The sequence below is a fragment of the Lethenteron reissneri genome, chromosome 72 (assembly GCF_015708825.2).
Source record: "Lethenteron reissneri isolate LAM-NWPU_2019-01 chromosome 72, ASM1570882v1, whole genome shotgun sequence".
Lineage (NCBI taxonomy): Eukaryota > Metazoa > Chordata > Hyperoartia > Petromyzontiformes > Petromyzontidae > Lethenteron > Lethenteron reissneri.
This window is the reverse complement of record NC_083850.1, coordinates 6,796,130-6,901,978: the sequence shown is the minus strand read 5'-3', so window position 1 is coordinate 6,901,978 and position 105,849 is coordinate 6,796,130. Positions and strand designations below refer to the sequence as shown.

The following is a 105,849-nucleotide window of genomic DNA, read 5'->3' as shown; positions in this document are numbered from 1 at the left end:
TGTTGCTGCTTGCTGTTGGTTTGCTGCTTAAGATGCGTCAGTTCCAGTGGTGTTCCGTGATGGGATAACAAACTTTGATCAAATACTTTTATCAAACGAGTCATACAATTGTAACGATTCATAATTGCAGGGGCTTATGTTGGTTTGTGCGATTATTTTATATAGTCATACTGAATATTGCTATTTGATGCCATTGAGATGGAACATTCATCCAGCAGTGGATAGCTTGATCCTAATACCACCAAAGCGTGATCCTGCACCTTCCGTTTCACATATCCCACCTTTGGTTCGCACGTCCATATTACATACATACATGTTACATAATACATATTACATATATATATTCATGCATATTGCATACAGACACGTTACATACTCACGAGCATAGTGTGATTCTTAGAGGACCACGGTGTGAAGTTAAGAATTCGAATGAGATTCTAATATCACACTTCAATGTACGGTGTTCTAATCTGTAACACTAGTTTATGATGTAATTTTATAGCGTTATAATGTATCGCACATAGCTTATATTGTTAGAGTTCACAACATTATAGTTTACTATAACACTAGTTTGTAGTGTTATTTTAGAACGTCGCAATGTATAGCTCATAGTTTAAAGGTTATATTGTTAGAGTTTATAATGTTAGAGTATGCTCTGTGAGTTTACAATTTGAGAGTTTGTGGACGTGCCCTGTTCTCGTGGGACCCGACACGGATTTGGAAATAATTGCTATGATCATGTCTGAGCTGGGATGAGCGACTAATGTTTACTTTGCTTAATCATAACTGTGTGTAGGTTAGTGCCATCGGTGCTTAGTGAATACTACTCATGAATGAACTCATACTTCTTTCGGATAGAAATTTAAATCATGTTGGTAGAACAAGTCGCCTGTCTTTTCTAGACTAATTGTTATCTTCAAGTGCGTCAGTAAATATACTGCTAAAATACACAGCATAGGGGAGGCAGCCTTGTTGGGGAGATGTAGTTTGGCTAAGGCGCTGTGGCCGGGTGATGACACGGATTCAGAAACAATGGAGTTAAACACTCGCTGCTTGGCCCCGTCGACAGCAGCGAAGGCTGTCATATACCGCCCCATTTACGAGTTGGCTGTATGATGTGTATAGTTGAAGGTGCTAGGTGTTGTCTTCTTCTAACAGCTACTAACGTGCGTGTGTTGTCTGTTTTTACGATTTGTCCATTGATGTTTTTTTTATTGCGGCGTTTTTTTGTTAAGTTCTGTCACTTGAGTGTAGCAGTTTGTTTAAGAATTCGTCACGTGAGCGTGGTGTTTACTTGTGGGAATTTCGCTTTGTCACAATTTGTGATTGTTATAATAATTGTAAAGATTCATAATCTCATGAGTTTATAATGGGTTTGTGCGTGATTCTTATACGACCACACTGTGATTCTAATGCTTCTAATGATATTATAATACCTTACCTCCGTTTAAATGGTTATAAATTAAAACACTAGTTTATAATCGTTTAATGTTCAGTGTTATCGTTGATAGTATTACAGTTTACATGTCATAGAGTACAGTTTTTCCCCGACATACTTCGGAATTAGAGACTGGTACGTTGATGAACGATTAACTACGGGGACCTTTCCCCTCAATGAACACGTGTTAATCGTGTAGACAGCTAAGATGCTGCGGGTTAAGGGCACACTTGTGTGATGGAGATCCTCCATCTGAAATTCTCTGAACATGTTTTTGCTAGGAACATTATACAATAAAGAACTGACAAACATTTGTTAAAATACGTTTTTATTCATCTGCAACAATTTTACGTCAAAACTCGAAGGCAATGTTTATTACGTCCTATGTTCAAACAGTTACAGTACAATGCAAACCATATCCGTTCCAGGAATACCAAAGCGTTAAAGTATCATTCCCCATGATTTCCTTATTAGTTCGCAACGTTTGTTCACTGTTCGTCTGTGTTCAAGTCAAGGCCATATATCCAACGAACGCGTCATCAATGTACATCCTAAAGTCGACTATTATCAACCAAAAAAAGCTTAATACTTGAAAAAAACGTTTAAAAATGTTGAGTAAAGATCTAACTACAGATGCATTCCAACTTTAGCTCAACAGGAAGACTTAAACACTACAATATTGTCCGGAATTGAACCATCTCACAACCACTGCTCATCACACCACTTCACCAAGTAATCACTACCTGCACGTCAAGAAACTCTCAAACGAACTGTAAAACTAAAGAGTCAGAATTACACACAAAAGTACTCAAGACAGCTTAATAGGTATAACCGCATGCAACATTATATTTCAGTCACCGCTAGCTCTCGGGTTGATCCTCGAGCCACTCCATTACATCCAGCCATCTCTCGGGATCCAACTGCATGGGATCGAAGGTGGAATTATCTACAGGAATCATTGCAGCACCTTGAATTACACCTTTTGATTTCAACTTCCTATCATCGTGGACCTTCTGATGCCTCTTCCGTTTTGATGACTGTGCAAATGCCTTCCCACACACAGTGCACAGGAATGGCTTCTCGCCCGTGTGTGTTTTCTGGTGAGTTTGAAGAGTTGATGAGTGTGCAAATGTCTTCCCACACACAGGGCACAGGAATGGCTTCTCGCCCGTGTGTGTTCTCTGATGACTCTGAAGATGTGATGGCCGTGAAAAGGACTTCTCACACACAGAGCAATTGAATGGCTTCTTGCCTCCGTGTGCGTGGGGCTGTGGAGATCGTCTCTGCTCCATGTGAGCGTAGTAACAGCAGCGGTGTTATCGAGTCAAAAGTACGCTATCGGCCGCAAGGATGTTTAGCGTTGAGTTTTAGATTTTGTTAACTGCTAAAACAAGAACGACACTCGCGTCTAACCGAGACGCAAAAAATCCCGCTAATTTGACGACGAACACGTTCCGCGAAAATAGACACTTACTTGGAGATTCACGGTATATCGATGTCTGGAACCCGTCTGAAGATGTCGCCACGAACTCTCCCGACGCAAAGTCGCCTAACTGTCGACACAGCAATTGTGCTCGCCAGGCTGCGTTGTCTCGTGGTTGAAGGGCGATCAGCAGAGCTACGAGTCGAGCGTCCAACCTCATCAAGTTCCCTCTCGAAATGGCATTGAGCTCTGCTTCTGAGCCGCCTTATAACTCCCCCCCCCTAGGATCCAATCCTTTGTCTTTCAGGATATTTGCATTCGATTGTTAATTTTGGAAGGTACAATCCGCATGTCTATTAACATACCGAAGGGTAATGTGCCCTTTGTGCTTCATGCATGAATATGTAAGTGCATCTCAGTGTGTAATTGTGCGCTTATTTTGAATAAATGGAAAAACTTTGTCCTCGATTTAAAGTGAATGCAGAGAAATTAGCATGTAACTTTAGAAAAGGAAGAGAGCGGCCTTCTCGACGAGGGAGTGAAACCCAATAGGTAATATTCTTTTACAGCGTTACAATGGATAGGTTGTAGTTCATAGGTTATAATATTATGTTTCACTATGATAGAGCTTAACATGTGAGAGTCTACAATATCAGAGTTGATAAAATGCGACGATCAAGGGCGTCAATCGGGTGAGTTTGAACAGAGGCTTTAATCAAAGGCGTCATCCCATCACGGAACACCACCTCTCTGCGATTATTACAGCAACAGAAGCAACTACAGCAGCAACAACAGCAGCAACATCACATTTCGAGGGCAACGCAGCTACTTCCGATTCTGCTGCCCAGCTGTTTGTAGTCGGGACCTGCTCTCGCAGGACCCCACACGTCTTTGGAAATGATTGCGATGATCATGTTTGAGCTCAGAATTAAGTCACTCAAGATTACTTTTTTAACCATAACTTTAGGTAGGTTAGTGTCATCGGGGCTCTGTGAATACTACTCATGAATGAAATCACACTCCTGTATGACCGACATTGTACTAATTTTGGTTGATCGAGTAGAACAAGGCACATAACATGTCCAGACGAATTCTTATCAACAACGTGCACCTCTTAACCCCTCCCTCGCATTTACGACTAACAATTTGCATTTGCACATAACATACATTCAAGTACAGTAATTTGCTAAAACGACCAAATTGTCATTCTAAAATTTGAATGCCATTCTTACCCTCGACCCCCACAGTTCACATATCCGACCGTCGGTTCGATTGAACGGACAATTAACAAACATGTGTAGAGTTCCATTATAATACTTCTAATGAAATTAAAATACCGTACCTCCGTTTATGGTGGTATAAATTATAAAACCAGTTGGTAGCTTTTTTTGTCGTTTAATGTTTAGTGTTATTGTTTATAGTGTTATCAATTTACGTGTTTTAAGTACAGGTGATTCCCGGTATACTTCGGTATTCTGGACCTGAACGTTGCACCGTCTCTCTGGGAACCCGTGTGGTGTGTGTAGCGAGTATTACGGGGTGGGCGGGTAGTGTGGTGATAGTGGTCACGGTTGGCACCGATGCACGACCACCGCCACCACCCCTACTGGGCGGTGGACCTGCCACCACAAAGCAGCACGCGGCGGAGGAGTGAGGCGATCGCTCTCGCCACGCGAGCGAGGCTCCCTCGCTTCCTCTTCTTTTCGTGCATCTCCACCTGCACCTCTTCCGTTTTTTCCTCCGTCTCATCCTCCTCCATCCCCTCTTCTTCATCCTCCACTACCATCTTCTCCTCTACCTCCTCTTCTTCCTGCGCCACCTCCATCTTCTCTATCTTCTTCTCCTCCGCTAGCACCATCTCTTCCTCCTTCATCTGCTCCTCAACTTCCGGCACCACCATCTCCACCACCGTCTTCTCTTCCTCCTCCACCATTGTTTCCCCTTTGTCCGTCGTCTCCATGTCCTCCACCACGACCATCTGTTCATCCTTTGTTGTCTCCTTGTCCTCCATCTCCGTATTGTCTTTCTCCTCTCCTTCCGTGTTCTCCTCCATTGTCACCATCACAATCTCGTCCTCCTTTGCCTTCTCTTCCTCCGTCTCTACTTCATCCTCCATCTCCTTCACCTCTTCCTTCGTCTCCTTCTCCACAACCTCTGTCTTCACTTCAAAGGCCTGGACGAGTGAGGAGGAGGGCTGAGCTGGCTCAGATCTGTGAAGAGACAACACGACACCGTTCTAGATTTGAAGCTTTCGTGACTGCAATGATTCATATTCTTAGGTTTTTTCGGTAAAGTCACGTAGGTAAAAAAACATTAAAAAGTAAAATAAAATAACATAAAAAATAAAAATCACGACGTTTCGGAGGCAACACAAGCTTCCGTCTTCAGGTGGAACCGTCACAGCCACGACAGCTGTATCAGGTAAATGAGAGATTGCAGAAGCTACCACTTCGTTTATATGATGGTTGGAGAAGGTGGTGGGGCAAGGGCCGCATACTTTTATTAATATGGTAAGGTGAGGTTTAAGACTAAGAATAGACTGCATATCAAAGGCTGAGCCTTTGTTATGGAGAGGTGCGGTTTGTGACTCAACCTGTAACAGGGAGACCACCACTAGACATGGTAAAACTGTGATGGTTGTCTGTCAAACACGACACCGTTCCACCTTGCTGCTACGGCAGACATCGCCATCTCCCCATCGTCCGTGGGTGGAATGTGTGGCGGATTAATTCGAGCTGAATAGAAACATCAATAACGACATGGCCAGTGAGTGTGCTTAGTATTGGTGCTCTCATTCTCATGGCGCCAGGCTATCCTTGAGATAGGTGCAGCTGTGTCTCACACAGACTGCTGTAGTTTCACAGTAGTGGTTGGCGTTGCTGTGCAAATTTAGCTGAATAATTTGAAGTGACATTTTTTTGGTTCTTTCGGTAAAGTCATGTAGGTATAAAATAAAATAAATTAAATCACAACGTTTCGATTGTAACACAAGCAATCATCATCAGGTGGGAAAACCACAGCAAGAAACGTTCTTGCAATAACGACATGGCCATCGAAACGTCGTGATTTAATTTAATATATTTTATTTCATACCTACGTGAATTTACCGATATAACCAAAGAATATGGATCCCTGTAGTCACTAAAACTTCAAATCTAGATTGAACATATTCTATATGTATATTCTAATTGACCCCTTGCACATAATGTCCTAAGCATTTCAAATGGCATCGATAGAGATCCTGAACGTCCACTGTGACGGAATGGGTGTGGATCTGTGTGGTCAATACAGCAGCAATAATAGCCAGGGCGGGAAGCAAGAACTGAACTGTAATGGTGAAGAATGAGTGCACGAAAATTTGGTCGCTTCAACACATCCACTATTTAAAAAAAGTGTCCGTCAGTGATTTGTGGTCGAGAGAGCCACCTCCCTTGACGTCAAAGGCATCTCAGAGTGCATTGCATGCGATAAGCCTCTCGCATCTCTCATCTCATCGCGTTTTAAATTGGACACCCTTCTCAGTGGTAGCTGTCGCTGTGCGTTACAAGGCGAATTGGCAGCTGGCCTGGCAACAGGCGATAGACAGCGAAAATCTCACGGTGGATGGAGGGTTACATGGTGAAGATATGCCCACTTCGTTACGTGGTCTAACCAAGAAACCAGTTATGAAAAATAAATCTGTCCACAGTATAGCGGAATGTACACGTGGGGTTTGCAGTGTCTGTGCATTTTGAGAGCGCGACAGGGCTTGAGCACCTGTGCATCACAGCAACATTGACCTGGGTTTGATTTCCACGTTTGGCCACATTCTCCGTGTGGATTATGCAGCCCCCTGTTCTGGGAAGGTTCTGCAGCTTTCTCCCTGTTACTGAACCCACACAAGCAATGCAAATCGTTCAATTTGGATCTCAAACAGTAACAACTTTTTTGCAAAATGCGAGCAAACTTGGCAGGATCCTCCTGAAAAAAAGTCTTGAGACCGAGTAAGGCTGATGCTGCGTGATAAGCATGGTAATGCATAGCAAAAATAAACACACAGGACGCACACGCAGAGTGGTTTACCGTGGCTCAGCGACTCCGGAGTTTGCTTTGTCTTCTTGGAAGCCCTCTTCTCTAAAGCTCGGAGCAATTGGGCCCCACACAGGATTGGAGGACGTGGTGGCGGTGGCGTTAGTGGAGGCGGTGGCGGCGGCGGTGGTGGCGGTGGTGTACGCGGTGCTGCTGCTGGTGGTATCGTTCTGGAGCCATTGTCGCTCAATCTTGGCGAGGCGCTGCTCCTCCTCGAGGCGCTTTTGCTCCACAAGACGCTTCTCCTCCATCAAGTGCTCCTCCTCCTCCTTTTGACGCTTCACCTCAACGAGGCGCTTCTCCTGCATGAGACGTTTCTCCTCGAGGAGCTTCACCTTGCGAAAGCGCCTCTCCTCAAGACGCTTCTTCTTCTTCTCGAGACGCTTCAGCTCTATGAGACGCTTCACCTCAAAGAGGCGATTCTCCTCCATGAGGTGCTTCTCTTCCTCGAACCGCTGCATCTCAATGAGGCGCTGCTCCTCGACAAGGCGCTTCTCTTCTTCCACCCGCTTCTCCTCCATGAGGCGCTTCTCTTCCTTGATCCGCTTCACATCTATGAGGCGCTTCTCTTCCTCCAGATGCTTCTCCTTGAGACGCTTCACCTCGCGAAGGCGCTTCTCCTCTATGAAGCGCGTTTCTTCAAGGAGGCGCTTTTCCATGACCCGTTTCACGTCTTTGAGGATATTATTTCGAAGGCACTTCTGCTCCGTTTGGTGCTTCACCTTGGCGAGGCGCTTCACCTCATTGGGGCGCTTCTCTTCCATTGTGCATTTTTCCTTCGCAAGGCGCTTGTCCTCCTGGAGACGCTTCACTCCGCTGACGTTCTTCACCTCCCCAATGCTCCTCTGTTCACGCGAAGATAAGCACATGATCATTCAGACATGCGCACTCAGGACAAAATCTATTCTCGCAGGCACACAAACATAGACGGGCACATAGACGAACAAAAATGCATACTGGCACATCTATGTACGGATGCAAACATGCACATTAACTCATGGCATGACGTGATTATGGAGAGATGGAGTGATGGTGTTGGGAGATGGTGTTGTGATACGGAGAGGTGAAATTGTGGAATGTTCTGGAGAGACGGTGCCTTGTGATGGTATTGGCGCTTTATGAGGCTCTATGCTATTGTATTGATTCTCGAATTGAATCTTTCGTGACTGCAAGCATTCATACTCACGTATGCGACTTAACCGAAAAAACCTAAGAAAGAGTCACGTACGTGACTTTACCGAAAAAACTAAGAGTATATTGTATCGAGTTGGTGGTGATGTGAAGAGATTGTGTGGTGATGTGAGGTATAGTGATGTTTTGGTGCAATGGTGTGGGAGTGTGGAGAGAATGTGGTGTTTGACTCCCATAGACCCCATACACACCTTTGGGGAACGATTTTCATAGCTTTGGCCTGGGAAAGGGTCCACTTCATCCATAATGTCCCCCCACGTGGTCGATTGGCGCCATGACTCCCTGGCTACCGAAAACAAAATTAATTCAAAGGACGAGTAATGTATTAGAGAACGAAGCACGTGGATATTCACACAACTAATTCTGAGATTCTTGTAATTACCTCTTAACACATAACATGACCTACTGTTGAGAAACATTAGTCACATGGCAGTAAAACATTACAAGTCATATTTTTGTAAGCATGTTGAGATCATCAATTTCATAAAGTTGAGACCCCAATTTAACCCAATATGGCTGAAACGCAGCTCTAAATCCATGCTGTCTGCCACACTTGACCGTTTACCTCTTCCCATCACCACCAAAAAAAATAATTAATCAGGGAGCTGCCTCCTCTGCATAAAAGCCACGTGATGCAGGTAACTGTGACTTACCATCATAGTCCTCCAAGATGTCAGCCCACTTGCGTTGTCTGTCCATGTTGTTGGGAAGGAGTAGTTTCTGTTTGATGTTGGAGGGCCTGGGGAGGTTGTAAAAACGCTCAGATTTAGCAACCTTTTGAAACACTCATCCTCTCAATTATTACATATTTGACCACTCGCTGTACCAATCAAATCACTTTCGTGCCGTTTGTTTTACAAGTCCACTCACTCGCTTGTTTGCCCACTCACGCGTGCGTCAGATCGCTCACTCATCCACCCACGCGAACATGTTTATTCCAACTGCCTATTGCATTAAACATAATCGCCAGACATAACCGTGATGTTTAACCTCTAATCCAGACAAGCATGTTGATGCACAGCCCATTTGTATTAATCTACTGCTTGATAAAGGCCCCCCTATGTCTTGTAGGTCATTGGGGTCAAATGACCATACTTAAATCATTTGTTATAACCCGAGAATGACGTCGTAGGTCACGTGATGTCAGAGGTACCGCCCATGTGGCTGTGACATCACAGATAGGAGACATCTATGGCAGCAGCTCGGGTCTGAACTAAAAGGTAGACTCCTCCCCCGTGTTGGATAACATTCAATACATGTAATGCAGGGCACAATTATGCAGGCAATCAGAACACAATAATTATAGACATGTTAATCATATTATATGAGATTTAAACAGGTTAGTTATGAACGTTTTAAATGTTAACTTGCTTTGGGTCTAAACAATGACAGTAACAGCAACATATCAGAGCATGCCAAGTAATCTAACTAATAGTCCTAATTTGGTTGCAGAAAATCCAAATAGCAACATACACAAAAATAATGAAGCTTTAGTTTGTAGTCAAAACGTGCAATAAAAATAAACAACACACATCGTCAACAGGGACGCTCACGATAATTGTTTTTTTTACCCTTCTATCTGGCAACAAAACTGACACCTTTTTACAAGGAGTCATGTTTGCATAGACCGCAATACCTGCAGTCATAATACAAACAAAAGAACATAACTCTGATAATGTGCACTGTCCTTGAAGTTGATTGGTCCACACCCGAGACAGCTTTCCTTAGAGCCTAGTCTCACATGGGTTGGACCTGATGACGCCAAAAGGCGCACTGTAAAAAGGTGTCAGTTTTGTTGCCAGATAGAAGGGTAAAAAACAATTATCATATTTTTACTGGCAAATGAGGTTCCCATAGGGACGCTCACCTCGTTGACGATTCGCTCTGCAAAGGCTTCTGCTGCTGCTCACTCGTGCGCATTCCTCTCGACTGCGGGTGGAGGCGTGGCTATGACGTAACAGAGGTGACGTCACTACAGCGAGGCTCCGCCCCCACGCGCTTGGCGGGCGCACCACGTGGTGCAGTGCGGGTGGTTGCGTCACCGGAAACAGCAGAGCCCTCGGTTCGACATTAAACATTTGCCCCCTCGCTTTGTGCTGTCTTTGATGTCGCCGTTACTGCGGCGAGGACTGAAGCGATGCCTGGCCATCAGGCCTGGCATATACCTAGGCCTCAGGCTTCATATTTGTTCTTAGTTATTTTTTGTTTAATTGGAATTATTAACTTGCATTTCATTAATTACATTTCAAGCGTATAAACACCATAACATTGGTTTATTTACTTTTAAATTCAGGTTTGTAGTATAGTTATTGATCTGTAGTTATATTTAAGTGAGTGAGGTGGTTGTACTAAGTGTGAATTTGAGTTCCATGTAAATTATTATTGTGTAAAGGATTTGTCTGTGTGCACCTATCCTGGCAGTGGTAATTAGGGCTTTTTATAATTAAGTTGTTAATGAGATTGTTTATTTGTGTGTGTCTGTTATCGATGTCTGTGTAAGGTTACATATCTATGTTTGTAGCTCTGTGTGTTTGTTAATTTATGATGGGTGGTGATGATGATGTTTCTTGATAATGGATGGTGGTGATGATAATGTGTAGTGATTATGATGGGTGGTAGTGATGATGATGGGTGGTGGTAATGATTGGGGAGTTTATGATGATGGGTGGTGATGGTTATGGGTGGTGATGATGATGGGTTGTTGTGATTATGGATGATTGGTGATGGTTATGATGAATGTTGGTTGTGATGGTTGGGTGGTGGTGGTGGAGACGATGGTTGGTGATGGTGAGTTGATAGTGATAATGATGATAATGGGTGTTGATACTGATGATTTGTGTTGATGATTATGGGTGGTGTTGAGTAAATGAGCAACCACCAGACACATAACAGCAACAGAAGTAACTAAATCAGCACCAATAACAGCAGCGACAACAGCAGCAGCAACAACACATTTTGAGGGCGACGCAACTACTTCCGATTCTGCTGTTTCTGCTGCTCGACTATTTGTAGACAGGACCTGCTCTCGCGGGACCCCACACGTCTTTGGAAATGATTGCGATCATGTCTGAGCTGAGAATTAAGTGACTAAACGTTACTTTGTTTAACCATAACTGTGTGTAGGTTAGTGTCTGGGAGCTTAGCGAATACTACTCATGAATGAACTCGCACTCCTTTATGACCGACATTCTACTAATTTTGGTTGATCGAGACGAACAAGGCACGTGCCATGTCCAGAATAATTTTTATTACCAATATTGTCCTTAAATATGATGCTAAAATAAACATTAACACTGGATTAAACCTGCACCTCTTAACCGCTGCCTCGCATTTACGACTAACAATTTGCATTTTACACGTAACATGCAGTCAAGCACAGTAAAATGCTAATACGACAATATTGTTATTCTAGGAATTTAATATTGTTATTCTAGGAATTTAAATTCTAAAATGCTAATACGACAATATTGTTATTCTAGGAATTTAAATTCGATTCTAACCCTGCACCCCCAACAGTTCGCATATCCAACCCCCGGTTTAATGGAACGTTCGCTTTACATACATATGAGCAGAGTACGATTATAATACTTCTAATGACATTTGAATACCGTACCTCAGTTTATGGTGTAATGAATTAGGAAACCAGTCTATAGTCATTTAATGTTGAGTGGTATCGTTTATAGTGATACAGCTGAAGTCATAGAGATGAAACGGCCTAAGTGTGTACGAATGTAGATAGGGCGTCGCCGTTGGTTCGTCCACCCATCGCGCCTCAAGACTTATGTCCGTCCCCACCCGGACAGCTCATCCCCATGTCCTGTAGAGCCCAAGTCTGGTGTGTCCCACGTGGTGTGGCTCTCGGCAACGGAAACCGTACACCAAAGGAAATGTGTTGTGGCGCTCACAGTTTCCTAGCCCCTGAGGCCCGGGGTGCTTCAATGATCTCCCGCGTGTGAGGAATCGGTGCCTGGAGCCCAGTCATGTTTCTCAAAAGAAGCCAGGGACCTGCCTAACCCTTCAAGGCTGTGGTGCGAACCCTTGACGCCCCGAAATGCACAAGATTCCACCATGGGCCTTTAACGCGGTTTTAGACCCCAGGCGTCACGATATAGCAACGACGACGACGAGACAGCAACCAGCCAACACAGCCCCAAACCTCGTTCCTCCCCCTCTCTCATTCTCGGCGTGAACCTCCGCCCACACTTGGTCCCGCCTTCCCTTCTCGAACTCTCTTTATCTTGTTGTCACCACTTGTCCCTTAGTTGACGCATTGTCTTTACATCACCCACCTCTATGACCTCTACCTGACCCCGCCATGGGCGGAGCAACTTGGGGGATTTTCCCGGTGGCACCTGTGGGCAATACAACCATGCCCTGTCCCCCACTGCTCATGGAAGCACGTGTTCCCGCCGCCCCGAGTTCTTTTCATTAGCGGCTTGCGCTCTGGTGGGGAAAGGTCCTCGTTATGAATCGTTTCGCAACGTTCAGGTCCAGAAAACCGAAGTACACCGGGAATCACCTGTACTAAAAAAACATGTAAACTGATAACACTATAAACAATAACACTAAACATTAAACGACAAAAAAACCTACCAACTGGTTTTATAATTTATACCACCATAAACGCAGGTACGGTATTTAAATCTCATTAGAAGTATTAAAATCGCACTCTACACATATTTATGTAAATTATCTGTTCAATCGAACCGGGGGTCGGATATGTGAACTGTGGGGGTACAGGGCAAGAATCGCATTTAAATTTTAGAATAACAATATTGTCGTATTAGCATTTTACTGTGCTTGAATGTATATTATGTGCAAGTGCAAATCGTTAGTCGTAAATGCGAGGGAGGGTTAAGAGGTGCACGTTTAATCCAATGTTAACATTTATTTTAGCATCATATTTAAGGACACTGTTGTTGATAAGAATTCGTCTGGACATGGCACGTGCCTTGTTCTACTCGATCAACCAAAATTAGTACAATGTCGGTCATACAAGAGTGTGATTTCATTCATGAGTAGTATTCACAGAGCCCCGATGACACTAACCTACCTAAAGTTATGGTCAAACAAAGTAATCTTGAGTGACTTAATTCTCAGCTCAGGCATGATCATCGCAATCATTTCCAAAGACTTGTGGGGTCCTGTGAGAGCAGGTCCCGACTATAAACAGCTGGGCAGCAAAATCGGAAGTAGCTGTGTCGCCCTCGAAATGTGATGTTGCTGCTGTTGTTGTCGCTGCTGTTGCTGCTGTAGTTGCTTCTGTTGCTGCAATAAACCCAGGGAGGTGGTGTTCCGTGATGGGATGACGCCTTTGATTAAAGCCTCTGATCAAACTCACCCGATTGACGCCCTTGATCGTCGCATTTGATCAACTCTGATATTGTATACTCTCACATGTTAAGCTCTATCATAGTGAAACATAATATTATAACATATGAACTACAACCTATCCATTGTAACGCTGTAAACGAATATTATCCATTGGGTTTCACTCCCTCGTCGAGAAGGCCGATCTCTTCCTTTTCCAAAGTTACATGCTAATTTCTCTGCATTCACTTTAAATCGAGGACAATGTTTTTTCATTTATTCAAAATAAGCGCACAATTACACACTGAGAGATGCACTTACATATTCACGCATGAAGCACAATGGGCACATTACCCTCAGTATGTTAATAGACATGCGGATTTTGCATTCCAAAATTAACTTTCGAATGCAAATATCCTGAAAGACAAAGGATTGGATCCTAGGGGGGGAGTTATAAGGCGGCTCAGAAGCAGAGCTCAATGCCATTTCGAGAGGGAACTTGATGAGGTTGGACGCTCGACTCGTCGCTCTGCTGATCGCCCTTCAACCGCGAGACAACGCAGCCTGGCGAGCACAATTGCTGTGTCGATAGTTAGGCGACTTTGCGTTGGGAGAGTTCGTGGCGACATCTTCAGACGGGTTCCAGACATCGATATACCGTGAATCTCCAAGTAAGTGTCTATTTTCGGGGATAAACTCTTAAACGTTTTCGTCGTCAAATTAGCGGGATTTTTTTGCGTCTCGGTTAGAGTGTCGTTCTTGTTTTAGCAGTTAACAAAATCCAAAACTCAACGCTAAACATCCTTGCGGCCGATAGCGTACTTTTGACTCAATAACACCGCTGCTGTTACTACGCTCACATGGAGCAGAGACGCTCTCCACAGCCCCACGTCCACGGAGGCAAGAAGTCCTTCAATTGCTCTGTATGTGGGAAGACATTTTCACGGCCATCACATCTTCAGATTCACCAGAGAACACACACGGGCGATAAGCCATTCCTGTGCCCTTTGTGTGGGAAGACATTTGCACACTCGTCAACTCTTCAAAACCATCAGAGAACACACACGGGTGAGAAGACGTTCTTGTGCCCTGTGTGTGGGAAGACATTTGCACACTCATCAACTCTTCAAACTCACCAGAGAACACACACCGGTGAGAAGCCGTTCTTGTGCCCTGTGTGTGGGAAGACATTTGCACAATCATCAAATCTTCAAGCTCATGAGAAAACACACACGGGCGAGAAGCCATTCCTGTGCTCTGTGTGTGGGAAGACATTTTCACACCCATCAAATCTTCAAGCTCATGAGAAAACACACACGGGCCAGAAGCCATTCCCGTGCTCTGTGTGTGGGAAGGCATTTGCACGGTCATCAACCATGAACAAGCATCAGAAGGTCCACAATGATAGGAAACTGAAATCAAAAGCTGAAGTTCAAGGTGCTGCAATGAGTCCTGAAGATAATTCCACCTTCGATCCCATGCAGTTGGATCCCGAGAGATGGCTGGATGTAATGGAGTGGCTCGAGAGTCAACCAGAGAGCTCGGGGTGACTGACAAAATATTATGTCATGTGGTTATACCTATTAAGCCGTATCGAGTACTTTTGTGTGTAATTTTGACTATTTTAGTTTTACAGTTTGTGAGAGTTTAATGACGTGCCCAGTGGTGGTTTGTAATGTTATCGGATTACTTGCCGAAGTGGTGTGATGAGCACTGGTTGTGAGACTGTTCAATTGTAGTCGTTATATGTTCCTGTTGAGCTAAAGTTGGAATGCGTCTGTAGGTACATCTTTACTCAACATTTTAAAGATTTTTTGTCAAGTGTATGGCTTTTTTTGATTGGTATTAATCGATTTTAGATAGCTGATTTCAGGATGTACATTGGTGACGCGTTCGTTGGATATATGGCCTTGACTTCAACATATACGCACAGTGAACAAATGTGGTGAACTAATAAGGAAATCATGGAGAATGATACTTTAACGCTTTGGTATTCCTAGAACGGATATGGTTTGCATTGTACTGGAAATGTGTGAACATAGAATATAATAAATATTCCCTTCGAGTTTTGACGTAAAAATGATTGCAGATGAATAAAAACGTATTTTTAACAAATGTTTGTCCGTTCTTTATTTTATAATGTTCCTAGCAAACACATGTTAAGATAATTTCAGGTGGAGGATCTCCGTCACACAAGTATGCCCTTAACCGGCAACATCTTAGCTGTCTACCCTATTAACACGTGTTCCTTGAGGGGAAAGGTCCCCGTAGTTAATCGTTCATCAACGTACCAGTCCCTAATTCCGAAGTATGTCGGGGATAAACTGTACTGTATAACATGTAAACCGTAATTCTATGAACTATAACACTAAACATTAAACGATTATAAGCTAGTGTTTTAATTAATAACCATATAAACGGAGGTAAGGTATTATAAAATCATTAGAAGCATTAGAATAACAGCATGGTCGTATAAGAAATGCAATTACAACATGGTCATATTACAATCACGATTTTCACTGCTAGATGTAATCGAATAACAAAAGACGGAATATATTTATATAAATACACGCACAAACTCATTATAAACTCATCAGATTATGAATGGTGACAATTATTAAAACAATCACAAATTGTGACAGAGAAATTCCCACATGCAAAACACCACGCTCACTTTAACAAACTGCAACACTCAAGTGACAAAATTCAACAAAAAAAGGCCGCATTAAAAAGAAAAACATCAATGGACAAATCCAAAAAACAGTCAATACACACACGTTAGTAGCTGTTAGAAGAAGACAACACCTAGCACCTTCAACTATACACATTATACATCCAACTCGTAAATGGGGCGGTATATGACAGCCTTCGCTGCTGTCGACCGGGCCAAGCAGCGAGTGTTTAACTTCATTGTTTCAGAATCCGTGTCATCACCCGGCCACAGCGCCTTAGCCAAACTACATCTCCAAAACAAGGCAGCCTTCCCTATGCTGTGTATTTTAGCAGTATATTTACGGACGCACTTGAAGATAACAATTCGTCTAGAAAAGGCAGGCGACTTGTTCTACCAACATGATTTCAATTTATATCCGAAAGAAGAATGAGTTCATTCATGAGTAGTATTCACTAAGCCCCGATTGCACTAACCTACACACAGTTATGATTAATCAAAGTAAACATTAGTCGCTCATCCCAGCTCAAACATGATCATAGCAATCATTTCCAAATCCGTGTCGAGTCCCACGAGAACAGGGCACGTCCACAAACTCTCAAATTGTAAACTCACATTGCATACTCTAACATTATAAACTCTAACAATATAACCTTTAAACTATGAGCTATACATTGTAACGCTTTAAAATAACACTACAAACTAGTGTTATAGTAAACTATAATGTTGTGAACTCTAACAATATAAGCTATGAGCTATACATTATAACGCTATAAAATAACAATAAACTGGTGTTAAAGATTAGAACACCGTACATTGAAGTGTGATATTTGAATTCGAATTCTTAGCTTCACACCGTGGTCCTCTAGGAATCACAATTGGCTCGTCAATATGTAACATGTCTGTATGTAATATGTATGCATGAGATATGTCTGCATGTAATATGTATGCATGTAACATGTATGTATGTAATATGGACGTGCGAACCAATGGTGGGATATGTGAAACATGAAGGTGCAGGATCAGGATGGGATTAAAATTATTTGAATAACACTTTGGTGGTATGCGCCGCAGCCTGGCTGCCCAGCAGATACCAAGGAGGAATTTTGGGAACAATTGATGGACACATGCAATCAAATAAATGGAGAAGAGCAGTTAGTAATTGGTGGAGACCTAAATGGACACGTTGGAAACGCCCGGGATGGATACCCTCGAAACCATGGTGGCCAAGGATATGGTACCCGGAACGATGAGGAAAACCGAGCCCTGGACTTTGCGGAAGCCCATGATCTTGTCCTCGCCAACACCTTCTTCAAGAAGAGACCATCCCATCTCATTACGTACGCCAGTGGTGGGAGATCAACTCAATTTGATTTCTGGCTTGTCAAGCGGGATAAGCTAAAAACGGTGACAAACACTAAAGTCATACCATCAAACAACATCACCCCACAACATCGCATCCTGATCATGGACATGAAAATGGACATTGGCCAGCGACATCGCCCACCAACAACGGAACAGCAGCGAATTAAGTGGTAGCGGATGAAGGAATGCAAAGATCAGCTGAGAGTCGCCCTCAATCAGATTGACGTGAACACCAACCGACCAGCGAATGCGATTTGGGAAGATCTCGCCGGCCAACTGTGCACAGCAGCAACGGAAGCACTGGGGCTAACTAAGCCGGCAAAACACTTCATTGACAAGCAAATATGGTGGTGGAACGAAGAAGTTCAGCTAGCAGTGAAAGAGAAGAAGCTAGCTTTCAAGAAGTGGCGCAAAACGCTCGCAGATCTGGATTACCAACAATACAGAAACTGCAAATCGGCATCGAAGCGAGTAGTAGCAGCGGTGAAATTAGCTCAATACGACCAACTGTATGTCAAACTGGACACCCCAGAAGGTGCCAATAAGATCTATCGACTGGCAGAGGCGCGCCATCGTTCGACTCAGGATATTGGTCAGGTCAAATGCATAAAGGATGAGAATCACAGCGCTCTCAAAGACCCGCCCGCCATCCTTCAACGCTGGAGCGACTACTTCTCTGGAACCTGCAACCAGGAATTTCCCCACCAACCTATTATTAGCGCTGAACACGTCCTCGATCCGGTTTCACCTATCACCATCACCGAAGTGGAACAAGCTATCAAGAGAATGAAGAATGGGAAAGCGACTGGCCCGGACGATATCCCTGCTGAGGCCTGGAAGATCCTTGGCAGGCAGGGTGCTGCCCTCCTTACCCAACTCTTCAGCACCATCACGAGCACCGGTGAGGTCCCAGAAGCCTGGTCGACCAGCACGACGGATCCAATTTGGAAGGGTAAAGGGGCCGTGGCAGAATGCTCGAATTACAGGCCAATCCGGCTCCTGTGTCATGCGATGAAGATCTTTGAGCGAGTTTTGGACACGAGGATTAGAAACATCGTCACCCTATCACCCAACCAATGCGGCTTCGTCAAAGGATGTGGCACTACGGACGCCATATTCGCGGCGAGGCTCCTGCTGGAGAGGCACAGAGAGAAGAACAAAGCTGTGCACGTGTCGTTCCTCATTGGGTGCAACTCCTATACAAGAACGTCACCAGTGCAGTCAGGTGTGCAGTGGGCATATCACCGCCATTTCCCATCAGCGTTGGAGTGCACCAAGGATCGGCCCTGTCACCACTCCTGTTTATCCTGTGCATGGACACGATCACTGCCGACCTGCACACGCCCCTGCCATGGTCAATTCTCTACGCGGATGACGTCCTCCTCTCAGATGAAGAGAGAGGAAAAGTCGAAAGACAAACCCGCATGTGGTAAGAACGTTTGGAAGAAAACGGGATGAGGTTCAACATCAAAAAGACGGAGTATATGGAGTGTGGCCCCCAAACCGACGGCACCATCAGCATTGACAGAGAAGATCTGAAGAAAGTGACGGACTTCAAGTACCTGGGTTCCACCATCAGCTCAGATGGTAGCATCACGACTGATGTGAGGTCACGAGTCAATGCGGCATGGATGAAGGCAAGTCACCGGAGTCCTCTGTGATAGGAAAATGCCGGATAGGCTGAAGGGAAAAATGTACAAGACCATCGTCCGACCGGTGGCACTCTATGGATCCGAGTGCTGGCCAGCCACAACTGTACACGAACAAGCTCTCCACACCATGGAGATGAGGATGCTCAGATGGAGCCTCGGACTCACTCGATGGGATCGTGTCATGAACGAAGACGTTCGGAATCGACTTGGTGTGGCCCCCATTGCGGACAAGATGCTTGAGGCAAGGCTTCGGTGGTACGGCCATGTGATGCGAAGTGAAGAGTCATCAGTGGCCAAGACTGCCATGTGTATTGAACCAGAGGGCCGCCGTCCACGCGGACGTCCGAAGAAGCGATGGATGGATCGAATAAAGGAAAACATAAAGACGGTCAACGCATCCCCTGAAGATGCCCTGGACCGAGCCAAATGGGGAAGACTGCCGAAAAGCGGACCCTGCGCCACAGCGGGAACAACGCTAGGAAGAAGATTACCTATTGGATTTCACTCCCTCGTCGAGAAGGCCGCTCTCTTCCTTTTCTAAAGTTACATGCTAATTTCTCTGCATTCACTTTAAATCGAGGACAAAGTTTTTATTCAAAATAGACGCACAATTACACACTGAGATGCCCATTGTGCATGAAGCACAATGGGCACATTACCCTTCGGTATGTTAATAGACATGCGGATTGTGCCTTCAAAAATTAACAATCAAATGCAAATATCCTGAAAGACAAAGGATTGGATCCTAGGGGGGGAGTTATAAGGCGGCTCAGAAGCAGAGCTCAATGCCATTTCGAGAGGGAACTTGATGAGGTTGGACGCTCGACTCGTCGCTCTGCTGATCGCCCTTCAACCGCGAGACAACGCAGCCTGGCGAGCACAATTGCTGTGTCGACAGTTAGGCGACTTTGCGTCGGGAGAGTTCGTGGCGACATCTTCAGACGGGTTCCAGACATCGATATACCGTGAATCTCCTAGTAAGTGTCTATTTTCGCGTCGTTAAATTAGCGGGATTTTTTTGCGTCTCGGTTAGACGCGAGTGTCGTTCTTGTTTTAGCAGTTAACAAAATCCAAAACATCCTTGCGGCCGATAGCGTACTTTTGACTCAATAACACCGCTGCTGTTACTACACTCACATGGAGCAGAGAGGCTCTCCACAGCCCCACGCACACGGAGGCAAGAAGCCATTCAATTGCTCTGTGTGTGGGAAGTCCTTTTCACGGTCATCACATCTTAAGAGACACCAGAGAACACACACGGGCGAGAAGCCGTTCATGTGCCCTGTGTGTGGGAAGACATTTGCACATTCATCACATCTTCAGAGTCAGATAACCATATAAACGGAGGTAAGGTATTATAATATCATTAGAAGCAGTAGAATAACAGTGTGGTCTTATTAGAATAGCACTTTGCTCATATGTATGTATAGTCTACGTGCAAGGATCGCATTAAAACAATTACAATTACACTACGGTCGTTATAGAATCACGATTTTCACTGCTGGATGAATGTTCCATCTCAATGGTATAAGAAGAGCAATAGACAGTTTTCTATTAATACATAAACGCACAAACACATTATAAGCTCATGAGCTTATGAATCATTACAATTATTATAACAATCACAAATTGTAACAAAGCGAAATTCCCACTAAGCAAAACATCACGCTCACATTGCGAATTCTTTAACAAACTGCAACACTAAAGTGACAGAACTCAACAAGAAATGCGCACGACAAAGCTAACAACAACAATGGACAAATCCTAAAAACAGACAACACGCACGTTAGTAGCTGTTAGAAGAAGACAACACCTAGCACCTTCAACTTTACACATTGTACAGCCCCAAAGATCCAACTCGAATATTAGGCGGTATATGACACCATTTGAACTTCCTACTTTCGTTCTCGATTTAATGAAGATATTATTGGAAAATACTATCGCTTTCGCTTGTGATGTACCTCCTAATTATGGCCTCAGGTTAAAAAAAAATGTATTTAGAATTCCTCCATTATTCCAAGCTGCACAATTGAGGGTTGTGGACCGCTTTTAATGCTTCAATTTAATCACAGTAAATGCTTCAGACCACATCAGGACACTCAACCTAGAGCATATTTGAAGCAACGTGATGAGATGGCTAGGAACTTCAAGTTTATTCTAGTGTTAACGATATTTTAGCAATATAGGTAAGTACACTTTGTGATAAGAATTCGTCAACATAGCAGGTGTCTTGTTCTCCGTAATCAACCAAAATTACGACAAATCTTGTCATAAATGAGTGTGAGCTAATTATTCGGTAGTATTCGCTAATCACCGTCACACAAGTCTGCCCTTAACGAGCAGCATCTTGGCTGTCTCCCCATAAACATGTTCCCAGAGGGGAATGGCCCCGTTATAAATCGTTTCGCAGCATTCTGGTCCCTAATCCCGAAGTATACTGGAGATCACCTGTACTCTATAACATGTCAACTGTAACATTATAAACGATAGCACTAAACATTAAACTACTATAAACTGGTTTAATAATTTATTACACCATAAACGGAGGTACGGTATTTAAATCTCATTAGAAGTATTGAATAGCACTCAGCTAATAAATATGTATAGTATATGTTCAATCGAACAGGTTTTTGGGGTTAAATTGCGTATGTAAAAAATATATATTGCTAAACCCGCCACATGAAAATAGTAAGGATTGTCACTTAAACAGAACATGACAATTCGTTACTAAAGCATGTCTATTCCGGTCACTATTCTTCAATTGGGATTACCGTTGGCAGGCTATTTTAGTACACAAAATCGACAAGAAGTACAAGGTCAATGGGTTCACTTAATTCGCATGTATAATGTACGTTGATTACCGTATAAATAACCCAAACTGCAATGGGTACCCATAGCCATATATATATCCATTAACACCCCCCTCCCCCACTTCGCGCAAGAAGAGCACACACGTTTTGTCATCACATCTACCTCTCTATTTACGGAACGAAACAGGAGCACTTCTCCACAAAACTGGCCGTCGCCTAATGAAGATTGTTGTAATTACTGGCGAAACGTCGTACTCAGATTGTATATGTTGTGGTTTGGCTCTCCAACACACCATTGTGCTGGACTAGTAACGAATTATCATGTCCTGTTCACGTAACTAACCTTACTAATTGGGTGTGTGGGTGGTGGCGGGTTTAACGACACATTTTCATATTTAGGCGATTTATGGATACGGTATTCGAATTCCATTAGAAGTATTAAAATCGCAATCTGCTCATATAAAAGAAAGCTTACGTTCAATTGACCTGGGAGTTGGATATGCTAACTGTGGGGGTGCAGGGTTAGAATCGAATTCAAATTCCTAGAATAACAATATTGTCGTATTAGCATTTTACTGTGCTTGACTGATTGTTACGTGTAAATGCAAATTGTTAGTCGTAAATGCGATGCAGGAGTTAAGAGGTGCATGTTTAATCCAGTGTTCGTCTCGATCAACCAAAATTAGTACAAAGTCGGTCATAAAGGAGTGCGAGTTCTTTCATGAATAGTATTCGCTGAGCCCCCAGATACTAACCTACACACAGTTATTGTTAAACAAAGCAACGTTTAGTCACTTAATTCTCAGCTCAGACATGATCATTGCATTCATTTCCAAAGATGCGTGGGGTCCCGCGAGAGCAGGGCCTGGCTACAAATAGCCGAGCAGCAGAAGCAGCAGAATCAGAAGTAGTTGCGTCGCCCTCAAAATGTGTTATTGCTGCTGTAGTTACTTCTGTTGCTGTTATGTATTGGGTGGTGGCTCATTTACTCATCACCACCCATAATCATCAGCATCAACACCCATTATCATCACCAATCATCATTATCACTATCAACTCACCATCACCAACCATCGTCACCACCACCACCCAACCATCACAACCAACATTCATCATATCCACCACCAATCATCCATCATCATCAACACCCATAATCACAACAACCCATAACCATCACCACCCATCATCATAACCTCACCAATCATTACCACCACCCATAATCATCACTACCACCCATCATAATCACTGTACATTATCATCACCAACCATCATCATTACCACCCTTCATAATCACCACCCATCATCACCACCACCCATCATAAATTAAGAAACACACACAGCTACAAACATAGATATGTAACCTGACACAGACATAGATAACAGACACACACAAATAAACAATCTCATTAATAACTTAATTATAAAAAGCCCATATTACCACTGCCAGGATAGGTGCACACAGACAAATCCTTTCCACATTAATAATTTACGTGGAACTCAAATTCACACTTAGTACAACCACCTCACTCACTTAAATATAACTACAGATCAATAACTATAATAAAAACCTTAATTTAAAAGTAAATAAACCAATGGGATGGTGTTTATACGCTTGAAATGTAATTAATGAAATGCAAGTTAATAATTCCAATTAAACAAAAAATAACTACGAACAAATATGAAGCCTGAGGCCTAGGTATATGCCAGGCCTGATGGCCAGGCATCGCTTCAGTCCTCGCCGCAGTAACGGCGACATCAAAGACAGCACAAAGCGAGGGGGCAAATGTTTAATGTCGAACCGAGGGCTCTGCTGTTTCCGGTGACGCACACCACCCGCACTGCACCACGTGGTGCGCCCGCCAAGCGCGTGGGGGCGGAGCCTCGCTGTAGTGACGTCACCTCTGTTACGTCATAGCCACGCCTCCACCCGCAGTCGAGAGGAATGCGCACGAGTGAGCAGCAGAAGAAGCCTTTGCAGAGCGAATCGTCAACGAGGTGAGCGTCCCTGTGGGAACCTCATTTGCCAGTAAAAATATGATAATTGTTTTTTACCCTTCTATCTGGCAACAAAACTGACACCTTTTTACAGTGCGCCTTTTGGCGTCATCAGGTCCAACCCATGTGAGACTAGGCTCTAAGGAAAGCTGTCTCGGGTGTGGACCAATCAACTTCAAGGACAGTGCACATTATCAGAGTTATGTTCTTTTGTTTGTATTATGACTGCAAGTATTGCGGTCTATGCAAACATGACTCTTTGTAAAAAGGTGTCAGTTTTGTTGCCAGATAGAAGGGTAAAAAAACAATTATCGTGAGCGTCCCTGTTGACGATGTGTGTTGTTTATTTTTATTGCACGTTTTGACTACAAACTAAAGCTTCATTATTTTTGTGTATGTTGCTATTTGGATTTTCTGCAACCAAATTAGGACTATTAGTTAGATTACTTGGCATGCTCTGATATGTTGCTGTTACTGTCATTGTTTAGACCCAAAGCAAGTTAACATTTAAAACGTTCATAATTAACCTGTTTAAATCTCATGTAATATGATTAACATGTCTATAATTATTGTGTTCTGATTGCCTGCATAATTGTGCCCTGCATTACATGTATTGAATGTTATCCAACACGGGGGAGGAGTCTGCCTTTTAGTTCAGACCCAAGCTGCTGCCATAGACGTCTCCTATCTGTGATGTCACAGCCACATGGGCGGTATCTCTGACATCAAGTGACCTACGACGTCATTCTCGGGTTATAACAAATGATTTAAGTATGGTCATTTGACCCCAATGACCTACAAGACATAGGGGGGCCTTTATCAAACAGTCGATTAATACAAATGGGCTGTGCATCAACATGCTTGTCTGGATTAGAGGTTAAACATCACGGTTATGTCTGGCGATTATGTTTAATGCAATAGGCAGTTGGAATAAACATGTTCGCGTGGGTGGATGAGTGAGTGACCTGATGCACGCGTGAGTGGGCAAACAAGCGAGTGAGTGGACTTGTAAAACAAACGGCACGAAAGTGATTTGATTGGTACAGCGAGTGGTCAAATTTGTAATAATTGAGAGGATGAGTGATTCAAAAGGCTGATAAATCTGAGCGTTTTTACAACCTCCCCAGGCCCTCCAACATCAAACAGAAACTATTCCTTCCCAACAACATGGACAGACAACGCAAGTGGGCTGAGATCTTGGAGGACTATGATGGTAAGTCCCAAATACCTTATGCTCTCATACTCTGATGGTGCATTGTCTTTGAGTTGTGCGCCTTTTGGCGTCATCTGGTCCAACCCATGTGAGACTAGGCTCTAAGGAAAGCTGTCTCGGGTGTGGACCAATCAACTTCAAGGACAGTGCACATTATCAGAGTTATGTCTTTTGTTTGTATTATGACTGCAGGTATTGTGGTCTATGCAAACATGACTCCTTGTAAAAAGGTGTCAGTTGTGTTGCCAGATAGAAGGGTAAAAAAACAATTATCCCAAATACCTGCAGCACGTGGTTTTTATGCAGAGGAGGCAGCTCCCTGATTAATTATTTTTAGTGGACGTGGCTTGGTGGTGATGGGAAGAGGTAAACGGTCAAGGGTGGTAGACAACATGGATTTAGAGCTGCGTTTCAGCCATATTGGTTTAATTTGGGGTCTCAACTTTATGAAATTGATGATCTCAACATGCTTACAAAAATATTACTTGTAATGTTTTACTGCCATGTGACTAATGTTTCTCAACAGCAGGTCATGTTATGTGTTAAGAGGTAATTACAAGAATCTCAGAATTAGTTGTGTGAATATCCACGTGCTTCATTCTCTAATACATGACTCGTCCTTTGAATTAATTTTGTTTTCCGTAGCCCGGGAGTCATGGCGCCAGTCGACCACGTGGGGGGACATTATGGATGAAGTGGACCCTTTCCCAGGCCAAAGCTATGAAAATCGTTCCCCAAAGGTGTGTATGGGGTCTATGGGAGTCAAACACCACATTCTCTCCACACTCCCACACCATTGCACCAAAACATCACTACACCTCACATCACCACACAATCTCTTCACATCACCTTTCTCATCACACCACACCACCACCAACTCAATACAATATACCCTTAGGTTTTTTCGGTAAAGTCACGTATGTGACTCTTTCATAGGTTTTTTCGGTAAAGTCACATACGTGAGTATGAATCCTTGCAGTCACGAAAGCTTCAAATCGAGAATCAATACAATAGCATAGAGCCTCATAAAGCGTCAATACCATCACAAGGCACCGTCTCTCCAGAACATTCCACAATTTCTCCTCTCCGTATCACAACACCATCTCCCAACACCATCACTCCATCCCTCCATCATCACGTCATGCCATGAGTTAATGTGCATGTTTGCATCCTTACATAGATGTGCCAGTATGCATTTTTGTTTGTCTATGTGCCCGTCCATGTTTGTGTGCCTGCGAGAATGGATGTTGTCCTGGGTGTGCATGTCTGAATGGTCATGTGCTTATCTTCGCGTGAACAGAGGAGCATTGGGGAGGTGAAGAACTTCAGCGGAGTGAAGCGTCTCCAGGAGGACAAGCGCCTTGCGAAGGAGAAATGCCCAATGGAAGAGAAGCGCCCCAATGAGGTGAAGCGCCTCGCCAAGGTGAAGCACCAAACGGAGCAGAAGTGCATTCGAAACAAAATCCTCAAAGACGTGAAACGCGTCATGGAAAAGCGCCTCCTTGAAGAAACGCGCTTCATGGAGGAGAAGCGCCTTCGCGAGGTGAAGCGTCTCAAGGAAAAGCATCTGGAGGAAGAGAAGCGCCTCATAGATGTGAAGCGGGTCGAGGAAGAGAAGCGCCTCATGGAGGAGAAGCGGGTGGAAGAAGAGAAGCGCCTTGTCGAGGAGCAGCGCCTCATTGAGGTGCAGCGAGTCGAGGAAGAGAAGCGCCTCATGGAGGAGAATCGCCTCTTTGAGGTGAAGCGTCTCATAGAGCTGAAGCGTCTTGGGAAAAAAAATAAGCGACTTGAGGAGAGGCGCTTTCGCAAGGTGAAGCTCCTCGAGGAGAAACGTCTCATTCAGGAGAAGCGCCTCGTTGAGGTGAAGCGTCAAGAGGAGGAGGAGCACTTGATGGAGGAGCAGCGTCTTGTGGAGCAAAAGCGCCTCGAGGAAGAGCAGCGCCTCGCCAAGATCGAGCGACAATGGCTCCAGACCGCTACCACCAGCAGCAGCACCACTACCACTGACACCACTACCGCCGCCACCACTACCACGTCCTCCAATCCTGTGTGGGGCCCAATAGCTCCGAGCTTTGGAGAAGAGGGCTTCCAAGAAGATAAAGCAAACTCCGGAGTCGCTGAGCCACGGTAAAGCACTCTGCGTGTGCGCCCTGTGTGTTTATTTAATCCTTTATATTAAGTTCGCTTGCTTGCGTGCTTGCTTGCTTACGACCGTGCAAATATTTCGGTCGTTTTTTAACCCACTTCCCGTGATCCAATCGAGCTGACATTTTGCACACAGACTCGTTGTGCGAGACAATTAATGTTCGTGAAAATTTTTTTCCAAAATTTTAGATTGTTTAGGGAAAACAAATTAAATATATAATTACCAATTGGTTAATACTGGCAGACAATCATCTGACCCATAGGTGGCAGCCATCTCAAGCCAGAGGACGAGAGGACTCTAGCCGCCACGCATATAAAGGATTTATAGTGAAAAACTTTGTTTTTACGGGTTATACTTATTTTTGTTATTTATTGCCATGCTTCTCACGCAGCATCAGCCTTACTCGGTCTCAAGACTTTTTTTCAGGAGGATCCTGCCAAGTTTGCTCGCATTTTTCAAGAAAGTTGCTACTGTTTGCGATCCAAATTGAACAATTTGCATTGCTTGTGTGGGTTCAGTAACAGGGAGAAAGCTGCAGAACCTTCCCAGAACAGCTGGCTGCATAATCCACATGGAGAATGTGGCCAAACGTGGAAATCAAACCCAGGTCAATGTTGCTGTGATGCACAGGTGCTCAAGCCCTGTCGCGCTCTCAAAATTCACAGACACTGCAAACCCCACGTGTACATTCCGCTATACTGTGGACAGATTTATTTTTCATAACTGAATTCTGGGTTAGACCACATAACGAAGTGGGCATATCTTCACCATGTAACCCTCCATCCACCGTGAGATTTTCGCTGTCTATCGCCTGTTTCCAGGCCAGCTGCCAAGTCGCCTTGTAATGCACAGCGACAGCTACCACTGAGAGGGGTGTCCAATTTAAAACGCGATGAGATGAGAGATGCGAGAGGCTAATCGCATGCAATGCACTTTGAAATGCCTTCGACGTCAAGGGAGGTGGCTCTCTCGACCACGAATCACTCACGGACACTTTTTCGAAATCGTGGATGTGTTGAAGCGGCCAAATGGTCGTGCACTCATTCTTCACCATTACAGTTCAGATCTTGCTTCCCGCCTTTGCTATTATTGCTGCTGCATTGACCACACAGATCCACACCCATTCCGTCACAGTGGACGTTCAGGATCTCTACGGATGCCATTTGAAATGCTTAGGACATTATGTGCAAGGGGTCAATTAGAATATACATATAGAAACATGTCAATCTAGATTTGAAGTTTTCGTGACTACAGGGATCCATACTCTTTGGTTATATCGGTAAATTCACGTAGGTATGAAATAAAATAAATTTAATCACGACGTTTCGATGGCCATGTCGTCATTGCAAGAATGTTTCTTGCTGTGGTTTTCCCACCTGATGATGATTGCTTGTGTTGCAATCGGAACGTTGTGATTTAATTTATTTTATTTCATACCTACATGACTTTACCGAAAGAACCAAAAAAATGTCACTTCAAATTATTCAGCTAAATTTGCACAGCAACGCCACCCACTACTGTGAAGCTACAGCAGTCTGTGTGAGACACAGCTGCACCTATCTCAAGGATAGCCTGGCGCCATGAGAATGACAGCACCAATACTAAGCACACTCACTGGCCATGTCGTTATTGCTGTTTCTATTCAGCTCGAATTAATCCGCCACACATTCCACCCACGGACGATGGGAAGATGGCGATGTCTGCCGTAGCAGCAAGGTGGAACGGTGTCGTGTTTGACAGACAACCATCACAGTTTTACCATATCTAGTGGTGGTCTCCCAGTTACAGGTTGAGTCAAGACTAAGAATATGCAGTCTATTCTTAGTCTTAAGCCTCACCTTACCATATTAATAAAAGTATGCGGCCCTTGCCCCACCACCTTCTCCAACCATTATATAAACGGAGTGGTAGCTCCTGCAATCTCTCATTTACTTGATACAGCTGTCGTGGCTGTGACGGTACCACCTGAAGACGGAAGCTTGTGTTGCCTCCGAAACGTCGTGATTTTTATTTTTTATTTTATTTTACTTTTTAATGTTTTTTACCTACGTGACTTCACCGAAAAAACCGAAGAATATGAATCATTGCAGTCACGAAAGCTTCAAATCTAGAACGGTGTCGTGTTGTCTCTTCACAGATCTGTGCCAGCTCAGCCCTCCTCCTCACTCGTCCAGGCCTTTGAAGTGAAGACAGAGGTTGTGGAGAAGGAGACGAAGCAAGAGGTGAAGGAGGAGATGATGGAGGATGAGGTAGAGACAGAGGAGGAGGAGAAATCGGAGGAAGAGAAGGCAAAGGAGGACGAGATTGTGATGGTGACAATGGAGGAGAACACGGAGGGAGAGGAGAAAGACAATACGGAGATGGAGGACAAGGAGACAACAAAGGATGAACAGATGGTCGTGGTGGAGGACATGGAGACGACGGACAAAGGGGAAACAATGGTGGTGGAGGAGGAAGAGAAGACGGTGGTGGAGATGGTGGTGCCGGAAGGTGAGGAGGAGATGAAGGAGGAAGAGATGGTGCTAGCGGAGGAGAAGAAGATGGAGAAGATGGAGGTGGTGCAGGAAGAGGAGGAGGAGGTAGAGGAGAAGATGGTGGTGGAGGATGAAGAAGAGGGGATGGAGGAGGATGAGACGGAGGAGAAAACGGAAGAGGTGCAGGTGGAGATGCACGAAAAGAAGAGGAAGCGAGGGGGCCTCGCTCGCGTGGCGAGAGCGATCGCCTCACTCCTCCGCCGCGTGCTGCTTTGTGGTGGCAGGTCCACCGCCCAGTAGGGGTGGTGGCGGTGGTCGTGCATCGGTGCCAAACGTGACCGCTATCACCGCACTACCCGCCCACCCCGTGATACTCGCTACACACACCACACGGTTCCCCAGAGAGACGGTGCAACGTTCAGGTCCAGAATACCGAAGTATACCGGGAATCACCTGTACTTAAAAACACGTAAATTGATAACACTATAAACAATAACACTAAACATTAAACGACAAAAAAAGCTACCAACTGGTTTTATAATTTATACCACCATAAACGGAGGTACGGTATTTTAATTTCATTAGAAGTATTATAATGGAACTCTACACATGTTTGTTAATTGTCCGTTCAATCGAACCGACGGTCGGATATGTGAACTGTGGGGGTCGAGGGTAAGAATGGCATTCAAATTTTAGAATGACAATTTGGTCGTTTTAGCAAATTACTGTACTTGAATGTATGTTATGTGCAAATGCAAATTGTTAGTCGTAAATGCGAGGGAGGGGTTAAGAGGTGCACGTTTAATCCAGTGTTAACATTTATTTTAGCATCATATTTAAGGACACTGTTGTTGACAAGAATTTGTCTGGACATGTTATGTGCCTTGTTCTACTCGATCAACCAAAATTAGTACAATGTCGGTCATACAGGAGTGTGATTTCATTCATGAGTAGTATTCACAGAGCCCCGATGACACTAACCTACCTAATGTTATGGTTAAAAAAGTAATCTTGAGTGACTTAATTCTCAGCTCAGACATGATCATCGCAATCATTTCCAAAGACGTGTGGGGTCCTGCGAGAGCAGGTCCCGACAACAAACAGCTGGGCAGCAGAATCGGAAGTAGCTGCGTTGCCCTCGAAATGTGATGTTGCTGCTGTTGTTGCTGCTGTAGTTGCTTCTGTTGCTGTAATAAACGCAGGGAGGTGGTGCTCCGTGATGGGATGACGCCTTTGATTAAAGCCTCTGTTCAAACTCACCCGATTGACGACTTGATCGTCGCATTTGATCAACTCTGATATTGTAGAATCTCACATGTTAAGCTCTATCATAGTGAAACATAATATTATAACCTATGAACTACAACCTATCCATTGTAACGCTGTAAAAGAATATTACCTATTGGGTTTCACTCCCTCGTCGAGAAGGCCGCTCTCTTCCTTTTCTAAAGTTACATGCTAATTTCTCTGCATTCACTTTAAATCGAGGACAAAGTTTTTCCATTTATTCAAAATAAGCACACAATTACACACTGAGACGCACTTACATATTCATGCATGAAGTACAATGGGCACATTACCCTTCGGTATGTTAATAGACATGCGGATTGTACCTTCCAACATTAACAATCGAATGCAAATATCCTGAAAGACAAAGGATTGGAATCTAGGGGGGGAGTTATAAGGCGGCTCAGAAGCAGAGCTCAATGCCATTTCGAGAGGGAACTTGATGAGGTTGGACGCTCGACTCGTCGCTCTGCTGATCGACCTTCTACCGCGAGACAACGCAGCCTGGCGAGCACAATTGCTGTGTCGACAGTTAGGCGACTTTGCGTCGGGAGAGTTCGTGGCGACATCTTCAGACGGGTTCCAGACATCGATCTACCGTGAATCTTCAAGTAAGTGTCTGTTTTCGCGGATAAACTCTTAAACGTGTTCGTCGTCAAATTAGCGGGATTTTTTGGCGTCTCGGTTAGACGCGAGTGTCGTTCTTGTTTTAGTAGTTAACAAAATCCAAAACTCAACGCTAAACATCCTTGCGGCCGATAGCGTACTTTTGACTCGATAACACCGCTGCAGTTACTACGCTCACATGGAGCAGAGACGCTCTCCACAGCCCCACGCACACGGAGGCAAGAAGCCATGCAATTGCTCTGTGTGTGGGAAGTCTTTTTCATGGTTATCACATCTTAAGAGACACCAGAGAACACACACGGGCGAGAAGCCGTTCCTGTGCTCTGTGTGCGGGAAGACATTTGCACGGTCATCACATCTTCAGAGTCATCAGAAAACACACACGGGCGAGAAGCCATTCCTGTGCTCTGTGTGTGGGAAGTCATTTTCACAGTCATCAAAACGGAAGAGGCATCAGAAGGTCCACGATGATAGGAAGTTGAAATCAAAAGGTGAAATTCAAGGTACTGCAATGAATCCTGAAGATAATTCCACCTTCGATCCCATGCAGTTGGATCCCGAGAGATGGCTGGATGTAATGGAGTGGCTCGAGGATCAACCCTAGAGCTCGCGGTGACTTAAATATAATGTTGCATGCGGTTATACCTATTAAGTTGTCTTGAGTACTTTTGTGGGAAATTCTGACCCTTTAGTTTTACAGTTTGTTTGAGAGTTTCTTGACGTGGAGGTGGTGAGTTTTGATGTTGTCGGATTACTTGGTGAAGTGGTGTGATGAGCAGTGGTTGTGAGATTGTTCAATTCCGGACAATATTGTAGTGTTTTTTTTCAAGTATAAAGCTTTTTTTGGTTGGTAATAATTGACTTTAGGATGTACATTGATGACGCGTTCGTTGGATATATGTCCTTGACTTCAACATAGACGAACAGTGAACAAACGTTGTGAACTAATAAGGAAATCATGGGGAATGATAACGGATATGGTTTGCATTGTTCTGTAACTGTTTGAACATAGGACATAATACATATTCGGTTGGAGTTTTAACGTAAAAATGATTGCAGATTAATAAAAACGTATTTTAAGCGAGTTTCAGGTGGAGGATCTTCGTCACACAAATCTGCCCTTAACCGGCAGCATCTTGGCTGTCTCCCCACTAACATGTGTCCCTGGAGGGGAAAGGTCCCCATTACAAATCTATTCGCAACGTTACGGTCCCTAATCATCAAGTATGACATTTGAACTGTAACACTATCAACGATATCACAAATAATTAAAATACAATAATCTATTAACTAGTTTCATCATTTATAACACCAAAACAGAGGCACGGTATTATTAGTTTTGAACAAAATAAATGGAGGTTCGTGATTATAATAATTATAATAGCACTGTGATAATGTTAGAATCACACTGTGGCCATATGCATGTTAAGTGAATGCGAATCTCATTACAATTATTAAAATCCCACTGTAGTCGTATTCGAATTAAACTGTCCACTGTTGGATGAATGTCATGTTAATTTAATCGAATAGCAATATACGCTATGTAAACAGATAAAGTGTATAACAATCACATATTATAACATAATTGCATTTCATATGATTTGAAAAACATACGTTCATTTAAAAAAAAACTGAGAATTTCGTGTATAATAGTGTACGTGCAAGCGAACTGTGCTCGTATGTACGTATGTAATATGCATCTATGGCCTTTGGACATGCGAACCGGTGGTCGGATATGCGAACGGGGGTTGCAGGATTATGATCGGATTAAAACGATTAGAATATCACTATGGTAGTATTAGAATTACACTGAGCTAGAATGTATGTTAAATGTAGATGCACATCGGGAGTCGTAAATGCGGCCTGGGTGGTGCCAGATTTAGAATCGCATCAAAATTATTAAAATCGCACCATGCTCGTGTAATGCGGGCGTAAATGGGCGGGGCGGATATGACGATCCGAGAGGGAGGAGTCAGGGTGACGTGGGGGAGAAGTTATAGCGGGGAGACAGGAAGCTATCTGGGTCAGTCGGGGGAGTGAAGGGTGGTGAACACGTTGGGTGGTCGCCGTGCCTCAGCCTGGTGGCTGAGGGGCTCATGACGGCGCCAGCCAGCGGGGTGGAAGAGAGAGTGGAGGATTGAGGTTGGAGATGGCGAGATAGCCACAGAGGCCACGAAGGGCTGAGGTAGGAAATGGCGAGATAGCCATAGAGGCCACGAAGGGCTGACATTGGGAGGTGGCGAGATCGCCACGCACGGAGGAACAGGGAGCAGCGATGGAGCTGCTGGGGGAGCAGCCAGAGGGCTGTACCAAGAGCCTGCAGCGGAGCTGCAGGAGCGTGGAAGGCTACGGGAGTGAAGGCAGATGTGGGGCTGCCAGGGAGAGAGTCTCAGGAGGAGTGCCGTGTGGGAAGGAGAACGCGAACCCCAAATAAAGGACACGGAGTCAGCAAGAAGTGTCTGAGTCCTTTTATTACACTCGTATTAGAATCAAGCTGCCCACTGCTGGTAGAATGTTACATCGCAATGGCACCGAATAGCAATATGCATCTTCTTGGTTCTTTCGGTAAAGTCACGTAGAAGGGAAGTAATAAAATAATAAAAATAAAACATAATAAAATAATTCTCACGACGTTTCGGCCACAACGCAAGCAGCCGTCCTCAGGTGGAGAACAGGTCCGTCAAGTAGACAGAGTCTGTATGTCACGCTCCAGGCTTGGAGCGACTATTTATGCTGCGATGGAGGAGCGAAGAGCGTCTTGACAAAACAATTTGCATATCAAGATGATTTTAGCATATTTATGGGAAATGCAGATATGCTATTAGCCCTACTTGTGAAATGCGTAGGAGGTTTGGCGAGGGGTTTAAAGTCATTATGCCCATGCATTATGCAGGATTAGCAGCATCAAAGGGAGGGAGTAAGGTCAGAATCTATATATATAAAATCGCAAATCTGTCTGGTGAATGGTGAGGGTAAGTGGTGAGTGTTGAGGGTGAATTGTGATTGGTGAGGGTGTGATTGCTGAGGATGAGTGGTGAGGGAGAGTGGTGAGGGTGTTATTGGTGAGGATGAGTGGTGAGGGAGAGTGGTGAGGAAGAGTGGTGAGGGAGAGTGGTGAGGGTGAATGGTGAGGGTGAGTGGTGAGTGTTGAGGGTGAGTGGTGATTGGTGAGGGTGTGATTGGTGAGGATGAGTGGTGAGGGAGAGAGGTGAGGGTGAATGGTGAGGGTGAGTGGTGAGTGGTGAGGGTGAGTGTTGAGGGTGAGTGGTGATTCGTGAGGGTGTGATTGCTGAGGATGAGTGGTGAGGGAGAGTGGTGAGGGTGTTATTGGTGAGGATGAGTGGTGAGGGAGAGTGGTGAGGGTGAATGGTGAGGGTGAGTGCTGAGTGGTGAGGGTGTGTATATATGTAAGGTTATTAAGAAATATATTTTTCAGCCGGGCAACGCCGGGTACTATTGCTAGTTAATAATATACAGCATTGATATTTTGCGTGGAGCCTACAAGCGCAACCTTGCGCATTTTGACCTGGTTCTCGACGCCCGTCCCGCGCCCATGGTAGATTCTTGTGCATTTCGGGGCGTCAAGGGCTCGCACCACAGCCTTGAAGGATTAGGCAGGTCCCTGGCTTCTTTTGAAGAATATGACCAGGCTCCAGGCACTGGATCCTCGCACGTGGCGGATCCTTGAGGCACCCCGGGCCTCAGGGGCTCGGAAACTGTGGGCGCCACAACACATTTCGTTTGGAGTACGGTTTCCGTTGCCGAGTGCCCCACCACGTTGGACACACCAGACTTGGGCTGTACAGGACATGGGGATGAGCTGTCTGGGTGTGGACGGACATAACTACATGCGTACACACTGCGGCCATTTCACCTCTATGACTTCTACCTGTCGCCGCCGTGGGCGGAGCAACTTGGGGGACGTACCCGGTGTCACCTTTGGGCAACACAACCTGTCTACGACCGCCCATGGAAGCACGTGTTCCCGCCGCCCCGTGTTCTTTTCATTAGCGGCTTGCTAATCGTTTCACAACGTTCTGGTCCCGAAACCCGAAGTATACGGGGGATCACCTGTACTCTATAACATGTAAACTGATAACACTATGAACAATCACACTAAACATTCAACGACTTTAATTATTTTTTTAATAATAGATTCCACCATAAACGGAGTTACGGTATGAGAATGTCATTAGAAGCATTTTAATCGCTCATATGTTTGTAAAGTAAACGTTCAATCGAATCGGGGGACGGATATGCGAACTATGGGGGTTTGCAGGGTTAGAATCGAATTAAAATTATTCTAGTAACAATATGTTCGTATGCGCATTTTACTGTGCTTGAATATATGTTATGTGCAAATGCGAATAGTTAGTCATAAATGCTAGGCAGGGTTTAAAATGTGCATGTGTAGGGGTTATTACGGGAGGAACAGCGGACAACAAACACAGGGCTGTCGGCACTCACATACACGGGTGGTCACACCGACGTCCGCATCAGTTATTGCCCACGCCCCAGCCCTCGGAGGCGATCCCTATAAAAGGTGGAACCCAAAGAGCTCGAGGGGAGTTCGACACGAAGCTGACCAGTGAAGATCCAAGACTCGGAGATTAGGCCCTGGGACTCCCCGGTCTCGCCGTCCTTATAAGGGCCGAGCCGGGTAAGCCAGTGGCGCGGCCCAGGAGCTTCCAGACCGCTGCCCTTGTCAGGGCAAGGCTGGTTAGCTGGTGCCGAGATCTGTGCTTGCCAGGGCCAGATCAGTCAGCCTCCCGTAGCCCAGTAGAGGAGGACTGGGGGACAGGACAGAGGGCTTAGTACTAGGGTGGGTTTCCCATAGTACGGGTGAAGGGGCCGATACCCCTTCAACTATTGTATCTGTCCCGGAGTTAATAAACAGTGTGTCTCAACTTCGACATCGTCTCCTCTGCTACTTACTACATCTGGTGTTAGAAGTGGTCCAAGCATGGATACGAGACGGAAGACTCGTGCCCAAGACCCAGGAGAGGATGACGACGAGGGAGGGGCAGTGCAAGACATCGCCGCCGACGTACCTGCACAACTGCTGCCGGCTCCGGCATCGGCGGGGCCGTCGGAGAGGGCCGGGACGTCGACTGACGAGTTGGCGTTGGCTCACTCGCGGCTGGCGGAGCTCTTGTATGCAGCGGCCGCTATGCTGGAACAAATAACTCGCCTGGGGCCGGGAGGAGCGACGCGGCGGGAAGATGGACAACGCCCGCCAGAAACTCCCGCCTTTACAACAGCGGGGCGACTCGAAAATCCCGCCACGAAGACAGTAGAGGCGGAGGGAGGAGTCCCAGCTCGTCACGCGGGAGACGGTGCCCAGCCAGCAGCCGCCACGTCATCGGCGGAGGCGGGTCGCGGTGGCAGCCTATCAGGGGTTGAAACGTCACCACCAGCTGACGCCAGCACCGACCATACAGTACGGGGACGCGCTACGGATGCTGCAAGAGACGCTGCAAGAGGATCGGAGACGGAGCCGACATTCCAGCAACGCCTGCCGGCCCTGCAGGTATTTGTTGCAAGCGACGGCGATTGGGGGGGGTTCCAGCGCCGGTTCTTGGCCCACCAAGAGATGGCAGGCTGGTCGGACAACGAGGCGCTGTGTGCTCTCCCGGCGTTATTGGACGGCGACGCCCTGGGCACCCTCACTGCTGCACCCAAGTCGGCACGCTCCACCATTCAGTCGGCGCTGCAGCTGCTGGCCACCGTTTATGGGCCGCCTTCTGATTGTCGCCAGCTCTTCTATGAGCGGCAGAAGGGTGACAAGGAATCGCCACTCGCTTATCGCACGGCCCTGCTGTCATTGGCGAAAGACGCTTTCCCGCGCATGGATGAAGAGGGGATCGATGCGATGGTGGCCGAGAAAATTTTGCTGCTGGCTGACGATCTGGACTTCACCATCCTAGCGCAGGACGATGCGGATATGTCATCACTGCGGGCTGCAAGGCACATTCACGCCAATCTCATCTCCCAGCGGAGGAAGGCGAACAAAGCTGCTGCACGACACACCGTGGCGGCGACCTCTTCCGAAATGGAGGGAGCCTTCGCTGCGGATCGTTCTGCAGGATGGCGATCTGCCGAGCGTCCAGCTCGGGACGTCCCAAGCCACCGAGACCAGCCCAAGTCCTCTGGAACGCTCGTCGTCTGCTATAATTGTGGCCTCCGGGGTCACGTGGCGTCCGGATGCCGGGCTCCTCGACAGCGCGGTGCGAGACCTGGAGCTGCGGACGGCCCTCTTCACAAGCCTTCGCAACATCCTCGGGCAAGTCATGGCACCCCACATGTTCGGCCTGCACACACACCTACTTTCCTATCACATGGTCTGGCACACAATTCTCGGGGGTTGGGTGCTGGTGCGTCGGGTCGCGGCATGTCGGGGAGGGCGCTCCAACCGGGCCAATGGTCCGAGTTGGCTCACCGAGTTGTGGCTGCATCGGCGGGGTCGTCCGTTGTCGCGGGACATATTGACGGGGTGGAGGTACGGTTATTGGTCGATACGGGAGCTTCGGCAACTATCATTTCGGATTTGATTTATAATATTCTGCCCGTTCAGAGTCGCCCGTTGCTCCCTGTCGATATACCGTTTTACGCTGCAAATGGGGGCTCGTTGGGTATTATCGGTCAAATTCGAGCGCAAATTTCCATAGGGGACATTAAACTATCTGGGCCGGTGTTCGTCTCTTCCTCGCTGGCTATTCCGTGCCTGTTGGGGACAGACTTTTTGGCCAAATTGCCCATCAAAATTCTGATTGACCAGCAATGCATCGAGCTTCCATCAGGCCGACGCATGACGTTCCTACCTGCCACCCCTCCCGTGCGTGTTGCCTGTGCTACGGTACAGGCACTTGTTGCTCGGACGGTGCGTGTACCCCCGGGGGCACAGATGTTGGTACCCCTGCGCTTGCGCCGTCCGTTCGATAAAGGGGTCTCTGACCGAGGCGTTATTTTGGGACCATCTAGAGCCGGGGTGAGTGGGCCAGATCTGGTAACGGCCCAGACTATTGTTAAAGGGGATGGGGACCCGTTTATCGCGGTCCTCAATGTCGGGACACGGACGGCAGTGGTTTCGCAAGGTACCGTGTTCGCACATGCGGTTCCGGTACCTGCGGAAACGCCGATCGTTGGCCAGGTGGCCACCGATTCTCATACGCGATTAGCCTCAGACGCTGACGAGGGTTGGCTGGATGCGTTGTGTGCTGAGTCACCTGACCTGTCCGACGCACAACGTGCTAAATTACGCGCCTTATTGCGAGAATTTTCCGACGTCTTCAGTAAACACAAATACGATATCGGATGTACCAAATTGCTACGCCACCATATTGACACCGGTGACAACGCTCCTATCCGCCAGAATCCTTTTCGGTTAAGTCCCGCCGAAAAGGATCATGTCAAATCGGCTGTAGATGACATGTTGAAATCGGACATAATTTCTCCCTCAACCAGCCCTTGGGGTGCACCCATAGTGTTGGTTAAAAAGCACGACGGGTCCCTAAGGTTCTGCGTTGATTTCCGGCGATTAAATAAGATCTCGGTGGCCGATGCTTATCCGCTTCCTCGAATGGACGAATCGCTGGATGCCCTCGCGGGATCGCGATTCTTTTCCACTTTGGATTTGCTCTCAGGATTTTGGCAACTTCCCTTGGACGACGAATCTAGACCCAAAACTGCTTTCCGAACGCCGCACGGCCTCTTCCAATTCAATCGCTTACCCATGGGATTACACTCTGCTCCCGCGACGTTCCAGCGCCTGATGGAATTGGTCCTCGCTGGCTTGCAATGGGAGGTGTGTTTGATTTACCTGGATGACGTTATCGTATTCAGTAAGACGTTCGAGGAACACCTTGATAGGCTTCGGGCCGTTTTTCTCAAGATGCGCGCTGCGAATTTGAAATTCAAGCCACAAAAGTGCCATTTGCTGCGCGAATCTGTTAAATATTTGGGTCACATCGTCGGCCGGTCAGGTATCTCAACCGATCCCGCCAAAACGCGTTGTGTCAGCTCCTGGCCTACCCCAACCTCGGTGGGGGAGGTTAGAAGCTTCATCGGCTTTGCTTCATATTACCGTCGGTTTGTTGCGGACTTTGCTTCCATCGCTAAGCCACTACATGCCTTGACGTCAAAAGGGGTCAAATTTCATTGGGGGCCGGTGGAGAACGCCGCTTTTGTCTCTCTTCGGGATGCCCTGGTGGGGGCCCCGCCGTTAAGCTACCCCGATTTTTCCATGCCGTTCGTGCTCGACACGGACGCAAGCAATACCGGGATTGGAGGCGTGCTGTCACAAATTGTGGGTGGCGTGGAGCGCGTTGTGGCTTATGGTAGTAGAGTACTGTCCCCGGCCGAGCAGCGGTACTGCGTCACCCGCCGCGAACTGTTGGCTATCGTGTTCTTTATCCAACAGTACCGGCCATATCTGTACGGCCGGCATTTCACCGTCCGTACAGATCATGCGGCATTGCAGTATGCCCTACGAATTAACCAGCCATCGGGGCAGTTGTCCCGATGGCTCGAGATCATGCAGGATTTCGATTTTGAAACAACTTACCGGAAGGGGATTCGCCACACCAATGCCGATGCCCTATCACGCCTGCCGATCGCCCCGGATTGCACTTGTTTCTTGGGTTCGGGCCGTTGCAAATCGGCAAGTGACGGTCAGGATCGGGTTCTTGCGGCCGCAGTTGATTCTCCTTCGGACGCTGGTCCTATTTCGGAGGGTGGGAGTGATTCCCTACTTGGCTTGTCGAGTGCTGAGTGGGGCCGCCTCCAAATGGAGGATGCGACCCTCCTGGCACTACGACGTCGCGCGGAAGGATCGGGTCCAGGGAAGTCGGGCGTTGACTCATGGGGGTGGTGCCAGGGCGTACTCATGCATTGGGACGCGACAATCCGCCGTCACAGGCTGGTGGTGCCTTCCACGTTGAGGGGTAGGGCTGTATGGGCTGCTCATGAACGGCTCCTGCACCTGGGTACCCTCAAAACACTTGCCACGCTCCAGCTTAATTACTTTTGGCCGGGCATGGCAAGAGACGTGGACGATCTGCTGCGGTCCTGTACCCAGTGTGCACAACGGAAGCCGCCGGCGAAGGGAGCCAGTCCACCGCTCCAGTCCATTTCGGTCACCCGGGTTAACGAGCTGGTCGCCCTTGATATTTTTGGGACCGTTTCCTTCCACGCCGAGGGGTAATAAGTACCTGCTGGTTGGCGTGGAATATTTCACGCGATGGCCTATGGCTTGGCCCCTCGCCAACCAGTCCGCAGCGGCCGTTGCGGAGGCTTTTGTTCAGGGCTACGTCCTCGACAAGGGCGCTCCGGAACGGTTGTTGACCGATCAGGGAAAAAATTTCACTAGTACCCTCTTACACGAGGTATGTGGCCTTCTGGGTACGAAGAAAGTTCGTACCTCGCCTTACCACCCACAGACGGATGGGATGGTGGAACGCTTGCATAGGACTCTTACGTCCATGCTATCCCACCAGGTATCTGAGTCCCAGAACGATTGGGATCTACGGATCGGGGGAGTCCTGGCGGCATACAGGATGGCTCCTCACGCGGCGACCGGTTTCTCGCCATTTTTTTTGATGTATGGTCGCGAGGTTGACCCGCCTGTCGCGACTCAGCTGGCGATTGCCGCGCCTCATGCTAAGTCGAAAATCGCCGACCATGTTAAATTCAACATCCTTCGCTTGGCGGAGGCACGGCAGGCGGCCATGCAAAACTCTGACTCCCGCCAAAAACAAAACGAGAGGTTGCGGTCGCGCCGGACTCACACGCACGAATGGCACCCGGGCGACCGAGCATGGTTGCACTGCCCCCAGGTGCCATTGGCCACCTCGGCTAAGTTGTTGCGACCATGGAGGGGCCCCGTTGAAATTGTGCAGGTTGTGCGGCCTCAATGTGTGCGAATTAAGTGGGGGAAGCGTCGGTGGTTTGTACACCCTTCACGGTTAAAGCCATTTTTTGCTCCGCACGCTTCCTCCCACGAAAGTGGCCGAACATGTGGGGAGTCCTCTGACTCCGGGGGGGCGGGATCGATGCCAGCCTCTGATCCACTAATGACTGTCCCGTCTTCAGGAGCCCCAGGACTGAAGCCCTCTGGGCTGCCAGCCTCCCCCGTGGGGGGCGGCGCTGGCACGTCCGGGAAATCGGACGACCAGGCACCTGCTGATGCGACACCTGCCACCGACTCTACCAAGCCGGCCCCTTGTGACGGGCCCGCTGCACGGACTCGCGCCAAAACGCGCCGGTTGTTATGATTAGCTTACCGCGCGTGTTCCGTTGCTGCGGAACCCGCTCGTTGTATATATGTTTTTTTGGTTGTATGTGTGTGAAATAACGATGACCACGCTATCTGCTTGTTGCTTGCCGTCCATGTAAGTGTGTGCGTGTGTTGGGAATGGACGGAGAGTCTGCTGTGGTTGCTGAGTTTCAAAGGGAGTGTGTGCGCTGCTGCGTGGTGTTGTCATCTTGATGGTATAGTTAATTATTAACGTGGGAGCGTCGGGTACCCTGTACTGCACCATCTCGTGGGTTACCGTGCGCGATGGGCTTAATTGGAAAAAAAAGAGAAAAAAAAAATGTTTTTTTTTGGGCTGTATTGTGCCGCGAGGTGCGGTGTGCGATGCTGTCGTTGCATGACAGAGAATAATTGTGTTGCGGTTGCACAGTTGCGTCGGGATTGATGGTGTGTTGGTCGCCTGCAGATTTGCTTGCTATTGTGTTTCGATGTACGCGTGTGATCGCGATATGCTGATTGCATGTGCTGGTATACCGTTCTGTATATGTATTGCGGTTCTGCGTGAGGGTTTTTTTTGTTATATAGGGAACCATCGGTTGATGTTACGCTTGTTCTTGTTATTGTTACTGTTACGAGGCACACGTGTATTGACGGTGTTAATCTTTATTCTTGGGGGTTGAGGGATTGTTGCAGCCGGGACGGCTGCGAGCTGTACAGGGGGGGGTGATGTAGGGGTTATTACGGGAGGAACAGCGGACAACAAACACAGGGCTGTCGGCACTCACATACACGGGTGGTCACACCGACGTCCGCATCAGTTATTGCCCACGCCCCAGCCCTCGGAGGCGATCCCTATAAAAGGTGGAACCCAAAGAGCTCGAGGGGAGTTCGACACGAAGCTGACCAGTGAAGATCCAAGACTCGGAGATTAGGCCCTGGGACTCCCCGGTCTCGCCGTCCTTATAAGGGCCGAGCCGGGTAAGCCAGTGGCGCGGCCCAGGAGCTTCCAGACCGCTGCCCTTGTCAGGGCAAGGCTGGTTAGCTGGTGCCGAGATCTGTGCTTGCCAGGGCCAGATCAGTCAGCCTCCCGTAGCCCAGTAGAGGAGGACTGGGGGACAGGACAGAGGGCTTAGTACTAGGGTGGGTTTCCCATAGTACGGGTGAAGGGGCCGATACCCCTTCAACTATTGTATCTGTCCCGGAGTTAATAAACAGTGTGTCTCAACTTCGACATCGTCTCCTCTGCTACTTACTACACATGTTTAATCCAGTGTTAACGTTAATCCAGTGTTAGCATTATATTTAAGGACAATATTGTTAATATCAATTCGTCTGGACATGGCACGTGCCTTGTTCGTCTCGATCAACCAACATTAGTACAATGTCGGTCATAAAGGTGTGCGAGTTCATTCATAAGCAGTATTCGCTGATCCCCGATGACACAGACCTACACACAAACAAAGTACTCTTTATTAAATTAATTATCAGCTCAGACATCATCATCTCAATCATTTCCAAAGACGTGTGGGGTCCCGCGAGAGCAGGGCCTGGCAACAAATATCTGAGCAGCGGAAGCAGCAGAATCAGAAGTAGCTACGTCGCCCTCGAAATGTCATGTTGCTGCTGCTGCTGTATTTGCTTCTGCGTCGATCAAGATTGACGCTCTTGATCAACTCTGACATTGTATACTCTCACATGTTAAACTCTAACATAGTGAAATATAATAGTATAACCTATGAACTACAACCTAGCCATTGTTACGCTTTAAAATACGATTAACTGTTATAGTGCAGAACCACATAATTGGAGGTATGGGATTATAATCGCATACTAATCATTATAATCGCACTGAGCTAATTAGAATCACACTGTGGTTGTACGTATGGTAAGTTAATATGCCAACCGGGGTAGGATATGCAGGATTAGAATCCCACTAGTCGTATCGTATTAGAATCCCACTGTCCACTGTTGGTGGGAGATCAACTCAAATTGATTTCTGGCTTGTCAAGCGGGATAAGCTGAAAACGGTGACAAACACTAAAGTAATACCATCGGACAACATCACCCCACAACATCGCATCCTGATCATGGACATGAAAATGGACATTGGCCAGCGACATCGCCCACCAACAACGGAACAGCAGCGAATTAAGTGGTGGCGGATGAAGGAATGCAAAGATCAGCTGAGAGTCGCCCTCAATCAGATTGACGTGAACACCAACCGACCAGCGAATGCGATTTGGGAAGATCTCGCCGGCCAACTGTGCACAGCAGCAACGGAAGCACTGGGGCTAACTAAGCCGGCAAAACACTTCATTGACAAGCAAATATGGTGGTGGAACGAAGAAGTTCAGCTAGCAGTGAAAGAGAAGAAGCTAGCTTTCAAGAAGTGGCGCAAAACGCTCGCAGATCTGGATTACCAACAATACAGAAACTGCAAATCGTCAGCGAAGCGAGTAGTAGCAGCGGTGAAATTAGCTCAATACGACCAACTGTATGTCGAACTGGACACCCCAGAAGGTGCCAATAAGATCTATCGACTGGCAGAGGCGCGCCATCGTTCGACTCAGGATATTGGTCAGGTCAAATTCATAAAGGATGAGAATCACAGCGCTCTCAAAGACCCGCCCGCCATCCTTCAACGCTGGAGCGACTCCTTCTCTGGAATCTGCAACCAGGAATTTCCCCACCCACCTATTATTAGCGCTGAACACGTCCTCGATCCGGTTTCACCTATCACCGTCACCTAAGTGGAACAAGGTATCAAGAGAATGAAGAATGGGAAAGCGACTGGCCCGGACGATATACCTGCTGAGGCCTGGAAGATCCTTGGCAGGCAGGGTGCTGCCTTCCTCACCCAACTCTTCAACACCATCACGAGCACCGGTGAGGTCCCAGAAGCCTGGTCGACCAGCACGACGGATCCAATTTGGAAGGGTAAAGGGGCCGTGGCAGAATGCTCGAATTACAGGCCAATCCGGCTCCTGTGTCATACGATGAAGATCTTTGAGCGAGTTTTGGACACGAGGATTAGAAACATCGTCACCCTATCACCCAACCAATGCGGCTTCGTCAAAGGATGTGGCACTACGGACGCCATATTCGCGGCGAGGCTCCTGCTGGAGAGGCACAGAGAGAAGAACAAAGCTGTGCACGTGTCGTTCCTCGACCTTGAAAAGGCATTTGACAGGGTCCCCCACGACCTCATCTGGCACTCGCTTCGATCCCATGGAGTCCCTGAAACCTACGTGCATTGGGTGCAACTCCTATACAAGAACGTCACCAGTGCAGTCAGGTGTGCAGTGGGCATATCACCGCCATTTCCCATCAGCGTTGGAGTGCACCAAGGATCGGCCCTGTCACAACTCCTGTTTATCCTGTGCATGGACACGATCACTGCCGACCTGCACACGCCCCTGCCATGGTCAATTCTCTACGCGGATGACGTCCTCCTCTCAGATGAAGAGAGAGGAGAAGTGGAAAGACAAACGCGCGTGTGGAAGGAACGTTTGGACGAAAACGGGATGAGGTTCAACATCAAAAAGACGGAGTATATGGAGTGTGGCCCCCAAACCGACGGCACCATCAGCATTGACGGAGAAGATCTGAAGAAAGTGACGGACTTCAAGTACCTGGGTTCCACCATCAGCTCAGATGGTAGCATCACGACTGATGTGAGGTCACGAGTCAATGCGGCATGGATGAAGTGGAGGCAAGTCACCGGAGTCCTCTGTGATAGGAAAATGCCGGATAGGCTGAAGGGAAAAATTTACAAGATCATCGTCCGACCGGTGGCACTCTATGGATCCGAGTGCTGGCCAGCCACAACTGTACACGAACAAGCTCTCCACACCATGGAGATGAGGCTGCTCAGATGGAGCCTCGGACTCACTCGATGGGATCGTGTCATGAACGAAGACGTTCGGAATCGACTTGGTGTGGCCCCCATTGCGGACAAGATGCTTGAGGCAAGGCTTCGGTGGTACGGCCATGTGATGCGAAGTGAAGAGTCATCAGTGGCCAAGACTGCCATGCGTATTGAGCCAGAGGGCCGCCGTCCACGCGGACGTCCGAAGAAGCGATGGATGGATCGAATAAAGGAAGACATAAAGACGGTCAACGCATCCCCTGAAGATGCCCTGGACAGAGCCAAATGGAGAAGACAATGCCGAAAAGTGGACCCTGCGCCACAGCGGGAACAACGCTAGGAAGAAGATTACCTATTGGGTTTCACTCCCTCGTCGAGAAGGCCGCTCTCTTCCTTTTCTAAAGTTGCATGCTAATTTATCTGCATTCACTTTAAATCGAGGACAAAGTTTTTCCATTTATTCAAAATAAGCGCACAATTACACACTGAGATGCACTTACATATTCATGCATGAAGCACAATGGGCACATTACCCTTCGGTATGTTAATAGACATGCGGATTGTGCCTTCCAAAATTAACAATCGAATGCAAATATCCTGAAAGACAAAGGATTGGATCCTAGGGGGGGAGTTATAAGGCGGCTCAGAAGCAGAGCTCAATGCCATTTCGAGAGGGAACTTGATGAGGTTGGACGCTCGACTCGTCGCTCTGCTGATCGCCCTTCAACCGCGAGACAACGCAGCCTGGCGAGCACAATTGCTGTGTCGACAGTTAGGCGACTTTGCGTCGGGAGAGTTCGTGGCGACATCTTCAGACGGGTTCCAGACATCGATATACCGTGAATCTCCAAGTAAGTGTCTTTTTTTGCGGACAAACTCTTAAACGTGATCGTCGTCAAATAAGCGGCATTTTTTTGCGTCTCGGTTAGACGCGAGTGTCGTTCTTGTTTTAGCAGTTAACAAAAAACGCTAAACATCCTTGCGGACGATAGCGTACTTTTGCCTCGATAACACCGCTACTGTTACTACGCTCACATGGAGCAGATACGCTCTCCACAGCCCCACGCACACGGAGACAAGAAGCCATTCAATTGCTCTGTGTGTGGGAAGGCATTTTCACGGCCATCACATCTTCAGAGACACCAGAGAACACACACGGGCGAGAAGCAATTCCCGTGCTCTGTGTGTGGGAAGGCATTTGCACACTCATCAACTCTTCAAAACCACCAGAGAACACACACGGGCGAGAAGCCATTCCTGTGCCCTGTGTGTGGGAAGACATTTGCACAGGCATCAAATCTGCAAGATCATGAGAAAACACACACGGGCGAGAAGCCATTCCTGTGCCCTCTGTGTGGGAAGACATTTGCACAGTCTTCACATCTTCAGAGTCACCAGAGAACACACACGGGCGAGAAGCCATTCCTGTGCCCTGCGTGTGGGAAGGCATTTTCACAGTCGTCAACTCTTTACAGGCATCAGAAGGTCCACAATGATAGGAAACTGAAATCAAAAGCTGAAATTCAAGGTGCTGCAATGAGTCCTGAAGAAGTTTCCACCTTCGATCCCATGCAATTGGATCCTGAGAGATGGCTGGATGTAATGGAGTGGCTCGAGGATCAACCAGAGAGCTCGGGGTGACTGAAAAAATATTACGTCATGTGGTTATACCTTTTAATCCGTATCGAGTACTTTTGTGTGTAATTTAAGTTTTACAGTTTTTGTGAGAGTTTAATGACGTGCACAGTGGTGGTTTGTAATGTTATCGGATTACTTGCCGACGTGGTGTGATGAGCACTGGCTGTGAGAGGGTTCAATTGTAGTCGTTAGGTGTCCCTGTTGAGCTAAAGTTGGAATCCGTCTGTAGGTACATCTTTACTCAACATTTTAAACGGGTTTTTTCAAGTATATAGCTTTTTTTATTGGTATTAATCGACTTTAGATAACCGATTTCAGGATGTACATTGATGACGCGTTCGTTGGATATATTGCCTTGACTTTAACATAGACGTACAGTGAAAACATGTGGTGATCTAATAAGGATATCATGGGGAATGATACTTTAACTCTTTGGTATTCCTGGAACGGAAATGGTTTGCATTGTACTGGAAATGTAATAAATATTCCCTTCGAGTTTTCACGTAAAAATGATTGCAGATGAATAAAAACGTATTTTTAACAAATGTTCTTTATTTTATAATGTTCCTGCAAAAACATGTTAAGAGAGTTTCAGGTGGAGGATCTCCGTCACACAAGTGTGCCCTTAACCGGCAGCATCTTGGCTGTCTACCCGATTAACACGTGTTCCTTGAGGGGAAAGGTCCCAGTAGTTAATCGTTCATCAACCTACCAGTCACTAATCCCGAAGTATGTCGGGGATAAACTGTACTCTATAACATGTAAACTGTAATACTATAAACGAAAACATTAAACGATTATAAACTAATGTTTTAATTTATAACCATATAAACGGAGGTAAGGTATTATAATATCATTAGAAGCATTAGAATCACAGTGTGATCGTATAAGAATCACGCACAAACCCATTCTTAACTCATGAGATTCTGAATCTTTACGATTTTATAACAATCACAAATTGTAACAAAGCGAAATTCCAACAAGCAAAACACCACGCTCACATGACGTATTCTTAAACAAATTGCAACACTCAAGTGACAGAACTCAACATAAAAACGCCGCAATTAAAAGAACATCAGTAGACAAATCCTAAAAACAGACAACACACGCACGTTAGTAGCGGTTAGAAGAAAACAACACCTAGCACCTTTAACTATACACATTATACATCCAACTCGTAAATGGGGCGGTATATGACAGCCTTCACTGCTGTTGACGGGGCCAAGCAGCGAGTGTTTAACTCCATTGTTTCAGAATCCGTGTCATCACCCGGCCACAGCGCCTTAGCCAAACTACATCTCCACAACAAGGCAGCCTTCCCTATGCTGTGTATTTTAGCAATATATTTACGGACGCACTTGAAAATAACAATTCGTCTAGAAAAGGCAGGCGACTTGTTCTACCAACACGATATCAAATTTCTATCCGAAAGAAGTATGAGTTCATTCATGAGTAGTATTCACTAAGCACCGATGACACTAACCTACACACAGTTATGATTAAACAAAGTAAACATTAGTCGCTCATCCCAGCTCAGACATGATCATAGCAATTATTTCCAAATCCGTGTCGGGTCCCACGAGAACAGGGCACGGCCACAAACTCTCAGATTGAAGAAGAAGTCGCTGCTTTGCCATCGAATGGTTTCGTAGCTGCTGTAGTTGCTTCTGTTACTGTTATATCGGCAGCATGTTGGTGTCCCGTGATGGGATAACGTCTTTGATCAAAAACTATGATCGAACCTACCAGACCTACGCCATCGATCGACGTCTTGGATATACTCTCACATTTTAAATTCTCACATTGTAAATTATCACACTGTGAACTTTAACATTATGAACTTCAACAATGGTAACTTAAAACATTCACATATACAGTAATCTAAAAATTACTGTAAACTAGTATTGTTAGTAAACTCTAAATTTGTGAACTCTAACAATATAACCTATGAGCTATACATTATAACGCTATACAATAACATTATTAACTAGTGCTATAGATTACAACAACCTACCTTGAAGTGTGATTTTCGAATCGCATTCGAATTATTCGAATCACTCCGTGGTCCTCTTCGAATCACACTACGGTCGTAAGTATGTAACATGTATGTATGTAACATATCTGTTTGTAGTAAGTATATGTGCATGTAACATGTATGCATGTAACATGTATGTATGTAACATGGTACATGCATGCATGTAACATGTATGTATGTAACATGTATGTATGTAATATGGACGTGCGAACCAAGGGCGGGATATGTGAAACGGAAGGTGCAGGATCAGGATGGGATTAAAATTACTTGAATAACACTTTGGTGGTATTAGGATCAAGCTGTCCACTGCGGGATGAATGTTCCATCTCAATGGAATCAAATAACAATATTCAATATGAATATTTTAAATAATCGCACAAACCCAATATTAGCCCGTGAAATAATGAATCGTTACAATTGTAATGACTCGTTTGATAAAAGTATTTAATCAAAGTTTGTTATCCCATCACGGAACACCACTGGAACTGAAGCATATTAAGCAGCAACAACAGCAGCAGCAACAACAGCAGCAGCAGCAACAGCAGAAGCAGCAGCAACTGCAGCAGCAGAAACTGCAGCAGCAGCAGCAACTGCAGCAGCAGCAACTGCAGCAACAGCAGCAACTGCAGCAGCAGCAACTGCAGCAGCAGCAGCAACTGCAGCAGCAGCAGCAACTGCAGAAACACAAGTCTGACCTTAACCGGCAACGTCTTGGCTGTCTCCACCATCAACATGTGTTCCTAGAGGGGAGAGGTCCCCGTTATAAATAGTTTAGCAACGTTCCTTTCGCTAATTCCGAAGTATACTGGAGATCACTTGTACTCTAAAACATGTAAACTGTAACCCTTTAAAGAGAGCATTAAACATTAAACGAATATAAACTAGTTTATTTTATATAATTTATAAGACCGTAAACGGAGAGACAGTATTATAATATCTATACTCTTTGGTTATTTCGGTAAAGTCACGTAGGTAGAAATAAAACAAAATAAATAACGACGTTTCGGACGCAACACAAGCGCCCCAACGATGTCTGCAGCAGACATCGTGCTGCTCGCAGCAGACATCGCGGATATCGCGATTCTCACCTGAAGACGGGCGCTTGTGTTTCGTCCGAAACGTGATTTACTTTGTTTTATTTCTACCTACGTGACTTTACCGAAAGAACCAACGAGTATTAATTCCTGCAGTCACGAAAGCTTCAAATCAATATTAGAATATCATTAGAAGTATTATAATCGCAATGTGATCGTAATAGAATCACACTTGCACATATGTATGCATATTACATACGTACATAATATGGTCGTATGTAATATGTATGTCCGACATGCGAACCGGGGGTCCGATATGCGAACTGGGGGATTAGGATCGGATTAAAATTATTAGAATAACACTATGGTCGTATTAGAATTACACTGAGCTAGAATGTATGTTATATGTAGATGCACATCGGGAGTCGTAAATGCAACCTGGGAGGTGCGCGGTTTAGAATCGCATTAAAATTATTATAATAACAACGTGGTCCTATTATAATCACGCTATCGACTGCTGCTGATGTTCGGGTGGCGGCTTCCGATTCGGGCTCTGCTCTTCCTTTACTCGCCTGGTTGGTGCCGCGGGACGCAGCGTCTCATCCGACAGGCGTTGCAGCAGCTGGGTGATGGCATCCGTGAGTTTGTCAACTTTCTCTTCAAGTTGAGGCCGTTTCCCTCGTGGTCTCCTTCCTCTGCGCGTGCTGTGGGTTGCTCATGGCCGAGGTGGAACTGCATGTTGAATCGGGTGTAGACGTTATTTTAGCAACATATTTAAGTACAGTGTTGTGTTTAGAATGCGTCTCGACAAGGAAGGTGACTTGTTGGATCATAGTTTTCCATCAAAGGCGTTATCCCATCACGGGACACCAACATGCTGCCTATATAACAGTAACAGAAGCAACTACAGCAGCTACGAAACCGTTCGATGGCAAAGCAGCGACTTCTGCTTCTGCTCCAACTGCCGCCCGGCTGTTTGCACGCCGGCTCTGCTCTCGTGGGACCCCACACGTCTATGGAAATAATAGAGATGATCCTATCTGAGTTGAGATTTGAGCGACTAAAGTTTACTTTGTTTATACATAACTTAGTGTAGGTTAGTGCCATCGGTGTTTAGCGAATACTACCGAAGAATTAGCTCACACTCATTTATGACGTAATTTGGTATAATTTTGGTTGATTAAGGAGAACAAGACACAGGCCATGTCAACGAATTATTATCATATAGAGTGTCTTGAAGTATATTGCTAAAATAACGTCAACACTCGAATAAACTTGCATGTCTTAGCCCCCTCATATCGTTGCTTCGCAGATGCTCGAGATTGAGTTTCCTGCTGTGGTCCGAATTGTTTACTGCGATAACATTTGGCTGTTCAAAGCAGTCTGGAACCGTGAATTGTGCAGCTTGGAATAATTGAGGACATCACATCTATTTTGTTGGTTCTCGAAAACTGAGACCAATAAGTAGGAGGCAAATCACGAGTGAAAGCGATAGCACTTGCCAAGAATGTCTTAATTAATCGAGAACGAAATTAAGAAGTTCGAAGACTGTCAAATACCGTGACATTTACGAGTTGGTTCTTTGGGGCTGTACGATGTGTATAGTTGAAGGTGCTAGGTGTTGTCTTCTTCTAACAGCTACTAACATGCGTGTGATGACTGTTTTTTTTCTGTCACTTGAGTGTTGCAGTTTGAGAATGTGTCATGTGACAGTGGTGTTTTTCTAAGTATTTATATATAAATATTCCGTCTTGATTGTAATACGACCGTGTTGTAATTTTTTTATTTTCTATCTGATCCTTGCACGTAGACTATACATACATATGAGCAGAGTGTGATTCTAATACGACCACACCGATTCTAATGCTTCTAATGAAAGTAAAATACCTTACCTCCGTTTTTATGGTTCTAAATTTAAACACTAGTTTATAATCGTTTAATGTTTAGTGTTATCGTTCATAGTGTTACAGTTTACATGTTATAGAGTACAGTGTATCCCCGGCATACTTCGGGATTAGGGAATGGTAGGTTGAGAAACGATTAACTACGGGGACCTTTCCCCTCAAGGAACACGTGTTTAATCGGGTAGACAGCCAAGATGCTGCCGGTTAAGGGCACACTTGTGTGATGGAGATCTTCCACCTGAAACTCGCTAAACACGTTTTTACTAGGAACATTATGAAATAAAGACCGGACAAACATTTGTTAAAAATACGTTTTTATTCATCTGCAATAATTTTTACGTCAAAACTCGAAGGGAATATGTATTACATCCTATGTTCACACATTTCCAGTACAATGCAAACCATTTCCGTTCCAGGAATACCAAAACGTTAAAGTAACATTGATTTCCTTATTAATTCACCACATGTGTTTACTGTGGGTCCATGTTGAAGTCAAGGCCATATATCCAACGATCGCGTTATCAATGTACATCCTGATATCGGCTATCTAAAGTCGATTAAAAAAAAAGCTATATACTTGACAAAAATCGTTTAAAATGTTGAGTAAAGATGAGTTTTTGGAATCATTCCGTCGTCCTCTTTGAATCACACGATGCTCGTAAGTATGTAACATGTATGTATGTAACATGTATGTATGTAACATGTATGTATGTAACATGTATGTATGTAACATGTATACATGTAGCATGTATGTATGTGAAGTATTGGAATTGACGGCAGGAACTTCTTGACGGGTAACACACTTTTATTAAATCCTTTAGGTATCACAATACAACGTGTGGTCTTTCTTCTTCCGACGACACACTCCACTAATCTCGTGTAAGCTCTAGGCCTCTGGCTACACCCGATACTCTTGACTCGTGTAGACCCTATGCCTCTGGCTACACACAATATACTCGACTCGTGTAAGCCCTATGCCTTGGCTACACACAATACATTCGGCTCGTGTAGACCTATGGCTACACACACTACACTCGCCTCTGGGTTACACAGAGTCCCGGTCCCCTTAGGACAGCGGGGCTAGGTACCGCAGGGCTCTAGGTCTTCATCCCCGTCTTCATTCTTCGCTGGTTACACACTCCCCTTACGCCTGTGTGCATCCCCTTTTATAGCCCCTGCTCACGAGAGACGGAGCTGATGCGGCGTCGACGTGAGCGTCGTTCCTTAATGAACCAATCACGACGCACTCTCTCTACGATCCGCTTTCCCCAGCGCGTGTTAACATTACTCCACCAATCACACTGCGCTGCCACCTGATCACTCCCTCTCAGCGCGTCACCGGCCCACAGCCAATCGGTACCCCGTAACCCACAACCCCGCGCTGACCCCTGATCCTCCACCGTCAGCGCGCGTCACCACCTACACAGCCAATCATCACGCACTGTGCATACGATCCCTAATCCCAGCGCGTATCACCTCTACATCACCCCCTCCCACATAGCTTGCAGCCGGCCCGGCTGTTAACCTACAACACAACATACGCAACGCAGTAATAAAGAACTCCACATCCCAGTGTGCCCCGTAACACAACAACAACAACATAACACAACCTTAAATACGAAGCAATATACAGCCCGACGAACAACACAATAAAAGCGAACACCGTAAAACGAACGCGCCAAGTGTCACTGTGACCCACGCAGTGCCGAGGCGCTCCGGCTGCCTCGACTCCGCACGTGGTAGGTTACACAAAGTAGCGCGACCTAGCGCGAGTCCGTCTGGCCGGTCCGTCGTATGGAACGGGACGTTGGCGACCGTCCGGTGTCTCTGGCAGCTCTAGACGGCACGGATCGGGCCTGGAAGGACCGGCCCCGCCGTGAAGATCCGGCCGCCGGTGGTCGGCAGCAGTCAGTTCCGAGACACCTGGGAGCGGATCAGGCGGAGACATGTGAGGAGCAGGCAAGGACAATTCCCCCTCAGGGTCGTCGGTCACGTCACATGCTCGGCCCTCACGACACAAGGGGAGGCCATACGGAGGCGAGAACGGTTTCAGTCGGGAGGGGTGGACGTACCAACGGCGTTTCCCCCATTTTATCTGAACGCACTGGGGGCGTGCAACCCGCACGACCTCCACGGGTCCCCGCCACGGCTTCAACAATTTAGGCGACGTGGCCAAAGGTGCCTGAGGGCAATGCAGCCAGGCCTTGTCACCTGGTTCCCAATTGTGTACGGACACCTTCCGTGCCCGCAACCGCTCGTTCGCAATTTGGCGAGCCCGCGAATTAAGCCGTGCGGCCTCCCTTGCCTCTGTCAGTTTATGAATATTAAATTTAATATGCTCTGCCAATTTAGAATTAGTTCGTGGTGCGGGCAGACCCAGCTGCGTTTCCATGGGCGGGTCGGCTTCCCGACCGTACATTAGATAAAACGGGGAAAACCCCGTAGCTGCATGGGGGGCCATTCTATACGCGGCAAGGACCCCAGGGACCTGCAGGTCCCAATCAACATGCGACTCACACACCTGCTGGCACAGCATAGAGGTCAATGTCCTGTTAAGCCTCTCCACCATCCCGTCCGTCTGCGGGTGGTACGGGGAGGTACGCACCTTTTTGGTACCCAACAGGTCGCACACCTCTTGCAGTAATTTACTCGAAAAAATTTTCCCTTGGTCAGTCAGCAAGCGTTCGGGAGCCCCCTTGTCCAGGACGTAGCCCTGGACAAAGGCGTCCGTCACAGCCGCCGCCGACTGGTTGGCGAGTGGCCACGCCATAGGCCACCGGGTAAAATATTCGACCCCCACCAACAGGTACTTATTACCCCTAGGTGTGACCGGAAAGGGCCCCAGAATATCGAGTGCAACGAGCTCGTTAGTGCGCGAGACCTGAATAGATTGCAGCGGTGGATTAGCTGCCACGGGCGGTGGTTTCCGTCTGGCGCACTCAACACAACCCTTCAGAATATTCACCACGTCACCCCCCATTCCCGGCCAATAATAGTCACGCTGAAGCAGGGCAAGCGTTTTGTTAACTCCCAAATGCAAGAGGCGTTCGTGTGCGGCCAAGACAACCTTCCCCCTCACAGCAGAAGGCACCACAATCGCATGCCGCCGGGACAAACTGTCCCATCTCATCAACAGGCCCTGCTTAAGCTCGTAGGAGCCAGTTCGGTCGTGGCTACCTTCGGAACCCTCCGTCTTTCGGCGCAATGCCAGCAGGGAGCTGTCCGCCATTTGGAGACGGCCCCACTCAATCAACGACAGTGAGAGCAGCGAGTCCTGACCCCCTGGGGTAGCGGGACCATCCCCAATTGGTGTGCTCGCGGTCGCATCCAACGCCTCCCTACCTTCCGTAACCGGAGGTTTACAGCGCGCCGATCCCGATAAGCACGCACATTTGTGACAAGGCAACAACCGCGACAGGGCATCGGCATTCGTGTGTCGCAACCCTTTACGGTACGTAGTCGTGAACTGATAGTCCTGGAGGACTTCCAACCACCGCGACAATTGGCCCGAGGGCTGGGCAACCCGTAATGAATACTGGAGCGCCGCATGGTCCGTCCGGACCGTGAAATGACGACCATAGAGATATGGCCTGAATTGTTGTACAAAAAAAACAATGGCAAGTAGTTCACGACGGGTGACGCAGTAGCGCTGCTCTGCCGGCGACAACACCCTGCTACCATAGGCGACCACCCGTTCGACCCCTCCAACGACTTGGGACAGCACTCCCCCAATGCCCGTGTTGCTAGCATCCGTGTCTAGCAAGAAGGGACTCTCAAAGTCCGGATAGCGCAAGGGTGGGGCCCTTACCAAGGCGTCCCGGAGGGAGCAGAATGCAGCCTCCTCCTCCGGTCCCCACCGGAACTTCACTCCTTTTGCCGTTAAAGCGTGCAAGGGCTTTGCAATGGTGGCGAAGTGCTCAACGAATCGGCGATAATACGAAGCAAAACCGATGAAACTGCGCACGTCTGACACTGACGTGGGCGTCGGCCACGAACTGACACAGTCCGTCTTCGCAGGATCGGTAGAAATCCCCGAAGAGTCGACAATGTGACCCAAGTACCTCACGGATTTACGAAAAAGATGGCATTTGGCCGGTTTAAACTTTAATTTAGCCGATCGCATTCGCAAGAACACCCCTCTCAATCGCTGGAGGTGTTCTTCGAACGTTTTACCGAAAACAATGACATCGTCAAGGTAAATGAGGCACGTCTCCCACTGCAAGCCCGACAAAACCAATTCCATAAGACGCTGAAACGTCGCAGGAGAGGAGTGAAGTCCCATGGGTAACCGGTTAAACTGAAACAGGCCCCCTGGAGTCCGGAATGCAGTCTTAGGCTTAGACTCCTCGTCGAGTGGCAACTGCCAAAATCCGGACAATAAATCAAGAGTCGAAAAGTATCGCGCACCGGACAATGCGTCGAGAGACTCGTCCATCCTGGGGAGCAGATACGCGTCAGCCACCGAGATCTTATTCAGGCGGCGGAAATCGACGCAAAATCGCAGGGACCCGTCCTGCTTTTTAACGAGCACAATAGGTGCTCCCCAAGGACTGGAAGAAGGCGAAATAATGTCGGCTTCCAGCATATCGTTAACTGCCGACTGAACATGTTCCTTCTCAGCAGGACTCAGTCGGAAGGGATTTTGCCTGACCGGTGCCGCATCGCCCGTTTCAATGTGGTGGCGTAGCAGGTCCGTGCATCCGATATCATACTTATGTTTACTGAAGACATCCGAAAATTCAATCAGCAACCCGCGCAACGCACCCAACTGTACCGCTGACAAATCGTCAGAGTCCGCGCACAGCATATCAATCCAATCTAGGTCCTCCTTTGATGGTACGCTATTCGTGGGGCTCGGATCAGCCTGCGCAACCAGCCTCTCCTCCGCAGGGACCCGTGCCGCGTGAGCCAGCACGGTGCCCTGCTGAATGACGGCCGGCCGCGCCCCAGCGTTTAAAACCATGACAAACGGATCCCTGTCTGCCCCAACCAAAGTGTGAGCCACCGATAAATCGAGACCTCCAACAGCCCTATTAGAAGGACCCAAAAGCATGGCCTGTTCCGAGGCCTCCTTCCCCCATGGCTTCCGTAACCGGAGGGGAATCAACATTTGTGAACCCGGGGGCACGTGCACGGTCTGTGTTGCTAACGCCTGAATGGTAGCGCACGCCGTCCGAATTACATTAGGGCTCGTCAAAAATGAAATACGGCGACCCGATGGTAGTTCAATGCAACGCTGATCAATGAGAATTTTGATGGGCATTTTCGCCAAAAAATCAGTGCCCAATAGGCAAGGAACCGCCAGGGAAGATGAAACGAAAACGGGTCCCGACAATTTGATATCACCAATGCAAATGGACGCCCTAATCTGACCGATAATGCCCAACGATCCCCCGTTAGCGGCGTAAAATGGCACATCCACCGGAAGAAGCGGACAACATTGTACCGGGAGAATATTATAAATGAGATCCGAAATAATAGTCGCCGATGCCCCCGTGTCCACTAACACCCTGACCTCGACCCCATCAATCGATCCGGTAACGACGGATGAACCCGCTGAGGCAGCCACTATTCTGTGCCCCAATTCTGACCATTTAATGTCTCCCCGGTCCCGGCCGAACCCCCCTCTCCGAACCGAATCCCCGAATTCTACTCGGCTCTCCCTCGTCGCAACGCGACGACCCATACGTGTCGAGTATGCGGGCCAAGCATGTGAGGTGCCGCGACTTGCCGGGGTTTGCAGTGATGACTTGGGGCCTTGGTCGTCGTCCAGCCGAGGTCCCATGGCGCGCTGACGTGGGGCGCGGCAACCGGAGGCCACGTGGCCACGAATGCCGCAGTTATAGCAGGTGATGACAGTAGTCGGAGATCTCGGTTGCTCCAGCTTGCGGGCCGCTCGCAGAGGCGAACGACCCCCCGACCTCCAGTCCCCCGCTCGTCCCGCGATGAACGCGTCCTCTCGTGGGCTGACGACTTGGGGCACGGTGTCAACCGGACCCGGAGTTGAGGCCACGGCAGCGTTGCAGACGACCCCCTGCTTTCGTTGAAGGACCTCGTGCGCTTGCATGCTCTTGGCGACCCGTAATGAAGAAATATCGGTCTCGTCGGCCGTGTTGATGGGGACCCCCAGGTCCTGCGCCAACTTGAGCAGCTGCTCCAAAACCATCGCATCTTGGCCCTCCTCGTCCATACGAGGGAACGCGGCGTCAGCGAGAGCGAGCAACGCCGTGCGGTAGGCGAGCACGGTCTCCGTGTCCGCCTTCCGTCTTGCGTAGAAATGATGGCGGCACGCCGAGGGAGGACCGTAGACTTTGGCCATGAGAGCCAGCGCATCCTTGAGCGTGGAGCGGTCCGACCTGCGTGCGGACGTGAAGGCCGCGAGCGCGTTGTCGTCCAGCATGGCAGGCAGTGCCCGCAGTGCCGTAGCGTCGGACCAGGCGGACATCTCTTGATGCGCCAAAAATCTGCGCTGAAATTGGCTCCAATCCCCGCCTTCCGCCTTGAATGCTGACAACGTGGGAAGGCGCTGCTGAAAGATAAAGTCGTCCTCCTCCTCGTGCTTCCTCTCTGCCCCCCCGTCGGTGTGTAAAATGGCGGCCCCAGTGGCGGGTGTGTGATGGCGGTCCGCCGCGCGCGTTGGTGACGTCAGCGGGCGCGCATGGAGAACCGCTGCCACGTGGTGATGGCCGTTCCCGCCAAAAGTTGGAGCGGATGAAATGGCGGGAATCGCCAAATCGTTTTGGCGGGAATCTGCAGGGCGACCCTGTAGCACGTCGGCCGCCGTCCCCGCTCCTCCCGACGAGCTGATCTCCGCCAAGATGGACGCGGCGGCGAGCAGCAGCTCCGCCAGACGGGAGTGTGCCTCGCGAAGCACGGTGTCAGTCCCCCGTCGCTCGTCCGGCGCCGTCGGTGGATCCTGCCCCGTGGGCAGCTCCTCTTCCTCACCCCCTGATGCCCGCTGGCCCGCGTCGTCGAGGTTGTCCCCGTGGTCAATCCCGTGGGTCCGACGGCTCCTCCTTGTATCCATGCTTGGAGGACCGTTTCACTTCTGACGCCAGTTGAAGTATTGGAATTGACGGCAGGAACTTCTTGACGGGTAACACACTTTTATTAAATCCTTTAGGTATCACAATACAACGTGTGGTCTTTCTTCTTCCGACGACACACTCCACTAATCTCGTGTAAGCTCTAGGCCTCTGGCTACACCCGATACTCTTGACTCGTGTAGACCCTATGCCTCTGGCTACACACAATATACTCGACTCGTGTAAGCCCTATGCCTTGGCTACACACAATACATTCGGCTCGTGTAGACCTATGGCTACACACACTACACTCGCCTCTGGGTTACACAGAGTCCCGGTCCCCTTAGGACAGCGGGGCTAGGTACCGCAGGGCTCTAGGTCTTCATCCCCGTCTTCATTCTTCGCTGGTTACACACTCCCCTTACGCCTGTGTGCATCCCCTTTTATAGCCCCTGCTCACGAGAGACGGAGCTGATGCGGCGTCGACGTGAGCGTCGTTCCTTAATGAACCAATCACGACGCACTCTCTCTACGATCCGCTTTCCCCAGCGCGTGTTAACATTACTCCACCAATCACACTGCGCTGCCACCTGATCACTCCCTCTCAGCGCGTCACCGGCCCACAGCCAATCGGTACCCCGTAACCCACGACCCCGCGCTGACCCCTGATCCTCCACCGTCAGCGCGCGTCACCACCTACACAGCCAATCATCACGCACTGTGCATACGATCCCTAATCCCAGCGCGTATCACCTCTACATATGTAATATGGACGTGCCAACAAATGGTGGGATATGTGAAGCAGAAGGTGCAGGATCAGGATGGGATTTAAACAACACTTTGGTGGTATTAGGATCAAGCTGTCCACTATTGGATGAATATTCCATCTCAATGGCATCAAATAGCAATATTCAGTATGATTATGTAAAATAATCGCACAAACCCAATATTAGCCCGTGAAATAATGAATCGTTACAATTGTATTGACTCCGGACTCAGACTGCAGAGGGTTATTTTATTTAGCCTTTAACGCGGTTTCAGACCCCAGGCGTCACGATATAGCAACGATGACGACGAGACAGCAACCAGCCAACACAGCCCCAAACCTCGTTCCTCCCCCTCTCTCATTCTCGGCGTGAACCTCCGCCCACACTTGGTCCCGCCTTCCCTTCTCGAACTCTCTCTATCTTGTTGTCACCACTTGTCCCTTAGTTGACGCATTGTCTTTACATCACCCACCTCTATGACCTCCACCTGGCCCCACCATGGGCGGAGCAACTTGGGGGACATACAGATGTGTATGTAAATTATCTGTTCAATCGAAACGGGGGTCGGATATGTGAACTGTGGGGTGGGGGGGGTACAGGGCAAGGCTTGCATTCAAATTTTAGAATAACAATATGGTAATATTAGCATTTTAATGGGCTTTAATGTATGTTACGTGCAAATGCAAATCGTTAGTCGTAAATGCGAGGGAGGGGTTAAGAGGTGCAGGTTTAATCCAGTGTTAACATTTATTTTAGCATACTATTTAGGGACACTATTGTTGATAATAATTCGTCTGGACGTGGCACGTGCCTTGTTCTACTCGATCAACAAAAATTTGTACAATGTCCGTCATAAGGGAGTGCGTTTTCATTCATGAGTAGTCTTCGCTGATCCCCGATTATACAAACCAACACGCAGTTATGTTTACACAAAGTAAACTTTATTCGCTCAAACCTCAGCTCAGACATGATCATAGTATTCATTTCCAAAGACGTGTGGTGTCCCGCGAGAGCAGGGCCCGGCCACAAATCGCCGGGCAGCAGAAGCAGCATGTCCTTTAGATTGCACTCTCATACTCACAGGCCCTTTGGATTGTACCCGTTGGGTTGCACTCCCTCGTCGAGAAGGCCGCTCTCCTCCTTTCTAAAGTTACATGCTAATTTATCACGTGAACATCACTAGCCCCGGCCACTTCTTTATGACCCGAGGTCTACACCCATTTCAAACCTTTTAAAACATTCTGCCTCAGCAGCAGACCATGCTTTTACACATGCCGGACGCTTGTGTTGCGCCTGAAACGTCGTGATTTATTGAATGCCTATGTGTCTTTTACTGAAATAACCAAAGAGTATATAATATTATAAACTATAACCTATCAATTATTACTCTGTAAAATACTATTAATTGTTAGTGTATAATCACGTAAATGGAGGTATGGGATTATAATCGCATACGAATCATTGAATCGCACTGTGCTCATATTAGAATCAGAATGTGGTAGTACGTATGGTAAGTTAATATGCAAACACGGGGGTAGGATATGCAGGATTAGAATCGAATTACAATTATTAGAATCCCACTCGTATTAGAATCACACTGTGCACTGTTGGATGAATGTGTCGTATCAATGGAATCGAATCGCTATATACAGTATATATACACGTACAAATATTATAACAATCACACATTATAACATTTATACAACGCACATTATTTTAAAAACGCATTTAAACATTTCCATTCATTTTTTTTTTACTGAGAATGTCGTTGTCCATGTGGGGAGATGGAGCGCAGTGGATCGTATCGTCTAAGCTGCTTTTCGGAATCCGCGTGATAACCCAGTCACATCGCCTAACTCCAGTGACAGCACCTTACCCAAACTACATCTCCCCAACAAGGCAGCCTTACCGCTGCTGTGTATTGTGTTTGTGGGATAACAGGGTTGTGTATTTTCCCATACGCCTTGCCCAAAACGACTGATTGTCCGCTTAACAGCCTAGCCCATAAACCACTATTGGTGACAGTGTTGTTTGAGAGCAGCTATTAAAGTCGATTTGGCAAACGAGGTGGTGGCTGGCCAAACCATGCCTCGCTGTTTGTCTCCGGAGTGATGACGGATACAAACCAGAAAAAAGCGGAGACCATGTACCAGATCGGATTTTGGTTACTGATGTTAGAGTGATTGTATTGCAAGTGTGGTCACTACGCGTCTGTACGTGCTCACTCCCGAAGCTCGGCGATTTTTGGCAACGCCACGGGGCTGCATTTACTTTAAATCGAGGACAATGGAGGGCATGGGGAACGTGTATTTCCATTTATTCAAAATAAGCGCACAATTACACACTGAGATGCACTTACATATTCATGCATGAAGCACAATGGGCACATTACCCTTCGGTATGTTAATATACATGCGGATTGTACCTTCCAAAATTAACAATCGAATGCAAATATCCTGAAAGACAAAGGATTGGATCCGAGGGGGGGAGTTATAAGGCGGCTCAGAAGCAGAGCTCAATGCCATTTCGAGAGGGAACTTGATGAGGTTGGACGCTCGACTCGTCGCTCTGCTGATCGCCCTTCAACCGCGAGACAACGCAGCCTGGCGAGCACAATTGCTGTGTCGACAGTTAGGCGACTTTGCGTCGGGAGAGTTCGTGGCGACATCTTCAGACGGGTTCCAGACATCGATATACCGTGAATCTCCAAGTAAGTGTCTATTTTCGCGGATAAACTCTTAAACGTGTTCGTCGTCAAATTAGCGGGATTTTTTTGCGTCTCGGTTAGACGCGAGTGTCGTTCTTGTTTTAGCAGTTAACAAAATCCAAAACTCAACGCTAAACATCCTTGCGGCCGATAGCGTACTTTCGACTCGATAACACCGCTGCTGTTACTACGCTCACATGGAGCAGAGACGCTCTCCACATCCCCACGCACACGGAGACAAGAAGCCATTCAATTGTTCTGTGTGTGGGAAGTCCTTTTCATGGCCATCACATCTTCATAGACACCAGAGAACACACACGGGAGAGAAGCCATTCCTGTGCCCTGTGTGTGGGAAGACATTTGCACGGTCATCACATCTTCAGAGTCATCAGAGAACGCACACTGGCGACAAGCCATTCCTGTGCCATGTGTGTGGGAAGGCATTTGCACACTCGTCAACTCTTCAAGACCATCAGAAATCACACACGGGAGAGAAGCCATTCCTGTGCCCTGTGTGTGGTAAGACTTTTGCAAAGTCATCACATCTTCAAGACCATCAGAAAACACACACGGGCGAGAAGCCATTCCTGTGTCCTGTGTGTGGGAAGAAATTTGCACAGTCATCACATCTTCAGAGTCATCAGAGAACACACACGGGCGAGAAGCCATTCCTGTGCCCTGTGTGTGGGAAGGCATTTGCACAGTCATCAACTCTTCAGAGTCATCGGAAAACACACACGGGCGAGAAGCCATTCCGGTGCCCTGTGTGTGGGAAGACATTTGCACACTCGTCAACTCTTCAAGACCATCAGAAAACACACACGGGCGAGAAGCCATTCCTGTGCCCTGTGTGTGGGAAGGCATTTGCACAGTCATCAACTCTTCAAACTCATCAAAGAACACACACGGGGGTGAAGCCATTCCTGTGCTCTGTGTGTGGGAATGCATTTGCACACTCATCAACCATGAACAGGCATCAGAAGGTCCACAATGATAGGACACTGAAATCAAAAGCTGAAATTCTAGGTGCTGCAATTAGTCCTGAAGATGTTTCCACCTTCGATCCCATGCAGTTGGATCCCGAGAGATGGCTGGATGTAATGGAGTGGCTCGAGAGTCAACCAGAGAGCTCGGGGTGACTGAAACATAATATTGCATGTGGTTAATGTTATCAGATTACTTGCCGAAGTGGTGTGAAGAGCACTGGATGTGAGAGGGTTTAATTGTAGTCGTTAGGTGTTCCTGTTGAGCTAAAGTTGGAATGCGCCTGTAGGTACATCTTTACTCAACATTTTAAACGGTTTTTTCAAGTACATAGCTTTTTTATTGGTATTATTCGACTTTAGATAGCCGATTTCAGGATGTACATTGATGTGGTGAACTAATAAGGAAATCATGGGGAATTATATTTTAACGCTTTGGTATTCCTAGAACGGAAATGGTTTGCATTGTACTGGAAATGTGTGAACATAGAACATAATACATATTCCCTTCGAGTTTTGACGTAAAAATGATTGCAGATGAATAAAAATGTATTTTGAACAAATGTTTGTACGGTCTTTATTTTATAATGTCCCTAGCAAAAACATGTTCAGATAATGTCAGGTGGAGGATCTCCGTCACACAAGTGTGCCCTTAACCGGCAGCATCTTGGCTGTCTACCCGATTAAACACGTGTTCTTTGAGGGGAAAGGTCCCCGTAGTTAATCGTTCATCAACGTACCAGTCCCTAATCCCGAAATATGTCGGGGATAAACTGTACTCTATAACATGTAAACTGTAATACTATAAACGATAACGCTCAAATCTCAGCTCAGATAGGATCATCTCAATTATTTCCATAGACGTGTGGGGTCCCACGAGAGCACTGTTATATACGCAGCATGTTGGTGTGGGACATATTAAACATTAGGTTCGCGTTTTAACGTAAAAATGATTGCAAGATGAATAAAAACGTATTTTTAACAAATGTTTGTCCCTTATTTATTTTACAATGTTCATAGCAAAAACATGTTAAGAGAATTTCAGGTGGAAGATCTCCGTCGCACAAGTGTGCCCTTAACCGGCAGCATCTTGTTTCAAATGTTATCGCAGTAAACAATTCGGACCACAGCAGGACACTCAATCTCGAGCATCTGCGAAGCAACGATATGAGTGGGCTAAGACCTGCAAGTTTATTCGAGTGTTGACGTTATTTTAGCTATATAGTTAAGTACATGTACGTGATAAGAATTCGTCGACATGGCCTGTGTCTTGTTCTCCTTAATCAACCAAAATTATGACAAATTATGTCATAAATGAGTGTGAGCTAATTCTTCGGTAGTATTCGCTAAACACTGTTGGCACTAACCTACACTAAGTTATGTTTAAACAAAGTCAACTTAAGTCGCTTAAATCTCAGCTCAGGATCATCTCTATTATTTCCATGAACGTGTGGGGTCCCACGAGAGCAGGGCCGGCCACAAACATTCGGGCAGCAGTTGGAGCAGAAGCAGAAGTCGCTGCTTTGCCATCGAACGGTTTCGTAGCTGCTGTAGTTGCTTCTGTTACTGTTATATCGGCAGCTTGATGGTGTCCCGTGATGGGATAACGCCTTTGATCAAAAACTATGATCGAACCTACCAGACCAACGCCATCGATCGACGTCTTGGATATACTCTCACATTGTAAATTCTCACACGGTGAACTTTAACATTATGAACTTCAACAATGGTAACTTAAAAACATTCACATATACATTTGAATAATCTAAAAATTACTGTAAACTAGTATTGTTAGTAAACTCTAAATTTGTGAACTCTAACAATATAACCTATGAACTACAACCTATCCATTGTAACGCTGTAAACGAATATAGACGCACAGTGAACACATGTGGTGAACTAATAAGGAAATCATGGGGAATGATACTTTAACGCTTTGGTATTCCTGGAACGGAAATGGTTTGCATTGTACTGGAAATGTGTGAACATAGGACGTAATAAATATTCCCTTCGAGTTTTGACGTAAAAATGATTGCAGATGAATAAAAACGTATTTTTAACAAATGTTTGTACGGTCTTTATTTTGTGTTCCTAGCAATAACATGTTAAGATAATTTCAGGTGGAGGATCTCCGTCACACAAGTGTGCCCTTAACCGGCAGCATCTTGGCTGTCTACCCGATTAACACGTGTTCCTTGAGGGTAAAGATCCCCGTAGTTAATCGTTCATCAACGTACCAGTCCCTAATCCCGAAGTATGTCGGGGATAAACTGTATTCTATAACATGTAAACTGTAATACTATAAAAGATAACACTAAACATTAAAAGATTGTAAACTAATGTTCTAATTTATAACCATATAAACGGAGGTAAGGTATTATAATATCATTAGAATCACAGTGTGGTCGTATAAGAATCACGCACAAACCCATTATGAACTCATGAGATTATGAATCGTTACAATTATTATAACAATCACAAATTGTGACAAAGCGAATTTCCCACAAGCAAAACACCACGCTCACGTGACGAATTCTTAAACAAACTGCAACACTCAAGTGACAGAACTCAACAAAAAAACGCCGGATTAAAAAGAACAACATCAATGGACAAATCCTAAAAACAGACAACACACGCACGTTTGTAGCTGTTTGAAGAAAACAACACCTAGCACCTTCAACTATACACATTATACATCCAACTCGTAAATGGGGCGGTATATGATAGCCTTCGCTGCTGTCGACGAGGCCAAGCAGCGAGTGTTAAACTCCATTGTTTCAGAATCCGTGTCATCACCCGGCCACAGCGCCTTACCCAAACTACATCTCCCCAACAAAACAGCCTTCCCTATGCTGTGTATTTTAGCAGTTTATTTACGGACGCACTTGAAGATAACAATTCGTCTAGAAAAGGCAGGCGACTTGTTCTACCAACATGATTTCAATTTATATCCGAAAGAAGTATGAGTTCATTCATGAGTAGTATTCACTAAGCCCCGATAGCACTAACCTACACACAGTTATGATTAAACAAAGTAAACATTAGTCGCTTATCTCAGCTCAGACATGATCTTAGCAATTATTTCCAAATCCGTGTCGGGTCCCACGAGAACAGGGCACGTTCACAAACTCTCAAATTGTAAACTCACATTGTATACTCTAACATTATAAACTCTATCAATATAACCTTCAAACTATGAGCTATACACTGTAACGCTTAAAATAACACTACAAACTAGTGTTATAGTAAACTATAATGTTGTGAACTCTAACAATATAAGCTAACAGCGATACATTATAACGCTATAAAATAACATCATAAACAAGTGTGATATTCGAATCTCATTCGAATTCTTTGCTTCACACCGTGGTCCTCTAAGAATCACACTATGCTCGTGAGTATGTAACATGTCTGTATGTAATATGCATGAATGTAATATGTATGTATGTAACATGTCTGTATGTAATATGTATGCATGAGATATGTCTCTATGTAGTATGTATGCATGTAACATGTATGTATGTGTAGTAATTTCGAGGAAACGATGTCGAAGTTGAAGCACACTCTGTTTATTAACCCAGGGACAGGCACAATAGTTGAAGGGGTATCGGCCCCTTCACCCGTACTATGGGAAACCCACCCTATTCCTAAGCCCTCTGTCCTGTCCCCCAGTCCTCCTCTACTGGGCTACGGGAGGCTGACTGATCTGGCCCTGGCAAGCACAGATCTCGGCACCAGCTAACCAGCCTTGCCCTGACAAGGGCAGCGGTCTGGAAGCTCCTGGGCCGCGCCACTGGCTTACCCGGCTCGGCCCTTATAAGGACGGCGAGACCGGGGAGTCCCAGGGCCTAATCTCCGAGTCTTGGATCTTCACTGGTCAGCTTCGTGTCGAACTGAACTCGAGCTCTTTGGGTCTCCACCTTTTATAGGGATCGCCTCCGAGGGCTGGGGGCGTGGGCAATAACTGATGCGGACGTCGGTGTGACCACCCGTGTATGTGAGTGCCGACAGTCCTGTGTTTGTTGTCCGCCGTTTCTCCCGTAATAACCCCTACATATGTAATATGGACGTGCGAACCAAGGGTGGGATATGTGAAGCGGAAGGTGCAGGATCAGGATGGGATTAAAATTATTTGAATAACACTTTGGAGGTATTAGGATCAAGCTGTCTACTATTGGATGAATGTTCCATCTCAATGGCATCAAATAGCAATATTCAGTATGAATATGTAAAATAATCGCACAAACCCAATATTAGCCCGTGAAATAATGAATCGTTATAATTGTAATGACTCCGTAGTCAGACTGCAGAGGGTTCTTTTATGTAGCCTTTAACGCGGTTTCAGACCCCAGGCGTCACGATATAGCAACGACGACGACGAGACAGCAACCAGCCAACACAGCCCCAAACCTCGTTCCTCCCCCTCTCTCATTCTCGGCGTGAACCTCCGCCCACACTTGGTCTCGCCTTCCCTTCTCGAACTCTCTCTATCTTGTTGTCATCACTTGTCTCTTAGTTGAGGCACTGTCTTTACATCACCCACCTCTATGACCTCTACCTGACCCCACCATAGGCGGAGCAACTTGGGGGACATACAGATGTGTATGTAAATTATCTGTTCAATCGGGGGTCGGATATGTGAACCGTGGGGTGGGGGGGTACAGGGCAAGACTTGCATTCAAATTTCAGAATAACAATATGGTCGTATTAGCATTTTAATGGGCTTGAATGCATATTACGTGCAAATGCAAATCGTTAGTCGTAAATGCGAGGGAGGGGTTAAGAGATGCACGTTTAATCCAGTGTTAACATTAATTTTAGCATCATATATAAGGACACTATTGTTGATAATAACTCGTCTGGACATGTCATGTGACTTGTTCTACTCGATCAACCAAAATTAGTACAATGTCGGTCATACAGGAGTGTGATTTCATTCATGAGTAGTAGTCACACAGCCCCGATGACACTAACCTACCTAAAGTTATGGTTAAACAAAGTAATCTTGAGTGACCTAATTCTCAGCTCAGACATGATCATCGCAATTATTTCCAAAGACGTGTAGGGTCGTGCGAGAGCAGGTGCCGACTACAAACAGCTGGGCAGCAGAATCGGAAGTAGCTGCGTTGCCCTCGAAATGTGATGTTGCTGCTGTTGTTGTCGCTGCTGCTGTTGTTGCTGCTGTAGTTGTTCTGTTGCTGCAATAAACGCAGGGAGGTGGTGTTCCGTGATGGGATGACGCCTTTGATTAAAGCCTCTGATAAAACTCACCCGATTGACGCCCTTGATCGTCGCATTTGATCAACTCTGATATTGTAGACTCTCACATGTTAAGCTCTATCATAGTGAAACATAATATTATAACCTATGAACTACAACCTATCCATTGTAACGCTGTAAAATAATATTACCTATTGGGTTTCACTCCCTCGTCGAGAAGGCCGCTCTCTTCCTTTTCTAAAGTTACATTCTAATTTCTCTGCATTCACTTTAAATCGAGGACAAAGTTTTTCAATTTATTCAAAATAAGCGCACAATTACACACTGAGATGCACTTACATATTCATGCATGAAGCACAATGGACACATTACTCTTCGGTATGTTAATAGACATGCGGATTGTACCTTCCAAAATTAACAATCGAATGCAAATATCCTGAAAGACAAAGGATTGGATTCGAGGGGGGAGTTATAAGGCGGCTCAGAAGCAGAGCTCAATGCCATTTCGAGAGGGAACTTGATGAGGTTGGACGCTCGACTCATCGCTCTGCTGATCGCTCTTCAACCGCGCAGCCTGGCGAGCACAATTGCTGTGTCGACATTTAGGCGAATTTGCGTCGGGAGAGTTCGTGGCGACATCTTCAGACGGGTTTCAGACACCGATATACCGTAAATATCCAAGTAAGTGTCTATTTTCGCGGATAAACTCTTAAACGTGTTCGTTGTCAAATTAGCGGGATTTTTTTGCGTCTCGGTTAGACGCGAGTGTCATTCTTGTTTTAGCAGTTAACAAAATCCAAAACTTAACGCTAAAAATCCTTGCGGCCGATAGTGTACTTTTGACTCGATAACACCGCTGCTGTTACTCCGCTCACATGGAGCAGAGACGCTCTCCACAGCCCCACGCACACGGAGACAAGAAGCCATTCAATTGCTCTGTGTGTGGGAAGTCCTTTTCATGGCCATCAGATCTTCAGAGACACCAGAGAACACACACGGGCGAGAAGCCATTCATGTGCCCTGTGTGTGGGAAGACATTTGCACGGTCATCAACTCTTCAAGATCATCAGAAAACACACACGGGCGTGAAGCCATTCTTGTGCTCTGTGTGTGGGAAGGCATTTGCACACTCGTCACATCTTCAGAGTCATCGGAGAACACACACGGGCGAGAAGCCATTCCTGTGCCCTGTGTGTGGGAAGGCATTTGCACATTCACCACATCTTCAGAGTCATCAGAGAACACACACGGGCGAGAAGCCGTTCTTGTGCTCTGTGTGTGGGAAGACATTTGCACACTCGTCAACTCTTCAAGATCATAAGAAAACGCACACGGGCGAGAAGCCATTCCTGTGCCCAATGTGTGGGAAGGCATTTGCACAGTCATCAACTCTTCAAACTCATCAAAGAACACACACGGGGGTGAAGCCATTCCTGTGCTCTGTGTGTGGGAAGGCATTTGCACACTCATCAACCATGAACAGGCATCAGAAGGTCCACAATGATAGGACACTGAAATCAAAAGCTGAAATTCAAGGTGCTGCAATTAGTCCTGAAGATGTTTCCAACTTCGATCCCATGCAGTTGGATCCCGAGAGATGGCTGGATGTAATGGAGTGGCTCGAGAGTCAACCAGAGAGCTCGGGGTGACTGAAACATAATATTGCATGTGGTTACACCTATTACGCCATATCGAGTACTTTTGTGCGTAATTTTTTACCATTTTAGTTTAACAGTTTTTGAGAGTTTAATTACGTGCACAGTGGTGGTTTGTAATGTTATCAGATTACTTGCCGAAGTGGTGTGAAGAGCACTGGATGTGAGAGGGTTTAATTGTAGTCGTTAGGTGTTCCTGTTGAGCTAAAGTTGGAATGCGCCTGTAGGTACATCTTTACTCAACATTTTAAACGGTTTTTTCAAGTACATTGGTATTAATCGACTTTAGATAGCCGATTTCAGGATGTACATTGATGTGGTGAACTAAATAGGAAATCATGGGGAATTATATTTTAACGCTTTTTCCTAGAACGGAAATGGTTTGCATTGTACTGGAAATGTGTGAACATAGAACATAATACATATTCCCTTCGAGTTTTGACGTAAGAATAATTGCAGATGAATAAAAATGTATTTTGAACAAATGTTTGTACGGTCTTTATTTTATAATGTCCCTAGCAAAAACATGTTCAGATAATGTCAGGTGGAGGATCTCCGTCACACAAGTGTGCCCTTAACCGGCAGCATCTTGGCTGTCTACCCGATTAAACACGTGTTCCTTGAGGGGAAAGGTCCCCGTAGTTAATCGTTCATCAACGTACCAGTCCCTAATCCCGAAGTATGTCGGGGATAAACTGTACTCTATAACATGTAAACTGTAATACTATAAACGATAACGCTCAAATCTCAGCTCAGATAGGATCATCTCAATTATTTCCATAGACGTGTGGGGTCCCACGAGAGCACTGTTATATACGCAGCATGTTGGTGTGGGACATATTAAACATTAGGTTCGCGTTTTAACGTAAAAATGATTGCAAGATGAATAAAAACGTATTTTTAACAAATGTTTGTCCCTTATTTATTTTACAATGTTCATAGCAAAAACATGTTAAGAGAATTTCAGGTGGAAGATCTCCGTCGCACAAGTGTGCCCTTAACCGGCAGCATCTTGTTTCAAATGTTATCGCAGTAAACAATTCGGACCACAGCAGGACACTCAATCTCGAGCATCTGCGAAGCAACGATATGAGTGGGCTAAGACCTGCAAGTTTATTCGAGTGTTGACGTTATTTTAGCTATATAGTTAAGAACATGTACGTGATAAGAATTCGTCGACATGGCCTGTGTCTTGTTCTCCTTAATCAACCAAAATTATGACAAATTATGTCATAAATGAGTGTGAGCTAATTCTTCGGTAGTATTCGCTAAACACTGTTGGCACTAACCTACACTAAGTTATGTTTAAACAAAGTCAACTTAAGTCGCTTAAATCTCAGCTCAGGATCATCTCTATTATTTCCATGAACGTGTGGGGTCCCACGAGAGCAGGGCCGGCCACAAACATTCGGGCAGCAGTTGGAGCAGAAGCAGAAGTCGCTGCTTTGCCATCGAACGGTTTCGTAGCTGCTGTAGTTGCTTCTGTTACTGTTATATCGGCAGCTTGATGGTGTCCCGTGATGGGATAACGCCTTTGATCAAAAACTATGATCGAACCTACCAGACCAACGCCATCGATCGACGTCTTGGATATACTCTCACATTGTAAATTCTCACACGGTGAACTTTAACATTATGAACTTCAACAATGGTAACTTAAAAACATTCACATATACATTTGAATAATCTAAAAATTACTGTAAACTAGTATTGTTAGTAAACTCTAAATTTGTGAACTCTAACAATATAACATATGAACTACAACCTATCCATTGTAACGCTGTAAGCGAATATAGACGCACAGTGAACAAATGTGGTGAACTAATAAGGAAATCATGGGGAATGATACTTTAACGCTTTGGTATTCTTGGAACGGAAATGGTTTGCATTGTACTGGAAATGTGTGAACATAGGACGTAATAAATATTCCCTTCGAGTTTTGATGTAAAAATGATTGCAGATGAATAAAAACTTATTTTTAACAAATGTTGTCAGTTCTTTATTTTATAATGTTCCTAGCAAAAACATGTTCAGAGAATTTCAGGTGGATGATCTCCGTCACACAAGTGTGCCCTTAACCGGCAGCATCTTGGCTGTCTACACGATTAACACGTGTTCCTTGAGGGGAAAGGTCCCCGTAGTTAATCGTTCATCAACGTAACAGTCCCTAATCCCGAAGTATGTCGGGGATAAACTGTACTCTATAACATGTAAACTGTAATACTATAAACGATAGTGTTTTAATTTATAACCATATACACGGAGGTAAGGTATTATAATATCATTAGAATAATTAGAATCACAGTGTGGTCGTATAAGAATCGCTAATATGTTTGTATAGTGTACGTGCAAGGATCGGATAAAACAATATTACAATTACAACATGGTCATATTACTATCACGATTTTCACTGCTAGATGTCATCGAATAACAAAAGACGGAATATATTTATATAAATACACGCACAACCCCATCATAAACTCATGAGATTATGAATCGTTATAATTAATATAACAATCACAAATTGTGACAAAGCGAAATTCCCACAAGCAAAACATCACGCTCACGTGACGAATTCTTAAACAAACTGCAACACTCAAGTGACAGAACTCAACATAAAAACGTCGCAATAAAAAGAACAACATCAATGGACAAATCCTAAAAAAAGACAACACACGCACGTTAGTAGCTGTTAGAAGAAGACAACACCTAGCACCTTCAACTATACACATTATACAGCCAACTCGTAAATGGGGCGGTATATGACAGCCTTCGCTGCATTCGACGGGGCCAAGCAGCGAGTGTTTAACTCCATTGTTTCAGAATCCGTGTCATCACCCGGCCACAACGCCTTAGCCAAACTACATCGTCCCAACAAGGCAGCCTTCCCTATGCTGTGTATTTTAGCAGAATATTAACGGACGCACTTGAAGATAACAATTCGTCTAGAAAAGGCAGGCGACTTGTTCTACCAACATGATTTCAATTTATATCCGAAAGAAGTATGAGTTCATTCATGAGTAGTATTCACTAAGCACCGATGGCACTAACCTACACACAGCTATGATTAAACAAAGTAAACATTAGTCGCTCATCCCAGCTCAGACATGATCATAGCAATTATTTCCAAATTCGTGTCGGGTCCCACGAGAATAGGGCACGTTCACAAACTTTCAAATTGTAAACTCACAGAGCATACTCTAACATTATAAACTCTAACAATATAACTTTTAAACTATGAGCTATACATTGTAACGCTTTAAAATAACACTACAAACTAGTGTTATAGTAAACTATTATGTTGTGAACTCTAACAATATAAGCTATGAGCTATACATTATAACGCTATAAAATAACAATAAACTGGTGTTAAAGATTAGAACACCGTACATTGAAGTGTGATATTTGAATTCGAATTCTTAGCTTCACACCGTGGTCCTCTAGGAATCACAATTTGCTCGTCAGTATGTAACATGTCTGTATGTAATATGTATGCATGAGATATGTCTGTATGTAATATGTATGCATGTAACATGTATGTATGTATGTAATATGGACGTGCGAACCAATTGTGGGATATGTGAAACATGAAGGTGCAGAATCAGGATGGGATTACAATTATTTGAATAACACTTTGGTGGTATGCGCCGCAGCCTGGCTGCCCAGCAGATACCAAGGAGGAATTTTGGGAACAATTGATGGACACATGCAATCAAATAAATGGAGAAGAGCAGTTAGTAATTGGTGGAGACCTAAATGGACACGTTGGAAACGCCCGGGATGGATACCCTCGAAACCATGGTGGCCAAGGATATGGTACCCGGAACGATGAGGAAAACCGAGCCCTGGACTTTGCGGAAGCCCATGATCTTGTCCTCGCCAACACCTTCTTCAAGAAGAGACCGTCCCATCTCATTACGTACGCCAGTGGTGGGAGATCAACTCAAATTGATTTCTGGCTTGTCAAGCGGGATAAGCTGAAAACGGTGACAAACACTAAAGTCATACCATCAGACAACATCACCCCACAACATCGCATCCTGATCATGGACATGAAAATGGACATTGGCCAGCGACATCGCCCACCAACAACGGAACAGCAGCGAATTAAGTGGTGGCGGATGAAGGAATGCAAAGATCAGCTGAGAGTCGCCCTCAATCATATTGACGTGAACACCAACCGACCAGCGAATGCGATTTGGGAAGATCTCGCCGGCCAACTGTGCACAGCAGCAACGGAAGCACTGGGGCTAACTAAGCCGGGAAAACACTTCATTGACAAGCAAATATGGTGGTGGAACGAAGAAGTTCAGCTAGCAGTGAAAGAGAAGAAGCTAGCTTTCAAGAAGTGGCGCAAAACGCTCGCAGATCTGGATTACCAACAATACAGAAACTGCAAATCGGCAGCGAAGCGAGTAGTAGCAGCGGTGAAATTAGCTCAATACGACCAACTGTATGTCGAACTGGACACCCCAGAAGGTGCCAATAAGATATATCGACTGGCAGAGGCGCGCCATCGTTCGACTCAGGATATTGGTCAGGTCAAATGCATAAAGGATGAGAATCACAGCGCTCTCAGAGACCCGCCCGCCATCCTTCAACGCTGGAGCGACTACTTCTCTGGAATCTGCAACCAGGAATTTCCCCACCCACCGATTATTAGCGCTGAACACGTCCTCGATCCGGTTTCACCTATCACCATCACCGAAGTGGAACAAGCTATCAAGAGAATGAAGAATGGGAAAGCGACTGGCCCGGACGATATACCTGCTGAGGCCTGGAAGATCCTTGGCAGGCAGGGTACTGCCCTCCTTACCCAACTCTTCAGCACCATCACGAGCACCGGTGAGGTCCCAGAAGCCTGGTCGACCAGCACGACGGATCCAATTTGGAAGGGTAAAGGGGCCGTGGCAGAATGCTCGAATTACAGGCCAATCCGGCTCCTGTGTCATGCGATGAAGATCTTTGAGCGAGTTTTGGACACAAGGATTAGAAACATCGTCACCCTATCACCCAACCAATGCGGCTTCGTCAAAGGATGTGGCACTACGGACGCCATATTCGCGGCGAGGCTCCTGCTGGAGAGGCACAGAGAGGAGAACAAAGCTGTGCACGTGTCGTTCCTCGACCTTGAAAAGGCATTTGACAGGGTCCCCCACGACCTCATCTGGCACTCGCTTCGATCCCATGGAGTCCCTGAAACCTACGTGCATTGGGTGCAACTCCTATACAAGAACGTCATCAGTGCAGTCAGGTGTGCAGTGGGCATATCACCGCCATTTCCCATCAGCGTTGGAGTGCACCAAGGACCGGCCCTGTCACCACTCCTGTTTATCCTGTGCATGGACACGATCACTGCCGACCTGCACACGCCCCTGCCATGGTCAATTCTCTACGCGGATGACGTCCTCAGATGAAGAGAGATGAGAAGTGGAAAGACAAACGCGCCTGTGGAAGGAACGTTTGGACGAAAACGGGATGAGGTTCAACATCAAAAGACGGAGTATATGGAGTGTGGCCCCCAAACCGACGGCACCATCAGCATTGACGGAGAAGATCTGAAGAAAGTGACGGACTTTAAGTACCTGGGTTCCACCATCAGCTCAGATGGTAGCATCACGACTGATGTGAGGTCACGAGTCAATGCGGCATGGATGAAGTGGAGGCAAGTCACCGGAGTCCTCTGTGATAGGAAAATGCCGGATAGACTGAAGGGAAAAATTTACAAGACCATCGTCCAACCGGTGGCACTTTATGGATCCGAATGCTGGCCAGCCACAACTGTACACGAACAAGCTCTCCACACCATGGAGATGAGAATGCTCAGATGGAGCTTCGGACTCACTCGATGGGATCGTGTCATGAACGAAGACGTTCGGAATCGACTTGGTGTGGCCCCCATTGCGGACAAGATGCTTGAGGCAAGGCTTCGGTGGTACGGCCATGTGATGCGAAGTGAAGAGTGATCAGTGGCCAAGACTGCCATGCGTATTGAGCCAGAGGGCCGCCGTCCACGCGGACGTCCGAAGAAGCGATGGATGGATCGAATAAAGGAAGACATAAAGACGGTCAACGCATCTCCTGAAGATGCCCTGGACCGAGCCAAATGGAGAAGACAATGCCGAAAAGCGGACCCTGCGCCATAGCGGGAACAACGCTAGGAAGAATATTACCTATTGGGTTTCACTCCCTCGTCGAGAAGGCCGCTCTCTTCCTTTTCTAAAGTTACATGCTAATTTCTCTGCATTCACTTTAAATCGAGGACAAAGTTTTTATTCAAAATAGGCGCACAATTACACACTGAGATGCACTTACATATTCATGCATGAAGCACAATGGGCACATTACCCTTCGGTATGTTAATAGACATGCGGATTGTACCTTCCAAAATTAACAATCGAATGCAAATATCCTGAAAGACAAAGGATTGGAATCTAGGGGGGGGGAGTTATAAGGCGGCTCAGAAGCAGAGCTCAATGCCATTTCGAGAGGGAACTTAATGAGGTTGGACGCTCGACTCGTCGCTCTGCTGATCGCCCTTCAACCGCGAGACAACGCAGCCTGGCGAGCACAATTGCTGTTTCGACAGTTAGGCGACTTTGCGTCGGGAGAGTTCGTGGCGACATCTTCAGACGGGTTCTAGACATCGATATACCGTGAATCTACAAGTAAGTGTCTATTTTCGTGGATAAATTCTTAAACGTGTTCGTCGTCAAATTAGCGGGATTTGTTTTGCCTCTCGTTCAGACACGAGTTTTAGCAGTTAACAAAATCCAAAACTCGACGCTAAACATCCTTGCGACCGATAGCGTACTTTTGACTCGATAACACCGCTGCTGTTACTACGCTCACATGGAGCAAAGACGCTCTCCACAGCCCCACGCACACGGAAGCAAGGAACAATTCAATTGCTCTGTGTGTGGGAAGGCATTTTCATGGTCATCAAGTCTTAAGAGACACCAGAGAACACACACGGGCGAGAAGCCGTTCCTGTGCACTGTGTGTGGGAAGACATTTGCACGGTCATCACATCTTCAGAGTCACAAGAGAACACACACGGGCGAGAAACTATTCCTGTGTTCTGTGTGTGGAAAGGCATTTGCACGTTCATCAACTCTTCAAAACCACCAGAGAACACACACGGGTGAGAAGACATTCCTGTGCCCTGTGTGTGGAAGGCATTTTCACAGTCATCAACTCTTCAAAACCACCAAAGAACACACACGGGCGAGAAGCCATTCCCGTGCTCTGTGTGTGGGAAGGCATTTTCACAGGCATCAACTCTTCAAAACCACCAGAGAACACACACGGGCGTGAAGCCATTCCTGTGCCCTGCGTGTCGGAAGGCATTTTCACAGTCGTCAACTCTTTACAGGCATGAGAAGATCCACAATGATAGGAAACTGAAATCAAAAGCTGAAATTCAAGGTGCTGCAATGAGTCCTGAAGAAGTTTCCACCTTCGATCCCATGCAGTTGGATCCCGAGAGATGGCTGGATGTAATGGAGTGGCTCGAGAGTCAACCAGAGAGCTCGGGGTGACTGAAAAAATATTATGTCATGTGGTTATACCTTTTTAATCCGTATCGAGTACTTTTGTGTGTAATTTTGACCATTTTAGTTTTACAGTTTTTGTGAGAGTTTGGCGTGCCCAGTGGTGGTTTGTAATGTTATGGGATTACTTGCCGAAGTGGTGTGATGAGCACTGGTTGTGAGAGGGTTCAATTGTAGTCGTTAGGTGTTCCTGTTGAGCTAAAGTTGGAATGCGTCTGTAGTTAGATCTTTACTCAACATTTTAAAAGGTTTTTTTTTTCAAGTATAAAGTTTTTTTTGGTTGGTAATAAGTACATTGATGACGCGTTCGTTGGATATATGGCCTTGACTTCAACATAGACGCACAGTGAACACATGTGGTGAACTAATAAGGAAATCATGGGGAATGATACTTTAACGCTTTTGTATTCCTGGAACGGAAATGATTTGTATTGTACTGGAAATGTGTGAACATAGGACGTAATAAATATTCGGTTCGAGTTTTGACGTAAAAATGATTGCAGATTAATAAAAAACGTATTTTTAACAAATGTTTGTCCGTTCTTTATTTTATAATGTTCCTAGCAAAAACATGTTAAGGGAATTTCAGGTGGAGGATCTCCGTCACACAAGTGTGCCCTTAACCGGCAGCATCTTGGCTGTCTACCCGATTAACACGTGTTTTTTGAGGGGAAAGTTCCCCGTAGTTAATCGTTCATCAACGTACCAGTCCCTAATCCCGAAGTATGTCGGGGATAAACTGTACTCTATAACATGTAAACTGTAATACTATAAACGACTAGCAGTCGCCGCCCGCTTCGCGGGCGGTGTGTATATGCTTGGTTGGTGGGGAGTTGAAAGTGGCTGGACACAATATGCATGCTTTGATGATTGTTCAATGTTTATTTTTGTGAGGTTATATGTATTTTTATGAGACGCTCAATCGACAATATTAAAGAATGCAACTTATTCAAATATAGAATGCAACTTATTGAAATATCTGGCGATACACGATGTTCTTCGTGTACACTCCGTCTTCCTCCTCGTCGTCAAGTCCCTCAATAAGCGCCTTGATGTTGGATCTTGCCGTGACTCGCGATAGTGCCACGTACAGTTGGCCGTGCGAGAAGCATGGCGTTGGTAGATATAATCCCAGGTTGTGAACAGTTTGCCCTTGCGCCTTGTTGATGGTCATCGCGAAGGCTGGGACAATGCGGAACTGCTTGCGCCGAAGTCGAAATGGGAAGTCCTTCGTGTCGTCGTCGCTGATGAAGATGATCCGAGGAATCAACACCTCCTCACCGTTATGGGTTCCTGTCATGATAGTCGCGTGAATGACGTGTGGCTTCATTTCCACGATGCGAAGCCGTGTTCCGTTGCACAGGCCAGCGTCCGGGTTCAAGTTGCGCATCATCATCACTGGGATGCCTTTCTTGAGGATCAACTTGTGTGGCGGAACCCCGTTGATGTTCACCGAGTTGAGGACCTCTGTCTCAAAGAATGCTGACCCTGCTCTCTCGTCGTCCTCAACCGAATCTGTAGACAGGTACACTTGTGGAGTTTCTCTGAGGCGATCCACGACACCCTCATTCACTCGCTGCACAGCGGCGTTGGTCGGTGTCAGAATAGTGCGGCGAGCGAAGTAGTCGTTCGTTGCCACCGTAGGGTAATTCAATTCATCTGCACTGTACATGGCATCGACAATCCTCTTCAACCCGAGTGGAACGGGCAGATGACTGCCGTCCTCATCTCCGTCGATGTCTGGGTCGTATTCAGGATTGTCGATCACCATGGCACGCGGAGTCTTCATGCAATCTGGACCGAGGTCTGGATCAACTTCATGCCTACCCTCTCCGACTTCCAAAAGAAAATCTGAAAAGGCAGCAAGTTCTGCGGCGGATTCTTGGTTCTCTGCACACTGGACTCTCATGTTCACAGTCAGATGAATTTGCTTGAAGTGGGACCGCAGGTCGGACGACTTGAAACACGCATCCACAGTATCAGCTGGTGTTCTTTTCTTGACAACTGGCAGAATCTGTCGAAAGTCACCGGACAGGACAACCACTTTGCCTCCAAACGGTTCATGCATATTGTCCAAAATATCGCGAAGCGTGCGATCCACCGCTTCAAACGCAAACCGGTGCGTCATTGGGGCTTCATCCCAAACGATAAGACTTGTCTCCTTGATAAATGCTTTGAGCTTGGACTGTTTGCGAATGAAGCATGTGGATATGTTCGTCGGTTTCAACGGGATCTTGAACGTGGAATGCGCGGTACGGCCGCCTGGAAGCAGCAGCGAGGCAATGCCGCTGGAAGCAACAGCAATCGCAATCTTGCCTTGAAGACGTATCTTTGCCAGCACATGGTTGAGCAGCGTGGACTTCCCCGTGCCGCCCGGACCATCGATGAAGAACAGCTTTTGATCGGGTTGACTGTCTTCGACTGAGCCAACAATTTCGTCGTAGATTTCTCTCTGGTTCGTGTTGAGTCTGTCAGCATGTTCTACGATGTCTTCTAGCTCGTTTCTATCATATTTTTCCAATTCGCGGCAGATATGGTTGTTCTCAAGCAGCGAGTCCAAGACCAAGTGTGGGTACTCGGAAAGCTGCGGGAGGTCGTCAAAGTCTGACAGAGCGATCCCAACTGCCGTGAGGAACTCGTGGAGGCTGTGAAGGGTCTTGAACTTTACCATTTCTTTAATTTTCTTTGATGCTGCTAATCCTGCATAATGCACGGGTATAAGTAGTACTAATCACATACCTGCATTTCCCATATCCCCTCCCTTTGATACTGCTAATCCTGCATAATACACGGGCATAGGTAGTACTAATCACATACCTGCATTTCCCATAAATATGCTAAATTCCCTAGATATGCAAAATTTTTTGTCAAGGCGCCCTTTCCCCCCCCTTCCAACCCAGCTTATATATATGCTCCAAGCACGTGTGCTGTTTCATTCAGACGCTGTCGCCTCGACAGACCTGGTTTTCACCTGAGGACGGCTGCTTGCGTTGTGGCCAAAACGTCGTGAGAATTATTTTATTATGTTTTACTTTTTATTATTTTATTACTTCCCTTCTACGTGACTTTACCGAAAGAACCAAGAAGATTTACCATTTCTTCTTTGTTGGTCAGCTGGCGGTACTGGTACTCGCAATCGCAAGGCAATTCGACATAGAATTTATCCCAGAGAGCCTTCGTATCTGCTGGCATGGAATACAGCAGAATCGTAGCGAAGAGTTGACGAAGCTGGTACGGCATCTGAAAGAGCGAGGCTTCTACCAGACACGCAACCCATTCGCGATCGCTCTCAAGGTAGCCTGCTCGCATGGCTGCTTCCAGCGGTTTGTTTTGTTTTATTTTATTCGTAACGCACCATCCATATGCGCTCCACCATCCACCATGATTTGCATCGCAAAGACACAGCTCCGGTGTGCGTCAGCGTGTGCGCCATCCACAGTGACATTGGTCAGCAATTGCACCGTTCCAATCGCACACAGGTTGGCCCCTGCATCTTCTGTCTGTATGTACACACAGACAGATCTGCTATGGGGCCACCTATTTGTATTTTGTTGGTGTTTTTAAGTTTACGTATTCCCATTGTGGGTGTTTTACGCATGCATCAGATTTTTGGGTTCCTCACATATGGTATCAGAGGTGTGGGTCACTCCATTTCTCAATGATCGTATACTAATGACAGAATTTGTACCCCAGTGGAGGGCATCCACCACCCGGCGCTTCTTACCGGTACTGTGAGACTTAAAAATCCAGACCTCTCCTCCTCCTGAACCGTTCACAATACCCTGTGGTAGTACCATAATCATCTCAATAAAGCGATCACTTTCCAATGCCCATTTTGATCCCGGGAGTTACCCGGGTGGTGTCACACTGTACTCATTGTTTTAGCATGTCGCAAATTCCGATATGGCTTGTGCAACGGCCAGAGAGTGACAGCGGCGGTGGCCGGGCTGCAACCTTTGTAGACAGTTTATTACATTTCAAAGTGCATGGGATTGACACTCCAAAACATGATAAATGTACAGTAACGCCAACTGCATCCGTGGCAAAAATGATACGCGGACACATGCTGCATATTATGCAACACATGCCCTTACCAGCAGCAGCATGCACAACATCTCAATTACACAACCGAAGTAGACAGCAAGCCGTCCATAGAGACGTGATCAACGTCAATACATAATAATGGTAATAAGCGTCAATACATAATAATGGTAATGTACGTATGGTAAGTTAAACCGAAAAGTACCCATTGTACCCATCAAACAGTCAGCTGGGTAGCCCCATGGGGGTATTGACCCATGGGCGAAACTGTAGGGGGCGCTACGCAACTGGCCGTGGTCCCGGCAGGTGAAGCTGGCAGCTCAGTCCGCTAAGACTTACTGTATAGCGACCCCTGCCTACTCGTAAGGTAAAGTTGTTTGGGGACTCCACTAATCGCAGCACGCAGCACCCATTTTTTACATAAATAAACGTAATATTAGCGTAACTACCATTCGCACACTTGCATACACACCACACTCACACAGCGCAGGGTCTGCGCCCACAGTGCACTGCAGCACTGCGGCGCAGACCTTGGCAAACCTATGCTATCGCTCTCTTCCGGGCGTGTTAATTATTTCTTTTTATCGAATCAAAGTGAGCTGTGGCTTTTTGCCGGCTGTTTTATTTTCATCGAATCAGAGCGAGCTGTTTGGGCGGGTCCGTAAATAAATTAACGTCCAGATACGCACGCAGCCGACCAAACCAGCGTAGTTGTTTATGATAAACGGAGTTACGGTATGAGAATGTCATTAGAAGCATTTTAATCGCTCATATGTTTGTAAAGTGTAGGTTCAATCGAATCGGGGGACGGATACGCGAACTGTGGGGGTTTGCAGGGTTAGAATCGCATTCAAATTATTCTAGTAACAATATGTTCGTATGAGCATTTTACTGTGCTTGAATATATGTTATGTGCAAATGCGAATCGTTAGTCATAAATGCTAGGCAGGGTTTAAAATGTGCATGTTTAATCCAGTGTTAACGTTAATCCAGTGTTAGCATTATATTTAAGGACAATATTGTTAATATCAATTCGTCTGGACATGGCACGTGCCTTGTTGGTCTCGATCAACCAAAATTAGTACAATGTCGGTCATAAAGGAGTGCGAGTTCATTCATAAGCAGTATTCGCTGATCCCCGATGACACAGACCTACACACAAACAAAGTACTCTTTAATAAATTAATTATCAGCTCAGACATCTTCATCTCAATCATTTCCAAAGACGTGTGGGGTCCCGCGAGAGCAGGGCCTGGCAACAAATATCTGAGCAGCGGAAGCAGCAGAATCAGAAGTAGCTGCGTCGCCCTCGAAATGTGATGTTGCTGCTGCTGCATTTGCTTCTGCGTCGATCAAGATTGACGCTCTTTATCAACTCTGACATTGTAAACTCTCACATGTTAAATTCTAACATAGTGAAATATAATATTATAACCTATGAACTACAACCTATCCATTGTTACGCTTGATAATACGATTTATTGTTATAGTGCAGAACCACATAATTGGAGGTATGGGATTATAATCGCATACTAATCATTAGAATCGCACTGAGCTAATTATAATCACACTGTGGTTGTACGTATGGTAAGTTAATATGACAACCGGGGGTAGGATATGCAGGATTAGAATCGAATTACAATTATTCGAATCCCACTCGTATTAGAATCACACTTTCCACTGTTGGATGAATGTGTCGTATCAATGGAATCGAATAGCCATGTAAGTATATACAGTATACACAAATAAAGAGTATAACAATCACACATTGTAACATAGATACAATACACATTATTTAAAAAAAACGTATTTAAAATATATATTCCACTTTTTTAAAACTCAGAATGTCGTCGTCCATGTGGGGAGATGGAGCGCAGTGGATCGTATCGTCTAAGCTGCTTTTCGGAATCCGTGTGATAACCCAGTCACATCGCCTAACTCCAGTGACAGCACCTTACCCAAACTACATCTCCCCAACAAGACAGCCTTACCGATGCTGTGTATTATGTTTATGGGATAACAGAGGTGTGTATTTTCCCATACGCCTTGCCCAAAAAGACTGATTATCCGCTTAACAGCCTAGCCCATAAACCACTATTGGTGACAGTGTTGTTTGAGAGCAGCTATTAAAGTCGATTTGGCATACGAGGTGGTGGCTGGCCAAACCATGCCTCGCTGTTTGTCTCCGGAGTGATGACGGATACAAACCAGACCAAGCGGAGACCATGTACCAGATCGGATTTTGATTACTGATGTTAGAGTGATTGTATTGCAAGTGTGGTCACTACGCGTCTGTACGTGCTCACTCCCGAAGCTTGGCGGTTTTTGGCAACGCCACGGGGCTGCATTCACTTTAAATCGAGGACAATGGAGGGCATGGGGAACGTGTTTTTCCATTTATTCAAAATAAGCGCATAATTACACACTGAGATGCACTTACATATTCATGCATGAAGCACAATGGGCACATTACCCTTCGTATGTTAATAGACATGCAGATTGCACCTTCTAGAATTAACAATCGAATGCAAATATCCTGAAAGACAAAGGATTGGATCCTAGGGGGGGAGTTATAAGGCGGCTCAGAAGCAGAGCTCAATGCCATTTCGAGAGGGAACTTGATGAGGTTGGACGCTCGACTCGTCGCTCTGCTGATCGCCCTTCTACCGCGAGACAACGCAGCCTGGCGAGCACAATTGCTGCGTCGACAATTAGGCGACTTTGCGTCGGGAGAGTTCGTGGCGACATCTTTAGACGGGTTCCAGACATCGATATACCGTGAATCTCCAAGTAAGTGTCTATTTTCGCGGATAAAATCTTAAACGTGTTCGTCGTCAATTTACGGGATTTTTTTTGCGTCTCGGTTAGACGCGAGTGTCGTTCTTGTTATAGCAGTTAACAAAATCCAAAACTCAACGCTAAACATCATTGCGGCCGATAGCGTACATTTGACTCGATAACACCGCTGCTGTTACTACGCTCACATGGAGCAGAGACGCTCTCCACAGCCCCACGCACACGGAGGCAAGAAGTCATTCAATTGCTCTGTGTGTGGTAAGTCCTTTTCATGGCCATCACATCTTCAGAGACACCAGAGAACACACACGGGCGAGAAGCCGTTCCTGTGTTCTGTGTGTGGGAAGGCATTTGCAAACTCATCGCATCTTCAGAGTCACCAGAGAACGCACACGGGTGAGAAGCCATTCCTGTGCTCTGTGTGTGGGAAGACATTTGCTAAGTCATCACATCTTCAGATTCATCAGAGAGCACACACGGGCGAGAAGCCGTTCCTGTGCTCTGTGTGTGGGAAGACATTTGCACAGTCATCACATCTTCAGAGTCATCAGAGTACACACACGGGTGAAAAGCCATTCCTGTGCCCTGTGTGTGGTAAGGCATTTGCACACTCGTCAACTCTTCAAGACCATCAGGGAACACACACGGGAGAGAAGCCATTCCTGTGCCCTGTGTGTGGGAAGGCATTTGTACAGTCATCACATCTTCAGAGTCATCAGAGAACACACACGGGCGAGAAGCCATTCCTGTGCTCTGTGTGTGGGAAGGCATTTGCACACTCGTCAACCATGAACAGGCATCAGAAGGTCCACAATGATAGGAAACTGAAATCAAAAGCTGAAATTCAAGGTGCTGCAATGAGTCCTGAAGAAGTTTCCACCTTCGATCCCATGCAGTTGGATCCCGAGAGATGGCTGGATGTAATGGCGTGGCTCGAGGATCAAACCGAGAGCTCGGGGTGACTGAAATATAATGTTGCATGTGGTTATACCTATTAAGCCGTATCGAGTACTTTTGTGTGTAATTTTGAGAGTTTAATGACGTGCACAGTGGTAGTTTGTAATGTTATCGGATTACTTGCTGAAGTGGTGTGATGAGTACTGGTGGTGAGAGGGTTCAATTGTAGTCGTTTGGTGTTCCTGTTGAGCTAAAGTTGGAATGCGTCTGTAGATACATCTTTACTCAACATTTTAAAGATTTTTTTCATGTGTATGGCTTTTTTTGATTGGTATTAATCGATTTTAGATAGCTGATTTCAGGATGTACATTGATGACGCGTTCGTTGGATATATGGCCTTGACTTCAACATAGACGCACAGTGAACAAATGTGGTGAACTAATAAGGAAATAATGGGGAATGATACTTTAACGCGTTGGTATTCCTGGAACGGAAATGGTTTGCATGGTACTGGAAATGTGTGAACATAGGACATAATACATTCGGTTCGAGTTTTGACTTAAAATGATTGCAGATGAATAAAAACGATTTTTTTAAACAAATGTGTGTCCGTTTATGTATTCATATCAACAACGTGTTTTAAGCGAGTTTCAGGTGGAGGATCTTCGTCACACATCTGCCCTTAACCGGCAGCATCTTGGCTGTCTCCCCATTAACATGTGTTCCTGGAGGGGAAAGGGCCCCATTATTTATCGATTCACAACGTTACGGTCCCTAATCATCAAGTATACAGGGAATCCTGTACGCTAAGACATGTGAACTGTAACACTATAAACGATAACACAAAACATTAAACTACTATGAACTAGTTTCATCATTTATAACACCAAAAACAGAGGTACGATATCATAATCTCATTACAAGCAGTAGAATTTCAACGTGATCGTATTAAAATCACACTCTGCGCATATGTATGTATAGCGTACGTGCAAGCGAACTGTGCTCGTATGTACGAATGTAATATGCATCTATGGCCTTTGGACATGCGAACCGGTGGTCGGATATGCGAATTGGGGGGTGCAGGATTATGATCGGATTAAAATGATTAGAATATCACTTTGGTAGTATTATAATTACACTGAGCTAGAATGTATGTTAAATGTAGATGCACATCGGGAGTCGTAAATGCGGCCTGGGTGGTACCAGATTTAGAATCGCATCAAAATTAATAAAATCGCACCATGGTCGTATTAGAATCAAGCTGCCCACTGCTGGTAGAATGTTCCATCGCAATGGCACCGAATAGCAATATACAGCATTGATATTGGGCGTGGAGCCTAAAAGCGCAACCTTGCGCATTTTGACCTGGTTCTCGACGCCCGTCCCTCGTCCATGGTAGAATCTTGTGCATGTCGGGGCGTCAAGGGTTCGCACCACAGCCTTGAAGGATTAGGCAGGTCCCTGGCTTCTTTTGAAGAATGTGACTGGGCTCCAGGCACCGGTTCCTCGCACGTGGCGGATCCTAGAGGCACCCCGGGCCTCAGGGGCTAGGAAACTGTGGGCGCCACAACACATTTCCTTTGGCGTACGGTTTCCGTTGCCGAGAGCCCCACCACGTCGGACACACCAGACTTGGTCTGTACAGGACATGAGGATGAGCTGTCTGGGTGAGGACGGACATAAGTTTTGAGGCTGGACAGCTGGACGAACCAACGGCGGCGCCCTATCTCCATTCTTACAAACTGCGGCCGTTTCTCCTCTATGACTTCTACGGGACAATCCGGACCACGCCATGGGCGGAGCAACTTGGGGGACGTACCCGGTGGCACCTGTAGGCAAAATAACCATGCCCTGTCCCCCACCTCCCATGGAAGCACGTGTTCCCACCAGCCCGTGTTCTTTTCATTAGCGGCTTGCGCTCTGGTGGGGAAAGGTCCTCGTTATGAATCGTTTTGCAACGTTCCGGTCCCGAGTATACCGGGGATCATCTGCACTCTATAACATGGAAACTCATAACACTATAAACAATAACTATATACTGGTTTTATAATTTATACCACCATAAACAGAGGCACGGAATGAGAATCTCATTAGTTTATTATCGCACTATGCTCATATGTTTGTAAAATTTACGTTCAATCGAACCGCGGATCTGATATGCGAACTGTGGGAGGTGCAGGGTTAGAAACGCATTTAAATAAATTGAATACCAATATGGTCGTATAGCATTTTACTGTACTTGAATGTATGTTATGTGAAAATGCAAATCGTTAGTCGTAAATGCGAGGCAGGGGTTAAGAGGTGCATGTTTAACCCAGTGATAATGTTAATCCAGTGTTAGCATTATATTTAAGGACAATATTGTTGATAACAATTCGTCTAGACATGGCACGTCCCTTGTTCGTCTCGATCAACCAAAATTCGTACAATGTCGGTCATAAAGGAGTGCGAGTTCATTCATGAGTAGTTTACGCTGAGCACGATGACACTGACCTACACACAGTTATGGTTAAACAAAGTTATCTTGAATCATTTAAACCTCAGCTCAGACTTCATCATCGCAATAATTTCTAAAGACATCTGGGGTCCCGCGAGAGCAGGGCCTGGCCACAAATATCCGGGCAGCGGAAGCAGCAGAAGCAGCTGCGTCGCCCTCGAAAGGTGTTGTTGCTGCTGTTGCTGCTGTAGTTGAAAATTTTGCTGTTATATACGCAGGGAGGTGGTGTGATGGATGACGCCTTTGATTAAATACTCTGATCAAACGCACCCGATTTACGACCTTCATCATCGCATTTGATCAACTATGCCTTTATAAACTCTCATATGTTAAACTCTAACATATAATATTATATCTCATGCCCTCGTGTCCTTTGGATTGCACTCTCATACTCACAGGCATTTTGGATTGTACTCATTGGGATGCACTACCTCGTAGAACAGGCCGCTCTCCTCCTTAGAATCACACTGGTGTCTTATGTATGGTAAGTGAATATGCGAACCGGGTATAGGATATGCAGGATTAGAATTGAATTACATTCTTGATTTGAAGCTTTCGTGACTGCAATGATTCATATTCTTAGGTTTTTTCGGTAAAGTCACGTAGGTAAAAACATTAAAAAGTAAAATAAAATAAAAATCACGACGTTTCGGAGGCAACACAAGCTTCCGTCTTCAGGTGATACCGTCACAGCCACGACAGCTGTATCAAGTAAATAAGAAATTGCAGGAGCTACCACTCCGTCTTCCCCACCACCTTCTCCAACCATTTGGGCAATACAACCTGTCTACGACCGCCCATGGAAGCACGTGTTCCCGCCGCCCCGTGTTCTTTTAATTAGCGGCTTGCGCTCTGGCAGGGAAAGTTCCTCGTTGCTAATCGTTTCACAACGTTCTGGTCCCGAAACCCGAAGTATACGGGGGATCACCTGTACTCTGTAACATGTAAACTGATAACACTATGAACAATAACACTAAACATTCAACGACTTTAATTTTTTTTTATAAGATTCCACCATAAACGGAGTTACGGTATGAGAATGTCATTAGAAGCATTTTAATTGCTCATATGTATGTAAAGTGTACGTTCAATCGAATCGGGGGACGGATATGCGAACTGTGGGGGTTTGCAGGGTTAGAATCGCATTAAAATTATTCTAGTAACAATATGTTCGTATGCGCATTTTACTGTGCTTGAATATATGTTACGTGCAAATGCGAATCGTTAGTCATAAATGCTATAGGCAGGGTTTAAAATGTGCATGTTTAATCCAGTGTTAACGTTAATCCAGTGTTAGCATTATATTTAAGGACAATATTGTTAATATCAATTCGTCTGGACATGGCACGTGCCTTGTTCGTCTCGATCAACCAAAATGAGTACAATGTCTGTCATAAAGGTGTGCGAGTTCATTCATAAGCAGTGTTCGCTGATCCCCGATGACACAGACCTACACACAAACAAAGTACTCTTTATTAAATTAATTATCAGCTCAGACGTGTGGGGTCCCGCGAGAGCAGGGCCTGGCAACAAATATCTGAGCAGCGGAAGCAGCAGAATCAGAAGTAGCTGCGTCGCCCTAGAAATGTGATGATGCTGCTGCTGCATTTGCTTCTGCGTCGATCAAGATTGACGCTCTTGATCAACTCTGACATTGTAGACTCTCACATGTTAAACTCTAACATAGTGAAATATAATATTATAACCTATAAACTACAACCTATCCATTGTTACGCTTTAAAATACGATTAACTGTTATAGTGCAGAACCACATAATTGGAGGTGTGGGATTATAATCGCATACTAATCATTAGAATCGCACTGAGCTAATTAGAATCACACTGTGGTTGTACGTATGGTAAGTTAATATGCCAACCGGGGGTAGGATATGCAGGATTAGAATCGAATTACAATTATTCGAATCCCACTCGTATTAGAATCACACTTTCCACTGTTGGATGAATGTGTAGTATCAATGGAATCGCATAGCCATATAAGTATATACAGTATACGCAAATAAAGAATATAACTATCACACATTGTAACATAGATACAAGAAACATTATTTAAAAAAACGTATTTACAAATATATATTCCACTTTTTTTAAAACTCAGAATGTCGTCGTTCATGTGGGGAGATGGATCGCAGTGGATCGTATTGTCTAAGCTGCTTTTAGGAATCCGTGTGATAACCCAGTCACATCGCCTAACTCCAGTTGCAGCACCTTACCCAAACTACATCTCCCCAACAAGGCAGCCTTCCCGATGCTGTGTATTGTGTTTATGGGATAACAGAGGTGTGTATTATCCCATACACCTTGCCCAAAAAGACTGATTATCCACTTAACAGCCTAGCCTATAAACCACCATTGGTGATAGTGTTGTTTGAGAGCAGCTATTAAAGTCGCTTTGGCAAACGAGTTGGTGTCTGGCCAAACCATGCCTCGCTGTTTGTCTCCGGAGTTATGACGGATACAAACCAGACCAAGCGGAGACCATGTACCAGATCGGATTTTGGTTACTGATGTTAGAGTGGTTGTATTGCAAGTGTGGTCACTACGCGTCTGTACGTGCTCACTCCCGAAGCTCGGCGGTTTTTGGCAACGCCACGGGGCTGCATTCACTTTAAATCGAGGACAATGGAGGGCATGGGGAACGTTTTTTTCCAGCGCTAATCCCATTTATTCAAAATAAGCGCACAATTACACACTGAGATGCACTTACATATTCATGCATGAAGCACAATTGGCACATTACCCTTCGGTATGTTAATAGACATGCGGATTGTACTTTCCAAAATTAACAATCGAATGCAATATCCTGAAAGACAAAGGATTGGATCCGAGGGGGGAGTTATGAGGCGGCTCAGAAGCAGAGCTCAATGCCATTTCGAGAGGGAACTTGTTGAGGTTGGACGCTCGACTCGTCGCTCTGCTGATCGCCCTTCAACCGCGAGACAACGCAGCCTGGCGAGCACAATTGCTGTGTCGACAGTTAGGCGACTTTGCGTCGGGAGAGTTCGTGGCGATATCTTCAGACGGGTTCAAGACATCGATATACCGTGAATCTCCAAGTAAGTGTCTATTTTCGCGGATAAACTCTTAAACGTGTTCGTCGTCAAATTTATGGGATTTTTTTTGCGTCTCGGTTAGACGCGAGTGTCGTTCTTGTTTTAGCAGTTAACAAAATCCAAAACTCAACGCTAAACATCCTTGCGGCCGATAGCGTACTTTTGACTCGATAACACCGCTACTGTTACTACGCTCACATGGAGCAGAGACGCTCTCCACACCCCCACGCACACGGAGACAAGAAGCCATTCAATTGCTCTGTGTGTGGGAAGTCATTTTCATGGCCATCAGATCTTCAGAGACACCAGAGAACACACACGGGCAAGAAGCCGTTCCTGTGCCCTGTGTGTGGGAAGGCATTTGCACAATCGTCAACTCTTCAAACTCATCAGAGAACGCACACGGGCGAGAAGCCATTCCTGTGCCCTGTGTGTGGGAATGCATTTGCACGGTCATCAACTCTTCAAACTCATCAGAGAACGCACACGGCGAGAAGCCATTCCTGTGCCCTGTGTGTGGGAAGGCATTTGCACAATCATCAACTCTTCAAAACCATCAGAGAACACACACGGGCGAGAAGCCATTCCTGTGCCCTGTGTGTGGGAAGGCATTTTCACAGTCGTCAAATCTTAGCACGCATCAGAAGGTCCACAATGATTGGAAACTGAAATCAAAAGCTGAAGTTCAAGGTGCTGCATTGAGTCCTGAAGAATTTTCCACCCTCGATCCCATGCAGTTGGATCCCGAGAGATGGCTGGATGTAATGGAGTGGCTCGACGATCAAACCGAGAGTCAGGGATGACTTACAGTTTTTGTGAGAGTTTAATGACGTGCACAATGGTGGTTTGTAATGTTATCGGATTACTTGCCGAAGTGGCGTGATGAGCAGTGGTTGTGATATAATTCAATTCCGGACAATATTGTAGTGTTTAAGTCTTCCTGTTGAGCTAAAGTTGGAATGCATCTTTAGTTAGATCTTTTCTCAACATTTTAAACGGGTTTTTTTCAAGCATATAGATTTTTTTGGTTGGTATTAATCGACTTAAGATAGCCGATTTCAGGATGTACATTGATGACGCGTTCGTTGGATATATGGCCTTGACTTCAACATAGACGCACAGTGAACACATGTGGTGAACTAATAAGGAAATAATGGGGAATGATACTTTAACGCGTTGGTATTCCTGGAACGGATATGGTTTGCATTGTATTGTAACTGTTTGAACATAGGACATAATACATTCGGTTCGAGTTTTGACTTGATTGCAGATGAATAAAAACGTTTTTTTTAACAAATGTGTGTCCGTTCATTTATTCATATCAACAACGTGTTTTAAGCGAGTTTCAGGTGGAGGATCTTCGTCACACAAATCTGCCCTTAACCGGCAGCATCTTGGCTGTCTCCCCATTAACATGTGTTCCTGGAGGGGAAAGGGCCCCATTATTTATCGATTCACAACGTTACGGTCCCTAATCATCAAGTACACAGGGAATCCTGTACGCTAAGACACGTGAACTGTAACACTATAAACGATAACACGAAACATTAAAATACTATAAACTAGTTTCATCATTTATAACACCAAAAACAGAGGTACGGTATCATAATCTCATTTCAAGCAGTAGAATTACAATGTGATCGTATTAAAATCACACTCTGCGCATATGTATGTATAGCGTACGTGCAAGCGAACTGTGCTCGTATGTACGAATGTAATATGCATCTATGGCCTTTGGACATGCGAACCGGTGGTCGAATATGCGAATTGGGGGGTGCAGGATTATGATCGGATTAAAATGACTAGAATATCACTTTGGTAGTATTAGAATTACACTGAGCTAGAATGTATGTTAAATGTAGATGCACATCGGGAGTCGTGAATGCGGCCTGGGTGGTGCCAGATTTAGAATCGCATCAAAATTATTAAAATCGCACCATGGTCGTATTAGAATCAAGCTGCCCACTGCTGGTAGAATGTTACATCGCAATGGCACCGAATAGCAATATACAGCATTGATATTGGGCTTGGAGCCTACAAGAGCAACTTTGCGCATTTTGACCTGGTTCTTGACGCCCGTCCCTCGCCCATGGTAGAATCTTGTGCATTTCGGGGCGTCAAGGGTTCACACCACAGCCTTGAAGGATTAGGCAGGTCCCTGGCTTCTTTTGGAGAATTTGACCAGGCTCCAGGCACCGGTTCCTCGCACGTGGCGGATCCTTGAGGCACCCCAGGCCTCAGGGGCTCAGAAACTGTGGGCGCCACAACACATTTCCTTTTTGGCGTACGGTTTCCGTTGCCGAGCGCCCCACCACGTCGGACACACCAGACTTGGCCTGTACAGGACATGGGGATGAGCTGTCTGGGTGGGGACGGACATAACAACATGCGTACACACTGCGGCCATGTCACCTCTATGACTTCTACCTGTCGCCGCCGTGGGCGGAGCAACTTGGTGGACGTACCCGGTGTCACCTTTGGGCAACACAACCTGTCTACGACCGCTCATGGAAGCACGTGTTCCCGCCGCCCCGTGTTCTTTTCATTAGCGGCTTGCGCTCAGACAGGGAAATTTCCTCGTTGTAAATCGTTTCACAACGTTCTGGTCCCGAAACCCGAAGTATACGGGGGATCACCTTTACTCTATAACATGTAAACTGATAACACTATGAACAATAACACTAAACATTAAACGACTGTAAAAATGTTTTTCTAATAGATTCCACCATAAACGAAGTTACGGTATGAGAATGTCATTAGAAGCATTTTAATCGCTCATATGTATGTAAAGTGTACGTTCAATCGAATCGGGGGACGGATATGCGAACTGTGGGGGTTTGCAGGGTTAGAATCGCATTCAAATTATTCTAGTAACAATATGTTCGTATGCGCATTTTACTGTGCTTGAATATATGTTATGTGCAAATGCGAATAGTTAGTCATAAATGCGAGGCAGGGTTTTAAAATGTGCATGTTTAATCCAGTGTTAACGTTAATCCAGTGTTAGCATTATATTTAAGGACAATATTGTTAATATCAATTCGTCTGGACATAGCACGTGCCTTGTTCGTCTCGATCAACGAAAATTTGTACAATGTCTGTCATAAAGGTGTGCGAGTTCATTCATAAGCAGTATTCGCTGATCCCCGATGACACAGACCTACACACAAACAAAGTACTCTTTAATAAATTAATTATCAGCTCAGACATCTTCATCTCAATCATTTCCAAAGACGTGTGGGGTCCCGCGAGAGCAGGGCCTGGCAACAAATATCTGAGGAGCGGAAGCAGCAGAATCAGAAGTAGCTGCGTCGCCCTAGAAATGTGATGATGCTGCTGCTGCTGCATTTGCTTCTGCGTCGATCAAGATTGACGCTCTTGATCAACTCTGACATTGTAAACTCTCACATGTTAAATTCTAACATAGTGAAATATAATATTATAACATATGAACTACAACCTATCCATTGTTACGCTGGAAAATACGATTATCTGTTATAGTGCAGAACCACATAATTGGAGGTATGGGATTATAATCGCATACTAATCATTAGACTCGCACTGAGCTAATTAGAATCACACTGTGGTTGTACGTATGGTAAGTTAATATGACAACCGGGGGTAGGATATGCAGGATTAGAATCGAATTACAATTATTCGAATCCCACTAGTCGTATTAGAATCACACTTTCCACTGTTGGATGAATGTGTCGTATCAATGGAATCGAATAGCCATATAAGTATATACAGTATACGCAAATAAAGAATATAACTATCACACATTGTAACAAAGATACAAGAAACAATATTTAAAAAAAGTATTTACAAATATATATTCCACTTTTTTAAAACTCAGAATGTCGTCGTTCATGTGGGGAGATGGAGCGCAGTGGATCGTATTGTCTAAGCTGCTTTTAGGAATCCGTGTGATAACCCAGTCACATCGCCTAACTCCAGTTGCAGCACCTTACCCAAGCTACATCTCCCCAACAAGGCAGCCTTCCCGATGCTGTGTATTGTGTTTATGGGATAACAGAGGTGTGTATTTTCCCATACGCCTTGCCCAAAAAGACTGATTGTCCGCTTAACAGCCTAGCCCGTAAACCACCATTGGTGATAGTGTTGTTTGAGAGCAGCTATTAAAGTCGTTTTGGCAAACGAGGTGGTGGCTGGCCACACCATGCCTCGCTGTTTGTCTCCTGAGTGATGACGGATACAAACCTGACCAAGCGGAGACCACGTACCAGATCGGATTTTGGTTACTGATGTTAGAGTGATTGTATTGCAACTGTGGTCACTACGCGTCTGTACGTGCTCACACACGAAGCTTCGCGATTTTTTGGCAACGCCACGGGTCTGCATTCACTTTAAATCGAGGACAATGGAGGGCATGGGGAACGTGTTTTTCCATTTATTCAAAATAAGCGCACAATTACACACTGAGATGCACTTACATATTCATGCATGAAGCACAATGGGCACATTACCCATCAGTATGTTAATATATATGCGGATTGTGCCTTCCAAAATTAACAATCGAATGCAAATATCCTGAAAGACAAAGGATTGGATCTTAGGGGGGGAGTTATAAGGCGGCTCAGAAGCAGAGCTCAATGCCATTTCGAGAGGGAACTTGATGAGGTTGGACGCTCGACTCGTCGCTCTGCTGATCGCCCTTCAACCGCGAGACAACGCAGCCTGGCGAGCACAATTGCTGTGTCGACAGTTAGGCGACTTTGCGTCGGGAAAGTTCGTTGCGACATCTTCAGACGGGTTCCAGACATCGATATACCGTGAATCTCCAAGTAAGTGTCTATTTTCGCGGATAAACTCTTAAACGTGTTTGGGATTTGTTTGCGTCTCGGTTAGACACGAATGTCGTTCTTGTTTTAGCAGTTAACAAATCCAAAACTCAACGCTAAACATCATTGAGGCCGATAGCGTACTTTTTGACTCAATAACACCGCTGCCGTTACTACGCTTACATGGAGCAGAGACGCTCTCCACAGCCCCACGCACACGGAGACAAGAAGCCATTCAATTGCTCTGTGTGTGGTAAGTCCTTTTCACGGCCATCACATCTTCAGAGCCACCAGAGAACACACACGGGTGAGAAGCCGTTCCTGTGTTCTGTGTGTGGGTTAGCATTTTCACTTTCAGAAAACTGCCAACGCCATCAGAAAACACACACGGGCGAGAAGCCATTCCTGTGCCCTGTGTGTGGGAAGACATTTGCACAGGCATCAAATCTTCAAACTCACCAGAGAACACACACGGGCGAGAAGCCATTCCTGTGCCCTGTGTGTGGGAAGACATTTGCAAACTCATCACATCTTCAGCGTCACCAGAGAACACACACGGGCGAGAAGCCATTCTTGTGCCCTGTGTGTGGGGAGGCATTTGCACACTCATCAAACATGAACAGGCATCAGAAGGTCCACAATGATAGGAAACTGAAATCAACAGCTGAAATTCAAGGTGCTGCAATGAGTCCTAAAGAGGTTTCCACCTTCGATCCCATGCAGTTGGATCCTGAGAGATGGCTGGATGTAATGGAGTGGCTCGAGGATCAACCAGAGAGCTCGGGGTGACTGAAAAAATATGATGTCATGTGGTTATACCTATTAAGCCGTATCGAGTACTTTTGTGTGTAATTTTAGTTTTACAGTTTTTGTGAGAGTTTAATGACGTGCACAGTGGTGGTTTGTAATGTTATGGGATTACTTGCCGAAGTGGTGTGATGAGCTCTGGTTGTGAGAGGGTTCAATTGTAGTCGTTAAGTGTTCCTGTTGAGCTAAAGTTGGAATGCGTCTGTAGGTACATCTTTACTCAACATTTTCAAAGGGTTTTGTCAAGTATATAGCTGTTTTTGATTGGTATTAATCGACTTTAGATCGCCGTTTTCAGGATGTACATTGATGACGCGTTCGTTGGATATATGGCCTTGACTTCAACATAGACGCACAGTGAACAAATGTGGTGAACTAATAAGGAAATCATGGGGAATGATACTTTAACGCTTTGGTATTCCTGGAACGGAAATGGTTTGCATTGCACTGTAACTGTTTGAACATAGGACATAATACATTCGGTTCGAGTTTTGACGTAAAAATTATTGCAGATTAATAAAAACGTATTTTAACAAATGTTTGTCCGTTCTTTATTTTATAATGTTCATAGCAAAAACATGTTAAGATAATTCCAGGTGTAGGATCTCCGTCACACAAGTGTGCCCTTAACTGGCAGCATCTTGGCTGTCTACCCGATTAAACACGTGTTCCTTGAGGGGAAAGGTCCCCGTAGTTAATCGTTCATCAACGTACCAGTCACTAATCCCGAAGTATGTCGGGGATAAACTGTACTGTATAACATGTAAACTGTAATACTATAAACGATAACACTAAACATTAAACGATTATAAACTAGTGTTTTAATTTATAACCATATAAACGGAGGTAAGGTATTATAATATCATTAGAATCATTAGAAGCAGTGTGGTCGTATACGAATCGCACTATGCTCATATGTTTGTATAGTGGACGTGCAAAGATCGGATAAAAATTATTACAATTACAACATGGTCATATGACAATTACGATTTTTAATGCTAGATGTCATCGAATAACAAAAGACGGAATATATTTATATAAATACACGCACAAACTCATTATAAACTCATCAGATTATGAATGGTGACAATTATTAAAACAATCACAAATTGTGACAGAGAAATTCCCACATGCAAAACACCACGCTCACGTGACGAATTCTTAAACAAACTGCAACACTCAAGTGACAAAATTCAACAAAAAAGGCCGCAATAAAAAGAAAAACATCAATGGACAAATCCAAAAAACAGTCAATACACACACGTTAGTAGCTGTTAGAAGAAGACAACACCTAGCACCTTCAACTATACACATTATACAGCGAACTCGTAAATAGGGCGCTATAAAACAGCCTTCGCTGCTGTCGACGGGGCCAAGCAGCGAGTGTTTAACTCCATTGTTTCAGAATCCGTGTCATCACCCGGCCACAGCGCCTTAGCCAAACTACATCTCCCCAACAAGGCAGCCTTCCCTATGCTGTGTATTTTAGCAAGTTTATTTACGGACACACTTGAAGATAAAAATTCGTCTAGAAAAGGCAGGCGACTTGTTCTACCAACACGATTTCAAATTTCTATCCGAAAGAAGTATGAGTTCATTCATGAGTAGTATTCACTAAGCCCCGATGGCAATAACCTACACACAGTTATGATTAAACAAAGTAAACATTAGTCGCTCATCCCAGCTCAGACATGATCATAGCAATTATTTCCAAATCCGTGTCGGGTCCCACGAGAACAGGGCACGTCCACAAACTCTCAAATTGTAAACTCACATTGTATACTCTAACATTATAAACTCTAACAATATAACCGTTAAACTATGTAACGCTTTAAAATAACACTATAAACTAGTGTTATTGTAAACTATAGTATTGTGAGCGATACATTATAACGCTATAAAATAACATCATAAACTAGTGTTACAGATTAGAACACCGTACATTGAAGTGTGATATTCAAATCTCATTCGAATTCTTAGCTTTACACCGTGGTCCTCTAAGAATCACACTATGCTCGTCAGTATGTAACATGTCTGTATGTAATATGTATGTATGTAACATGTCTGTATGTAATATGTATGCATGTAAAATGTATGTATGTAATATGGACGTGCGAACCAAGGGTGGAATATGTTAAAACGGAAGGTGCAGGATCAGGATGGGATTACAATTATTTGAATAACACTTTGGTGGTATTAGGATCAAGCTGTCCACTATTGGATGAATGTTCCATCTCAATGGCATCAAATAGCAATATTCAGTATGAGTATGTAAAATAATCGCACAAACGCAATATTAGCCAGTGAAATAATGAATCGTTACAATTGTAATGACTCCAGACTCAGACTGCAGAGGGTTCTTTTATTTAGCCTTTAACGCTGCTTAGGACCCAGGCGTCACGATATAGCAACGACGACGAGACAGCAACCAGCCAACACAGCCCCAAACCTCGTTCCTCCCCCTCTCTCATTCTCGGCGTGAACCTCCGTCCACACTTGGTCTCGCCTTCCCTTCTCGAACTCTCTCTATCTTGTTGTCACCACTTGTCCCTTAGTTGATGCACTGTCTTTACATCACCCACCTCTATGACCTCTACCTGACCCCACCATAGGCGGAGCAACTTGGGGGACATACCCGGTGGCACCTGTGGGCAATACAACCATGCCCTGTCCCCCACTGCCCATGGAAGCACGTGCTCCCGCCGCCCCGAGTTCTTTTCATTAGCGGATTGCGCTCTGGTGGGGAAAGGTCCTCGTTATGAATCGTTTCGCAACGTTCAGGTCCAGAATACCGAAGTATACCGGGAATCACCTGCACCTAAAAAATATGTAAACTGATAACACTATAAACAATAACACTAAACATTAAACGACAAAAAATTATCAACTGGTTTTATAATTTATAGCACCATAAACGGAGGTATGGTATTTAAATCTCATTAGAAGTATTAAAATCGCACTCTACACATATGTATGTAAATTATCTGTTCAATCGAACCGGGGGTAGGATATGTTAACTGTGAGGGTACAGGGCAAGAATCGCATTCACATTTTAGAATAATAATATGGTAGTATTAGCATTTTAATGGGCTATAATGTATGTTAAGTGCAAATGCAAATCGTTAGTCGTAAATGCGAGGGAGGGGTTAAGAGGTGCACGTTTAATCCAGTGTTAACATTTATTTTAGCATCATATTTAAGGACACTGTTGTTGATAAGAATTCGTCTACTCGATCAACCAAAATTAGTACAATGTCGGTCATACAGGAGTGTGATTTCATTCATGAGTAGTATTCACAGAGCCCCGATGACACTAACCTACCTAAAGTTATGGTTAAACAACGTAATCTTGAGTGACTTAATTCTCAGCTCAGACATGATCATCGCAATCATTTCCAAAGACGTGTGGGGTCCTGCGAGAGCAGGTCCCGACTACAAACAGCTGGGCAGCAGAATCGTAAGTAGCTGCGTCGCCCTCGAAATGTGATGTTGCTGCTTTTGTTGTCGCTACTGTTGTTGCTGCATATACGCAGGGAGGTGGTGTTCTGTGATGGGATGACGCTTTTGATTAAAGCCTCTGATCAAACTCACCCGATTGACGCCCTTGATCGTCGCATTTGACCAACTCTGATATTGTATACTCTCACATCTTAAGCTCTATCATAGTGAAACATAATATTATAACCTATGAACTACAACCTATCCATTGTAACGCTATTGGATTTCACTTCCTCGACGAGAAGGCCGCTCTCTTCCTTTTCTAAAGTTATATGCTAATTTCTCTGCATTCACTTTGAATCGAGGACAATGTTTTTCCATTAATTCAAAATAAGCGCACAATTACACACTGAGATGCACTTACATATTCATGCATGAAGCACAATGGGCACATTACTCTTCGGTATGTTAATAGACATGCGGATTGTACCTTCCAAAATTAGCAATCGAATGCAAATATCCTGAAAGACAAAGGATTGGATCCTAGGGGGGGAGTTATAAGGCAGCTCAGAAGCAGAGCTCAATGCAATTTCGAGAGGGAACTTGATGAGGTTGGACGCTCGACTCGTCGCTCTGCTGATCGCCCTTCAACCGCGAGACAACGCAGCCTGGCGAGCACAATTGCTGTGTCGACAGTTAGGCGACTTTGTGTCGGGAGAGTTCGTGGCGACATCTTCAGACGAGTTCTAGACATCCATATACCGTGAATCTCCAAGTAAGTGTCTATTTTCGCGGATAAACTCTTAAACGTGTTTGTCGTCATATTTACGGGATTTTTTTGCGTCTCGGTTAGACGCGAGTGTCGTTCTTGTTTTAGCAGTTAACGAAATCCAAAACTAAACGCTAAACATCCTTTCGGCCGATAGCGTATTTTTTATTCGATAACACCGCTGCTGTTACTACGCTCACATGGAGCAGAGACGCTCTCCACAGCCCCACGCACACGGAGACAAGAAGCCATTCAATTGCTCTGTGTGTGGGAAGGCATTTTCATGGTCATCAAGTCTTAAGAGACACCAGAAAACACACACGGGTGAGAAGCCATTCCTGTGCTCTGTGTGTGGGAAAACATTTGCACACTCATCACATCTTCAGAGTCATCAGAGAACACACACGGGCGAGAAGCCATTCCTGTGCCCTGTGTGTGGGAAGGCATTTGCACAGTCGTCAACTCTTCAAAACCATCAGAGAACACACACGGGCGATAAGCCATTCCTGTGCCCTGCGTGTGGGAAGGCATTTTCACAGTCGTCAACTCTTAACAGGCATCAGAAGGTCCACAATGATAGGAAACTGAAATCAAAAGCTGAAATTCAAGGTGCTGCAATGAGTCCTCAAGAAGTTTCCACCTTCGATCCCATGCAGTTGGATCCCGAGAGATGGCTGGATGTAATGGAGTGGCTCGAGAGTCAACCAGAGAGCTCGGGGTGACTGAAAAAATATTACGTCATGTGGTTATACCTATTAAGCCGTATCGAGTACTTTTGTGTGTAATTTTGACCATTTTAGTTTTATAGTTTTTTTTTTAGTTTAATGACGTGCACAGTGGTGGTTTGTAATGTTATCGGGTTACTTGCCGAAGTGGTGTGATGAGCACTGGTTGTGAGAGGGTTCAATTGTAGTCGTTAAGTGTCCCTGTTGAGCTAAAGTTGGAATGCGTCTGTAGGTACATCTTTACTCAACATTTTAAACGATTTTTTTTCAAGTATATAGCGGTTTTCGATTGGTATTAATCGACTTTTGATAGCTGATTTCAGGATGTACATTGATGACGCGATCGTTGGATATATGGCATTGACTTCAACATAGACGCACAGTGAACGCATGTGGTGAAATCATGGGGAATGATACTTTAACGCTTTGGTATTCCTGGAACGGAAATGGTTTGCATTGTACTGGAAATGTAATAAATATTCCCCTCGAGTTTTGACGTAAAAATGATTGCAGATGAATAAAAACGTATTTTTTACAAATGTTTGTATGGTCTTTATTTTATAATGTTCCTAGCAAAAACATGTTCATATAATGTCAGGTGGAGGATCTCCGTCACACAAGTATGCCCTTAACCGGCAGTATCTTGGCTGTCTACCCGATTAACACGTGTTCCTTGAGGGGAAAGGTCCCCGTAGTTAATCGTTCATCAACGTACCAGTCTCTAATCCCGAAGTATGTCGGGGATAAACTGTACTCTATAACATGTAAACTGTAATACTATAAACGATAACGCTCAAATCTCAGCTCAGATAGGATCATCTCAATTATTTCCATAGACGTGTGGGGTCCCACGAGAGCACTGTTATATACGCAGCATGTTGGTGTCCCGTAAGAGGATAACGGCTTATATATAAAAAAAACGCTGATCAAACCTACCAGATCAACGCTCTCGATCGACGCCTTTGATATACTCTTACATTGTAAACTCTCACACTGTGAACGTTAACAATTTGAACTCCAACAATATAATTTAAAAACATTAACATATACATTTGAAGAATATACAAATTACCATAAACAAGTGTTAAAGTAAACTCTAAATGTGTGAACTCTAACAATATAACCTATGAGCTATACATTAAAACGTTATAAAAGAACATTATTAACTAGTGTTATAGATTAGCAAACCGTACAATGAAGTGTTATATTTGATTCTCAATCGAATTATTAGAATCATTCCGTGGTCCTCTTCGAATCACACTCTGCTCGTAAGTATGTAACATGTATGTATGTAACATGTATGTATGTAACATGGTACATGCATGTATATAACATGTATGCATGTAATATGGACGTGCCAACCAAGGGTGGAATATGTGAAACGGAAGGTGCAGGATCAGGATGGGTTTAAAATTATTTGAATAACACCTTGGTGGTATTAGGATCAAGCTGTCAAATGCTGGATGAATGTTCCATCTCAATGGCATCAAATAGCAATATTCAGTATGAATATATAAATTAATCGAACAAACCCAATTGAAGCCAGTGCAATTATGAATCGTTAAAATGGTAATTGCTCCAAACTCTTTTATTTAGCCTTTAACGCGGTTTCAGACCCCAGGCGTCACGATATAGCAACGACGACGAGACAGCAACCAGCCAACACAGCCCCAAACATCGTTACTCCCCCTCTCTCATTCTCGGCGTGAACCTCCGCCCACACATGGTCTCGCCTTCCCTTCTCGAACTCTCTCTATCTTGTTGTCACCACTTGTCCCTTAGTTGATGCACTGTCTTTACATCACCCACCTCTATGACCTCTACCTGACCCCACCATAGGCGGAGCAACTTGGGGGACATACCCGGTGGCACCTGTGGGCAATACAACCATGCCCTGTCCCCCACTGCCCATGGAAGCACGTGCTCCCGCCGCCCCGAGTTCTTTTCATTAGCGGATTGCGCTCTGGTGGGGAAAGGTCCTCGTTATGAATCGTTTCGCAACGTTCAGGTCCAGAATACCGAAGTATACCGGGAATCACCTGCACCTACAAAATATGTAAACTGATAACACTATAAACAATAACACTAAACATTAAACGACAAAAAATTATCAACTGGTTTTATAATTTATAGCACCATAAACGGAGGTATGGTATTTAAATCTCATTAGAAGTATTAAAATCGCACTCTACACATATGTATGTAAATTATCTGTTCAATCGAACCGGGGGTAGGATATGTTAACTGTGAGGGTACAGGGCAAGAATCGCATTCACATTTTAGAATAATAATATGGTAGTATTAGCATTTTAATGGGCTATAATGTATGTTAAGTGCAAATGCAAATCGTTAGTCGTAAATGCGAGGGAGGGGTTAAGAGGTGCACGTTTAATCCAGTGTTAACATTTATTTTAGCATCATATTTAAGGACACTGTTGTTGATAAGAATTCGTCTACTCGATCAACCAAAATTAGTACAATGTCGGTCATACAGGAGTGTGATTTCATTCATGAGTAGTATTCACAGAGCCCCGATGACACTAACCTACCTAAAGTTATGGTTAAACAACGTAATCTTGAGTGACTTAATTCTCAGCTCAGACATGATCATCGCAATCATTTCCAAAGACGTGTGGGGTCCTGCGAGAGCAGGTCCCGACTACAAACAGCTGGGCAGCAGAATCGTAAGTAGCTGCGTCGCCCTCGAAATGTGATGTTGCTGCTGTTGTTGTCGCTACTGTTGTTGCTACTGTAGTTGCTTCTGTTCCTGTGATATATGACGCTTTTGATTAAAGCCTCTGATCAAACTCACCCGATTGACGCCCTTGATCGTCGCATTTGATCAACTCTGATATTGTATACTCTCGCATCTTAAGCTCTATCATAGTGAAACATAATATTATAACCTATGAACTACAACCTATCCATTGTAACGCTATTGGATTTCACTTCCTCGTCGAGAAGGCCGCTCCCTTCCTTTTCTAAAGTTATATGCTAATTTCTCTGCATTCACTTTGAATCGAGGACAATGTTTTTCCATTAATTCAAAATAAGCGCACAATTACACACTGAGATGCACTTACATATTCATGCATGAAGCACAATGGGCACATTACTCTTCGGTATGTTAATAGACATGCGGATTGTACCTTCCAAAATTAGCAATCGAATGCAAATATCCTGAAAGACAAAGGATTGGATCCTAGGGGGGGAGTTATAAGGAAGCTCAGAAGCAGAGCTCAATGCCATTTCGAGAGGGAACTTGATGAGGTTGGACGCTCGACTCGTCGCTCTGCTGATCGCCCTTCAACCGCGAGACAACGCAGCCTGGCGAGCACAATTGCTGTGTCGACAGTTAGGCGACTTTGCGTCGGGAGAGATCGTGGCGACATCTTCAGACGAGTTCTAGACATCCATATACCGTGAATCTCCAAGTAAGTGTCTATTATCGCGGATAAACTCTTAAACGTGTTTTGTCGTCATATTTACGGGATTTTTTTGCGTCTCGGTTAGACGCGAGTGTCGTTCTTGTTTTAGCAGTTAACGAAATCCAAAACTAAACGCTAAACATCCTTTCGGCCGATAGCGTATTTTTGATTCGATAACACCGCTGCTGTTACTACGCTCACATGGAGCAGAGACGCTCTCCACAGCCCCACGCACACGGAGACAAGAAGCCATTCAATTGCTCTGTG

The 105,849-nt window shown here is 45.7% G+C and overlaps 3 protein-coding genes across 3 annotated transcripts in view; all 3 read left to right on the top strand.

The window, feature by feature from the left end:
• Positions 1-31,908: 31,908 nt before the first annotated feature.
• Positions 31,909-63,826, top strand: LOC133361361 (zinc finger protein 84-like; the record flags this gene model as incomplete). The annotated part of the gene is made up of 3 exons (XM_061580286.1): positions 31,909-32,079; positions 46,874-47,282; positions 63,132-63,826. Coding segments are annotated over 3 exons (1,275 nt in total), but the record flags the coding sequence as incomplete, so codon positions are not given.
• On the top strand, positions 36,090-41,974 carry LOC133361386 (uncharacterized). The gene is made up of 2 exons (XM_061580317.1): positions 36,090-37,953; positions 41,760-41,974. The coding sequence occupies exons 1-2, from the start codon at positions 36,634-36,636 to the stop codon at positions 41,772-41,774; spliced, it is 1,335 nt and encodes a 444-aa protein (XP_061436301.1). The 5' UTR covers positions 36,090-36,633; the 3' UTR covers positions 41,775-41,974.
• Positions 63,827-101,701: 37,875 nt separating the features above from the next.
• LOC133361360 (zinc finger protein 84-like) overlaps positions 101,702-105,849 on the top strand; it is a gene marked incomplete at both ends in the record, with an annotated part of 9,834 nt that continues 5,686 nt past the window's right edge. Inside the window, 2 exons of the mRNA XM_061580284.1 lie at positions 101,702-101,995; positions 105,835-105,849. The exon at positions 105,835-105,849 is cut by the window's right edge and continues 294 nt beyond it. Of these exons, the coding sequence (XP_061436268.1) occupies positions 101,702-101,995; positions 105,835-105,849 (309 nt within the window). The remainder of the gene's footprint in view (positions 101,996-105,834) is intronic.

Bases quoted from the DNA above. Each gene is read 5' to 3' on its own strand.
- LOC133361386 (XM_061580317.1), top strand. From the start codon at position 36,634: ATGGATACGAGACGGAAGACTCGTGCCCAAGACCCAGGAGAGGATGAC.